At 50.1% G+C, this 140,107-nt stretch overlaps 6 protein-coding genes and 1 non-coding gene across 8 annotated transcripts; 6 read left to right on the forward strand and 1 right to left on the reverse strand.

Annotated features, from left to right (window-relative positions):
• The first annotated feature begins 5,177 nt into the window (after positions 1-5,177).
• Positions 5,178-33,035, forward strand: Bicra (BRD4 interacting chromatin remodeling complex associated protein). The gene is given in 18 exon segments (XM_059281306.1): positions 5,178-5,279; positions 7,642-7,687; positions 7,795-7,837; positions 10,824-10,889; positions 13,946-15,256; positions 15,258-15,896; positions 16,270-16,452; positions 24,335-24,616; positions 24,618-24,677; positions 24,679-24,748; positions 24,751-24,974; positions 25,128-25,308; positions 25,544-25,653; positions 26,826-26,887; positions 28,131-28,279; positions 28,466-28,560; positions 28,726-28,828; positions 30,813-33,035. Coding segments are annotated over 17 exon segments (4,737 nt in total). The 5' UTR covers positions 5,178-5,279; positions 7,642-7,646; the 3' UTR covers positions 31,931-33,035.
• A 5,387-nt stretch (positions 33,036-38,422) lies between these two features.
• Ehd2 (EH domain containing 2) lies at positions 38,423-52,801 on the forward strand. The gene is made up of 5 exons (XM_059281317.1): positions 38,423-38,913; positions 39,324-39,421; positions 43,423-43,835; positions 48,900-49,064; positions 51,168-52,801. The coding sequence occupies exons 1-5, from the start codon at positions 38,510-38,512 to the stop codon at positions 51,717-51,719; spliced, it is 1,632 nt and encodes a 543-aa protein (XP_059137300.1). The 5' UTR covers positions 38,423-38,509; the 3' UTR covers positions 51,720-52,801.
• A 2,579-nt stretch (positions 52,802-55,380) lies between these two features.
• Nop53 (NOP53 ribosome biogenesis factor) lies at positions 55,381-64,254 on the forward strand. Of its 2 annotated transcripts, XM_059281329.1 has the most exons (12): positions 55,381-55,637; positions 56,175-56,239; positions 59,374-59,482; positions 59,910-60,109; positions 60,429-60,499; positions 62,099-62,194; positions 62,513-62,617; positions 62,702-63,072; positions 63,184-63,250; positions 63,686-63,762; positions 63,859-63,915; positions 64,197-64,254. In XM_059281329.1, the coding sequence occupies exons 1-12, from the start codon at positions 55,414-55,416 to the stop codon at positions 64,201-64,203; spliced, it is 1,449 nt and encodes a 482-aa protein (XP_059137312.1). In that variant the 5' UTR covers positions 55,381-55,413; the 3' UTR covers positions 64,204-64,254. The 2 variants fall into 2 exon arrangements, with proteins under 2 accessions (XP_059137312.1, XP_059137323.1); XM_059281340.1 differs by lacking the exon at positions 64,197-64,254 and having other exon boundaries at positions 63,859-63,919.
• On the forward strand, positions 63,291-63,399 carry LOC131903227 (small nucleolar RNA SNORD23). Its single transcript, XR_009377471.1, has one exon. It is a non-coding gene; the product is annotated as a small nucleolar RNA SNORD23 (small nucleolar RNA).
• Positions 64,255-76,375: 12,121 nt separating the features above from the next.
• Positions 76,376-81,314, forward strand: Selenow (selenoprotein W). Its single transcript, XM_059253583.1, has 6 exons — positions 76,376-76,486; positions 78,283-78,307; positions 78,424-78,477; positions 78,681-78,755; positions 78,849-78,951; positions 81,003-81,314. The coding sequence occupies exons 1-5, from the start codon at positions 76,443-76,445 to the stop codon at positions 78,930-78,932; spliced, it is 282 nt and encodes a 93-aa protein (XP_059109566.1). The 5' UTR covers positions 76,376-76,442; the 3' UTR covers positions 78,933-78,951; positions 81,003-81,314.
• A 14,558-nt stretch (positions 81,315-95,872) lies between these two features.
• Positions 95,873-99,545, reverse strand: LOC131898241 (homeobox protein SEBOX-like). Its single transcript, XM_059249394.1, has 4 exons — positions 99,521-99,545; positions 97,479-97,627; positions 96,065-96,248; positions 95,873-95,976 (listed from the first exon to the last, which is right to left on the reverse strand). Exons 1-4 carry the CDS (start codon positions 99,543-99,545, stop codon positions 95,873-95,875), a joined length of 462 nt encoding a protein of 153 aa, XP_059105377.1.
• A 30,031-nt stretch (positions 99,546-129,576) lies between these two features.
• Crx (cone-rod homeobox) lies at positions 129,577-135,370 on the forward strand. Its single transcript, XM_059253584.1, has 3 exons — positions 129,577-129,703; positions 131,727-131,878; positions 134,720-135,370. The coding sequence occupies exons 1-3, from the start codon at positions 129,604-129,606 to the stop codon at positions 135,368-135,370; spliced, it is 903 nt and encodes a 300-aa protein (XP_059109567.1). The 5' UTR covers positions 129,577-129,603.
• Positions 135,371-140,107: the final 4,737 nt, after the last annotated feature.

Here is a 140,107-nt window from a genome sequence, read left to right on the forward strand (position 1 = left end):
CACGGTAGCCGCTCTGAGGGGTGTGGGGCCTTGTCTCCTTGGGGCTTGGAGTGCATTTCCCCTGATGATGAGTCATGCTGGGCATCTTTCTGTGTGCTGTTGGCTGCTTGTGTGTTTTCTCTGGAGATGAAACTCAGGATCTTTGTGCATGCTAGGCAGGGGCTCTACCCTGAGCCACGCCCCCAACCCCTCACTGGAAGATTCTAGGCAGGGGCTCTACCACTGAGCCACACCCCCAGCCCCTCACTGGGGGATTCTAGGCAGGGGCTCTACCCTGAGCCACGCCCCCAGCCCCTCACTGGGGGATTCTAGGCAGGGGCTCTACCACTGAGTCATGCCAGTGCCTCTAACTCCTCACTGGGGAACCATTTCTCTCCTTTTCCTCCTCCTCCTCCTTCTTTTCCTCATCCTCCTCCTCCTTCTTCTCTCTCTCTCTCTCTCTCTCTCTCATATATATACATATACGTTAATGTATATATATGTATGTATATGTATATACACAAACACACACACATATATATATCACTCTCTTGCTCTCTCTCTCTATAAATGTATATGTATATACACACACACATATATATATATATATCACTCTCTTGCTCTCTCTATGTGTGTGTGTGTATATGTATGTATGTATGTATATGTATATACACACACACATATATATCACTCTCTTGCTCTCTCTCGCTCTCTCTCTTTCTTTCTGTGTGTTTGGAGGCTAGAGAACAACCTATAGTATCATCCTCCTTTGAGACAGTCTCTCACTGAACCTGTAGCTCACCAGTAGGTGAAGCCACCTGGCCAGCAAGCCCCAGAGAACTTCTGTCTCCTCCTCTCCAGCACTGAGATTATAGATGTGTGCTACCACACCCAGATTTTTATGTGGGGTAGGTGGTAGTGATCAAATTCAGGGTCTCAGGTGTGCAAAGCCCCACTTTTCCTGACTGGGCCATCTTCCCACCTCCATTTCTTTCTTTAAAAAAAAAAAAATATGGCTACTGCAAAGCCAGGTATGGTTGACACACACCTTTAATTCCAGCACTGAGGCAGAGGCAGGTGGATCTCTGTGATTTTCAGGATAGCCAGAGCTACATAGTGAGACCCTGTCTCAAAAAAAAAAAAAATAAATAAAAATAAAAAAAATAAAAAACATGACTACTGCAAAGAAAACCCAAGATTAATGAGCATTCAACAGTTAGACGTGGCGTGTGACTGCTCATGGAGACAGGATGATCATTGGAACCCAAGAAAGCAAGGCCAACCTGGGAACCTAGCTAGGCCATGCACGGTGGTACATCCTTGTAACCACAGCACTTAGGAGGCAGAGGCGGAGGACTGCCGTTAGTTTGGGGCCCCTATAGTTCACATAGGGATACCACTTCTCAGAAAGCAAAACCAAGCCAGATATGGTGGTGCATGCCTTTGAATGCCATCACTCAAAAGTCAGAACGAGGCAGAGGCAGGTGGATCTCTGTGAGTTGGAGGGACCCGTGGTCTATATAGTGAGCTTTGGGACAGCAAGGGTAACAAAATGAGATCATATCTCAGGGGGGGGAAAAAAGCCAGCCCATGGTAGTGCACACCGCACGCCTTTGATCCCAGAACTCAGGAGGCAGAGGCAGGTGGATCTCTGTGAGTTCGAGGCCAGCCTGGTCTACAGAGCGAGATCCAGGATAGCCAGGGTTACTCAGAGAAACCCTGTCTTGAAAAACAAAACAAACATATAGAAACAAACAGAAAACAAGGGCAGCAAAATGGCTCAGCAGGTAAAGGTACTTGCCACCAAGACTGGTGACCAGGGTTGATACCTGGGACGACATGGTAGGAGAGAACTGAGTCCTGCAAGTTGTCCTCTTACCTCCATACATACTGTGCACACTATACACACATACACACACACACACACACACACACACACACACACACCAGTCAAATAAGTGTAAAGACAACAAAACAAGAAACTGTATACACAGAATACTCAGGGCTTCCCCTCAATTCCCTCTGGGATCCCATCATTTGGGGACAGTTGTTTGCAGAGCTTGGGCCAAGCCAGAAGCCAGGAGCAGGGTTGTAGGGACAGTGATGGTGAAGCCACCACGGGAGCTTGTCACCACCTTGCAGCCCCCTTGCAGCTGCAGGCAGCCCACCTGGAACCCAGGAGGAGAGGGCCGGCCTCCGGGTCTTTGACAGGTGCTGTGGTAATCTTTCACACTTCCTATCTCAAGCCCTTGGGCATAATAGACTCAAAGGGAACTCTGCCAGAGCTGTTACCTTGACGTTCCTGCTACTGTAGCTCCAAGTGTCAGAAGCCACAGAGAGAAGACTGAGGCCACAGGACACCTTGTGGGAGTCTGTTCTCTCCTTCTACCATGTGGGTTCCCTGTGATTGAACTCAGGTCCTCAGGCTTGGCAGCCAGTGCCTTTCCCCACTCCGCAATCTCCCTACTCTGGTTTTGTTTCTTGAGACAGAGTCTTGCTATGTTGCCCAGGCTGGCCTCAGACTCACCATCCTCCTACCTCTGCATTCACAGGTGTGGACCACTGTGTCTGTCTGTGTGGTTGGGCTTTTTATTTACTGATGATTTCCTGGTTTGAAGTATCCCCTGGATACTAGTGCTGTTTGTCCTTTGTAAGCCAAAGGAGCTATAGGGTGTCTTCTGGAGAGAGTCAATGTGTGAGGTGAGTTCTATTGGTGACCTCAGTGAGGGACTCCAGTACAGCCAAGATAAGATACCTTTGTAAGAAACCAGTACCGAGCCGGGAGGTGGTAACACACACCTTTAATCCTAGCACTCGGGAGGTAGAGGCAGGTGGATCTTTGAGTTTGAGGCCAGTATGGTCTGCAGAGTGAGTTCCAGGACAGCCAGGACTCCATAGAGAAATCCTGTCTTGAAAAACCAAATCAAAAAGAAAAAGAAGAAGAAGAAAAAGAAAAAAGAAAGAAAGAAAGAAACCAAAGCCGTGTGTTGAGTGGTTGATGGACCACAGGCCTGCAGCAACCAGACCCTGTATTATAGCCAGAAGGTTTCTCCAGTCTTGCCTGGCCACAAGGTCCCACAGCCGCTTATAAAATAATCATTCAGAGGCTTGATATTAATTACCAATTGCATGGCCTATGGCAGGCTTCTTGCTAGCTAGCCCTTATAACTTGACCCATTTTTATTAATTTATAAGTTGCCACGTGGCCATGGCTTACCGGTAATTTCACATCTTGCTTCTCCTGGAGGTACTGGCATCTCTCTCCCCTCTGCCTTTCTTCTTCCTGTCTCTCTCTCTTCAATTTCCCACCTAGCTATAACCTGACTTGTCATAGGCCAAACAGCTTTATTTATCAACCAGTCAGAGCAACACATATTCACAGCATACAGAAAGACATCCCACAGCACTTTATCCTTCAGGACATGGATGCCATGTTTCAATGAGTGTTGTGGCTACTTAATACAACACACCTGTTTCTTTCCTTTTTTTTTTTTCTTTGAGACTTTTTTTTTTTTTTTTTTTCCGAGACAGAGTTTCTCTGTATAGTTTTGCGCCTTTCCTAGATCTTGCTCTGTAGACCAGGCTGACCTCGAACTCACAGAGATCCGCCTGCCTCTGCCTCCCGAGTGCTGAGATTAAAGGTGTGCGCCACCACTGTCCGGCTTACCTGTTTCAAATAAGAACTGGCCATAGGGCCCGATGGGATAGTGCACAACTTGAACCTGCATCCATGGGAGACAGAGGCAAGGCCTCTGCGAGTTCCAGGCAAGCTAGGGTTGCGTAGTGAGAGCCTATGCTTGTCTCACCAATACCCATCCCCTCCCCCACCAAAAAAGAGGATTGCCTCTAGAAGGCAGGTGTGACAGTTCAGTGGTAGAGCCCCTGCCTAGAATCCCCCAGTGAGGGGCTGGTGGTGTGGCTCAGTGGTAGAGCCCCTGCCTAGAATCCCCCAGTGAGGGGCTGGGGGTGTGGCTCAGTGGTAGAGCCCCTGTCTAGAATCCCCCAGTGAGGGCCTGGGAGTGTGTCTCAGTGGTAGAGCCCCTGCCTAGAATCCCCCAGGGAGGGGCTGGGGGTGTGGCTCAGTGGTAGAGCCCCTGCCTAGAACCCCCCAGTGAGGGACTGGGGCTGTGGCTCAGTGGTAGATCCCCTGCCTATAAGACTCCAGTGAGCTGGATGTGGTGGTGCATGCCTTTAATCCCAGCACTCAAGAGGCAGAGGCCGGCCGAATCTCTTTGAGTTTGAGGCCAACCTGGTCTACAGAGCTAGTTCCAAGACAGCCAGGGCTACACAGAGAAACCCTGTCTTGAAAACCTAGTGGGGGAAAAAAAGAAATCCCCCAATGAGGGGTTGGGGCTGCGACTCAGTGGTGAGTGATCACTTACTTCAAACATAATTATCTGGGTTCAATCGCTTGTACAAAAAAATAATAATAAAGAGCCAGAATTGGGTATTTCATATTGAACTATCAGAAATGGTTTGGTATAGTATACGCTGTGGTATACACAAACTATAGACCTTGTTGTCCTAATAGTGTATAAGATTGCTTTGTGCAACCCTAAACTTGTGGTTTCCCCTCTTTGCTTCTCCCATCTCTTTCTCCTGCTCCCTTTTTTTGGGGGATGGGGTGGGGATGTTTGAGACAGGGTTTCTCTGTGTAGCTTTGGAGCCTGTCCTGGATCTCGCTCTGTAGACCAGGCTGGCCTCGAACTCACAAAGATCCGCCTGCCTCTGCCTCCTGAGTGCTGGGATTAAAGGCGTGCGCCACCACTGCCTGGCCCCCTGTTCCCTTTTTAAAACTTAATAACAGGGCTGTGATCCTGGTACTGGAGGCTGAGGTCAACAGATTTCAAGTTCTCAAGTGTAGTAAGTCTTCGTGGGACTTTGACAGTGTCCTTCGTGGGGCCAGTTAATTACTAACGGTTCTTGGTTGTAATTCAATTCAGTAGCAGTGTTTGTTTCCTTCTTGTTAAATTTTTGAGACAGAATCTTCCTATGCATCCCAGGCTTGCCTACAATTCTCTATCCTCCTGCCTCAGCCTCCCCGGGGTCAGGATTATAAATACGTGCTCCCTCGTCTTTCCCAGCCTCCTCTCTCTCTCACTTATAGATTCTTCCCTTCCTCCCACAGCCCGCCTCTGTCCCTCCAGTCTTCTGCCTGTTCATGACCTTCCTCTCACAGCTTCTCTTTTCTTTCCACAGCTGGCTCCACGAAGGACACTGTCAAAGTCCCCAGCCCGGGGCCCTGCGTAGACCTGGAGTGGCCACCCCATCCTTCCCTTCATGATTCGTGCATAGCACAGGTAACCAGAGAAGACCCCCCCAGTTCACTCTTGGACGAGCAGTTGTTCTTCTGGGGCCCAGTGGCATCTGACTTGCAGAGCCTGGTTTGGTAACTTCCTTCAGTCCCTCCTCTCCAACCTGTATCCCCATGTACAGCTGTAGGAAAGATGTTCCTCAAGCTTCACTTTCTCCTCTATATTCTGCACTGAGACAAATGTGAATGTAACTTAGTGGTAGAGCCCATGCCTAGAGTCCCCCAGTAAGGGGCTGGGGTGTGGCTCAGTGGTAGAGCCCCTGCCTAGAATCCCCCAGTGAGAGGCTGGGGGTGTGGCTCAGTGGTAGAGTTCCTGCCTAGAATCCCTCAGTGAGGGGCTGGGGGTGTGGCTCAGTGGTAGAGCCCCTGCCTAGAATCCCCCAGGGAGGGGCTGGGACTTAGTGGTGGAGCCCCTGCAGAGCACCCATGAGGCCCTGCAACAACCACAATAATGACAAAAAAGGAAAGGCCGGGGTGATAGTTTAGTTAGTAAAGTGGTTCCCTTTGTTCTGAGCTGTAAGTTCCCACCACTTGAGGACTATGGTCCTCTCGTTGTGCCCAGTACATGTTATTGGAGGGGAGGACTGACATGAGGCCAGTGGAAAAATGCGCTGCAAGGAGGGAAAGATGTATGGGTGTGTTTGCCCGGATGTGTCTAAGGGTGAGTGCATGGGAGTGTAAGAAGACAGTGGAGACGGATGATGCTTAGGTGATCGGTGGATGGCTGTGCAGCAGGAGACTAGGATGGCAGGATGGCCGGGTGTTTGGAAGGAGTGAGAGGGGAGGGGACAGAAGCTTGGAAAGTCAGGTGCAGAGATAGCTCAGCTGGTAAAGTGCTTGCGAGGACCCGAGTTTGATTCCTAGAACCCATATGAAGAGCAAGGCGTGGCATCCCAGCACTGGGGAGGTGGACACCATGGGATACCTGGGGTTCGCTAGCTGGCCAGCCTAGCCTAATTGGTGAGTTCCAGGTGAATGAGAGACCCTGTCTCAAAAAGGTGGAGAGTGTGGAATGACAGCTGGGAGGGGGTCCCTTTGGAGGAGTGTCGGATGCTCTGAAGAAATGGGTGGCCAATTGGAAGGAGGAATGCCATGTGGTGGGAGGCAGGTGGGAAAATGCAGACAGCGTCCATTCTTTTTGGGGTGCAGTGGGCCACGCAGCCTCTTCCTCCTCCCCGCTGGGGGCTGACCATGCTAAACTTTGTCATGGGCTCTGACTGTGCTAGCCAGCGGTGAGCACCGGACAGCTCAAGACAAACATTAGCCGTCCGCATCCTCATCATTCAGCTATGGGGCTAGCCCTGCACTGCTACCTCTCTGGCCCAGCCTCATGACCCACCCACCCCCACTCCCTTTCTGCTCCTCAGTCTCCACTTCCATATTTCACCCACCTTTTGCTTAAGACCCACACTGCATAGGTCTTTAGGGTTCACCCAGGACACAGAGCGTGACGGCCTTCCTGTCACCTCCACCCCGCCTTCCCTCCCTTGGACTATCACCTTGATGCTCAGGACAGGGCCCTGGCACACCTTCTGGGCCACAAACTGTATTCAGAAAACAGGACAAGTGGGGTGTGACGTGCATAGGCCCAGGGGCGTACAGAGGCCAGGCAGGTGACCTCAAACTGAAGCCGGTCTGGTGTGAGCCACAGTCATCCTCAGATGGGGGGATCTGAGAGGATCCTGAGAGAGCAGTTGAAGTTATATTGTTTTTGAGACAGGGTCTCAGCCATGCAGGCGTGGCTGGTCTCGGACTCACAGACATCCTCCCGAGTGCTGGGATCAAAGGCGTGTGCCATCTTTACACCCACTGGCGGGGCTGGGGCTTTGACTCTGAACTAGACGTGACTCTGCAACTCTTGAAGGTTATAAATTAGAGTGGGCATATTTGATTTGTGCCCTGGAGGTTGGAACAGGCGTGTTCCCTGGGGTTCACACATGTGTAACCCACTCATTGAAAAGATTGAGAGTCGCTGTGTAGGGACCTCCAACTTTTCACCTCTGCAGTGGGGGTGCCATGGTTCGTTCAGTTAAACCTATCTGCAGTGCTTAGTATAAGGCCTGTGCACCATCAGAGACCTCTTGGTCTCGACAGATACCCTGTCAGATATGGGGGTTGTTGGGCGTGAGGACCACAGAACCCTGCCCCATCCCTGGTCAGGATTTCTGCGTGGGAGGCTTCCTGGGAGGTGATTCTTGTAGCCCTCCATCCAGCTCTGTGCGCTCCAGGAACAGTTGCTCTGGCCCTCCTCTCCAGGCGCTCCCCCACCCCCATGAAGGGGCAGCTGGGCAGACTGCCTCAATCTAATTATGTCTCCCTCACCCTCTTCCCACACCTGCCCCATCTAGTGGAAATGGATGATGAGGATGGGAGATGCTTACTAGACGTGATTTGGTGAGTAACGGGCTCCCCCCCTCCACCCACGCCCGTCTCCCACACCCCTCCCCTCCCTCCACTCCTCAGCCTAGCTCCTTAATGTCTCTTCTCCCTCTCTCTTGCAGTGACCCTCAGGCCCTCAATGACTTCTTGCATGGATCCGAAAAGGTGAGTGCCAGAGGCAGGGAGGGGGCATTCCCTAGCATGGCGGCCAGAGGGTCGGAAAGGAGAGCCAGGTTCTTTGAGACAGTAGGCATTCTGTAAGGGGTTACGTATCATCTTCCCAGTTAACCGAATAAGTCAGTCACCAAAAAGAAAAAATGCAAACTCTCTCAACACGTTTTTAACGCAGAAACGATGCTGTATTGGATACACTTGTTTAATTAAAATATCATGCTATATTAAAAAAATAAATGTCCAGCTACACGCCTTTAATCCCAGCACAGAGGCAGGCAGATCTCTGTGAGTTAGAGGCCAGCCTGGGCTATATAGTGAGCTCCAGGAGAGCCAGGGATACACAGAGAAACCCTGTCTCTAAATAATAAATAAATAGATAAGTAAATAAATAAACGTAAATAGAAGTTACTCACTATTCACTAGTAAAAGTTTTCTTTAAAAATATACAGAAAATGACTAGAAAGAAATAGGAAGAGGAGCTGGAGAGATGGCTGTATGGATGAGATAGCATACGTAAGCGTGAGGACCTGAGTTCGAATACCTGGTACCCATGTTAGAAGCCAGGCATGGTCATGTGCACCTGTAACTCTCTGGGGAGAGGGGAGAGACAAGAGGATCGCTGGGGCTTGCTGATTGCTAGTTTAGTGCCAAATTCAGTGAGAGGCCCTGTCTGAGGGAAATAGGGCCGAGTGGTGAAGAGCAAGACATCCAGCCGTGTGTGTACAACACACACATGCACACGCACGCACGCACGCACACGCACCAATATTAAAGACATTAAAGAAAAACAAAGCTTGGGATTGGAGGGGTGACTCAGCAGTGAAGAACACTGGCTGTTAGTCAGGCGGAGGTGGTGCACGCCTTTAATCCCAGCCAGCACTCAGGAGGCAGAGGCAGGTGGATCTCTGAGTTCAAGGCTAGCCTGGTCTACAGAGCTAGTTCCAGGACAGTCAGGAAAACACAGAGAATCCCTGTCTCGGCAAAACAAAAAACAAAGGAAGAAGGCTAGCTGCTCTTCCAGAGGACCCAGGTTCAATTCCAAGCACCCGTATGGCAGCTCACAACAATCTACAACTCTGGTTCCAGGAGTTCCAACACACTCCTTTGGCCTCTGAAGGCACCAGGCATGCGTGTGGTACACAGACATACATGAAGGCAAAACACCCATATGCATAAAATGATTTTTTTTTTTTTTTTAAGGAAAGAAAGCAAAGGCCTCCTTAAGCTGGTGTAGTCAGAGAGGGTCACTCTAAGGAGTTGACGTTAAAGGTGACCACAGTGCTCTAGCAGGAAAAAAATCAAGAGAGGTGGCAAATTTGAGGAATGGGAACAGACTGAGGCAGAACCACTATGGGATGGCGCTGAATGGATTGGACTTGGTTAAGTGGTTTTTAATTTTATTTATTTTGAGGCAGGGTCTCTCTATGTAGTCCTGGCTGCCTAGACTTTAATATGTAGATCAGGCTGGCCTTGATCTCACAGAGATCCCACTTGCCTCTGCCTCCCCAGTGTTGGGATTAAAGTCATGCACCACCACACATTTATTTATTCTGAACCTGAAAGCAGTTCTTGGGGAGTCAGATTTGATTTGTGTCCCAGAGACAGGCACTATCTGGGAAAATGTGGCAGTCTGGGGACCTGTGTGGAACTGTATTTGTTTTCTACAGTGGTATGAGAGATTACCCCCGCACAGAGACTTAGTACATATTTGTTAAGCTTTTGCAATTTGCCATGTTGGAAATCTGGGTCAGGAATCAGCTGGGTGGTCCTGGCTCAGCCCACCCCCCCCACCCCCCGCCCCCACACACACTGAGGTCATAGCAGTCTGTATGAAACAGGAGCTACAAGTATGTAAGGGTTTGTTTTGGGGTCAACAGATATACCTACCTGACTCTCCTGTGGCCAGTGCCACAGGGGCCCTAGGTTCCTTTCCCATGGGCGTCTCTCACACACTATTCAGGTGTCCTCGGGATATGGCAGCTGGCTTCCCTTGTCACAAGCAACCCATGATAGAGAGCCAGAAGGAAGCCACAATACCTTTTATGACCTAGTCTCCTGAGTCACACAGGCCGGAGCTGCTAAGAGCTGTGTAGCTGAGGGTGTGACTCGGTTGGTAGGATACTTGCCTAGCTTGTAGGAAGCTCCGAGTTCAGTCCCCAGCACCACATAAAATGAGGCATGGTGGGGTACACCTGTAATCCCAGCGCTGGGGAGCTGACAGGAGATCAGAAGCTCGAGGCCAGTTTTAGCTGCCGGCAAGCTTGAGATCAGCTTGGACTGTATGAGAGTCTGCCTTGAGGAGGGGAGGAGAATGGAGCCGCTAACTCCAGTGTACACTCTGATGGGAGAAGTAAGTGCTGCCTCTTAAAGGAGAGGCAGCAGAGTGCTGAGCCCTCACAAGTACAATGGGATAGGTAGCTTGGACTGCAGTATATTCAGTAGAGGGGGCGGGCAGGCGTGGTGGTGCATGCCTTAAATCCCAGCACTCACGAGGAGGGCAGAGGGATCTCTGTTACCTGTGTTAGGCTCAGTTCAGCTGCCAAGATGCCCCAGGACTCAGCAGGTCCTGTCCCCCCAAAAGGCGGGTACACAACTATATTAGATACAATGTCAGGGGGACGGGAGGGGTTTGGAGGAAAAGGTGCCATGAGCAGGTGGTACTGCCACAGCTCCCCAAAGGATGTGCGACCAGGAGGACTGTGAGGTCCACGCAGGGCACAGCTTGGGTGCAAACCAAGAGGCCAAAGTCCCAAGATCAAGGCTGGCGCGTCATGGGGGACAGGGGTGGAGTCTTAGAGGCCGGGCTGGGGGAGTGCCTTGGGTGGTGAGTATGTGTCTACCCCCCCCCACGCCCACCCCACCCCTGACACACACCCCTCTCCTTCTTTTGTCTCAAACCCAAATTGATTTCTGCCCTGGAGTCTGGGCCTGCCCTGTTCGCGTTTGACCTTGGGTTGGGGGGGGGGTCTCATTGCAGCTGGACAGCGATGACCTCCTGGATGCCCCTGTGGAGGCCCAAAGTGCCTTCTATGAAGGTTCTGGGGTAAGTGGCTGGCCAGTGGTCTTCTCCTACGCTGCTGGAGTAGGAGGGAGTTGCAGAGGCTGGGCATGCCCTGCATGCGGAGTTCACAGGTTATACATGTGGAGGCCAGAGGCCAGCCTTGGGTACTGTCACTTGTTAGGAGCTATCAAGCTTGTTTTATAAGGGTCTCCTACGGCCCTGGAACTTGCCGAGGCTGGGTGGCCAGCCAGTTCTGAAGTCTCTCTGTCTCTGCCTCCCCCCACCCCGGGGATTACTGGTGCCTCTAATATCTTTTTAAATTGTTTTATGATTTTTATGTATGTGAATGTTTTGCCTGCATGATTGTCTGTACATCATATATGCGCAGTGCCTGTGGAGTCCAGGAGAGAGTGTCGGATCTCCTGGGGCTGGAGTTACAGATGACCATAAGCCACCATGTGGGTGGTGGGGATCGAACCCTGGTCCTCTCCAAAAGCAGCCAGTGCTCTTAACTGCTCAGCCATCCCTCCATCCTCACTGACGCGTGTGTGTGTGTATTCTGGGGATTGAACTCAGATGTCAGGCTTACGAGGCAAGCCCTTTCCGGACTGAGCCACCTCCCTGGCTGCCTCTCCCTTTTCTCCTGTATCACACTGTTGCTCCCGCCCTCCTCATTTCCTTCCCTGGTCCCTGTCCCTGTCCCTGTCATCCTTTGAACTTGTTACTTTATGAAGAATTTTCATTTCGTTTTACATCAACCATACCATCATTTTCTAAATAGCCTTTTATAATAATCATCAAGTTTAGAAAAACACCTTAGATTCATAGATCCAGTTACAATGGTGACCACTCTGTCTTTATTAAGACCTTTATTGAAATTTAGGTATTTTGGTTTTCTGAGACAAGGTCTCATGTGGTCCCGAACAGCCAGGAACTCACTGGGTAGCTGAGGATGGCCTTCAATTTCTAATCCTCCTGCCTCTGCCCTCAGGGGTTGGAATTATGGTTGTGCACCACCACACCGAGTCTGTGCTGGGAACCAAACCCAGGTTCATGTTCTCTAGGCAGGCACTCTACCAACTGAGTCGCGTGCCCAGCCCTAACCCCGAATCTTTCATCTAGTCAAAATCTGAGGAGTTGACAGGCCTCATGCCTGTGTATTTCCTGTGGTACTCGGGACCATAGGCCCATTGAGCTGTGTTTGCCACTGGTCACAGTCACAGTGAGGATGGCACCGGGCTACCCCCCTCCACCCCCCCCACCCCCCCGTGTTGTGGGCTGTCTTTCCCCCAACCCTGCTGCCTCATAATGAACTTTGGAGCCAGACAAGTTTTGATATATGACATCACATGCTTACCTTCCTGTGGCAACCCTTGGGAAGCAGCTGGGGCATTGTACAGCGTATTGCCCAGAACTCCTGGCAAAGTTTGCTCTTAAAAAAATTAAAGCTGGGTGGTGGTGGCGCACTCCTTTAATCCCAGCACTCGGGAGGCAGAGGCAGGTGGATCTCTGTGAGTTCGAGGCCAGCCTGGGCTACAGAGTGAGTTCCAGGAAAAGGCTCCAAAGCTACACAGAGAAACCCTGTCTCAAAAAACAAAAACAAACAAACAAAAAAAACAAAACAAAAAAACCCCACAGAAACCAGGCGGGCATTGTAGTGCTTGCCTACGGTCCCAGCACTTGGAAGATAGCAAGAGGATCTAGGGTTCAAAGTCATCCATGGGGTCTGGAGAGACGGCTCAGTGGTTAAGAGCACTGGCTGCTCTTGCAGAGGGGTGGGGTTTGGTTCCCACATGGTGGCTCACAACTGTCTGTAACTCCAGTGCCAAGGAGTTTGACTTTCTTCTGGCCTCTTTAGACACCAGGCACATATGTGTTGTACAGACATATGCACAGGCACACATGTACACACAAAATAAAATAATTTTAAGAAAAAGTGATCCTTAGCTATACAGCAAGTTCAAGGCCAGCCTAGACAACATAATGAGTTCTTATCTAGCCTGGACAAACAAAGGTCATCCTGGGCTATATAGCAAGTTCCAAGATAGCCAGGGCTATACAGAGAGACCCTGTCTCAACCTCCCCCTCCCCCCAAAAGAAGAAATTCATTAAATACTCTTAGTTTGTAGGGAGTACTGACCCACAAATAAATATTGTGGGTCTCTGTGACTATAATTTCATTTATTTATTTTTCTTACTTATTTTGCATGCATCTCTCTGTGTGTGTTTGTGTCTGTGTGTGCTCGTGTGTGCATGTGCATGAGTTTACCACAGCATGTGTGTGGAGGTCAGAGGACAACTCTCGGGAGTCAGTTCTCTCCTGCCCGCCACCTTGTGGGATCCAGGGATTGATCTCAGGCTGTCAAGCCTGCATGCAGTCGTCTAGCTGCAGAGCCCTCTCATCTGCCCAGTTGACTATTAAAAAAAAAAAAAATGCAGGCAGCTCTCTGTGAGTTCAAGGCTACCCTGGTGGTCTATATAGTGAGTTCCAGGTCAGCCAGGGATACATAATGAGGCTCTTGTCTTGAAAGAAAGAAAGGAAGAAAGGAAGAAAGAAAGAAAGAAAGAAAGAAAGAAAGAAAGAAAGAAAGAAAGAAAGAAAGAAAGAAAGCAAAAGAAAGGAAGGAAGGAAGGAAGAAAGAAAGCATTTATGTATATATGTTTATATATATGCTTTATATACATATATGTATAAAAAGCATTAATGTATATATGTGTGACACATGTGTGGGTGGGGATATATGGCATGCACATAGAGGTATAGGACAGTTTTAAGGAGTCACTTGCCTCTTTCTACATTGGGAACTGGAGCTGGAACTCAGGTTGTCAGAATTGTTGAGTGCTTTTACCCACTGAGTAATCTTGCTCACGTCCGTCCCCAATATTCTTATTACCTTTTGCTGATAGGTGCAGATGGAGAAACTGGGGTCAGATTAGGCAAGCTACAGGTTGCACAGTCAAGCCCACAACCAAGCTAGGGTTTGAGCTACATCCAGCCACTTTCAGACAGAAAATTACTGGATTGTAGTGGCCTTTGACACCAAGTTTGACCCTTTGCTGACCTCAGCTCTTGTCTTCTCCTCTTGACTGCCCTCCAGCTCCATGTGCAGGAAACTCCCGGCAACCACCTAAACCCGGAGCCCAGCCAGCCTGCCCCTAGCGTGGACCTGGACTTCCTGGAAGATGATATCTTGGGCTCCCCTGCAGCAGGAGGAGGTGGCGGGGGCGGTGGGGGCCCTGAACAGCCCTGTGACATTCTCCAGCAGAGTCTTCAGGAGGCCAACATCACAGAACAGACCTTGGAGGCTGAGGCTGAGCTGGACCTGGGCCCCTTCCAGCTGCCCACCCTACAGCCCGCCGACAATGGGGCTGGTGCTACTGGGGCTACGGGAGCCACTACGGTGACCGCGGGACCCCAGGCTCTCTTCCCCGGCAGCGCAGATCTGCTGGGGCTGCAAGCTCCGCCCACTGTACTGACCCACCAGGCCTTGGTGCCACCTCAGGATGTAGTCAACAAGGCCCTGAGCGTTCAGCCCTTCCTGCAGCCCGTGGGTCTGGGCAACGTGACCCTTCAGCCCATTCCGGGCCTCCAGGGCCTCCCCAATGGCAGCCCTGGGGGTGCCACAGCAGCCACCTTGGGTCTGGCACCTATTCAGGTGGTGGGCCAGCCCGTCATGGCCCTTAACCCACCCACCTCCCAGCTCTTGGCAAAACAGGTGCCTGTCAGTGGCTACTTGGCCTCCGCAGCCGGGCCCTCAGAGCCAGTGACACTGGCCTCTGCCGGAGTGTCCCCCCAGGGGGCCGGCCTGGTCATCCAGAAAAATCTCCCAGCCGCTGTGACCACCACTCTCAATGGGAACTCAGTGTTTGCCGGGACAGGGGCCGCCACGGCAGCAGCCAGTGGAGCACCCTCGGGACAGCCGCTGGCGGTGGCCTCGGGCCTTGGCACGTCACCACTGGTACAAGCACCCAATGTGATTTTACACAGAACCCCCACGCCCATCCAACCCAAGCCTGCGGGGTACTGCCCCCCAAACCTCTACCAGCTGACACCCAAGCCCTTCACCCCCACGGGGGCAACCCTTACCATCCAGGGTGAACCAGGTACCCTGCCCCAGCAGCCTAAGGCCCCCCAGAACCTGACTTTCATGGCCGCAGGCAAAGCTGGACAGAATGTGGTGCTGTCCGGCTTCCCCGCACCGGCCTTGCAGGCGAATGTATTCAAGCAGCCACCAGTCACCACCACGGGGACAGCTCCGCCGCAGCCCCCCGCGGCCCTCAGCAAGCCCATGAGCGTGCACCTCCTCAATCAAGGCAGCAGTATCGTGATCCCAGCCCAGCACATGCTGCCTGGCCAGAACCAGTTCCTGCTGCCAGGCACCCCAGCCGTTCAGCTCCCCCAGTCACTCTTCTGCCCTGCCTGCCAACGTGGGTGGCCAGATCCTCACGGCCGCAGCACCCCATGCAGGTGGACAACTCATTGCCAACCCGATCCTCACCAACCAGAACCAGAACCTGGCAGGCCCACTGAGTCTAGGCCCAGTGCTGGCACCCCACTCGGGAGCACACAGCGCCGCGCACATCCTTTCTGCAGCCCCCATCCAAGTGGGCCAGCCTGCTCTCTTCCAGATGCCTGTGTCGCTGGCCACTGGCAGCCTGCCCACCCAGAGCCAGCCGGCCCCCACTGGCTCCACCGCCACCACCGTCCTCCAGGGCGTCACCCTGCCCCCCAGTGCTGTGGCCATGCTCAACACCCCCGAGGGACTGGTGCAGTCCACCACCCCAGCTGCTACCACTGGGGAGGCCACGCCTGTTCTGGCAGTTCAGCCTGTCACCCAGGTGCCCTCCGCTGTCACCACGTCACTGCCTGTGGGTCTCCAGCAGCCACAGGCGCAGCCGCCTCCACAGGCCCCTACTCCACAGGCGGCCACCCAGCCTCAGGCCACCCCTCCTCAGGCCAGCCCAGAGAAGATAGTCCTGGGGCAGCCGCCCCCTGCGGCCACAACGGCCATCCTCACTCAGGATTCCCTCCAGATGTTCCTGCCCCAGGTATGGGGGAGCATTGAGACGAGGGAAAGGGTCGAGTGGCAAATAGCTGAGCTGAGGCAGCTAGTGGGGGCCCTGGGGATGCCCACAAGGTTCGTAGGTTGTCTGACTGACAGACAAGTGGTGGGGTTGACAGACAGGGGGCATATTTGGTGAACTGACAGACAAGGGGGAGTAGTATGTAAGACATGGGTGGATGGAATGATGGACAGGCAGGCGGACCGGAAAACACAGGACGGTGGGCGGAGGTTCTGGGGTCTGCCTGCCTGCGCCTCTTGTCTACAGTCCCCCGTGGGATCGAGTGGGGGTGGCAGGCTCAGATGGGAGCCCACGGCCTCTGGGGGCCTTCTGACCCTGTGTGGGTGGCCCCTTGCAGGAGAGGAGCCAGCAGCCCCTCTCTACAGAGGGTCCCCACCTCTCGGTGCCTGCCTCGGTCATAGTCAGCGCCCCGCCTCCTGCCCAAGACCCAGCCCTGGCCACGCCCGTGACCAAAGGAGCTGGCCCCGGCGGCGGCGCTCAGACCCCCGACAGCCAGGCTTCCCCAGCTCCGGCTCCCCAGGTAGATGCACCTTGGCAGCCTGGCCTCTCCTCGCGCAGCTCCCGCTCTGCCCTGCCTGCCTCTGTCCCGCTGTCTTGGAAAACGTGCTCTTTGTTCTTCACTCTCGTGTTCCCTGAATGTCTCCTGGCCACAGTGCACATTTGAGACCAGGGCCAGCCCAGGGAGAGTCCAGCTTTAGATGGGGACACAAGTCACAGAGGGTTGGGGAATGGCTTCTTCCTGTATTGGGCAACACAACTCCTTTACATTTTAAAACATAACTAAAGTCAGACATGATGGCGCCTTCTTGTAACCAGTACTCAGGAGGGTCAGATGTTCAGGGTCGTTCTTGGCTACATAGGGAATTTGAGGCCAGCCTGTGCTACATGAGACCCTGTCTCAACAACAACCAGAACCATGCTGAGATCTTCAGCCCCTCCTGAACAGGGTTCTTGAATTTCCTTTCAGTGTGGACATGAGCGTGACCACACATGAACACTCTGTCTTCCAGCTTTATAAAATGTGATAGCGTGCTATGCCTAGGTTCACACTTGTATCTGTTGTTTAAACTTGACCTTGGCAGCTGCGTAGGAGACCATTGTGTGGGTGCGTTATTCCTTTAGCCAGTCCTTGGTGGCCTTCTAAAGTCACTCCTGGTTTTTACTTGTTATGAACAAGGCCACAGATAATGGCTTTGGTGGGTAGCATTTTGCAGGATAATTGTATTTATGATCTGGGTTTGAACTGAGAGCTTTGTGTCGTGCCTGGGCAGGCATTCTCCCACTGAGCCACACCCCCAGCCCCTCACTGGGGGATTCTAGGCAGGGGCTCTCCCCACTGAGCCAGTGCTCCCAGCCCCTCACTGGGGGATTCTAGGCAGGGGCTCTACCACTGAGCCATACCCCCAGCCCCTCACTGGGGGGGTTCTAGGCAAGCACCTACTACTGAGGTACATCACAAGCCCTTTGAACATTTTATTTTGGGACAGAGTCTTGCTAAGTTGTCCAGTTTAAGCCTTCATGTATTGTCCTTCTTCCTCAGAATCTGAAGTCGCTGGGCATACAAGTCTTTCACCACATATAACTTAGAATAAGTTCTTTAAACTGAGTTTTCTGGGTCTAAAAGATGTATGGCTTTATATTGTTTTTTGGTTTTTTTGTTTGTTTGTTTGTTTTGTTTTGTTTGATTTTTTTTTTTTTTTGAGACAGGGTTTCTCTGTGTAGCTTTGTGCCTTTCCTGGATCTCGCTCTGTAGACCAGGCTGGCCTTGAACTCACAGAGATCCGCCTGCCTCTGCCTCTCAAGTGCTGGGATTAAAGGTGCGCACCACCACCACCCGGCTTTTTTTTTTTTTTTTTTTTTAAGATTTATTTATTATATGTATACAGTATTCTGCCTGCGTCCCTACAGGCCAGAAGAGGGCACCAGATCTCATTACAAGTGGTTTTAGCCACCATGTGGTTGCTGGGAATTGAACTCAGGACCTCTGGAAGAACAGTCGGTGCTCTTAACCACTGAGCCATCTCTCCTGGCTTTATAGTGTAATAATGTCTCCAAGCTGCCTTCTATGAACTGTCAGTTGGTAGAGCTTTGTCAGCAGTATACAGAGGTAGCCAGTGTGACAGGTAAAATATAGTGCTGTGTACTGATTTTAAAGTTGTGTTTTATATTCATTGTCAATGAAATCAGGCAAGTTTTTATACACTTAAGAGCTATTTATTCTATGAGATTGTTTATATTCTTTGCTGTTTTCAACTGTTGGTTCCTAGTTAGTGTCTTGTTGATTTGTGGATACTCTTTACATATGAGGAAAGTGAGCCTTTGGTCTCATGTGAATTGTAAGCATATGAGAAGTTAAGGCAGGCTGCTCTTGTACTCTAGAAAAGCAGATCTTGAACTTGTTTTAAAAAAAGAAAAAGAAGGGCCAGAGGAGAGTTGGAAATTGGAAAAGATCATATATTGGCAAGGGGCTGGATGGCAAAGTCAGTGTGGACTTGGTCTTGAACAGCCATGATTTTACATGCAGACTGCCTGCCGTATAACTTGGACGTGTTTCTTCTGTCTAGATTGAAGGTGGGGAAGAGGGCTTAGGTTAAATCAGTGAGCCAGTGTGTCCTCCACACACAGTAGGAGCTTGCTTGCGTCTGCTGTAGTCAGCACCTTCAGCTGCTGCCGGTGAGTGTATCTGCATGTGGCAATGTGTACTCAGAGGTCCGAGGCATTGGATTCCCTGGTGCTGGAGTTACAAACTGTTGTGACCCACCTGATATGGATGCTGGGAACGGAACCTGGATCCTGGTGGAAGAGCAACAGGTGCTCTTAACCACTGAGCCAGCTCTCCAGCTCCGTCCTTTTATACTTTTTAAATGCTGGCAGTGAATGTCTCTAGCAGGCGGTGCATGTAGTTGACAAGCCGTGGTCTGAGGGAACTGTGGAGGGTTGGGGAGGAGAGAGCCCCGGCATTTTCCACCACCTCTTCCGGGTCCTGCAGTCTCAGGCAAGATGCTTATTTCTTTGTACTTTAGTTCCTTTACCTCTCGAGTAAGTATAATGATAGCAGCTACTTTACAGAGTTAGGACACATATGTAAACTCATGTATGCTGTGTTCTTACACCAGGCCTAACCAACACTGAGACAGCTCTTAACCAGGGAGCCAGGCAGCTGAGTGTGGTGGCTGCTACTTGCAAGCCTGCCTGCCTATCTACCCCTTGGGAATCAGAGGCAGGGAGACCCAGAGGTTCAAGGTTATCCTGGGCTTCGGAGTAAGTTCCAGGCTAGCCTCTAGGACACAAGACTCATCAGACATGGCTCAAGCCTTGAATCCCAGGACCTAGAAGGCCGAGGCAGGCAGGGTTCTGAGTTCAAGCCATTCTGATCTACATAGTGAGTTCCAGGCTAGCCTGGGCTACATGAGAGTCTTGTCTTAAATCAAGAAACAAGAAAGATGTCAGGTTGGGCTGCAGTCATGTAAAGGCTTGCTGAGGCTGATGAACCTGCCTCCCAGCTCAGCCTGTGTGGGCGTCCGAAGGGACAGGTCGCAGCAAGTCATGGTTGGCTTCCCCACAGCAGATGAGTAGTGAGTACCAGCTGCGGGTGGGAGTTGAAGCCTGCTTCTTGGTCTAGTCTCCGAAGTGACAAGATCACTTCTGGGGAATTCCTGGTCACAGACACTAATCCTGGGGTGGTGGGGGTGGGGGTTAAATATCGGGATGTCTTAGAGACTGGTAGCAATTTTTTTTTTAAGATTTTATTTATTATGTAAACAGTGTTCTTTCTGCAAGTTTGCTATATGCCAGAAGAGGGCGCCAGTTCTCATTACAGATGGTTGTGAGCCACCATGTGGTTGCTGGGAATTGAACTCAGGACCTCTGGGAGAGCAGACAGTGCTCTTAACCTCTGAGCCGTCCCTCCAGACCCTGCAAAATTTGTTTATAATTATATTATTATTTATTTATTTATTTTTATAATTATTTTTTTAAATGTGTACGGATATTTTGCCTGCATCTGTGTATGTCCACCACTTGTATGCCCCGGTGCCCACGGAGGCCAGAAGAGGGTGTCAGATCCCCTGGAAATAGAGACGGTTGTGAACTGTCGTTTGGCTGCTGGGAACCAAACCCTAGTCCCCTGAAGAGCAGCCAGCGTTCTTAGCCAGTGAACTACCTCACCAGCCACCGTCAATCTGTCTTCCTTTGTGTTTGCTTTCTCTTAGTACAAACTCTGTTTTCTTACTTGGATCCTTTGAGGCTAGGCTGTACATGCCACCCCTGCTCTGTACTCCTGAGATTTTAGTGCAGTATTACAGCTCTGGGGAAGGACTTTCTCTTTAACCATCGTATCAGTCAGATGTCATGTACATCTATAACCGAAGCATCCTGGAGGCTGAGGCAGGAAGATTACTGGAAACTTGAGGCTAGTCGGGGTTATAAAAGTCATAAACAAGCAAAGCAAAGCAAACAAAAAAAACCTACTTGTTTTGTACTATTGTACAAACTATAGTCTTGTACCCCTGTTGTGCTATTGATTAGCAAAGCTAGCAATTCGGCGTGCACACGGCACAGCTGCTTGATTCAGTTTTGCACTCCAGTTTATATGTTTTAAAATTTCTTCTTACGTTTGTTTTTGCGTGTATATGATTATGTGCGAGCGCACATGTGCCAGAGAGCACCTATGGAGGTCAGAGTGCCCCTCAAAGGAGTCTGTTCCCCCTTCCCACTAGGTGGATCTGGGGTTTGATTTTGGGCCTATAGGCTTGTGGACAGGCGCGTTGTCCACTGAACCAGTTCCCCAGCACTCATAAACCGTTGCTCAGCATTACGGTTCTGTTTTCACTAGCTCTCCCGCGCCCCCGTGTGGCCATTCACTGGAAAGGCATTTAGGATAGTGGGAAGAACTGGCTTTTCATAGGCACCAGGACACTAATCTGCTCTCCTTACACTGGGCTGTATTATGGTTTGCCCACGTAAATAAGGCCACAGTGGATATCCCTGTGAGCAAGGAGTGGAACTGTCTTTCAAGATTTATTTATTTTTGAGCTGTGTGGTGGTGACGCACGCCTTTAATCCTAGTGCTCGGGAGCAAAGGCAGGTGGATCTCTGAGTTCAAGGTCACCCAGTCTACAAAGTGAGTTCCAGGACAGCCAGGATTGTTGCACAAAGAAACCCCTGTGCAAAAAAAAAAAAAAAATTATTTTGTATGTATGATTATTTGCCTACATGTATATACCTGGTGCCTGGTGCCCTGCCTGGGGGGTGAGGGGGCATGTCACCAAGATGCTGTTGGACCCCCTGGAACTGGAGTAAAGGATGGTTGAGCTGGGACCTGAACCTGGGTCTTCTGGAAGAGCACTCAATGTACTAACTACTAAGCATCTCTCCAGCCCTCTTTTTATTCTTTATTTTCAGATAGTGTCTCACAGTTGCTTGGGCTGACTGTAAGATCACTCCCTAGCCCAGGTTGGCCTTGCAGTTCTCCTTCATTATCTCTAACCCTCTTCTTGTCTGTATTTTCTTTTTTCACTTTTTATTTTATATTTTGATTTTTCGAGACAGGGTTTCTCTGTGTAGCTTGTGCCTTTCCTGGAACTCACTTGGTAGCCCAGGCCGGCCTCGAACTCACAGAGATCCACCTGTCTCTGCCTCCCAAGCGCTGGGATCAAAGGCGTGTGCCACCACCGCCCGGCATTGTCTGCATTTTCATCCCCAGTGCTGGGGATAGAACCCAGGGCCTTGTGCACTCTAAGCACACATCTTTCCACCAAGTTACAGTCTGAGTTCCTTGAACTCTTTTTATAAATAGTTCTGTTATTTTCAGTTATGTCTGTGTGGGATTGTGCTCTGGAGTGCACATGCCCAAGGGTATCAGAGATGTCCTGTACACTGGCGCTGGAGTTACAAGTGGTTGTGAGCTGCCCAGTTTGGGTGTTGAGCCAAACTCGGGTCCTCTAGAAGAGAAGCAAGCACCTCTTAACTGCTGAGCCATTGCTCTGCCCTCCCCCTCCCCTTTTACTCTCTGAAAAACAATTAAGTTGGTTGGTGGTGGCGCACACCTTTAATCTCAGCACTTGTGAGGCAGAGGCAGGTGGGTCTCTGAGATCGAGGCCAGCCTGGTCTACAGAGCGAGTTGTAGGACAGCCAGGGCTACACAGAGAAACCCTGTCTTGAAAAACCAAAAAAAAAAAAAAAAAAAAAAAAAAGAAAAAAGAAAGAAAGAAAGAAAGAAAAAGAAGAAAGAAAGTTAAGTGAAACATTTTATTATTTGTAGAAAGATTGTTTCAAAAATATCCCTAAAGGGAGCTTGCAGAAGTCTGTGACTCCAGTTCCAGGGGATCTAGTGCCCTCTTCTGGCCTCTGTGGGCCAGACATACATGCAGGTAAAATACCTATATATATTTAAAAAAAAAAAATCCTAAAGGACATCAACACAGCTCTGCCCTGCCGGTAGATACTTCTGCCCCACCCCCATCCCCCACGCCCCTTCAAATTTTCTGTGTTGCGTGTTCCTGGAGAAGAACAACCAAGTTAAAGGTGTATTTGTTTTGTTTAGCTGAGGATGACCTTGAACTCCTGATCCTCCTGCCCTGAGCTCCCAAGCGCTGGGATCACAGCCCTCGCGCCAACTGCGCCAGGCTGATGTAGTGCTGGGAATCGAACCCAAGTCTTCGAGCGTAGTAAGCAGACATGCTACCGACTGAGGCACATTCCTGACATAAGGAGGAAGCTTTGCAATCACCGGAGCAAGCTGCTTTCTGCAGGATTGCTGGAGGAAGGTCCCTTTCACTGTGTGGCAGGCCCAGAGCGGTTACCCTGCCCCGTGGTCGGAGCTGCCGGCGCTGGGGGGATGGTTGCTCGATCTAGTTTGTTCTAGGTGTATTTTACTTCTTAGTTGTCAGAAGTTTATCAGAGCTACTAAGCTTGGGAGAGTTGCTCAAAGTGTCCCAGACTTAGAGGCCAGATGCATAAGGGAGCGACACCATGCCGAGGTCCAAGCAGTAATGCTGAGCTGCGGATCACCTTTCAGTGTAGAGCAGTGGTTCTCAACGTGTGGGTCGCGACCCATTTGGGGGTCTGAGCTTCACTTTCGCAGGGTCGCCTGAGACCATCAGAAACACAGGTATTTACGTTACGATTCATAACAGTAGCAAAATCACAGTTATGAAAATAATTCTATGGTTGGGGGGCGTCACAACATGAAGAACTGTGTTAAAGGGTCGCAGCATTGGGAAGGTTGAGAGCCACTGGGGTAGAGTGAGGAGCCCTCAGAATCTCTGGGCTTGAGTCCTTGGGTGTGTGCCCATGTGCATGGCACAGACCAGGTGTGGAGGGTAGAGGACAACTTATGGGAGTTGGTTCTCTTCTTCCACCATGTGGGTTCTGGGGATCAAACTCAGGTCATCGGGCTTGGTAGCAAGTCTTTTACCTGCTGAGCCATCTTGCCAGTCCAGTGTCCCAGGGGGTAGAGGCTTTGAGCAGGGTAAAAGCCATGTGAGGGCCTACAGTTCTAGCCCCGCCTCTCCTGGGTGGCAGACTCCCTCTGCAGCTGAAGTGAGTGAGAGCAAACCACACTGTGAGACATCCCATTGGCCCATACTGGTGGCCAAGTCAGTGCTCCAGGGCAGTGTCAAGGTGCCGGCCACGTCTTGGGTACACAGCGGGTACTCACTGGTTGCATAGTGCCTGCTGTGGTCATGACTTAAGGATGACAGTGGCCGAGGCCTGCTTAGGTGGAAGGACAGTGCACTGGTGGGGGATGCAGGCTGGATGGTGTGGCCCGATGGCTTGGGCACTGTCTAGAACTGCCACACACATATACCAAGGTGGACACGCAGCTGGGTCACGGGCACATTGAGACAGGCAACAGAACCCAGGACCAGGCATAGTGCCCAGAGCACACCACCCCGCACACCCATTTCCCATGGTTGGCCACTTCCTATTGCCCTCTCGTGCTCCTGGGTCGTGAAGCCTCCCACCCTGGTCAGCAGCCACCTGTGCCTGCTGTGATGTCATGCAGGCACCTCCCTGTGCTGTGCTCCTGCCCCTGCCTCCTGCTCAGCAGCTTGTGGTGCTCCCTGCCAGTGTCCCCTGCCGCTGCTTCCTCTGCTGCCGCCAACCCGCACACCCTACCTGCAGAGCTTGCCTTCATCTGCCGGGTGGGGGTGCACAGGGGAAATCAGAGGGCGGGGGGGGGGGGGGGCGGGGCGACAGGGGTGTGGGTAGGAGAGGATGCAGTGGTGGCAGTGGGTCCTGCCCCCAGGCAGGACTGGGGGACTGGGGTAGGCGGGGAATGGAGCCTTTGGGTGGGATGGCTGAGGTCTGGGTGAAGGGTAGCTGGGGATACAGTGTCTTGGGAAAGTGGAAGCCAAGGCCGATCTGAGTCTTGTCTCTGTCTCCCTTTTCCTGCACAGATCCCTGCAGCTGCTCCACTGAAAGCCCCTGGCCCCGCCTCCTCCCCATCACTACCTCACCAGGCCCCCCTGGGAGACAGTCCCCACATGCCCTCCCCACACCCTGCCAGGCCCCCCTCCCGCCCACCCTCAAGACCCCACTCACGCCCTCCATCCCAGCCCCAGAGCCTGACCTGCCCACCCTTGGAGCCCACGCTGCACCCCTGCCCTCCACCCCAGGGTCCCCCAACTCTGCCTGGTATCTTCGTGATCCAGAATCAATTGGGTGCTCCACCACCAGCCCGGCACCCCAGCCCCCACGGCCCCAGGCCCACCCCAGACCCCTCTGCGACCCCCGTCCCAGCCCCCCTGAGGGCCCGCTCCCCCCAGCCCCCCACCTCCCTCCTGCCTCGACCCCCTCCTCCACTGTGGCCTCCCCTCTGAGCCTTCCACCAGGGTGCCAGTCCCCACACCCCCTGACTTCCAGCTCCAGTTCCCACCGGGCCAGGGACCCCATAAGTCCCCCACTCCGCCACCAGCCCTCCACATGGTCCCTGAGCCCACAGCGCCCCCTCCACCACCACCTCGGACCTTCCAGATGGTAACTGCCCCCTTTCCAGCGCTGCCCCAGCCAAAAGCACTTCTGGAAAGATTCCACCAGGTAACGATTAGTAGGGACACCTAACTTCCCAAACTGGCGCCCTGCCCTGCCCTGCCCTGCCCTGCCCTGCCCTGCCCACTATGTGTCCGGGTGCATCTGGCCACCCCCACTGCGATCCCATGCCCCACCCCTCAGCCACCTGTCCTTCCTCAGGTACCATCTGGGATTATCCTCCAGAATAAGGCTGGGGGCACCCCCGCCACCCCACAGACGTCTACTGCCCTGGGGCCCCTCTCCAGTCCTCCTGCCTCTGTGCTAGTCAGCGGACAGGCGCCACCTGGGACTCCTGCCGCCTCCAGCCATGCCCCAGCCTCCACGCCTATGGCCACCACAGGTAGGGAGAGGAGCCTGCCTCGGCAAAGGGGTCGTGTAGAACGGCTGCGTAACGGAGCCCAGGCTGCTGCCCCACCCTCCCGGCACCGACGGGTGGAGGAAGGAAGGCAGACGGCCCAGGTCTCAGGAACGAGGCATTGGTGGGAGGGCTGTGGGATGGGAAGGGTGCTCACAGTGGAGGAAGGGCCTTCATGCTGGTGACCCCTGGGTCCTCTCCCTTCCTTGCCCCACCCTAGGCCTCCCTCCTCTACTTCCTGCCGAAAACAAAGCTTTTGCCAGCAACCTTCCAACCCTGAGTGTGGCCAAAGCTGCTGTGTCCGCGCCTGGGAAGTCCCCAGCACTGCAGGTAAGGAACATGGGGTAACTGGGGATCAAAGAGTGAGCTGGTGAGAGAGAGATGGACATGGGACACTGTGCAGGGGCAGCTAAGGTGTGAGAAGAGCTAGCTAGGAGCAGGGGTGTGTGGACCACCAATACAGTGCTTTAGATGTGGGCTAAGGCCATGGCTCAGTGGTAGAGCCCCTGCCTAGAATCCCCCAATGAGCGGCTGGGGGTGTGGCTCAGTGGTAGAGCCCCTGCCTAGAATCCCCCAATGAGCGGCTGGGGGTGTGGCTCAGTAGTAGAGCCCCTGCCTAGAATCCCCCAGTGAGGGGCTGGGGGTGTGGCTCAGTGGTAGAGCCCCTGCCTAGAGTCTCCCAGTTGAGGACTGGGGGTGCGGCTTGAGGGGGGTGGGGAGGTGGAGGGTGTCTCTGTATCTGAGGCTGTCCTTGAACGGGATCCCACCTGTGCCTCCCAAGTGCTGGGTTTACAGGTTGTCCTGTTTGCTATCTGTTGCTATCATAATAAGACTGTAACAAGCTGGGCAGTGCTGGCGCACACCTTTAATCCCAGCACTCAGGAGGCAGAGGCAGGTGGATCTCTGTGAGTTCAAGGCCAGCCTGGTCTACAGAGTGAGCTCCAGGACAGCCGGAGCTACACAGAGAAACCCTGTCTCCCAAAACCAAAACCAAACAAAAGATTGTAATCAAAAGCAGCTTAAGGGAGGGAAGGTTTATTTGTCTTACACTTCCGGTCACTGTCCGTCATTGAGGGAAGGTCAACTGAAGGGCAGGAACTGATGGCGGAGGAATGTTCCTTACTGGCTCACTCATGGGCGCAGTCATTCACTGGCTCATGTCCTCTCTAGGCTAGCTTTCTTACAGAGCTTAGGACCACCTGCCTGGGAATGCTGCTGCCCACAAAAGGCTGGGCTCTCTTGCATCAGTTAATCAAGATAATCCCTAAAGGGCAGATGTCAGTTGAGGTTTCTTTTCTCAGGTGACTCTAGGCTGTGTCAAGCATAATGACAGCACACCTGACTTTCCTTGCCAGGTTTCTCTTGGTGGGCAGGGATGCTGTAGCTGCGGGCCAGCTCCATTTACCATCTATGTCCTTGGCTAGAGGGGGGACCGTAGTCTGAGGAGACAGAGAAGGCTCCCTCCTAGTAGCACCTGTCACTCAGCTTTCCTCCTTCCACAGTATGACAGCAAGTTGTGTAGCCTGAAGAAACAGCCCCAGCTGCAACCCAGCAAAGAAGCCTGGTGAGTGACAGCCACCTGCCCCGACCGCTCCACCAAGTCCCAGCTCCAACTCTCCCTAGTGGTGTGCGTTCCCTCTTGACCTCAGTTTCCCTTCTTCTGAGGGAACGGTGGAGGTGAGGTCAGTGGGGGACATGGGCAGGCTGTTGATGTCAGGGTTGTCGGATCTGGTGGGGAAGAGCCAGGCAGAAAGTGAATGGGTGACTAGAAGCCAGGGGCGTTCAGATGGACCAGTGGGTTAAGAGTGCGTGCGAGTTCGAGGGTCAGGGGGCTGGAGAGATGGCTCAGAGGTTAAGAGCACTGACTGCTCTTCCAGAGGTCCTGAGTTCAATTCCCAGCAACCACATGACGGCTCACAACCATCTATGATGAGATCTTGCGCCCTCTTCTGGTGTGAGGGTAGACATGCAGGCAGAACACTATACATAATAAATCTTTTTTTAAAAAAGTTTGAGGGTCAGGGAAGATGGGGAACAATATTTTGAGGGAGTCAGGTGAATAGATGGTAGATGGCTACCTGTTGGGTGAGGGCAGGCAGGCTATTTTGAGAACTCGGAGGAGTAAGTGGGTCTGCCCCATGGTGCCTGAGGGCTGGTATTCAAGGCTTGTCTGGTGGGGGACATGGTCATGTGATGGGGAAACCCAACCTACTGTAGTAGGGATTCTGTAAAAAAAACAAAAACAAAATAAGGGCTGGAGAGATGGCTCAGAGGTTAAGAGCACTGGCTGCTCTTCCAAAGGTCCTGAGTTCAATTCCCAGCAACCACATGGTGGCTCACTACCATCTGTAATGAGATCTGGTGCTCTCTTCTGGCCTGCAGGGATGTGTGCAGGCAGAACACTGTATACGTAGTAAATAAATAAATTAAAAAAAAAATAAATAAATAAAACAACAACAAACCCCACAACTTTGAAATAGAGCGTGCACTTAGACCCTCCTAGGCATCCCCGCTCCTACACGCTTTCTTAGGCCAGAGGAAGTGGAGAGGTCCTGCCCCCTGGTGGCAGGAGACAGAACAGCATGGACCTTAAAGTTCCCACCTAACTCTCAGCCCCTCCCTTTTCTCCTTTGGATGCTCTTCGGGGTCACCTGTTAACTTTGGTCCATGTCCAGGGAAGCCGTGAGACAATTGGAACGCAGGGAGCCAGGTTGGCGCCAGAGCTCTAGCTCGGGGCTGAGGTCCAGGATCAGTTTCTCTGGCCCTCACCCCCAGCTCTGTGTATGTGGTCTAACCCCTACCCCCAGCTTCCTGGAGCATCTGCACAAACATCAGGGTTCCGTCCTGCACCCCGATTACAAGACAGCCTTCCCCTCCTTCGAGGACGCCCTCCATCGCCTCCTGCCCTACCACGTCTACCAGGGTGCCCTCCCCTCCCCCAACGACTACCACAAAGGTAAGGCCTCCCCTCGGCTCTCCTCCCGTGTCCCCAAATGCCCTCAGCTCAGCCGCCAGCCCTCGGTGTTCAGACCACAGAGCACGGAGTAGGGTGAACACGTCGTCGCACTTGGCCACAGGCGCCCTGTGCCGACTGCTCATCCCCCAACCCACCTCCCGACCTGTGTGGCTTTTCTTCTTTCAGTGGATGAAGAATTTGAGACCGTCTCCACACAGCTCCTCAAACGCACCCAGGCCATGCTCAATAAATACCGGCTTTTGCTTCTGGAAGAGTCCAGGGTAGGATTCTAAGCCGCTGGGGTCCCCGCCCTGCTGTGAACAGGACAGGGTTGGGAGGGAGGATGGGAGGGAGGTAGATGGTCTGAGAGGACCAATCACATCCTGCCAGTTTCATCTCTCCCCCAGCTTGCTTTTTCATGTGTCCTTTATCTCACCCCACCACAGAGAGTCAGTCCTTCCGCGGAGATGGTTATGATCGACCGAATGTTCATTCAGGAGGAGAAGACCACCCTTGCCTTGGATAAGCAGCTCGCCAAGGAGAAGCCTGGTGAGAGGGGAGGGTGGGGCCGGCATCCCGCACCTGTCATGCACCTTGCCAATCAGCCTGACGTGGAGGTGCACAGGGGAGGCAAAGGCAGGAGGATCTCTGTGAATTGGAATATAGTCTAAAAACAAAACAAAATCAAATTCAAGGGTTGGGTTGGGCGATGTTACCCTTCTTCGCCACCAGGGGGCACCCCTCCTGCCTCCCTTGTAGTAGCTCCCTGAGAATTTCCACTCTGGAAGGGAGGGGGGGGGGGCTCTTCTTTTTATTTTCTCTCTTTCTTTTTTCCTTTTCTTTTAAACAGGAAAATATTTTCTCTGTAGAAAATAGTAAAAATGATAACATTTCCCAATAAGCCCTTTTAGGCCAAATGATAGCTGAATTATACATATAAATATTGATTAGATTCTGGGATACAGAAGAAACCTATCTTCATCTGTTCAGAGAGCTATGTTTTACTGAAGTTGTGGAAGTGAGATTCCTATTCATCTTCCCCTTCACTGTTTGATTTACAGCAGATATTTTTCTATAGGCTAATCCATAATCTAAAAAGATTTTAGCCTCCCCTCCTGAAAGTACAGCCAGCATATTCTTTCACCAGCTTGATATGGTACAAGTTCTTATCCTAACAGTGAAATGTTTCACTAAAGCTTGCCCAGTGATTGGGCAAAACCAAAGGAGGAGCTTTCCTGCCAGCCTAGCGATGCAAATGCAGGGGAGAAGCCCAGGGGCTGAGGGCGCAGGGGCTGAGGGTGCAGGGGCTGAGGCGGCGCAGGGGCTGAGGGGGCACAGGGGCTGATGGCGCAGGGGCTGAGGGGGCGCAGGGGCTGAGGCCTGCAGGCGAGGCTCCGGTCACACCCACTCTGCCTCGGTTCTGTGCTTGCGCCACCCTAAGAACGAGCTTCCCTCTTGCTTTTTGCACTTTAAGCATCTTAAAAGCCTTATCCTTTCTTCAAAAAAGCATGGCACCACACCGGGCCCCTGCTTTTCCAAAGTCCCCCCTTAAGCATTCTCCACATTCAAATACCATTATGCTCTTGAAAAAAATGCACCGTTCTGTTTCCCCTACCCCAGCCCTGGACCTTTTCGTGTCCTCACAGGAGTCACTAGTGTATAATCTTTCTGAATCCCTTTGAGGTATGTTCTGGAGCTTTCTGCCTTTAGGAAGGCGATGTGATGCCTACATGTGTCTTCTGAGTGTCCCTAGTGGCCCCGGGAAGGACCCTGTGATCACACACAAGACTTTCTGTAACAAGTTTGATGGACAACATGAGATAAACCAAAGCTTTAAGCAGCTAGCCAGGGGCTGTGGGCGTGCCTTATCCCTATAACAAAAAAAGGAAATAACTTAGAGCATTTGTTTGTTTGTTTTTGAGGTGCTAGTGTTTAAACGCAGGGCTGGGAGCATGCTAGGCTAGGACTGTACTGCTGAGCCATGCCCCCAGCCCCTCACTGGGGGATTCTAGGCAGGGGCTCTACCACTGAGCCACACCACAATCCTGTTTTGTTTTGTTGTTTTTAGCTTCACTTTTTTAGAGACAGGGTCTCACTAAGCACCCAGGCTGGCCTTTGTACTCCAGATCCTCTTGCCTTAGCCTCCCGAATAGCCAAAATGACAGATATAGGCCACTACACCGTGCCTGGGAGTTTTCGGGAGGGTTTGGGAGTCCTTGATAAAGGGAGCCTACAGAATGGGATGACCCAAGAATCTGCTCGGTCTAGACCACGACTCCTCAACCTTCCCAATGCTGTGACTCTGTCATACACTTCTTCGTGTGGGGGTGACCCCCAGCCATACAATCATTTTCATTGCTACTTCATAACGTAATTTTGCAACTGGTATGGGACTCCTAAAGGGGTCGTGACCCACACACTGAGAACCATTGGTTTAGACTCTCCCTGGACCAGGCCATAAGATATTCAATGCATAAGTACCTCTCTCAGCTTAGCTACTAACCCTGAGGTTTTCTTTGTTCCAACTCCACAGACGAGTACGTGTCTTCCTCCCGCTCGCTCGGCTTCCCTGTCCCAGTGTCTTCCGAGGGTCACCGGCTCCCCAGCCATGGCCCATCATCCTCATCTTCCACATCCGGAACCTCTGCCCAGCCCCCTCCTCACCTGCCCACCAAGCTAGTGATCCGACACGGCGGGGCTGGCGGCTCCCCTTCAGTGACCTGGGCTCGAGCATCATCCTCCTTGTCATCAACGTCCTCATCCTCATCCTCATCCTCTGCCGCCTCATCCTTGGACGCAGATGAGGATGGCCCCATGCCCTCCCGCAACCGGCCGCCCATCAAGACCTATGAGGCCCGCAGCCGCATCGGCCTCAAGCTCAAGATCAAGCAGGAGGCCGGCCTCAGCAAGGTGGTGCACAACACCGCATTGGATCCTGTGCACCAGCCCTTGCCTGCACCCGCACCTGCACCTGCAAAGGGGGCGGAGCCTCCGCCGCGCCCGGCCCCACCCCCACCTCCTCCTGCCACGCAGGCGCAGATGAATGGCACTCTGGACCATCCCCCGCCTGCAGCACGCAAATCCACAGTGCCTGCGCCCTGCCCACGCCTACCATTGCGCAAGACCTACCGTGAGAACGTGGGCGACCAAGGTGCTGCCGAGGGTGCACAGGGACGGCCGCGGGGTACGAACAGCCCGACCCCACTGCCTGCCAAGGTGGACGAGGCCACCAGCGGGCTGATCCGTGAGCTGGCTGCCGTGGAGGACGAACTGTATCAGCGTGTTCTGAAGGGCGGCCCACCCCCCCAAGAAACCCCAGCCTCTGCCACCAGCCAGGGCGCCACCGAACCCAGCTGGGAAGCACCCGCGCTGCCCCCGGCCAAACGACGCAAGTCTGAGTCCCCTGACGTGGACCAGGCCAGCTTCTCTAGTGACAGTCCGCAGGACGATACGCTCACTGAACATTTGCAGAGCGCCATCGACAGCATCCTTAACCTGCAGCAGGCCCCTGGCCGGACACACTCAGCCCCATACCCCCATACAGGGCCTGCACCCGGCACCCCCACATCCCCAGCGCCCCTGCTCAGGCCAGACGCCTTTCCGCCCTCCAGTCACAACGGTGGCCTTGGTGCCAGGACGTTGAACAGATAACACTGGGCTGCTCCTGCGGCCCCTGTTGGGTGCCCCCAACCCCACCTCCAGGGGAGCAGCCTGGCAGCCGACTTCCACCTCTAAGGGGACACTAAACCAGTTCCCCTGACAATTCTTGCCTAAGTTATTTGAGTCACAAAGGCCTCCCCACCCTTCTGCTTCCACATTGGCTAGAGAGTTGGGATGGGGCGTGGGCTTTCTAGGGGAAGGGGGGGGGGTTGTAATGTACAATGTTCCCCCCCGGCACAGGACAGGCCAGGGGATAAGAGTGAGTGTTTCCCAGGACTGGGCTACTGGGTTGGCACACTGGTAACATCTGAATACCAGGCCTTGTCTGATTGGCTTCATGGATCACTGTCCAGGGCGCTCAGAGCTGTGAGAGACCTTCAGACATGCTCGGCTCTCTTCGCGTTCCCCACAGAGCCTGGAAAATTAGGAAATAAGGACTCAAGCCAGTGTCTGAAAGTATCTGCGTCCCATCCATAACGTGCACACACCTGAGTCATTCTGTGTGTGTGTGTGCATGCACGAGAGAGTAAGAGAGATTCCCACCACCCCCACCCCTCCAGAGGAACAAGACACCGGGTCTTCCTTTCTCCTCCCAAGCGTCTTCCCTGTATTCTTGCCTCCAGCCCACCATGCCACGTTTTGAAATCTTGGAGACAAAACTAGTACTGTAAGATAAAATTTTTTTTTGTACTGTATTTATTGTGTATAACGATTTTTTTAAGGGAGAATTCTGTACATCTAGAACTCTTGTAAATTAAAAACCGATCCTTTTTTTTTTTTTTAACTGTATTCAGGCCCCCTCTGGCCCCTGTTGCTTTTGGGTGTTTTATTTGGGGAATGGTATTGGTGGGTTGGCAACCAAGCCAACAGAGAGGAATTTAATATGTTGGGTGAGTGTCCACCGGGTCCTAGGCCATGTTCTAAGCCCTGTGGAGTCATGAGATAGTTCAGTAGGTGCAGGACTTTCCAGGACTCAAATTTTATCGCTGGGACTTAACATGAGAAGGAAAGAACTGATTCCCACACGTTCTCCGACCACCACGTACGTGCAGTGGCATACATGACCACACACAAATAAATGTAAGGGGCTTTGTTTTGTTTTGTTTCTTGCTAATTAGAAGGTAGTTTGGAAGTCCCTGCTTCTGAAACCAATACTGTCTGTTCTTACTCTACCCATGTATGTACTGTGGGCTTTACTTGAAAATGCTCTGAACCATTGCTCTGGGGAACATGTAGGATTGGGACCCTAGTCTAGGGTCAGTGTTCTCAACCATCCATGCAGCTCCTTGTTTTAGACAGTTTGCCGTTCACAGACATTTATGGGGCTGCAGAGACGGCTCCGTGGTTAAGAGCACTGACTGCTCTTCCAGGGGACCTGGGTTCAATTCCCAGCACCCACATGGCAGCTCACAACTGTCTGTAATTCCAGTTCCAGGGGACCCGACACTCACAGCAAAACACCAAAGCACATAAAATAAAAAGAAATAAAAGAGTGCTTACTGCTCTTGCAGAGGACCAGGTTTGGTTCCCGGCAGCCATGTATATAGGAGGCTCACAACTGCCTGTAACTCCATGTCTAGGGATATGATGCCCTCTTCTGGTCTCCTTGGGTTCCTGCACACATTACACATTAAATTCACATGGGCACAGCACACACCTAAAACAAATCTTAAAGACACTTAGGGGTGTGGTGGCACATGCCTGTCATCCCTGAGTTTGGGAGGTGGAAGCTGGAGAATCAGAAGTTCAAATCTATTCTAAATACTTGGGGAGACCAAGGTCAGCCTGGGCTATGCAAGACCCTGTCTCAAAGCACAAATAAATAAGGGTTGGAGAGACGGCTCGGCAGTTAGAAGCACTGGCTGCTCTTGCAGAGGACCTGGGCTTGCTCCCCATCACCCACTTGGTGGCTTATGGCCGTATGTAACTCCAATCCCAGGGTATCTGACATCTTCTGGCCTCTGGGGGCATTGCATGCACGTGGCACACCAACATACAGGCGGGCCAAACACCCATACACATAAAATTGAAATAACTTATGAATTTAAATAAATACATAAAAATTGAACAAAAACAAAACCTTGTTTATGCATGCAGGAGGCCCTGGGTTCCATCCCTGGCATCTTATAAACTGGGTATGGTGGTACATGCCTGTAATTCCAGAACTCTGGACAAAGGCAAGAGGACCAAAAGCAAAAGTTTAAGGTTACCCTCTGCTACATACTGAGCTGTGTGAGACCCAGTCTCAAAAAAAAAAAAAAAAAAAAAATGCCTGCAGACATCGCAAATACAGTACCATGGATTGGGGATGAGAGTTCATACTGTGCAAACAAAGACCTGAGTCCTGCACCTCAGTACCCACAAAAAAGCCAAGTGTTACCTCAAAGCTCTTATTCCATCTTACTCCAGCGAGGGTAACAAGGGCACAAAGCCTGGGGATTGATAGAGAAGGACACATGCCTTCCTCTGGCTTCTGCCCATGCCTACAGGCACACACACTCGTACATACAGGCATAAACCACATACAGAAATAACAGCAATAGTAACCCCTGGGCACTGGGCGACAACAGTGAACCAGTTAGATGGTGGCATTCTGTGGTCGATGCCTGGTGGTGTGGGCAGGCACTGTTTTCAGAAAAGCAGCTGTTTGCTTGCTAGGTATGGGTAGACTCCCCAGCATGTGGGAGGCTGAGGCAGGAGGATCATTAAGGCTAATTTGGGCTACTTCGGGGGACCGTATTTTATTTTGGTATTTTTGAGATAGTGTTTCTCTGTGTAGCTAGGGCTATCCTGGGACTGGAGGCCAGGCTGGCCTTGAACTCACAGAGATTTGCCTGCTTCTGCCTACTGAGTACTGGGATTAAAGGTGTACGCCACCACAGCCTAGCTAGGAGACCCTATTTTAGAAGGCCAAAATAAAATATGCCGTGTAATGTGTAATACCACAATGTGAACCGGTCTGAGAGCACAAGCATGCACCACTATGCTGGGTGTGTCCTGTGCTGGAGAATGGAACCCAGGGCTTCATGCATCCTAGATGGGCACTCTACCAACTAAGCCACATGCACTCAAGTTTTTGGTGTTCTACTTTTTTGTTTGTTTGTTTTTGACACAGGGTCTGACTGTAGCTTTGGCTGGCCTGGAATTTGCTATGTAGATCAGGCTGGCTTCAAATTCACAGAGATCTGCCTGCCTCTGCCTCTCGAATAATGAGATTAAAGGCAGGCCCATACACTTAGATTTTTAAAAAATTACTGTTGTTACAATTATGTTTTTAAGACAGGATCCCACCAAATAGCCCAGGCTGGCTTCAAATGTACCATCCTCCTGCCTCGGTCTCACTAGTGTTGGAAAATATAAGAATGCACCAGGATAAATGATTGGTATACCTGCTGCAGGTACTGTCTACTTGTTTACTAAGAGACAGACCTGGAGGGAGCCAAACACTGGAGGACCAGGCACAGCTCGAACCAAGGACAAGTGCGAGCCTATGCATGTCTTCACAGTGTCCGCCAGGGGGCGCTCGAGGTCCGACACGGGCTGCGACAGGGGCCCCCGGCCCGCCCTGCCCGGCGCTCCTCCCGCGCAGCCCCACCCGGCTCACTCTGCTGCGGACGGGACGGAGCTCAGACAGCTTGCTCTGCGCTCTCCGGGGTCCCTGGTGAGTGCTCCCTAAACCCCAGCCCTCAGCCCCCTCAACCCGCTCCCACGTAACAGTCTGTGTCCTGTCCTTCCCAGTCCCTCCCAGTTTCCACACTCTTCCTCCAGGACCCCCCAACTCCTCCATTCTCCCCGCGTTCCCCCAACCTCCTCAGATCTCCCCAGCCTTCCCCAGCCCCTTCTAGTCCTTCCACCTCCCGTAGCACCCCCTACCTCGCTCCCAGCTTCCCTCATTCCAGAAGACTCCCGCTTGGAAGTGGCCTTCTACCCTCCACACCCATTTCTGCCCTCCTCGTGTTTCTTGCCACCCAAGAGCCCTCTCCCGACTCACCAAGTGCATAGACCCTTTAGCCACCCCAATCGTCCTTTCTGAGATGTTGCCTCCCTGCGTGGAACCCTCCCACGATCCGCTCTCCGTGTTACCTTTCTTACCCCTTTTTTTCCTCCAATCCATTTTCTTTCTATCTTCACTCTCTCTTTATGTCACTATGATTTTGTGGGGCGTAATGTTTTGATTTGCAGGGCTTTTTTTTTTATGCTTAGATTGACCCATGTTGGGGCCAGATGTAAGACGTAGGAGGCAGAGGCAGGCAAATCTCTCTGAATCTAAGGCAGTCTGGTCTACATAGTTCCAGGTCAGCCAGAACTACACAGTGAGAACCTTTTTTTTTTTTTTTTTTTTTTTTTTTTTTTTTTTTTTTTTAAGAGTGGAGAGCTGGCTCAAACTCAGAGGTTAAGAGCAGTGGCTGCTCTTCCAGGTTCCATCCCCGGTACCCACATGGCAGCTCACAACCATCTGTTACTCCGGTCTAAGGGATCCAACGCTCTCTTCTGGCCTCGAAGGGCACTCCACGCACATGGTACACAGGCATACATACCTAGAAAACACTCATACACATAAAATAAATGATTTTTTTTAAAAAAAAAAGAAGGAAGAAAAAAGGGAAAACTATCTCATCTTTGGCTAACGGGAACCACTTTAGGAGGTGCTGCATCCCTGGTATTCTTTGAGCTGATCCAGACTGGATTGCTCCTTCACAGCCCCAGCCCTGGGACAGCTGTTTCTCCAGGGAGCACTCCATTCTTTCTGTGGGGAATGACATTTAGAGATTCCGATCTGACCAAAAGCTGGTTCTTGAGGTCACCAAATCTACTTATGGAGTGAGGGAATAGACTGTTATTGACAGCCTGGAGAGGCATCACCCCCAGACGCCACAGTGACTAAAAGGCTCTTGAGGGTATTGAGGGTATACAGAGAGCACAGTCTGGCTTCGGGGGTGCTCACTGCTGCAGGGTTGGTGATGACCTTTTTCCCTAACTGAGCTCTTGAGACCCAGGACGGGAAATAGGCTCTGAGGACCGACTGCCTGGACTCAAGTCCCAGCTGGAGGGCTTTCCAGCTCAGTGATCCTGCGCAAACTGTCGCTATCCTTCTGAGGCTCGATTTCCTCCTTAGAATGGTGTGGGTAGGAGTGAGGCTGTAGAGTGAGGAGCTGTAGAGTGCTTCCTCAGCGTGCTAGAAGCCTTGGGTTCTAACCCCAACTCTGGATGAAACTAGGCGTGCCGGTGTGTATCTGCAATCTCAGTGCTAGGGAGCAGAGCCCGGAAGATCAGAGGTTCGAGATCACCCTCAGTGACATAGTTCAAGTTCATCGTGGAAGACACGAGACAGTCTCAAAAAGAAAAGACTTAAAATGGGGATAATGATAGACTCATCAAAATTAAGTGAGCTAGCACAGGGCTGAGAAGTGTGGCTTGGTGGTAGAGCTCCTGACTGGAACCCCCCAATAAAGGGCTGAGGGAGTGGCTCAGTGGTAGAGCCCCTGCCTAACATCCCCAAGTGAGGGTTGGGGGTGTGGCTCAGTGGTAGAGCCCCTGCCTAGAATCCCCCAGTGAGGGGCTGGGGGTGTGCCTCAGTGGTAGAGCCCCTGCCTAGAATCCCCCAGTGAGGGGCTGGGGGTGTGCCTCAGTGGTAGAGCCCCTGCCTGGAATCCCCCAGTGAGGGGCTCAGGTATGGCTTAGCAGTACTGTGCTTGTCTAGCATGTTCAAGGTCCTGAGTCCTGTTCTAGTACCACACCCCGAATATGAGCTGCATAATGTCTGGCTTATACTTTCTCATGTCCAAGGCTCCTCCTGACCTGGGTACACCCAGATAGCCCCCACAGCCTCATTTCTCATCCCTCTGGTTTTGTGTGCCCACCAGACAATCTCAGCTCCCAGTGCCCAAGAGCCTGCCAAACCCCTGGGTCTTTGCACATGTTATCCTCTGCCTAAGACTTTTGTCTTGCCTGTCCTTCACGAAGAAGCTCGAATTGCTGCCCCTGTGATCAGTTTCCCACGCCTGCCCTGATGCCTGGGATTTTGCTCTCATTAACTGTTGGGTACCCAGGTCTTCAGCTGGAGGCTCTGGTTGGGTGGCAGTTGGCCTCTGTGGCTCTTTTCTTAGGCTCCTGCAGCATGGAGCGAGCCATTCCAGTGAAAATACGTCCAGCGATGGACGTGTGCAGTGATGATGAATGGATTTGGGAATGAGTTTCTTTGGATGTGGGTCTTTGGAGATAGGGTCTTTCTTACATGTGGCGGCCCAGGCCAGCTTGGAACTTGTGATTTTCCTGCCTCGGCTTCCCAAGGGCTGGCCTTACAGATGTATTCGACCATATCCAGGGCAGGGATGCGTCTGCCCGACCTCCAGCAGTTCCTTCCTTTTCTTTGTTCTCCCTTTGGTTTTCCGGCCCACTTCCCCTTCTTGAATCACCGCTGTTTTCATCTCCAGGCTAGCCCCTCTCCCTCTTCCCATCCCTGGGTCCCCCGGCTCCTCCTCCCCTCTCCAGCCACGCCCCTCCTCTTCCTGCAGGTAAAGCTCTCCGCACCATAGTCTCCTTGGGTGCCCCGTAGGCATCAAAGTCGACATGTTCAGCTGGCTGAAGAAGGGCGGGGCTCGGGGCCAGCCACCTGAGGCCATCCGCACTGTGACCTCGTCGCTCAAGGAGTTGTACCGCACAAAGCTTTTGCCCCTGGAGGAACACTACCGCTTCGGGGCTTTCCACTCACCAGCCCTCGAAGATGCCGACTTCGACGGCAAACCCATGGTGCTGGTGGCTGGCCAGTACAGCACCGGCAAAACCAGCTTCATCCAGTACCTTCTGGAGCAGGAGGTCCCCGGCTCCCGTGTGGGTCCAGAGCCCACGACCGACTGCTTCGTGGCTGTCATGCACGGCGAGACAGAGGGCACCGTGCCGGGCAATGCTCTCGTTGTGGACCCGGAGAAGCCCTTCCGCAAACTCAATCCTTTTGGAAATACTTTCCTCAACAGGTGTGGCAGCTGCCAGCCAGGAGGGGGAGAGGGCGGGCATCTTCTATCCCAGAATGCTTCTGTCCATCTCAGCTTTGACTGTCATCTTTCTGCCTACCTCTTCCCCTTCCTGTGTGTGCTACCTTCCCTATGGGAGCCTGGGTTCCAACTGCGCCTCGGCCGCTGAATGCTGGGCAGCCTCTCAGGTTCGTCTGGAGAATGAAGGTAACCCAGGGTTGTAGTGGTGACTTCGGATATCCCCAGACACAGATCTGGTATTTTATAGATCCGATGATCCCTCTGAACTTCCTTCTTTCCAGGACTTCTGTCCTCTGCCTCTGCCTCTCTCTTCGTGGCACACCCTTAGTGTCCCTTCTCTTTCTGCCCTTCTTCACATTGACCCCTGACCTTCTGTCTCCACGCCCCCCCAGGTTTATGTGTGCCCAACTCCCCAACCAGGTCCTGGAGAGCATCAGCATCATCGACACACCGGGCATCCTGTCAGGTGCCAAACAGAGAGTGAGCCGCGGTGAGTGAGGAGGTCGCACGGTGTGAGGGAGGAGGCTGGGCCTGGACCCCTGTGTCTCGGGGAGGAGGCTGGGACCTGGACTCTACAGTGTACAGGAGGTGGGCTGGGCCTGCACCTCTAGGTTTAACGAAGGAGGCTGGGGTCTCCTTTGATGGTCCCTCTACAGGCAAATGGAGCTACAGGAAGCCGCCACCCCTCCCATTGGTGCTGGCGGTGGGGCCGGGGAGGCACGGGGCGGGAGGGGGAACACATGTGAGCAGGCTGGAGCCACATGTCTGGGCGGGCCGGGAGGATGGAAAAGGAGAGATGAAGAGGGGCAGACACTCCGGGGATTGGGGGAACAGGAGGTGCTTAGAGAGTCCCAGGAAGAGACCGGGCTGGACAGGGAGGCCCTGGGCCCTATGCTTGTTCCTCTGAGCTCTTGGCTTTGGAGGCTGGGCCACAGATGGAGCTGAGAGGGAGAATCTGGGTGGGGGCCAAGGCCGGGCCTGGAATTTATAAACAGCTGTGCAGGGGGAGCAGTGGGGGGTAAATTCCAGCAGGGCCTCCAGTGAGCCTGTCCCTCCCACCCTACCCAACCTCGTAGCCCCACTCCTACCCTGTCCCCTCCTCAACATCTCCCCCACCCCAGCATCTGGGCCCACAGCCTCTCCGTCTGTCCCCGCCACCACCCCCATCCCTAGGCCTCAGCCGGGGAATTGGGGCAAAGGAGGCAAGAGTGTGGGGCAGAGGGGACCCGAAGCCAGGCAGGAGGCGGGGCCGGGGCAGGGCTTTGGCTCCCAAAGAGCCAGTGCCCCTGGCCGCTGTCCAGCAGAGCAGCACAGGAGGCAGCTGCAGAAGTGGTCACAGTGCTCTGCCAGCTGGAGGTGGGGGGAGCCGGGGAGGGAGGAATTCCTGGTGTGCCTAGCCCATGGGCTGGGCCTCAATGATGGAGGGAGCCCAGGGCCCCAGCTTCCGTCGGAGATGAAGAGGGGTGGGGATGGGGATCCCCTTCCTCTGGCCCTGGAGGCATAGGAGGTGGAGCCTGTCTGCCCAGGGGGACTTGGGGTGGGGAGAACTGGATAAATCCTGGGGAAGTACTATGTAATGGGTATGGGGGACGTTGTGTGTCCGTCTGTGATGGGGTGTGCTGACAGGTGCGACATGCCCTGACCCTGAAGTATGAATTGACAGAAATGTGTGAGTGGCTGACTATGTGTGCTGTGTACCTTTAATTGTGACTAGTTGTGATTTTATATGATTCTGAAGGAAGGTGTGGGGCAGAGGGACCTGGAGGGATCTTGTAAGACTGTTGTTTTATTGCGGTGTTGGTGCCTTGTACATAGCAGACAAGCATGCCATGTCCCCAGACTCTTACTGGGGGATTCTAGGCCAGTGCTCTACCCTGAGCTACATCATCAGCTCTTGTGTGTGTGACTCTATACAGTTGTGTGTGTGTGTGTGTGTGTGTGTGTGTGTGTGTGTGATTCTGTATTTATGTCTGTGTGGGTTATATTGTCCATTTTGAAAGGTGTATAATTACCAGAAAGAACTTGTGTGGCAGGCCACATCTGTCATCCCAGCACTGGGAAAGCTGAGACAGGAGGATTGTGACCAGTTGGAGGCCAGCCTGGACTTTGCAGTAATGTCTCTGCCACACACTGTGTGTGTTCAGACAGACCTCCATGCTGAAGTGTGTACGGATTCCTGCCTCTGGGATGCTCTGTGATGCATCTTTGTGACCGTATGGTATGCAAATCTGTGCAGGTCCCAGACTCCAACACACAAGTGTGTGTCTGGGATCCTGGGTCTGGCTGCAGGAGGCTCTGATGTATCCAGCTGTTTGGTGGCGGGTGTGCACATGTGAGTGTGCATTGGCAGAGGTGTGGCTGCCTGGAGACGCTTGCCTGGTGTGACCGTTGCCTAGGGCGTCTCGCTGGCACACCTCCAGTCTGGACTCTGCTAATTTTCTCGTTTCTTGGTTTTTTTGACACAGAAGGGAACAGTTCCTTGAAACTGTAATGGCTTAAGCAAGCCGTCTTGTACCTCCGTGCCTCGATTTCCCACCTGCAAATAGGGAGAAAACCATAGGAACTTCTGAGAAGGGATAAGTTCGCTGCACGGAGTAAATAGGTGCCTGGGTGATGGGTAACCAGGAGTGTTTTTCTTGGGTGAACATCCCGTCTCTCTGCCACGTCTCCATTCCCACACTGACTCAACCTCCCTCCCTCCCTCCCTCTCCCCTCCCTTTCTCCCCCCCACCCCCGCCCCAACCCCATGAGACAGACTTTCCAAATTCAGGCCAGAGTGTATGTAGATCCTAGGGAGGGAGGAGATGCCCAGCTGCTGCCCCTGCAGTGACCTGGCCCTGCCTTCCCCAGAACAATGTTGCTACCCCTTCCCCTCCCATCAGCAAGGAGGAGGCTGCCTCCCGGACCCATGTTGGGGTGGGGGCAGGGGGTGGACAGGCAGCTACAGCTACTGAGGCAAGTCCTGCCCTTCTGCCTCCTGCCTGCGTGGCTTCCATGTCTCGGTTTCCTTAGCTGGAGGATGGCGTCATATATTGCCTGCCTACTGGCATTCTGTGGGATGAGTGAGTCTGTTCTACCCCTGAGCTCAAGTCAGGACATCAGTGATGGCCCCTTATTCTGCCAGCTGCTGGCTCTATGTCTGCTCCTCCAGAAAGCCCACCTTGACCTACACTTAGGCCAGGTCAGGCACCCCCTCAGGGGTTCTCCACAGTTTCCAGGGCCCCCACATCCTAAATTGACCACTCTGGGGACAGGTTTGTCCCCAAACTGTAAGGACAAAGTTGGGGCCACCTCAGCCTCCCCTCCTGCTGGGAGCAGGCAGGTGGAGATGAGTCCTGAGTTGTCCCCTGTGTCTGGTGGCCCATGGCTAACATTTGTTGAACACTTACTCTGGCATCTTGTTTCTTCTCTAATAGTTTTCTAGGGGTCTCGTTGCCGAAGCTACTCTACCCCTTCATGGGCACAATGACACACGCCCATAGATGAGCTTTTCCCATGGATGAGCTCAATTGTCATCCTTTAGTTTCATGATTGTCTATGAGATAGAAACAATCATAATTTTTGTTTTTTGTTTTTAATTTTAGGGGATAGGCAAGTTCAGAAAGGTTAAGCTACTTGCCTAATATCACACAGTATATGGGGGCGGGGCAGGGATTCCTGATTGACAGGTCAGGGGTGGGTTTTACATTCTCAGCTCTCCTAAGCTTTGCTCATCAGTGAATGAATAAGTGAAGGAGTAAAGGTGAGAAGTACTGAAGGGCATGAATGAGAAAAGGGATGAGTGGATGAGTGAATGGATGGACACAAATTGTTGAACGTATAGGGTGGCAAGAACATAGCACTACTGGAGAGATGACTCAGTGGTTAAGAGTGCAAATTGTGGGGTTGGGGATTTAGCTCAGTGGTAGAGAGCTTGCCTAGCAAGCACAAGGCCCTGGGTTCGATCCTCAGCTCAAAAAAAAAAAAAAAAAAAAAAAGAAGTGGGGGCTGGAGAGATGGCTCAGAGGTTAAGAGCACTGCTTGCTCTTCCAAAGGTCCTGAGTTCAATTCCCAGCAACCACATGGTGGCTCACAACCATCTGTAATGAGATCTGGTGCCCTCTTCTGGCCTGCAGGAATACGTGTGGACAAAACACTGTATACATAATAAATAAATAAATCTTTAAAAAAAAAAAAAAAAAAAAAGTGCAAATTGCTCTTACAGAGGAACCAAGTTCAGTCCCCAGCACCCACACTGGACTGCTCACAATCACCCAGGTGGTGGTGCACGCCTTTAATCCCAGCACTCGGGAGGCAGAGCCAGGCAGATCTCTGTGAGTTTGAGGCCAGCCTGGGCTACAGAGTGAGTTCCAGGACAAGCTCCAATGCTACACAGAGAAACCCTGTCTGGAAAAACCAAAAAAAAAAAAAAAAAAAAAAGAATGGATGCTAATGACTGGGGTGTGGAAATATGATTTCTATTCCTGTGCCCCTCTCCTCTGCCTGCTCCAGGCTACGACTTCCCAGCTGTCTTGCGCTGGTTTGCCGAGCGCGTGGACCTCATCATCCTGCTCTTCGACGCCCACAAGCTGGAGATTTCCGATGAGTTCTCAGAGGCCATCGGTGCCTTGCGTGGCCACGAGGACAAGATCCGCGTGGTGCTCAACAAGGCGGACATGGTGGAGACGCAGCAGCTGATGCGTGTCTACGGGGCGCTCATGTGGGCGCTGGGCAAGGTGGTGGGCACGCCCGAGGTCCTGCGCGTCTACATCGGCTCCTTCTGGTCCCAGCCGCTCCTTGTGCCGGACAACAGGCGTCTCTTCGAGCTGGAGGAACAGGACCTCTTCCGTGATATCCAAGGTCTACCGCGCCACGCGGCTTTGCGCAAGCTCAACGACCTGGTGAAGAGGGCGCGGCTAGTGCGGGTGAGCAGGGCAGGCCGGGAGGACTTGGGGAAGTGGAGGGACTGTTGAAAGGGAGATCAGGAGATGGGGAAGGAATCAGGAGGCTGCAGGAGGGCTGAGGGAGGCTGGGGAGGACTTCGGGGGACCGAGGAGAACTTAGGGAGGCTATGAAGGATTGATGGAGTCACAAGAGACCCAACTTGGGGAGGCCTTGAAGACGATGGACAGACTTTCCTTTCTTCCCTGTTTGTGCAGCTAGCTAGGCACCACCTAGTTCCCAGATTAGTTGATTCTCCTGATGGGCGGGGCTGGTGCAGCGTGGAAGGAAGGAGGGAGTCCTGTGCAGAAGGTCCCTTTACCACCGTTGCTCTGAGTTCACATGTTTCCCTCGCTGCCTCCATCCTGTCTCTGGCCTCCTCTCCCTCCTCCATCCCACCGAACAAAAGCTGAGTTCTCTCCGTGGCTGTCTTAGTTACTTTACTATAGCTGTGAAGAGACGCCATAACCAAGGCAACTTAACCAAAGAAACGTTATTAGTGCTCATGGTTCCAGAGGGTTAGAGTCCATGACCATCATGGTGGGGAGCATCGCAGCAGTCAGGCAGGCATGGTGCAGGAGCAATAGGGAGAGCAAACTGGGAATGGTGTGGCCTTTTTTTGTTTGTTTGTTTGTTTTTTTTAATTGGTTTTTGCAAGACAGGGTTTCTCTGTGTAGCTTTGGAGCCTGTCCTGGAACTCACTCTGTAGCCCAGGCTGACCTTGAAATCACAGAGATCCGCCTGCCTCTGCCTCCCAAGTGCTGGGATTAAAGGCGTGCGCCACCACCGCCCGATTTGGCCTTTTTAAACCTCAAAGCCCACCCCTAATGGCATACCTCCTCCAACAAGGCCACACCTCTTAATCCTTCCCAAAGAGTTCCATAAAGTGGGGACCAAGTATTCAAATATATCGAGCCTATGAGAGTCATTCTCGTTCAGTTGCTCACTCTTTCGCTCACTCCTTCCCCTACCTCCTCACCTCCCATTCCCTTTCCGTCAGCCACTGCACTTCACACTGGCCACCTCAGGCCTGCCTCGGGGCCTTTGCACTCACTGTTGGCTCACTCACCTTTGTGCTCACTCCTGGCAGCCTTCTCTTCCCACTGACTGTCCCTATGGCTCACTCAAATGTCACCTTCTCGGGAGGTGCCTCTCTTTTGATGAGCATGCCTACTCCAGATTTGCCCCTTACCCTGTTATCACCTCCTGTGAGCCAGTCAGGGGCTCCCTGTTTACTGCCTCCTCAGCTCTGTACTCAAGCTCTGCAGAACCTGGCATCTTAGAGTTCCTCCACTGAGTGTCCCTAGCTCCTGGGTCTGAATTGCTCTGTAAATATTTATGGAATGAATGACTCTCAGCGGAACTTCAGCTTGAACAAAGTCACCTCTGTGCCTAGCCCTCTGCTGGGACATGCTGAGGATGCTCCAAGGTCTGAATGCCCCAAGACAGTCTTAGGACTCACTCTTTGCTTGGGGAGAAGACAGACCCATCCCACAGCAGGTCCAGGCTCAGGGGTGGAGTCAGGAAGGGAAGTCAGGAAGGCTTCTGAGAGGAGAAGGCATCAGAGGGAATATGGCCAGACTGAGGACTGCCGATCCTCTGGGCTACATCGAGGCTCCTGTGCTTTGTTTTAAGGGCACCAGGGAGACACGGGAAGGTTTGGAGCAGGATGGCAGGGTTGCACTCACGCTGCCTTCTGGAGACCAGATTCAGGTCTAGGAAGGATCGAGGGGGCTGGAGGACACAGCCTGTTTCAGGCTGGGCCTCAGAGAGGAAGAGGGGGGCAAGGGCTTTGCTCTCAGAGCCAGAGGTGGAATGGAGCATTCATAGGGGAGGCCGCCAGGGTGGAGGTGGGGCAGGAAACTGGGCTGGAGAAGAGGCCAAGAAGGTTCTAGGTGGTAGAGGCGTCCAAGGTGTGGTTTAAAGGAGCTGGAGAGGAGTGAATCACCGCCTCCAACCCCACCGCAGGAATCCTCTTTGGAAGGGAGCACTGGGCACCCAAGGCGTCTGTTCCAGGAGGCCAGGGCTGTCCTTCAGTCACTGTGGCCCGGTCAGCCTCTTCCTTTCCCAGTTCTTTTCTCTTGCTCATACCCTTTTCCTAGTCGTCTCTCTCTTCCTCAATACCCCCTGGCTCACCCTCACTCCTCCTTGGGAAGCAGAAGCCAAACCTGGGGCCCCGCGGCACAGGGACCAAGGGGCCGGGCCGGACACCTGGCGCCCTAGCCAGGCGGGAGGTGGCTCCGGAAACCCAGGACAAACCCCGGTGTCCGACCCGCTCCCCGGCCCAGCCCGCGCCTCCCTCTTATCTCTTCCTGCCACCTTCCCATGCTTCCTCTCTGGAAAAGCCATCAGCGATCCCGCCTGCCTCGGCGGGACCCGCCCCCAGCCGCGGTCCTCGCAGACCAGGCCCCTCCCCTTTGGGCCTCCCTAGAAGACCACTCCCCTGGAGTAGCAAACAAGCCACGCTTCTCCCATTGCCCGCCCTCGCAGGCAATACTTCTTCCCGTTAGACGGTCCTCTACGCCACGCCCCTTTTCATTGACCCGCCCCAACAGACACAGCAAGCCACAATTGATTTGCCCAAACAGTTCACACACCTCTCCCCAATAGACCATCCTCGAGCCACGCCCCTCCTTATTTGACCTTTTAGGTCAAAAGCCTCTCCATTAACCTATTCTAGGAGGCCACGCCTCCTCCTCACTGACCTATTCTCACTGGCTGCGTCCTAACACTCCTTCCCCATTGGCCTGCCCTGGCAGCCCCCACCCCACCCCCACCCCTGTCCTTCCCAAGTGGTACTATGTCTCAAACCCTACTCTTCCCCATTGGCCATCCATTTCAGCCCCTCGCCTCATTGTCTTTCCCGGCAAGCCCCGCTCTTCCTTACTGGCTTTCTCAGCTCAACCATGCACCTTCTCCTTTGGGTCTCCGTAACAAGCAGTGACTTTCATCCTGACCACACCCCTACTCTGATTTGGCCTCTCAAAACTGTAGGCTATGCTTCCCTCTGGTCCTCCAAGTTCATGCTTAGCTCCCAGTGCCTCAGTGCCCAGGATCCTAGTCTTTAGGGTTTGCTCTGACCAAACTTCATTATGGCATCCCACTTCGTGGCACGTCCTCGCCCACACACCCTTCACAAATGACCCAGACACACTTGGTCAGTCACCAGTAACAGCACACATGGCTTTAACGCTCCTTGAATACTCTCCTTCAGTGGCACAAGGCCGTTAAGGACTCTAAGAAAATGTACTGATGTTAGCTAAAAGGGTAAGAAGCTGCTCATTAAGGGTTCTCCATAACACACCCCCACATTTGTCCAAGGCAGGGTGTGGATGATTGCTCTGGCTCTGCACTTTGGTGGAAGTGTAAGCCGCTAGAGCATTCAGAATGCTGTAACACTTGTGGCTGAGATCTGGGAAGAGTTGATTCTTTTATTACTGTTGGGTTTTTTATTTGTTTGTTTTATTTTATTGTGTGTGAGCGTGATATATGTGTGCATGTATTCACATGCCACATTCTATATATTGAGGCCAGAGGACAACTTAGGTCAGTTCTCTCCTTCCACCATGGGGGGTCCCAGGGACCCAACTAGGAGTTGGCAGCAAGTGCCTTTTACCCCTGCCCACCCATATTGCCAGGCTTATTTTATCTCCATCTGAACATGCGTATTCAATGATGGGGCTGCCTGTAAACAGCAGACATGCCTGCAGTCATTGCTCTGCCGTCCTCATTTATTTTTCAATAACTTATGAGAATGTGGTTCAAAGGTTCTCAAGTTCAGTGGTTTATCCCACAATGATTTCCTGAGTGACACTGTGCACATTGTCCCAGGACTGGGGACAGAGGAAACAGGCGAGGCCTGACCTGGCAGGGCTTGTAGTTTGATGGAGGGAAATAGAAGAGTCAGATAAAATAATGATGACTCCAGCTCAACTGTGAAGAACCCAGAAGGGCCTGGAGATAATCTGATGGCAAGTGATAAGGGCACTTGGTTTTCATGGTCAGTGGGGAGATTGGGACAGAGCTCCTGCTAGAGAGCGTGGTCATATACAAAGGCCCTGGGTGGGGGAAGAGGTTGGTGTGCTGGTCAGTGAAGAATGCTGGTGAGTAGTATATGGAGGGGCAAGACAGGAGAGCCTGTGGGTGAAGCTGCAGAGGCCAGTCAGGGAGGGCAGTGGGGCTCTTCAGAATTACCGGGTGGGTGGCTGGAGAGATGCTCAGCAGGTAAGAGCTCTGGTTGCTCTTCTAGAGGATCCAGGTTCAGTTCCCAGCGCCCACACGGCTGCTTACAACCATCTCTAACTCTAGTCCCAGTGGATCTGATGCCCTCTTCTGGCCTCTGTGGACACTGTTCAAGACACAAAACATCCATACCCATTTAAAAGTCTGAAAATGCTAACAACAAATTGAGGTCTTTCTAACCTCAGCATTCAGGAGGTTGAGGCAGGAGGATGGCTAGTTTGAGTCCAACTGGACTACATAAGGATTCTTAAGAAACCAAAGTGTCCAGTTTGTGGCTTCCACAGGGTTGGGCAGAGCTTGGACATCGCTTTCCAGAGCTCGGCACAGCTAAGGGCAACTCATTCTCAGCTAAGCTCAAGTGCCTGGGAGGGAGGGCATCGGGCTGTGGAGCCGGGTAGGAATGTGACAGGAGACGGGCAAGTCCCAGCTCTGGGCTGGTATTTGGGTGAGGCCGGCTTGCAGGAGGTTCAAGCTGGGAGTGGCTGAGATGGCTTAGCAGAGAGGGGAGCTTAGGTTGAACCCCACTAGATAAGACAGTGGGGTTCACCTGCCTGTAACACGTTAGAAAAGGAGGTTCCAGCCCGGCTTGGTGGCTTACAGCTGCAATCTCAGCATTGAAGAGGCTGAGGCAGGGGGATGGCTGTAAGTTTGAATCCAGCCTGAGGTACATATCAAAACCCAAGAGAAGGTATGTGCCTAGTGACTCACACTTGTCACCCCAGCACTCAGGGGGTGGAGGAGGCAGGAGGACCAGGCGGTCACACAACGGTGCCGCCGCGGCCTCAGATGTCAACGCCCTTCTGCAGGTGCACGCTTACATCATCAGCTACCTGAAGAAAGAGATGCCCTCGGTGTTCGGGAAGGAGAACAAAAAGAAGCAGCTGATCCTCAAGCTGCCCGTCATCTTCGCGAAGATCCAGCTAGAGCACCACATCTCCCCTGGGGACTTCCCGGACTGCCAGAAGATGCAGGTGGGGGGGCTGCTCCAGACAGGGTGGCAGGGTGCTGATGAGAGTCTCCTGTGGGTTCTGAGACGGAGCCTGGAAGGTCGGAGGGCTGGGTGACATTTTCATCCGGGGGAACCTGGCTTTGAGTTAGGGTAACAGAGAGGGGAGGAAGCCCATAATAATAGTTAACATGAAAGTTACGTTCTTTCCCTTTAAGGCCCTAGAATATACTCGGGATGGAAGGGCAACTTGCTGCTTAGGGAGCCAGGGACCTACTATATTTCTCCCGTGGTATTAATGGCTGCAGGAACTCCAGTCACTGTGTCTACATTCCAACCAGCAAGAAGAGAGAGGGGGGCTGAGCAATGGCTCAGAGCTTAAGAGCACTTAACTGCCCTTACAGGGCTCTTGGGTTCCTTTCCTTGCACCCACGTGGCAGTTCACAACCATCTATAACTCCAGTTCCAGGGGATCCAATGCCCTCTCCATGGGCGCACATGTGGTACACACACTCACACACATAAAATAAAAATAAATGTCTTGTCACAAGAAGAAGGGAACTAGGCAAGGTCCTGTACATGAGTAATCCTAGCAAGGTAGAGATGGGAGGATCAGGAACTCAAGCCTTAGCAACAGAAAGAGTTCGAGGCCAGCCTGGGCTACATATGACCCTATCTTTTAAAAGGGGAAGGGGCAGATGAGTACAGCCTCTCTCATTAAGGACACTATATTTTGCTTTGAAGGAAATGGTCCAAGTTGTGCTGCCCAACATGGTAACCACTGACCATATTTAAGCTGAGTTATAGTCAGGTATATTGACTCATGCCTATTGATCCCAGCACTGGGGTGAGGGGCAAAGGCAGGATGATCAGAAGAAGTTCAAGGCCAGCCTGAGCTGCCTAGTCAGACCTTGTCTCAAAAAAAAGGGGAGGGACTGGAGGGATGGCTAAGTGGTTAAGAATATGCACTGCTCTTTCAGAGGTCCCAGGTTCAATTCCCAGCACCCCACAAGGTGGCTCAAAACCGTCTGTAACTCCAGTTCCAGGGGATATAATACCCTCTCTGGGCATCTGTGGACTCCTATATGCATGTGGTGCACATGAACTCATGCAAACACACACACACACACACCAAAATAAACCTTTTTTTTTTTTTTTTTTTTTTTTTTTTGAGTCAGGGTCTCTCTGTGCAGCCCTGGCTGTCCTGGAACTCACTCTGTTGACTATGCTGGTCCTGAACTCACAAAGGTCCACCTGTCTCTGCCTCCTGAATGCTGAGACTAAAGGTGTGCACTACCACTGCCTAGCCAAAATAAATCTTAAAAAAAAAAAAAAAAAAAAAAAGGAAGAAGGGACAAAGTTAGGACAATGGCTCACATCTGTAAACCCAGCAGTCCAGAGGTTGAGCCAGGGGGATTGCTATGAGTTCAGGCCGGCATAAACTACATAGTGAGTCCCAGAGTAACCTAGACTACATTCAAGACCCTGTCTTGATAGGGAGACAGCAGCAGCCCCTTCCCATGTATAGACCCTAGGATCACCAGTGGCTGAGTACAGAGGCCTGGAGGTGTGCAGGGCAGGGCTGACTGGGTACAGGTCATGCCCACTAAGGCAGAGACTAGCCCCGACTACCTTGGTCCTAAGGAATCAATCAAACTTAAACCTGTTAATTGAGCCTGTTGATACAGACCTGTTGTCCCAGCTACTCTGGAAGCTGAGGCAAGAAGATGACATGTTGAAGGCCAGTGTTAGCACCTTATAGAGACCATGTCTCAATAAAATAAATAAAAGATCCTTGGTGGTCCATGCTTTTGGTGACACCTGTAAACCAAAGGCAGGAAGATCAGAAGTTTTGAGGCCTTTCTTTCTTTCTTTCTTTCTTTTATTTTATTCCCCCCCCCCCCCCAAGGCAAGGTTTCTTTGTGTAGCCTTGGCTGTCCTGGTATTAGCTATGTAGACCATGCTGGCCTCAAACTCACAGAGATCCGAGGCCATCCTTTCTTACACCAGCCGGGGACATGGCTCAGTGGTAGAGCATTTGCCTAGAATCCCCCAGTGAGGGGCCGGGGGCATAAGAGCCTTGTGATGGTGCCCCCTGACTTCTGAGCTCCTCCATTCCTCCCTCCAGGAGCTGTTGATGGCACATGACTTCACCAAGTTCCACTCGCTGAAGCCGAAGCTGCTGGAGGCTCTGGATGAGATGCTGACACACGACATTGCCAAGCTTATGCCGCTGCTTCGGCAGGAGGAGCTGGAGAGTGTTGAGGCTGGCGTGCAGGGCGGTGCATTTGAGGGCACCCACATGGGCCCCTTCGTGGAGCGGGGCCCCGACGAAGCACTGGAGGATGGCGAGGAGGGCTCAGAAGACGATGGCGAGTGGGTGGTGACCAAGGACAAGTCCAAATACGACGAAATCTTCTACAACTTGGCGCCTGCCGACGGCAAGCTGAGCGGTTCCAAGGCCAAAACCTGGATGGTGGGCACCAAGCTTCCCAACTCCGTGCTGGGGCGGATCTGGAAGCTGAGCGACGTCGACCGAGATGGCATGCTGGATGATGAGGAGTTCGCCCTGGCCAGCCACCTCATCGAGGCCAAGCTCGAGGGTCACGGGCTGCCCACCAACCTGCCCCGCCGCCTGGTGCCGCCTTCCAAGCGACGCCAGAAGGGCTCTGCTGAGTGAGACAGCAGGGATTGCTGGTCCTCCCTCCCACTTTGCCCTGCTGTGGCTCCCCAGCTCCAGCTGGCTACACGGCTACGGCTACACGCAGATCCCTGCTCTGGCCCACTCACCCTGCCTGCCCACCTTGCCTGGCTGTAAGGACTTGAGGGGGGCTACTCCCCCCTACACCAGACATTCAGTCAAAGCACTTATAGAGGACCAGGGGGAGTGACAAACCTTCTCTGTCCCGTCCTTCATATTTCCACTCTCACATACACATGGGCTTATCATACAGAAAAACACACAGGCATCCATCCATCATTCATATACAGCCTTTTTTTCCTTTCATTTTTTATTTTTATTTTTTGAAACAGTGTCTCAGATAGCCCAAGATACCCTTGAACTTCCTATGTAGCTGAGGATGGCCTGGATATTTCATCTCCCTGGTTTATGCAGTGCTGGGGTGTGAACCCAGGGCCTCCTGCATGCTAGGCATACTGAGCTATGTCCACAGCCCCATCCGGTTATTTATTGAGCACTTGCTGCATGCTGGGCCCTGGTGGAACTGACTCTCAGGAGTGTGGCATCTACACAGTCACACAAACACTGATACCAGCAAGACCCCTTGTCCCTTTTTATAGGTAAGCAGCTACTTTCACCCAGCCATCCTAGGGCTCCCTACTCCACTGGGGGCTCCGAGGGGGACATCTGACTCCTCCTTCCTCATATGGACCCTTCTTTCTTTCACTTTCCTCCCCACAAATCCTGAATTCTGACCACACCCTTTTCACAAAGATTCTGCAGCAGATAGAAAAACCCCAACTTCCTGGCTCGAGGATGGTTCCCATTCTTTGCCCAGTGCTCCTAGTACCCCCAGCATGTGCACGGGATTGGGGGGCCATAGTAGCCGCCTCTTTCCACCTTCAGGTCATATTTAATAAAGTCCCCACCAAAGACAGAGGCCCCGGGGGGGTGACGGGCGCTTTACTGAAGCCCGGGTTTTCATGGATTTTCTGGGGGATTGGGAATTCTTGGTGCTATATAGCCTTTCCTCCTCCCTAAAGGGACCCCCACGCCTTGTGTCTTCACCACCCCTGGTGATGGGGGCAGCTGGAAGGGGTTGGGAACCCAGTGTCCCCCACAGGGCCAATAAAGCCAAGGCTGCTGCTTGTGTCGCTGTCAGGCTATCTTGGGGCAGGAGACCCCTAGGGAAGAGACGCATGGGGAAACATTCTGGCTCACAGGGGCGGCGCAGCCTGTGACTCAACACTGAGCTGACTCAGTCTCGGGCTGGGGGCCAGCCCTGCATATTTTCCTAAGAAAAGTTACTCAGGGCCCTCCCCATCCCCGGGACATCCCTCCCTCCCGCCTCCCGCCGCGGGGCCTGGGAACCCAGTCCTGGGCGTGGACCTGTGCCAACTGCCAGTTTGGGTACAGTGCGCCCTTAGTCCCCAAAGCGCCCTCCAGCGCTCACTGACACGACGCGGATGCAGTAGAGCAGATCCTGTAGCTCAAACCACCGGGTCTTGGGGGAGGAGGGATTAGTGTCGGAGTGCACAGGACACACGCCCGGCCCACACCCACCACTCTCGGGACACGCTGGCCTGGAGAGCCTCCCGCCCACGCAAGTCCCGCTCTGCGGCCAGGGACGCCCTCTGGCGTAATCAGGAGGGAAGGTGGTCAGTGACTCAGTCCAGGCCATCACCTCAACACCCTGCGCAAGGATCGAGCTGAGTTCTGTGTGAGATCCTGGCGCGATGTATTCCCTCCCAGTGCCTTTTCCTTTAAGAGTCCGGTATAGTGGTCCTTTGTAATCCCAGCACAGCGGCAGCAGGATTACGGGGTGGGGGAGAGTTGTGTGGTGTGGCTGGGGCTGTAGCTCAATGTTAAGTTCCTGTACAGCCTGCACTGCACGGGGCTCTGGTTTCCACTCTCAGCACGACCGGGCGTTGGGGGGAGGAAGCAAAAAACTTTGTAGACCTCTTTGGTGGACTACCACTTCCCAGGGACCTCTGGAGGGTGGAGTGGGGGTGGAGGCAGCGGCAGTAGCTCCCACTCAGATGCTAGGCACCACCTTAAGCGCTTTACATGTATTAACTTTCATCTTCAGAACAGCATTATTACTCCTGTTTTGCAGCTAAGAAAACTAAGGCATTGTATACTACCATGCCCAAGAGCAATGATTCTGAGTCTCCCTCCTAAGCCTGTGAATAATGTATGCAACTAACATTACCTGAATATCACATTCTGTGTGTCCAACTTAGACCTTCCTAAACGTCTTCAATTTTCAATATTCTAGGATTGGAACTTTAAATTTTCATTTATGTGTATGTATGTTTTCCCAAAGAGCTGAAGTTTCAGGCAGGTGTGAGCCATCATATGGGTCCTGGGAATTGAACTGGGGTCTTCTGGAAGAGCAGCCAGTGCTTTTAACAGTTGAATCATCTCTCCAGGCCACATATTCAGCTTCTTATATAAGTCTGGGGACTCAAATTCAGGTCCTCATTGATTGCCCAGAAAGCTCTTACCCATTGAGCCATCTCCCCAGCCCTTGTTTTTCATTTTAAGACAGTCTAAGTTACCAGAACTTATTCTACAGTACAGGATGGCCCATGAACATGTGATCCTCCTACCTTGGCACCTCTTGAGTAGACAGGGTTAGAGTCATGAACAACACTACCCAGCTTTTTTTTTTTTTTTAATGTGTATGTATGTAAGCAAATATGCCACAGCATGCCCTGTGAAGGTTGTGAACAACCTGCTTGCAGAAGTTGGCTCTTCGCTTCCATTGTATGGGTTCTGGGGATTAATCTCAGGTCATCACGCTTGGTAGCAACAGCCTTTACCTACTAAGTCATCTTGGCAGCCCCATGCCCACATCTTCTTGAATAAAAAAGTTAAGAAAAACTGACCCGACTCCACCCCTATGGCATTACTGTTTGGGAAGGAGGGGTGTCCTTCCACGGATCAGTTGCCTCTGCTCTAGTGACTAACCCTTCACTCATGTCATACAAACAATCCTAACAGATCCAGTGTGTCACAAAACAGCAACAAAGACACGAAAAGAGAGGGCCTTTTGGGAAGTAGCATGGCGCAGCAAGAGTAGCAAAGGTTTGTGAGAGGGCATTGGGAAGTGAAAATGGGCAAGTCACGTGTGAAATGTGTCAAAGAATTAAAAACAAGTAGTTTGAGCAAAATTTCAGGACATCGGGAAAGGTATATTGCTCGGAGTGTGAAACAAGAATCTACATAACCTACTCTCCACCAGTTGGAAACTGCAGGTCCCAGTTGTAAACCTAGGAGTTTGGTATGGTGGCATTAATCAGGGGAAGGCAGAACGATCAGGAATTCAAGGTCATCTCGTAGTTCATAGCGAGTTCTTGGCTTTCTTGGACTTCACGGGACCTCATCTCAAAAAAAAAAGGTTTTTTTTCTCCCCCGGAGCTGAATCCAGGGCCTTGCGCTCGCTAGGCAAGCGCTCTACCACTGAGCTAAATCCCCAACCCCCAAAAAGAAGTTTTTAAGAAGAAGGAAAAAAGATAGGTAGAGGAAGCATTTATCCTTTACCAAGACGGCCTTCATCACCTCTTCGTTAACACTACACTTTACCAAGATGGCCGCAACAGGAAGTGCGTCATGATCTACGCCCAGGGAGTTGCGCACACTCCAAACCGGATATCAGAGTTTTAAGCGACCGAGCTCTTCCTTTAAGAAGATGGCGGCGGGAAGTAACGGCGGCGGTGAGAAGCGCGGCTCGAAAAGCCGTGCGGACTCTGGCTTCCTGGGGCTGCGGCCCACCTCGGTGGACCCGGCTCTGAGGCGGCGGCGGCGGGGCCCCAGAAACAAGAAGCGCGGCTGGAGGAGGCTCGCTGAGGAGCCGCTGGGGATAGAGGTAGACCAGTTCCTAGAAGATGTGCGACTGCAGGAGCGCACGACCGGGTAGGTGGGGCGGGACTTCCGGTAGATTGGTCTTGCTCATTGCGGCCTGGTGCAGGCCGACCGGGTACTTCCGGCTCCGGGGATCTCGGGGTTGAAGACTTAATAGTACCGTCTTTAACAAATAAGTATGCAGACGTTCCAACAAAGTTTAAATTTCTTTTAGGTTTCTTTAAAAAATTGAAACAAGACCTCGCTAGGCCGCTCTGGATGGCCTGGCACTTAGTATGTAGACATATGTAGACATGCCAAGTGTATGTAGGCTGGTCTCGAACTCGGTTTCCTCTGCCTCCCGAGTGCTAGGATTAAAGCCTTGTGCCACAAAGTTTGAAGTTCAAGTGAATGAGGATAACGTACGTGCATCCCAACGTGGTACGTTTTGAATCCTACGTGATGTAATGTGAAAGCTCCAGACGTAGCCTAGAAGAACCCCGTGGTTTGAGGTGTTGGAATGGACCCAAAGAGTTGGGCTCCACCTTAGGAGGGTCTGTTGTCTTCCCAGCATTATTTTAGCTAATGGTCTGCATTTTTATCCTTCAGTGGCTTGTTGGCCGAGGCCCCAAATGAAAAGCTCTTCTTCGTGGACACTGGATCCAAGAAAAAAGGTAAGGAGTGCTTTTGTGATCTTGGGTGAGTCTTGCATCACATAAGATCTATATTGGTGCCGGGCGGTGGTGGCGCTCGCCTTTAATCCCAGCACTGGGAGGCAGAGCCAGGTGGATCTCTGTGAGTTCGAGGCCAGCCTGGACTACCAAGTGAGTTCCAGGAAAGGCGCAAAGCTACACAGAGAAACCCTGTCTCGAAAAACAAAACAAAACAAAAAAGATCTATATTGGTGACATAATTTAAAAAACAGGCATTTTAGGGGAATGTGGTGGCACATGCCTGTAGTCCCAGCACTTGGGAGGCAGAGGCAGGAGGATGGCCTCAGTTTAAGAGCAGCCTGGTCTACATAGCAAGTTCAGGCTATAGAAAGAAAACCAACAAAAAATGTATTTTACTTTTTCTTAATATTTATTTATTATGTATACAATGTTCTGCCTGCATGTATGCATGCAGGCCAGAAGAGGGCACCAGATCTCATTACAGATGGCTGTGAGCCACCATGTGGGTGCTGGGAATTGAACTCAGGACCTCTGGAAGAACAGTCAGTGCTCTTAATCTCTGAGCCATCTCTCCAGCCCCTGTTTATTTTTTTGAGACAGTCTCACCATGTAGACCAGGCTGGCCTCAAACTCAGAGATCGATCTGCTTGCCTCTGCCTCCTGAGTGCTGGGAATAAAGGTGTGCTTTACCATAAGAGGTTAGAAGGAGCCACCTTAAGTATAAAGGATTACCTTGAATGGGTGGAGAGAAGGCTTGAGATTATCTTAAGAAAAGCAACCTCTCTCTTGTTGTTTGTTTGTTTTCTCAGTACTAGAGATTGAATCCAGGCCTCACACATGGCTAGGCAAATATCAGAGTTTGAGGACAGCCAGGGCTACACAGTGAGACCCTGTCTCAAAACAAAGAGAACGAGAGGATCTGCATTAGCCAGTAGGTAGGAAACATGTCTTGACAAGCTGGCTTTGCTCCGTTAGAGCTTGGGTTTGGACCTGCTGAGACACGAAGACAAAGGCAAGTTAGAGATTGCTTTGATGAGTAATTGAGGTTTTCACCAGTGTGGCAGAAAAACACTCAAAAGTGATTCAGCAGGTACTGAAAACAAGCTGGTACCTGGTCAAGCAGGATAGCCAGTGGCTTTGCAGAGCAAGCTGGGGGGGCGGGGGGGGGGGGAGTTTCACCAACAGATAGGCAACTTAATATTTGCAACGTGAGTCAGAGGTTCCTGTTAATGAAAACAGAACCTTGACAAGGTCAGGAGAAGCCAGGGAAGCTCCTTGGGGGCACAGGGACTTTTTCAACTAATTTTTACATTAGCATATAAAGAAATGGGTTTTATCATGACATTTTAATGTCACCATACTGTATTTTCACTTACTTCCTTACCCTCTGCCCTCCCTATCTCCTCTAGCTGGTTCCCTTCTGATAGTCCCCCTCCTTTGTTTTCCCTCTAAAAAGTTTGTTAGATTTATTTATGTGTATGAGTGTTTTGCCTACATGTGTGCCTGGTGCCCCCAGAGATCAAAAGAGAGCATCAGATCTCCTGGAACTGGAGTTAGAGATGGTTGTGAGCCTCTCTGGGAGTGCTGGACACACACACACACACCCCGTCATCTGCAAACACTAAGTGGGTATAACTACTGAACCATCTCTCCAGCTCCCGTCTTTCTTATTAGACATACTCAGTTATCTTATCTCTTTCCTGTCTCACAGTCCCCTTTCTAGTTTTGTGGCACACATGGGAGTTGTTTTGGTTTGGTTTATTTTTTTTGGCACAAGGTCTCAGTATTCAGTATTGTTGGCCTGGAACTTGCTGTGTGGACCAGGCAGGTCTTGAACTCACCAAAATCTTCCTGTCTCTGTCAGAATTAAAGGCCAGTGCATGTAGTTTTAAATCTAGGTTCTAGACAAAGGGAAAACACGGTGTTTATCTTTTTGAGTCTGGCTCACTTTTGCTTAACCTAGTGATTTCTAGGTTTTGTTTTTGTTTCGAAACAAGGTCTCATTCTGTACCCAGGCTAGCTGAAGGGTCACTGTGTAGCCCAGGCTGTCGTGGAACTCACATCCTCTTGCCTCAGCCTCCCAAGTGCTTGTATTACAGATAGGAGCCAACAGGCCAAGCTACAAAGATTTTTTTTGTTTGTTTGGTTTTGGTTTTTCAAGACAGGGTTTCTCTGTATAATAGCCCTGGCTGTCCTGGAACTCATTTTGTGACCAGGCCTGGCCTTGAACTCTGCCTCCTGGTGCTGGGATTATCGGCGTGCGCCACCGCCACCACCACCTAGCTCAAGCTACAAAGTTAGTTAGCATTTAGTTTTTGTTTTTACATTTATATTGTGTGTGTGGGCGTGTGTACTCACGTGTTCCACACACAGTGTTGTCAGAGAACATCATGTAGGAGTCAGTTCTTCTTCTATTCTGTGGGTTCCTGGGATTGAACTCAGGTTGCCAGACATGGTGGCAAGAGCCTTGGCCACTGAACCATCTTGCATCCGGCACTCAGTTTTTCATGGCATCTTGCTGCTGCTGTTTTTATTACTATTTGCAGTGCTGGGACAGAGCCCAGGGCCTTGTGTGTGCTCCTCAGGTGCTCTGCCACTGTTACATCCCATCCCCTGTTAATTTGTGGAATTTGGTTCTCTCTGTTTAGCTCAGACTGGCCAAAGACTCAATCTCCCTGCCTTAGCCTCCAGAGTTTAGTATTCAGGTGTGCCCCACCATGCTTGGCCTCCTTAGTGTGTTCTGCAGTAGAATTCTTGCTTTACCTGATGGGCTTTGGAAATAGGTAGCACAGTGCTGAGAGATGGGTACAGCAAGTCCTCCCTGAGTCTCAGTGTCCCTGGATGCTTGCCCTCTTCTCTGTTAGTTCTGAGGCCTTTCCCTGCTGTGTGTCTGAGTGCCTCGAGATGGGTCTGTGGGGACTTATTTCGATCACAAGGCCTGCCTCCTCCTGGCTTAGGCATGGGTGGGTCAGATCTGGGCCTCTGGGATCTTCTCCTGTAGGTGAACAAGATGAGTCTGGGAATCTTAGGGTACGTGCTGGATTAGCTTGGACCCAGATCCGTCTGGCTCCAGTTGACCAGAAATCAGGGATTGATTTATGAAGGCCTAAGGTGAGGACTCCTCTCTGTTGCAGAACGGAGCAAGAAGAAGACCTGGGTCCAGAAGAAGTCACAGCGTCTCCAGAAACCCCTACGGGTTGACCTTGCCCTTGAGAATCATTCTAAGATCCCTGCTCCCAAAGAGTGAGTTCCTCCAGCCCTGGGTCCTGAAAACTCTGCAGAAAGGTGGGGTGATGGAAACAGTTGAGGGGGGCAGGTTAGGGTGCAGCTGGGTCTCTGGAGAGTGTCTTAGAGGATTCATTCCTGGTACCAAGGCAGAAGGGCAACCTGGACGAGCTAGGGGCCGTTGGGTAGAGAGGCTCCAGTGTGCAGGTGATAGGAGCTTAGTGTCTGCCCTAGGAGAGGAGAGGCTAGCAGGCCAGGCTGCCCTGAGCTGGAGTGTGGGGAGGTGTCATGTTCCGGATGCTCAGATCCGCCTGCAGTAGTGGACATGAGTGTGTGTTGAGCCGGTTCACAAGGAGAAAGGTGCTGAGGCAGGGAGAGCCCACCTGGAAGGAGGTGGCCACTGCTCAGCTGTTGCCTTACCAGATGCCACTCTCCCCTTACCCAGCATCCTCGCACACCAGGTCCCCAATGCCAAGAAGCTCAGACGAAAGGAGGAGCTATGGGAGAAGCTGGCGAAGCAGGGTGAGCTGCCCCGGGAGGTGCGCAAGGCACAGGCCCGGCTCCTCAGCCCTCCTGCACCAAAGGCCAAACCTGGCCTACAGGACATCATTGAGCGGCCCTTCTATGACCTCTGGAACCCAAACAGTGAGTGATTCTGCTGTCGCTTACAGATGGGCGGGACTGCCCTGGACAGTTGTCCTCACTGTCTAAGAGTGTGGCATCCAAGGGCGTGCGCCACAGGTGTTGGTGTGAGAGTCTTCCGCTGTGGGGTCTGAGATCCTCAGGGCCACCCTTCCTGCTTGTGGGAGCTCCCCCTCAGCCTTCAGTCTCCCCCACTTCCCGGAGGCCGTGGGGGGTTGAGCGTCTTCTCCCCTCGCCTGCTGTCAGTGTCATTTCTGGCGGTGCGGAGGGGCTGGCAGGGTCCCTGGAGAAAGCCTGCCGCATTTGCTGTCCTCTCCCCTAGACCCTCTGGACAAGCCGTTGGTTGGTCAGGACACGTTTTTTCTGGAGCAGACCAAGAAGAAAGGCGTGAGGGTAAGGTCGCACAGGCAGGCAGTGGGGTAGGGAGGGCAGCTCTCGGTGGTCTCCATAGCTGCCTCAGCCCGCCATCCTAGGGGCCCATGTCCCTGTCCTAGCTCCCATGGTGACTGACCTTGGGAAGGTGACCTCACTTCAGAGCCTCCATTCGTTCCACTAACTGTAGAATGTGGGTGACAGCCTGCTTAGGACAGCGGGGAGGTGCAGGTTAGAGAGGAAATGCCTGAAAACTGCTGGCACTGGGGCTTGGAGTTTGATCTGTGGCCACCATCTTGAGCTCTGGACCCTGGCTTCCAGGAGCCAGGTGCTGTGGAGCTGGAGGAAACCTCATCCTTTGTATCCATGTGTTGTGTGTCTCCAGGAAATGAGAGGTTAGGGGACAGGCTTCAGGGAGGCCAGGAGCCATTGCTGGAGAAAAGCCATAGGCAGAACAGGGCCAGAGACTCCTGCAGCCAAGGGTGTGCAGTGGGCCCTGGATCAGTGTGTGTGTTGGGGGCAGTATCCCCATAATTTGTAGGCTCGGGGGTGGGGGAATTTGGGGTACTAGGGCACCACTCAGTATAGGGCCTCTACTGGGGAGGAGACTAGTTGGGGGTGGGCAAGAAAGCTTGATGTAGCCGGGCAGTGGTGGCGCACGCCTTTAATCCCTGCACTCGGGAGGCAGAGCCAAGCGGATCTCTGTGAGTTCGAGGCCAGCCTGGGCTACAGAGTGAGTTCCAGGACAGACTCCAAAGCTACACAGAGAAACCCTGTCTCAAAAAAAACAAAAACAAAGAAAGCTTGATGTAGTAAACACTGTTCACCTGAGGTTTTCCATTGGCAGATCTTGGTTGGCTCTGGATTTTCTGTTCCTCGTATCCTCTGGGGACTTTTGGATCACGTGGGCATTAGAATTGTCACCCAGTCCTTGCTGTGACAGACAGCAGAAGGCCCACAGCACAGCCAAGGTGGCAGTATGCTAGTGCTTGTAGACCATCGGATGCTGCCCCTCTCCCTCAGTGGTCTTGTGGCTTGTTGTAGGAGAGCTCTGCAAAACCGTGTCTGGGGAGCTTGCTCACCCAAGGACAGGTGTTCCCTGTGCAGAGTGTGAGGTCCTGTAGTGGCTGACCAGCCTGTAGCCTCCACCCTGGCACCTGTGTGGGAGAGCTCCATCTCTGGCTTCTGGCCCTTTATATCTCCACAGTGGAACCCTGAGATAGACTGATGGTGCCTTTGCTCCTGCGAGGGGAGGGAGCCTGGTGTCTGTGTCCTTACATGGTGGAAGGCTGAGTGTAGAAAAGGGTGCAGGGTGAAGCCTTTAATAGTACTTCAGAGCAGGCAGCACTCAGGAGGCAGAGCCAGACGGATCTCTGAGTTTGAGGCCAGCCTGGTCTACAGAGCGAGATCCAGGACAGGCATCAAGACACGGAGAAACCCTTTCTTGAAAAACAAACAAACAAACAAATAGTACTTCAGTCCTCTTGAGGCCTACTTTATCAGTCCCATCTCTTAATATTCTCACACTGGTCTTGAAGGTTCAGTGTGGGCATTTTAGGGGTACACTGATGGTTTGTGGCATGGAGCTCACCCCACCTCCCTGGTCTTGTCTTCCTGCAGCGGCCACCACGCCTCCACATCAAGCCCTCCCAGGTGCCTGCAGTAGAGGTGATTCCTGCGGGAGCTTCCTACAACCCAACCTTTGAAGATCACCAGGTAGGTGTGCAGTGGGTATCTGGCCTAACGAGGTGCAGGTTTCACCGTTCGGAGTCCTGGTTCCCATCAGCCCTCCCCCACAGTCCCCTTAGCTCAGGCCCCACTTCGCTTCCCTCCCTGGAGCTTGCCTATTCAGGAACCGGACCATCTGACCAGAAGCCAGCGTGGTGTGGGGGTGAGAGTGGCTGGGCTGTCTTCGCTGGGTGTGTGTAGAGGGTGGAGCCATGGGCTGGGACCACTGCTGAGGCCCGGGCATGGGGTGGGATCAGGAGGGCAGTCTTGACACTAGATTCTCCCTGAAATCTCACCCCTGCCCAGGCCCTGCTTCGAGAGGCCCACGAGGTGGAGCTGCAGCGTGAGAAAGAGGCAGAAAAGCTGGAGCGACAGCTGGCCCTGCCCACCACAGAGCAAGCTGCCACCCAGGTGAGCCCCATCCACCATTTGTCGCTGCCTGTAACCCCAGCTGCCGTCTCCCCCACCCCCCCTGCTGATCACCCTGCTCCCTAGGAGTCTGTGTTTCGGGAGATGTGCGAGGGCCTGCTGGAGGAGTCGGATGGCGAGGAGGAGCCAGGCAGCGTTGAGCGGCCAGAGGCTGATGACGGGGCCGATGAGACCTCACCCACCGGCCCTGCCGGTGCGGAGAAGAGGATGGAGAAGAAGACAGAGCAGCAGCGGCGGCGGGAGAAGGCTGCTCGAAAGCGGCGGGTGCAGCAGGCTGCACTGCGGGCAGCCCGGCTTCAGCATCAGGAGCTCTTCAGGCTGCGTGGGATCAAGGCCCAGGTGGCGCGCAGGCTGGCAGAGCTGGCTCGGCGGAGGGAGCAGCGGCGCCTGCGGCGACTGGCAGAGGCTGACAAGCCCCGCAGGCTGGGGCGGCTCAAGTGAGGCCCGGGCTGGGGTTCCAGGAAGTGGAGCCTCCAGGCTGCATTGTGGGGCTTTCCTGGGCCCATCAGTGACAAACCCCTGAATGTCCTCAACCCTGTGTTCTGCAGGTACCAGGACCCTGACATTGATGTGCAGCTCAGCTCCGAGTTGTCGGGCTCACTCAGGACATTGAAGGTACTTTCCTTGAGGGTGGCAGGGTGCTGTGCGGACCCTGTGCCCAGTGATGATAACCATCCTTGCTCCCCGTGCCCTCTGGGGCTGTGGGCGACACCATGGCTGCCCTGGGCTGCGCCGGTTGGGCCACTGCCTGGGGTCTGAGGGCACAGGGTGGGGTGGGGAGGTTCTGGTGTGAGCCTCTGACCCTCAGAAGGCCTTCTGTCACAGCCTGTCTCGTGTCAGTCCTGGTGGGTCTCCTCGAGCTCTGCACATCTGGAGCCTGGCCTGGCCTGGCCCTGGGGCACAGCCCTAGGCTTTGTGCTCTGAGCCTAGCCAGGATAGCACACAGTGACTCCAGTACAGTCCTGCGCTCCCTCTGGACCCCAGCACTGTCCAGGGCCTGGCTTCTTCCTCCCAGACCCTGCTGAAGTCTCTCTGCCCTCTGTTCCACAGCCAGAAGGTAACATACTCCGAGACAGGTTCAAGAGCTTCCAGAAGAGAAATATGATCGAGCCCCGGGAACGAGCCAAGTAAGACCTGCTGCAGTGGGAAGGAGGGGAGGTGGAGACCCCCACACACACACTTTCTGAGATAAGGGACCCTCACCGTGTTTGCTCCTTCTCCAGGTTCAAGCGCAAATACAAAGTGAAGCTGGTGGAGAAGCGGGCCTTCCGCGAGATACAGTGAGTGAGGCCCTTCCGTGTGTGGCTGACTGGCATCCTGTGAGCCAGTGCCTCTGACCTGCTCACCCCACAGTAGCCTTTCTTCCCTTTGAAAGCTGCCAGGTCCAGGGCCCTTCCCAAACGCTGACTGGCCAACCATTGGGGGGGGGGGGTCTGGAATCTAGAGTAGGGGTGGAGAGGGTGCCCAAGGGGAACAAAAGTCCTAAGCCAGAGGGGCATCGGGTATGAAAGACTGGGGCGTGCCCCTCCGCTCACCACTCAACTCTGCCCTCTGTCCTCAGGTTGTAGCTGTGCAGATGTTGGAGCCCCGTCCCTCAATAAAGTGCTGTGACCAGCCCAGGGGTCCTGTTACTTTCTTCTTGCAAGCAATGTCTCCTCTCCTAAAGCCCCTCCACCCTATCTCTGCCTCTAGGACGTAGGTAGCACAGCCCCTCTCCGGCAGAGCCTGCCACCAGTGCTGAATGTGTGGAGACCACAGCTCCACTGGTGCTCTACCACTGAGCCACACCCCCACTACCAGTGAGCTGCATCCTCACATCCACCTCCAGGGACGCTCTTCCTGTGGATAATCACAGGGTTTCCTCTTCGGTTCCTTCAGGTCTTCGCTCAAGCTTCAGGTCTCTCCGCAGTCTCCCTTCACATCCGGTTGTGAATTGTAGTGCCTCCTGGTTCTCTAGTCCCTTTCCTTGTGGCGTTTGCCACCCTTGGCATTCTGTTTATCTTCTTGCAACTTCTGTTTTTATTGTTTTTGTGGTTTTGTTGTTTAGATGGGGTCTCATGTAGCCTCACACTATGTAACTGAGGGGCACTCTGCTTCCTCCCCCAGTTCTGGGATAACGGGCAAGCACCATAGCGCCTTGCCGGTGTACGTAACAGATGAGTTTAAGCGCCATGAATCTCAACAGTATCTCTAAAGCAGCCGGTCACGTATCCAAATGTCAAACACTTGAGACAGTGGAATCTGCGAGAGAGGAAAGCTAAGTGACTCTTTAGCACCATGAGAATTCTTACCTTCATCCCCTCATGGTTTAGACCTGTCCTTTCCAGCAAGTCCAAGGCTAATCCAAGCTTCTTAGGGGATCAGGGAGGGGTCCCTCTTCCCTTTTGTTTACAAATGTCTTTGGCAAGGAACTAAGTTTACATCCTTAAAGGGAAAAAAATGGAGCTGGAGAGGTGGTTTAGTACCTGAGAGTTTGCTGCTTTTGCAGAGGACCTGGGTTCAGTCCCCCCAGTACCCCCATCGGGTCCTATAACCAACCACCTGTAAAGTCAGGTTCAGGGAATCCAGTGGCCTCTTACATCAGTGTGCAGGTAGTGCACATACATACACTCAGGCATATGACACATCTCATTGTGTAGACCAGGCTGGCCTCAAACTTGGAGATCTGCCTGCCTCTGCTGGAATCTGTATATGTCACCACAGCTGGGCCTTATAAAATGAAGTGTTCTGCCTGCATGTATGTCTGTGTACCTCATGCATAGTGCCCACAGAGGCCAGGAGATGGTGGGGATCCCCTGGGACTGGAATAATAGATGGTTGTGAGCTGTTATGTGGGTCCTGGGAATTAAGCCCAGGTACTCTGGAAGCCCTTAAACACTGGGCTGTCTCTCCAGCCCTAAATCTTCATTTTAAAAGAATGTAAAGGGTTGGGGATTTAGCTCAGTGGTAGAGCTCTTGCCTAGCAAGCGCAAAGCCCTGGGTTCGGTCCTCAGTTCTGAAAAAAAATAAAATAAAAAATAAAAGAATGTAATAAACTTGAGGTTCTGATTTGCTACGTTTTTGTTTTTGAAACAGGGTTTCATGTAGCTCAGGCTGACCCGAAACTATGTGGCTGAGGATGCCCTTGAACTCCTGGCCCTTCAGCTTTCATACTCCTTTCTTGAGACAGGGTCTCACTATAGCCTTGGATGGCCTCATGAATGCTGAACAATCCGCCTTGCCTGGCTTGTGCGGGGTTTTTTTTTTATATATATATAAGAATCTTGAGGTTTTTGTACTTGTGTACATATTCACCCCCACTCCCAGGAACCCTTGCGTGACCCCTGTCTCCTGCTCTAGAGTGGAAGGGTTTTGGAACCAGAATGAAAATGTCAAGTGTTCCTAACTTCCAAGCTGCAGATGAACAAATCCAGCAGCCCTCTGGGCCAGCCTAGAAAGAGGTCTCTAGGGACCTTACCCCCACCCTCACATTTCCCCATTCACCCACTCTGTGTGCCGCTTGAGGGTGGGTGAAGGGTAAGAGGATCCAGCCAGAACTTCCCAGTGGCAGTGTCTCTAGAACTTTGATTCTCCTTGAATTTGAGAGGACCCTGGAACTGGAGTTACACATGGTTTTCAAACATCATATAGGTGCTGGAAATTGAACCTGGGTCCTCTGGAAGAGTAGCCAGTGCTCTTAACTGCTGAACTGTTTCTCCACTTGTTATTAGTATTATTTTAATGTTTGTGTGTGTTGCTCATAGAAGCCAGAGAGAGCCTTGAGATACCCTGGAAGGAGACACAGTTGTAAGCCACCAGAACTGACTGGTCCTCAAAGATCAGCAAACTGTCTGAGCCGCTAAACCATCTCTCTAGTCTCTTTAAGTTGAGATGAGGGTCTCAAGTAGCCCAGGCTAGCTTTGCATTTCCTAGGTCACAGCAGAGAGCCTTGAACTTCTGATCCTCCTAACTACCTTCTGAGCTGGGATTACAGACATACACTACCAAGCTTGCTTTTAAATGGTGCCAAGTATTGAATGTCCCAAGCAAGCGTTCTGCCGACAGCCACAGCCCCAGTTCTGAGACTTCGTCTTAAAAGGAAGTAAAAGGTTGGTTTAGTAGAGAAAACTGGAAACACTGGGAGAAAAATAATGAATTTGCTGGACTCCTGCTGCCCCTGTGACTTGGCAAGGAGTTTGTTGATTGCATGCCAGAGTAGACGATCAGTCCCACCCAGCACCAGAACACAAAAACCCCTGGCCCGTACACACTTCCTCCCATTCTTGAAGTGCCAGGCCCTAAGCTTTCTCCCAGATTCCCTTGTTTCCTCACAGCCCCCAGGAGTGAGATCAGCCTGTGAAAAGGACTCTTGTTTGTCTTTTTTTTTTTTTTTTTCCCTAACCCCATTGTTGTATCAGCAGTCAGCAAACAGGGCTGGAGAGGATGCTCGGTCCTAAATCACTTTCCTGGCGGGTCATCATCCAGTGCCAAGGGCACTATCCTACACTATGCTGGAAGCCCTGAAAAGCTTAAGTCACCTGCAGAAAGGGGGTCACAGCCCTGCAACAGGCCCAGGAGTTGAAATTGGAATGTGGGTTGGCAGCCTGGAGTTAACCAGGCTCGCTCCCTTCCTCCTAGGTCGCTCCTGATGGCAGTGCCAGACGGGGCATGGTCTCTTTACTGCTTGTGGAACTCACGCGTTTCCTGCAGTCTCACTGAGGTTCCCAGGTTTGCCTTGAGGGGCCAGGCTGCACACTCGGGGACGTGGTGGCCAAGACTACCCCACCCAAGCTGTGCCATCGCCCACCGCAGTGGCCGCCTCTGGCCCAGCACTTCCTCCAGTGAGTCCCTAGACTCCCTAACAGTGTAGACATTCTGTGCCAGTGGCCAGAACTTGAGACTCCGAAGCATCACTTAAGATGTTTTTTATGCTGGAGAGATGGCTCAGAGGTTAAGAGCACTGCTTGTTCTTCCAAAGGTCCTGAGTTCAATTCCCAGCAATCACATGGTGGCTCACAACCATCTGTAATGAGATCTGGTGCCCTCTTCTGGCTTGCAGGGATATGTGCAGACAGAACACTGTAGACATAATAAATAAATAAATCTTTAAAAAAAAAAAAAAAAAAAAGATGTTTTTTATGTGCTTCAGCAACTTCCATTCCTACTCCTTCCCCTGCCATCTGTCCCACCCACACATAAAGCACTGTTTTCCAGTCTCCAGAACATTCCTTTCTAGGATGGGAGGGGGAGGATGACAGGAATAGCCTTCCGGATAGGCTTTATGGGGGATATGGGTGGAATCTGACCAGGGTCTTTCCCCTTCACCTATTTATTTTATAAAGTGCCTGCTTTTTTTTTTTTTTAAATGAAGACCTTATCCTGGAGCAACCATTCTAAAGGAAAACAACCAAACCAAACCAAACCAGGTGGCGGTGGTGCACACCTTTAATCCCAGCAGCACTCAGGAGGCAAAGGCAGAATCTAGTTTGAGGCCAGCCTGGTCTACAAAGAGTTCCAGAGAAATAACAAAAAAGGAAATCTAAAACCACTGAGCATTTCTGCCTGACAAGATCCCATCTACAGCCCAGAAACAGCCTGAGAGGAGTGTAATCTTGTGACAGAACTCAGATTCACCCCAAAGAGCTGCTGCAAACCAAGTGACAAACACCCCTGGAAGAAAATGGTCTAAAGATCTGAACCAGCTGCACAGAAATACAGCTAGCCAGGAACCACAGGGAGAAATTCTCAATCCTGGCTGCTCCTGGGTTTGCAGAGATCTTCCTGCCTCTGCTCGTGAGTGCTGGGGTTGACGGGACACAATTCTTGACTTTGGCAACCAGGCACAAACTGAAAAGGGGAGATTTATGGTGCCTACCTTCTGAAGAAGCAGGTGGGGTACTACCCTCCTGGAAAGAGTCAGTATAGCCCATAGGGAGAACAAGTTAGCTGACTGGTATAGTGCCTCCTAGAATTCCCCAGTGAGGTGCTGGGGTGTGGCTCAGTGGTAGAGCACTTGCCTAGAATCCCCCAGTGAGGGGCTGGGGGTGTGGCTCAGTGGTAGAGCCCCTGCCTAGAATCCCCCAGTGAGGGGCTGGGGTGTGGCTCAGTGGTAGAGCCCCTGCCTAGAATACCCTAGTGAGGGGCTGGGGGTGTGGCTCAGTGGTAGAGCCCCTGCCTAGAATCCCCCAGTGAGGGGCTGGGGGTGTGGCTTAGTGGTTGATCCTGGTGCTGGGGATTGATCCTGGGTCCTCTGAAAGAGCACCAAATCCTCTTAACTTCTGAGCTGTCATTCCTGCCTTGGATTGTTTCCATTCATGGTTTTAGAGGTTCATGGTGGGGAGGGCGTGGCTGGAGAGAACAGTTCACTCAAGGTGTCCCAGAAGTAGAGAGTAAACAAAGGACAGGACAAGATGTATGCTGAGGGCAAGCCCTGGTGACAATTTCTCCAGCTGGGCCCACCCCCTGCCTTTGGCCACCCCCCAGACATCAGCCATATCGTGAACCCCTTGAGACACCAGTGATGCATGGGGCCAGAGCCCTTGGGATCTCATCCTCTCTGGAAACCCTCCACAGACATGCCCAGCAGTGTGCTTTGCTTGTTTTGTTAGCCATGGGCAGGTATAGGTAGGGTCAGAGGACAACTTTTGCAGGAGTTGGTCCTCTTCTTCCACCATGTGAGTTCCAGGGTTTGAACTCAGGCCATCAGTCTTCGCAGCAAACACCTTTGTAGCTAGAGTTTTCCTGCCTGGCCCACAGTCAGGACAAATCTCTCTCACCTGCCAGTCCCACAGCTGTAGCTGGAGTTTTCCTGCTTGGCCCACAGTCAGGGCAAATCTCTTTCACCTGCCAGTCCCACAGCCTCTCAGACTCGACCAAGTAAACACAGAGACTTATATTGCTTTCAAACTGTATGGCCGTGGCAGGCTTTTTGCTAACTGTTCTTATAGCTTAAATTAATCCATTTCCTTTCATCTATACCTTGCCACATGGCTCGTGGCTTACCGGCATCTTCACAAGCTGTTTCTCATCGTGGCGGCTGGCAGTGTCTCTCTGACTCAGCCTTCCACTTCCCAGCTTTATTCTCCTCCTTGCCCCGCCTATACTTCCTGCCTAGCCAACGGCCAATCAGTGTTTTATTGATTAATTAGCAACACATTTGCCATACATCCCACAGCACACAGCCGCTCAGACCTGACCAAGTAAACACAGAGACTTACATTGGTTACAAACTGTATGGCCATGGCAGGCTTCTTGCTGACTGTTCTTACAGCTTAAATTAATCCATTTTTATAAATCTATACCTTGCCACATGGCTCGTGGCTTACCAGGATCTTCACATGCTGTTTGTCATCGTGGCGGCTGGCAGTGTCTCTCTGACTCAGCCTTCCACTTCCCAGCTTTATTCTCCTCCTTGTCCCGCCTATACTTCCTGGCCACTGGCCAATCAGTGATTTATTTACTGACCAATCAGCAACACACTTGACATACAGACCATCCCACAGCACACCTTTGCCCACTGAGTCTTCTCAGTGGCCCACCATTTAGATCAACATCATGAAATTTAAAACTATTTTGCTACATGAGACACCAAAGGTCAAGTATCATAGGATCTAACTGTGGGCCATGTTCAAATCGGGCTAATCCAAGAGGTGGAAGCTTTGGGTGGGGATGCCTCCTCCCACACTTCCTCTGATCCAACAACCACAATCACTGACTCCGCTCTCGTGTTTCTGCAGAGTTCACACTGGAGCACAGGTGGAGTAAGGGTCAGAGTTTATTTTTAGCAGGCGAGAAATCGAAAGTACATAGCCCAGAGCCAGAAAGGACTAAGCAAGGCCTTGCCACTGGCATCTGGACTCAGCAGTATTAGTCCAAGATTTCCCTCCAATGGGACAGTCAGGGTGGTCTCCTTCCTGGTGTAGGCAGAGGCTTTCTTAGAAGCTTCCTTACCCACAGTTACGTCTGTTACAGATGCATTAGAGGCAGGAATGTTATGTATGAGTGTTGCTCTAGCCCTTGGGAGGCCGAGGAGCTCATGGTCTAACCTGGGCCACATAGCAAGACCCTGTTTCTAAATAATCAGTCAATCGGAGAGAGAAAAGAAAGATCATAGAGAGAGAAAAGAAAGATCATAAAGTGCTAGAAGACATTCTGGTTGAGGAGCTTACTGGGAAAAAGACAATGGTGTCTTGTGTATGGTCCTCAGGAGGGCTCTTTGGGACCCAGTGGGAGCCTGTCAGACTTGATTTGATGTTCTTCCCAGAATCCTGTCCTTTCTCTGATCTGTCTGATCAGCTTGGGTATCTCAGACACCAGCTGATCTTCCCGTGTTCCCGACCTTGCTTTTTTTTTTTTTTTCAAGATTTATTTATTTCTGCATATGAGTGCTCTATTTGCATGTATGCCTGCATGACAGAAGAGGGCATCAGATTCCACTATAGATGGTTGTGAACTACCATGCGGTTGCTGGGAATTGAACTCAGGACCACTGGAAGAGCAACCAGGCATGGCTTAGCAGTTAAGAGCACTGATTGCTCTTCCAGAGGTCCTGAGTTCGATTCCCAGCAACCACATGCTGGCTCACAACCATCTGTAGTGAAATCTAGTTCCCTCTTCTGACATGCAGACATATATGCAGGCAGAATACTGTATATATAATAAATAAATTTTTAAAAATTAAAAAAACAAAATAAAATAAATAAAATAAAAATGGCCAGGTGTGGTAGCATGTCTTTAATCCCAGCGCTTGAGAGGCAGAGGCAGGCAGATCTCTGTGTGTTCAGGACAGCCAGAGCTACATAGTAAGACTATCTCAAACAAACAAACAAACAAACAAAAAGTTTATTATTGTTATCTCTCCTCCACCCCCGTGTGTGTGTGTGTGTGTGTGTGTGTGTGTGTGTGTGTGCGCACGTATGGAACTGCAGAGGCCAGAAGAGGGTGTCAGATCCCCCAGAGCTGGAATCACAGCTGGTTGTGAGCCTGCTGATGTGGTTGCTGGGAACAGAAATTCAGATCTCTGAAAGAGCAGCAAGCACTCTCAACCATGGAGGCACCAATCCAGCCCCTGACCTTGCTCCTTGAATTCTACTAAAGGAGCTGGAGAGATGGCTCAGTGGTTAAGAGCACTGGCTGCTCTTCTAGAGGACCTGGGTTCAATTCCCAGCAACCACGTGGGGGCTCACAGCCATCTGTAACTCCAGTCTCAGGGGATCCAGTGCCCTCTTCTGGGCATCACTGGCACTGTATGCACGTGATGCACAGATGCACATATATACATGCAGGCACAACGTACACATAAAATCAAAAATAAATTCAGAAATTTATTTCGATTAAAAAAGGGAGCCAGGTATGGTGGCACATGCCTTTAATTCCAGCAATCTCCGGAGGCAGAGGCAGAGCTCTGGGAGTTAGATGCCCACCTAGTCTACAAAGCGAGTTCCAGGATAGCGATGGTGGAAAACCCTGTCTCAAAAAACAAACAAACAAAAACAGCAAGATTCCCATGCGGCCTCAGCAGGGTGAGGAGGGAATAGGTGGGGGATGACATCAGAGATAAGGGACCAGATCGTGCACAGATTGGTGGCCCTTCCTGAGGACTGTGCCAGGACGGAGAGTGCAGGCAGGCTGTGGCCAGCATGACCTGGTGCCCTCTGGTGGCCGTGTGAGGACCAGGTTGTAGGAATGAAGGCTTTATTTTAAAGATTTATTTTTGTAGCTGTAAGTTTCCCGGCCCCGCAGCCGCTTATAAGATAATCACTCAGAGGCTTAATATTAATTGCAAATTCTATGGCCTATGGCTCAGGCTTCTTACTAGCTAGCTCTTATAACTTAACTCATAACTATTAATCTATGTATTGCCACGTGTTCCATGGCTTCACCTGCATCCCATTACATGTTGCTCCTTGGACAGCAGTTCGGCATCTCCCCTTACTCTCCTTTCTCCTCTCACTATCTCTTTTGGATTTTCCTGCCTGGCTCCATCCTGCCCTACAATAGGCCAATGCAGCTTTATTTATTAACCAATCAGAGCAACACATATTCACAGCATGCAGAAAGGCATCCCACAGCATATTTTGTTATGTTTAGTTATGCATATGTATACGTGAGGCTATATGGCTGTGAGTGCAGGTTTTCTGCCTAGCAGAGGTGTCAGAGACCCCTGGAGTTGGAGTTACAGGCAGTTGTGGGATGCCAGAAGTGGTTCTGGAAACTGAATGCAGGTCCTCTTAACCACTGAGCTATCTCTCCAGCCCTTGTTATTTATTTCCTCAAGACAGGGTTTCACTATGTAGCCCAGGCTGGTCTGGAGCTCACAGATATCTACTTGCCTGTCTGCCTCTTGAGTGCTGGGATTAAAGATGTGTGCCACCAGCCGGGCGGTGGTGGCGCACGCCTTTAATCCCAGCACTCGGGAGGCAGAGCCAGGCGGATCTCTGTGAGTTCGAGGCCAGCCTGGTCTACAAAGCGAGTTCCAGGAAAGGCGCAAAGCTACACAGAGAAACCCTGTCTCGAAAAACCAAAAAAAAAAAAAAAAAAAAAAAGATGTGTGCCACCATGCCCAGTTTATGAGACCCTGTCCTTTTTTTTTTTTTTTTTTTTTGGTTTTTCCAGACAGGGTTTCTCTGTGTAGCTTTGGAGCCTGTCCTGGAACTCACTCTGTAGCCCAGGCTGGCCTCGAACTCACAGAGATCCGCCTGCTTCTGCATACTGAGTGCTGGGATTAAAGGCGTACGCCACCACTACCTGGTGAGACCCTGTCGTTAAAAATAGAAAAAATGTCTGGGCAATAGTGGCACTCAGGAGGCAGAGGCAGGGGGATCTCTGTGAGTTCGAGACCAGCCTGGTCTACCCAGGGAGTTCCAGGACAGCCAGGGCTACACAGAGAAACCCTATCTCGAAAAACAAACAAACGAATGAATGAATAAATACATAAACAAATAAATAAAAAATAGGAAGAGAACTAAATGTCTTTAATAACACCTATTATATGACTTGTGTGTGTACTCATTGAGTGTGCATGCATGTGTGTGTATGTCTGTGTATGTTTTGTGTGTGTAGGTCAGAGGTCAATGTCAGGTGTCTTTCTCAGTTACTCTCCACCATATTGTTGGTTTTGGTTTTGGGGGGTGCTGGGGATTGAACCCAGGACCAGCTGCATGCTGGGCAAGTGCTCTGCCACTATGCTACTTTGCAGGCCCCACCCCAGTCTTTTTATGAGAGAGGGTCTCCCATTGAACCGAAGAGTTTTAGATTTGCCTAGGCTGGGTGGCCAGCCAGCTCCAGTGCTCTCTGCTTGTCCTGCGTCTCCAGTGCTGGGCATATACAGGTGCCACACCAGCCTTAGCTTTTGTGTCATCACTGGGGGTCGAACTCAGGACCCTCATGCTCATATGTAGAGCACTTTGTCCACGGCGTCATGAGTCGTCTCCCTAGCTCCTGTGACTATGATTTGGGGGCTTAGGAAGTTATATTTCTCAAAGGATGTAGTTTACCACTGACCAAGTTCAAAGATTAAGCAAAGATTTTAAATTAAGTTTTTTTTTTTTTTTAAAAAAAAGAGCCATTTTTTTACCTTAAAGAATTTGCTAGCCAGGAGGTGATGGCACATATCTTTTACTGTTAACCACCCCAACCCCTTAGCTGGCAAATAACTCTCCTATAGCCAAGCAGCTCCAAAGATGGCCACTGACTGGTAAGGGTCAGAGTTTTCCCTCCAGTCCTGGGTGTAACCAGCCCTGCAGCTACCCTGATCTCAGATTTCTGGCCTCCAGGGGTGTGAGAAGAGGCATGTCTGTGGTTTAAGCCACTGGGGTTGAGGCACTTTGTAAGGGCCAATAAATAGGCCCAGCTGCGTTGTACACAAGGCAGACTTTTCCAGAAGGAACTGTTTCCCCTCCATGTTGCAGCTGATTCTTGGAGGAAGAGCAGGAATCAGGAGTGAGAGGGCTAAACCAGCAAAGGCCCTGAGACAGGAATGTGGCTGAGGTCCCCTGCCAGAACCTCAGTGGTCCCTGTCACTGGGGCATTGGGAGAAAGGGCCAGAGGGGCCCTACAGGCCAAAGTACCATGGGATGGGGCATGCTAAGGTTTGGGATGTTGTCTCAAGGATATTGGGAACCACAGGAGAATTTGAGCTATGAACATTCACACTCGACTATGTTCATCGTTCTCCAAGACCGGATCATTATTCCTTTTCAGACTGTGATCACAGGTCCATGCTCTGTAGACAGAGAGGACGGGACACTGTAATTAGCCTGCCAGAGATGCCCAGTGAGGACAGAGGAAGGTTTCTGGTTATCTTCATTGAGTTCTCCCCAGTACACACTGCAGATTCCGGCTCTGATTCTTTCCAGGAGTCTGAGTGCATAAACACATCATCCTTTTAGGGAAGTGTAATTTTCTTACGGCCTTAAGCCATAAGAAATCCTTTGTTGCCAACTCACTCCTGTGAGGTCAAGGGGGAAATGAATGATTCAAATTTCATTCTTCCATGGGAGAATCGAAGCCCACCATCTGCATGCAGGCTAGGTTACTGATAGGGCACAAAGGGAGGCAGGTGGGAAGGAGACTGACATTTCCTTCTTTGGACCCGAGTTGGCCATTGGTGGGGGTAACTAGTGACTGTAAGTTAAAGGATGTCAGGTGTGAGATGAATCTCTCTCCTAATGAGCCATCCTTAGCAGGGGAGGGATTATAGGGGTATGGGGATGTGCATCCATAGGGTATGGAGGACAAGAAACTAGAGAGCAATACATAATTTCTTTGTGAACAAGTATCTCTTGCGAGGGTATATGCTCAGCTTCCATTAGGAGAAACTGAGGCTCAAGAGTCCAAAACCCTTAAATCAGATCGTCCACTTTCACAGTTATTTTACAGTTTTTGTTTGTTTGTTTGCTTGTTTTTTGAGCCGGTCTCTCTATGTAGACCTGTCTGTCCTGGAACTCTCTACGTAGCCTAGGCTGGCTTCGAACTCATAGAGATTTCTCGGCTGCTGGGATTAAAGGCAACACTTGGCTTTTTTGTTGTTGTCTCTTTTAGACAAACTGCTCGTGTACCTAGACTAGCAAGGATAACCTTGAACTCATAACCCTTCACTCTCCTTTTCCCAAATTCTGGGGTTACAGGCTTGTGCCACCGCCAGCAGTTTATGTGGTCCTAGGAAAGTATTCTGCTAACTGAGCTACAGCCCACGCCCGGTTCCAACACTTTCTAGGTACCCTTTCTGCGCGAAGGCGCAAAAGGAGAGGTTGCACACTTTTGGGGTCCAGCCGCCAGGCTGAAATGAGACAGCTGGGCCCGAAGTGCACGCTAGGACTCCCAGCATCACTTTTCCAGACCTAGGATTCACCTACCCTGAATCAATCAGGGCTGGAGACCCACGCCAATTGCCGGTCCCCTCAAGGAGGATGGGGCGCATGCGTCGTGTGCCTCAATTTCCCCGCGCAGCCCCTCCCAGCCACTCTGTAACTGAACTTCAGTCTCAGCGAATTCTCTGCCTCGAGCCACCGCCCTGAGGTCTGAACCATTCTAGCACGGAGAAGGGACAGCCAGGGGCGCGCAGGTGACTCGTCCCAGAGATGCCATCTATGGAGACAACCCCGGGATATCACGGGAACAGCATGGACTTCCGCGTGGGGGGTCGCGTCCGTGGCCACAGCCCTCGCCGCGTCCTGGAGCCTCGGTCCCCGCGCTACCCTGCTCCCCCCACCCCGCGCGTGCATTTGGTTTGCTCCGCCTCGAGAAGGTGTAGGGCTGTGCGCACGGCCCCGCACGCAGACCTCGAGGTCCTTGTTGCGCTTCGGTCGGGTCCTCGCTGTGTGCGGGGATGCGATCTGGAGCCATGGCGCTCGCTGTTCGAGTCTTGTATTGGTAAGTCCTGGTGACCACGGTCCCCCCTTTTCTCTGTTCCCGGTCCTTTGTGCCAGGGACTCCCTTCCGCGCTCCCCATCTTGTTGGCTGAGTACGGTGACTGCACCCCAGACCCCTCCATAGGGAGGGGCTTCCAAGTGGGTGGGACGGAAATAACAGCTCCGGGCAGATTCCCCCTCCCCACCCCTCCCCCCCGCATCTAACAGCGGGGCTTCTCACCCTGGGAAAGTGGAAACTGATGCTTGCGTCCTTTTTAAACAGTTGACTCAGCGCTGAGGGGAGGGGAAGGGTAGCATCGGGTTTCTCTGGGGACCTTCGCCTCCCGCCAGGCCGTTTCCCTTCCCCTCCCGCTCTGAGCAGCACCGGGTGAGAGAAGGCTGGATGGAGGTTGTCCTGTGGGGTGTGGGGAAGACTTGGATACATGGTGTGGCGCGCATAAGCGCTCTTGGGAACTCCGTGGATGCCCTGTGTCTGCACTGTAGTGCGAGTTACAGTTGCTGGCCCCTCCCAGTGTGTACTTGAAAAAGGGTGATGGTGGTGGTGGTGGTGCACACCTTCGGTCACAGCACTCGGAGGCAGAGAGGCAGGTGGAACTCTGTGAGTTCCAAGCCAGCCTGGTCCGCTTAACCAGTTCGAGGCAGCCAGGGCTACACAGTGAGATCCCCACTTCCAAAAGAGAAAAAGGGGTAGTGTGGGCTGGATAGTGGGCGTGAGGATGTAGCTCGGTGGTGCAGTGTTTGCCTGGAATGCACCAGGCCCTGTGTTCTGATCCCAGTATAACACGCCCCCACCCCCACCCCCCAAAAAAACCAGAAGACAAAAAAAAAAAACACCCAGCTTACCGGCCTCGGATGTGTGGGTGCTGGGGCTGTTAACCCCGCCCCTTTTCTGGCCTTAGTTCCCGTTCCGTAGTGTGAAGTGGAGCGTGTGTGTGTGTGTGTGTGTGTGTGTGTGTGTGTGTGTGTGTGTGTGAGATGGTGGTAGTTAACTCGTCAGCACTATAATTGTGCCCCTGCGAGAGGCAAGCATAGAAAGGCCAGCCATTTTCTCTTGATGGCTTTTTCTTCTGCAGCTGATACACAGCCAGCATGCAGTAAGTGATGAATAAGTGCCTGCTGCATGGATTCCCCACCCCTGAAGCCTCTTGAGGGAGCGGTATTCCATCTCCATTTTACAGGGAACGAAACCCAGTCTGGGAATGAAGCCGGGCTCGCTCAGGGTCCCGGCTTGAACTGAATCTGGGTTCCCTGATCTCTGCGCCATGTGATCCTCCGGACCCCTTGAGGGCTCTGACCAGTCCCGGATTTTCAGGCTGTCTTTCGAAAGGCTGCTTTGATGCGTGGCACCCATGAGGCCGCTGCACCGGATTCCAGGCCTAAAATGGTCTGCAGTAGAGAAAAGGGGGCTGGGGAGAGCTGGGATTCCTGAGTGACAGCCAGGCGGGGGAGTGGGTGGGTGGGATTCTTCAGAGGTAGCTTTTGTCCTAATTCACTCTCCTCTGTTTCCCTCCCCGTTGTCATCCTTGTGATCTCTCTGCCACCCCTCCCGCTGCCCCCTCGCCCCCTCTCGGCTCTCTTTGTGGGCTCTGCCCTGTTGCCCATCTCTCTGTGTGTGATTTGCATATCTTACCCTCTCGAGGGCCTCTGTCACCTCCTCTGCATTCTCATCTGGGCACCTCTTTATCTGTCCCCTCGCCTACTTCATCTCGTCCTGTTGCCCGGCTCACCTGGAAACCCATGCCGGCTTGGATCCATGCTGCCCTGGTGGACCGCAACAACCCTGGCTTCACCCACCAGTGGAGCTTGAGGCTACAAGCCCAAGGTGAGTGGAGTTTCTCAGGAGTGCCTTGAAGGAGGTCAGGGTGGGTATACCATGGGGAAGATTTGCCCGGCCTGGCTATGCGCCCCCAACAACTCCCTCCCATACCTTGTTTTCAGTATCTCCAGCTCAAGGAGAAGCTAGAACATGAGTTCCCCGGATGCCTGGACATTGTGAGTCTTGGAATGGGGACGGAATCACACTGGTCCCTTTTCTGTCACTTGGGACTGGGGGTGAATGGGGATGGGTTAGGACAATCCTCTATCCTTTTGACTTAGACTCTTGGGACATGGTGGGGAGGGTGTTCCTGAGAGGACGTTTCACACACACACACACACACACACACACACACACACCCAACGCCTTCTTTCCTCAGTGTGGCGAGGGGACTCCCCAGGTCACCGGGTTCTTTGAAGTAACAGTAGCCGGGAAGTTGGTTCACTCCAAGAAGGTAAGTCAGTGTCCTGCCTCATGGGAGTCACACGGTTGAGGGCCTAGGTTGGTGTCTGGGGCCCAGCTCAGCTCTCTCCTCTCTTCTCTTCAGAGAGGTGATGGCTACGTGGATACAGAAAGCAAGTTTCGGAAACTGGTGACCGCCATCAAAGCCGCCCTGGCTCAGTGCCAGTGACCCCTGGATGGAGGCAGGGGTATGGGGGCTGCTGGGGGGGGGGTGCCACCCTGGGCTGTGGTATCCTTCCCTGTGTATGGACTCTCAGAGTGCAGAGTGGGAAATGGCCACATCTCAGGGGCCCCTGGAGCCAGGAGGGCTAGGAATCATACTTGAGGGGTTGCAGGGTGGTACCCTGGAGGTGAGGGGGGGGAGGGGCTTTCCTTGAGTGGCCTTCTGGATTCTGGAGTGGAAGATACTGCAGGAAGTCAGGCTGTGGTTGAGGAGTGCTTGCCTGCCAGGCAGGAAGCCCAGAGTTCCAGCTTTAGCACTCTAGAGACTGGGTGATGTGACGTGACGTGACTCCCCCTGAAAATCCCAGCGCCAGGGAAGGCAGGAATGAGCACTTCCAAGGCTGAGGCAGAAGGATTGCTGTGAGTTGGGAGCCAGGCTGGGCCCCATGAGACCGTGTCTGAACAGAACAAAACAATGGAGCTGGGGAGATGTCCCAGAGGTTAGGAGCACTGGCCGCTCTTGCAGAGGACCCGGGTTCAGTCCCCGGACTGACAAGGTGATTCATAATCATCTGTAACTCCAGTTCCAGGGAGTCTGATGCCCTCTTCTGGTCTCTGAGGGTACTGCACACACAATATTCTCAGACATACATGCAGACAAACACTGCATACAAATAAAAACAAAACAAAATAAACATAAAGCAGAATCAGCGTTGTGGGGCAGGCCGGTGGTCCCAGCATTTTGGAGGTAGGGCCAGGAGGATCAAGAGTTCAAGGTTATCCTGGGCTACACAGTGAGTTTGTTGCCGTGGAGGGCTATGTGAGACAGTCTTTAAATTAAAAAAGCTGCCAGGGATGTAGAGATGGTTTGGAGCACTTGTTGCGCTTGCCAAGGACCTAGGTTCGATTCCCTGGTGGTTCACAATTCCTAACTCCAGTTCCAGGGAATCCAATGCACTCTTCTGACCTCCATGGGCACCAAGCACTCGGGTCCTGACAGGCAAAACACCAACACATAAAATGAATAAATCTAACAGTAACAAAATGCTGCTAAGGACCTGGCAGTCTGGCCCTGGGTCACCTTTGTTCCTTTGACAGAAGCAGTTTTCTGATGCGCTGGGCCATGTAGGAGCAGCCCAGGGACTAGTGTCCAACCCAGTGTGTTCTGGAATACAGTCCTGTTCCCTATTCACAGCACATTCGCAGTTGGATTTTATTTATTTATACATTTTGTTTTTTTAAGACAGAGTTTCTCTGTAATAGCCCTGGTTGTCCTGGAATTTGTTTGTAGACCAGGCTGGCCTCGAACTCTCTTTGTAGTGCTGCTAGTGTGAACCACCACTGCCAGGCTTTTTTTTTTTTTTTTTTTCTCTCCCTTTTACTGGGAGTTGAGCTCTCTCTGCCTCACACAATGCTAGGCAGGGGCTCTATCACTGAGCCACACCCCCAGCCCCTCACAGGGGGATTCTAGGCAGGGCTCTACCACTGAGCCACACTCCCAGCCCCTCACTGGGGGATTCTAGGCAGGGGCTCTACCACTGAGCCACACCCCAGCCCCTCATGGGGGTTCTCAGCAGGAGCTCTACCACTGAGCTACCTTTAGTATCTTTTTAATTTGAGACAAGTTCTGTCTGGTTGGCTGAGCTGGCTTGAACTGGAGCTCACAGTGGAGCCGAGGCTCTGTTTTGATTTTGTTTTCCTGTCATTTCCGTGTGTACTCCAAACTCAGCCTCCTCTACTACTGGGCAGCACTGGCTGGCCCAGCCAGAGCGGAGTCCTAGCTTCTCGCTCCACATCCTCTCCACCTTGGATTAGTTCCTGTACCTTGGTCTGGAACTGAGTATCACATCCCAAACCCCATGGACTAGATGCCCACTCCCAGCATGCTTTGCACCAGGAATCTGGTCAGTTTCACCTCAGCCGCGCACAGTGGCTCATCTGTGAAAGCAGCACTTGAGAGGCTGAGGTAGGAGGTTGCTGTGACCGCAGGAATGTGCCACCATGCCTGGCTGTGCTCCCCCTTTTATAGTCCCCCTTCCTCTGCCTCACAAGCTGACCATCCCCTCTCTCTCCACAGAGACCTCCTGGCAGCCGCCTTATGACAGGAAGGACTGAAATGTCTCAGACCTGTGGTCTTTCCTCGATGTTCCTGCGGCCACCAAGTCAGGCCAGAGGGTGCCTCTGTGAGGGGGTGTGCCTCCCCAGAATCCACCTGTGCACGCACCCTGCCCTGCCCTTCTGCCCTCTTCCTCACCTCTCCCTGAATTCCTCCGTGTCTCCCATCTACCCTCCTGCCTTGGTTTCCCCTCTCCAGCTCAGACTGCAAGAAGATAAGCAGCCATGTTGCCAACTGTTCCCAGTCGAATAAAAGTTGGATGAGGCAACCGAAGGGAGACACAGTTTATTTTGGTCGCAGTTCCTGGTCACAGTCCATCCTGGCAGGGAGGTCAAGGTATAGCAGGAGCTTGAAGAGACTGGTCACATTGTATCTGCAGTCAGGAGCAGAGAGATGGGGCTGGGAAATGGCTCAGCAGGCAAAGGTGCTTGCTGCCAAGACTGATCCCGAGTCCCATCCTTGGGAAGGAAAGAACCAACCAATTCCTGCACCTTGTCCTCTGACCTCCATCGCCTGCTTTGGCAAACACTCTGAAGAGTGCACACATGCTGCAGGCCGCAGGAATATATCATAAGAACTCAGCTGGTTATGGCAAAGTCACTACCTGGAGGGATCGGGGAATTCCTCCAGAGGAAGCCAAATCCCAAGGAGTTTTTGGTGTTACTTGGCTTGTTATATATCAGCTGTCTTCTGTTACGAAAATCATGTGTGCCTTCATAGTTTTCCCAATTGACTTTTCCCTAAGAAGGGCTAACAGTGTGGACTGATCACTCTCTGGACACACACATTCCAGGTATTTGGAGAACAGCCTCAGGAAAGGCTTTCTCTGGAATCAGATATCTCCCCTAGCCACTTTCAAGGACTACAGGAAACCACCCAGGTGGGCGCCCAACTTCCACAATGATAACAGCCCACCTACAAGTCTCCTGACTTAAATTCCACAAGGAGACACGGGGGTGGGGTGTGTGTGTGTGTGTGTGTGTGTGTGTGTGTGTGTGTGTGTGTGTCAACTTCCGAGGACTAACAATGATAGCAGCCCACAGGCAAGTCTCCTGACTTAAGGTAAATTCCACAAGGAGACACTGCCTAGGAGAGGTGGACGTTAATAGCTTTACACAATTTATCTCAGACCCTCCCTTTATATACCGGGACTTCCAGGGCATGTGGAGGACAGAGAAGAGAAAAGAGAATGGAAGAACTAGATGGGGAAGAACTAGATTGAAGGGCCAGAAGAGAGGACTAGAGGAATGAGATGGAAGATGAGGAAGAGCCAGATGGGGAAGAACAAGATGAGGAAGAGCCAGATGAGAGAGAAGGATATGGGAGAGGAGCTGAGATGGGAAAGAACTAGATAGATGGGAACCTCGAAGGGACAGAACTAGATGAAGGAATTAAGATAGAACCTAGAGGGGACAGTAGATAAATAGATAATAGTAGATAAGTATAAGAATAGTAGATAAGTAGAGAGATAAGAATAGATAAGAATAGTAGATAAGTAGAGAGAAGTCAGGCAAGAAAGGAGCTAGAAGCTGGGCGGTGGTGGCGCACGCCTTTAATCCCAGCACTCGGGAGGCAGAGCCAGGTGGATCTCTGTGAGTTCGAGGCCAGCCTGGGCTACCAAGTGAGTCCCAGGAAAGGCACAAAGCTACACAGAGAAACCCTGTCTCGAAAAACCAAAAAAAAAAAAAAAAAAAAAAGGAGCTAGATAAGAGAGCAGAATAGAAGCTGTGTAGAGAGAGAACTATCAGAATAATAAAGCGTATGAACTAAGGAGTTTTGTGTACATAGATTCTTTTCATCAAAGATTAATTATCAGCTGGTTGTAGGTTCTTCCCAGACCCTGGGAGGGTACTGTCGAGGGGCTGGACCCCCCAAGTCCCCGATACACACACACAGTAAACATGTAATAAGCAGAGGTTCCTCCTGCTCCCCTTACATAGTCAAAGATCCCGTGTTCTGGGAATGGTTCCACTCATAGCTGGAGAGCCATCTCTCAGTGGTTAAGAGCACTGGCTTCTCTTTCCAGAGGACCCTAGGTTCTCCCAGCACTCACATGGTGACCTACAACCATCTGTAACTCCAGTTCTAGAGGATCTGATGCCCTCTTCTGGCCTCCTCAGGTACCAGGCATGCACATGGTGCACATACACACAGGCAAAACACCCATACACGTAGGATGATAAATTTATTTATTTATCTTTTTGAAACAGGGTTTCTTTGTGTAGTTTTGGTGCCTGTCCTGGATCTCGCTCTGTAGACCAGGCTGGGCTCGAATCACAGAGATCCACCTGGTTCTGCCTCTCGAGTGCTGAGATCAAAGGCGTGCGCCACCACCGCCTGGCAGGATAAAATAATTTTTTAAAGATGATAATCTCTCATCTCACAGGTGATTCTCAGTTTTGCCAACCACCACCAAGTGGAGCAACCAGTCTTCCCCACCATCTCCAGCTGCCCGTTCCAGAAGGCCATACAGCTGTCTATAGCCCCTTCAGATTACCTTTTTCCACTTGGCAACAGGCTTTATCTCAGGCATGGTGGTACAGGCCTGAGTCTCAGCTCTGGAGGCTGAAGGGCCAAGACCCTGAGTGCAAAGCTGGCATGGGGTCACAGGCGAAAACTGTTTCAACATAGTAAAGAGTGTTGGGGAATCTAGCCATCGGGCTTGGTGTGGAATACCTCCATCATTCTAGAAAGAATTTTGGGAAGCATTGGTCTAGATCTTAAATTTAACCATTTTCTTAAAAATTTAAAATTTGAGCCAGGTGGTGGTGGTGCACACCTTTAATCCCAGCACTCTGGAGGCAGAAGCAGGCGGATCTCTGTGAGTTCGAGGCCAACCTGGACTACAGAGTGAGTTCCAGGAAAGGTGCAAAGCTACACAGAGAAACTCTGTCTTGAAAAACAAAAAAAAAAAAAAAAAAAAAAAAAATTGGCTTATGTGTATAGGTTTGTAACATGTGCATGCCTGGTGTCTGCTGAAGGCAGAAGAGATCCCTTGGGACTGGAGTTAGTTCATCAAAACAAAACAAACAACGCCAGGCAGTGGTGGCACACACCTTTAATCCCAGCACTCAAAGGGAGAGGCAGGCGGATCTCTGTGAGTTCGAGGCCAGCCTGGTCTACAGAGTGAATTCCAGAACAGCCAGGGCTACACAGAGAAACCCTGTCTCGAAAAAAATAAAACAACCAAACCAAACCAAAGAAAGAAAAAAAAAAAAATACGGGAGCCATGTCTCCAGCCCCTCTGTTTCAGTTTTTTCCCCCCAAGTAAAAAAAGGGCTGGTGAGATAGTTCAGCACTTGCTGCAAAGCCCTGTCTCCGGTGTGCCCTGCATCCCAAACACACACACACACACACACACACACACACACACACACACACACAGAGGCAATAAATAAAAAATTGTTTAAAAGGAGTACTCTGACCTCTGGGTTCCGCCCTCAGCACTGCCAACATAAAACAATGCCAACTCTAAGCAGAAAGCAAAGCCAAGGGACTCTGTGGCCAATCCCTTCTTGTCTCCGAACCGACCTCAGGGTTTGTCAGGTCATATAGCGTTTTACGCAAGCTGCCTGTCCCTATTCTCTTTCTCCAGTAGCCTGACACAGGTCTGCCTACACCAGACCTAATTCTGTTCTCCCCAATCCCTCGCTTCCGGCTGAGGCCAGTCTGGATTTAGAGGATTGTCGAGTTTGCTAAATGGGACCAGACAGGGTCAGAGAACCAGCTATGGGGCGAACTAGGGCCAGGATAGCCACTAGGGGGCAGCAGAGACTCTCCAGATCCTCGGGGACACGGTATTGAGGTCCCCGCGTCTCTTTCTGGATGTCACCGAGACACTGGAACTCAACCCAAGCACAGGGCCTACATGGGTCTGCACCAGGTCCACTGCGTATATATTATAGCTACCAGCTTAGTATCTTTATGGGACTCGTGCGTGCCAGAGCGAGAAGGTCTCGGATTCTTGTGCCAGCTCTTGGGAACTCCTCCTCTTATTGGGCTGCAGTGTCCAACTATTATATGATGGTTTTTGCTTCACCTTATTTTATTTTGTTGTGTTTGGTTTTTCTCTTAGAAGCCTGTTCTTCTCTACCGAGAGACAGAAAGGGAGTAGATTCTGAGGGGGAAGATGGTGTGTAGAACTGGGAGGAGGAGAGGGAGGGGAAACTATAATCAGAATATATTGTACGAGAAAATAATACATATATTATCCCCCCCAACCCCCGCCCCAGACAAAGTTTCACTTCGTGGCCCTGACTGTCCTGGAACAGATCCTACTCCTTCTCTGTCTTCCAGAGAGCTAGGATTAAAGATGTGTGCCACTACATTCAACTTGCCTGGAAAGTTAAAAAAAAAAAAAAAAAATTAAGCTGGGCATGGTGGGGGTAATCCCAGCCCTCGGGAGGCAGAGGCAGGTGAATCTCTGTGAATGCAAGGTTAGTTGATTTACATAGCTCCTAGGCTAGCCAGTAATACATAGTGAGAGCCTGTCTCAAAATAAAAAACAAACAAACAAAAAGCCCAGGTGTGGTAGTGTACACCTTTAATCCCAGCCCTCGGGAGGCAGAGGCAGGTGGGTGTCTCTGAGTTCAAGGCCAGCCTGGTCTACATAGTGAGTTCCAGGACAGAAAGGGCTACACAGAGAGACCTTGTTTAAAACAAAATATTAAAACAAAGCCAAAACAAGCAAGGCAGGTGGTAGCCTTTGATCCCAGCACTTGGGAAGCAGAGGCATAACAAGTTTGAGGCCAGCCTGGGCTACATGAGACCCCCTCTTTTTTTTATTTTATTTATTTATTTATTTATTTATTTATTTATTTATTTATTTATTTATTTATTTTTTGGTTTTTCGAGACAGGGTTTCTCTGTGTAGCTTTGCGCCTTTCCTGGAACTCACTTGGTAGTCTTTCCTGGAACTCACTTGGTAGTCCAGGCTGGCCTCGAACTCACAGAGATCCGCCTGGCTCTGCCTCCCGAGTGCTGGGATTAAAGGCGTGCGCCACCACCGCCCGGCTCTCTCTTTTTTTTTTTAATGTAGGGTCTCACTATGGAGCTTTGGCTGACCTGAAATAAACTGAGACTTGCCTCCTTTATAATAAGATCTGTTTTTATATGTATATATTTTCGTGTGTGTGTGTGTGTGTGTGTGTGTGTGTGTGTGTGTGTATGTGTGTGTGTGTGTACATGCAGAGGCCAGAGTAGGATGTTAGTGTGTCCCCCCCCCCCTTTCTTTTCTTTTGAGACAGGGTTTCTCTGTGTAGCTCTGGCTGTTCTGGAACTCACTCTGTACCCCAGGCTGGCCTCGAACTCACAGAGATCCGCCTGCCTCTGCCTCCTGAGTGCTGGGATTAAAGACGTGCATCGCCGCCGCCGCCGCCGCCGCCGCCACCACCACCACCACCACCACCACCACCACCTCCTGGCTTGGGTGGTTGGCCAGTTTTCATCCGCTTTCCTCCCCAGGACTGGGGGTTCAGGCACACACAGCCAAGTCCAGCTTTGCAAGTGGGTGCTGTGAATTCAAACTCAGGTCCTCATCCTTGCAGAACAAGACCTCTTACCCTTGGAGCCACCTCCCCAGTCCCCAGTCCCCGTCTTTAAAGAAAAATAGAGGGTTTTATGCTTTTCATTAAATATCTGACAGGGTGCAGAGCCGTGGTTCTCAACCTTCCTAATACTGTGACCATTTAATAGGGTTCCTCATGTTGTGGTGATACCCCCCAAACCATAAAATCATTTTGTACCGGGCGGTGGTGGCGCACGCCTTTAATCTCAGCACTTGAGAGGCAGAGCCAGGAGGATCTCTGTGAGTTCGAGGCCAGCCTGGGCTACCAAGTGAGTTCCAGGAAAGGCGCAAAGCTACACAGAGAAACCCTGTCTCGAAAAACCAAAAATAAATAAATAAATAAATAAATTATTTCATTACTACTTCATATCTGTAACTTTGCTACCGCTATGAATCTGATAGGGGACCTGAGGGGGTCCTGACCCACAGATTGTGTAGAGACCCTGTAGCACTTTCTTGGAAGCACTCCCCTCAGAGAGTGGAGGGCAGAGGAGAGCCTGAGCCCACCTCCTGTTCACAGCTACTTAAGGAGCCTGGGAAGACCGGAGGACATGACTCTGGACAGGCTGTCACACCATCTGTTGCTGCGTCCCTGGGGCCCCTTTCAGTTCTTTGACCTGGCTGAGATTCTGCAGACACTGGCCGGGCTCTAAGAGGATTGGGCTAGGTGATGAGTTAGGCTAGGTCAAGGCCAAGGAAATTATGCTACCTGGCCACCCGGCTAGAGGCTAATGAGAAAGGAAGAAGAGGGGAACCGGACATCAAGATGGCTCAGTGAAGCCCAGTGTGAGGTTGCACGTCTGTACTCCCAGCACAGCCAAGGCTGAGGCGGGAAGAGTGCCTTGAATTCACTGGTAGTCTCAACTGCTTAGCAGGACACCCCCAGCCCGTTTTAATGTAACCTGTCATTTAACTGCTCTCTGCAGCTGCACCCCACTCTCCCTTTCTATTCGATGAGCACTTTTGCGGGCTACAGGGGACTTGGGACCAAAGACGTCCCTGTGGTGGTGGTGGTGGTGGCGGTGGCGGCGGCGGCGGCGGCGGCGGCGGCGGCGGCGGCAACAGCCTTAGCCAGAAGGTGCAAGGACAAGCCCCAATTTATCACAATTCGCTCTTGAAGCCTGCCAGGGCTGCAGAGCTGGGAGGCCAGCTCCTCTGTGAGGGTCTGTTTGGCAGTGACCTTGCTTCTGAAGGTCCCGTTCCACATTCCTTTAGCCCGAGCCCGTGGACGTTGATGGAGCCAGCCAGTGACGTCAGCGGGGTTGTAATCACCCACGCGTGTTCACGCTCTGTCCTGAGAGAGTGGGGGAATCCTTGGCTGAGGATGTACACCTAGCCTTTCAAGACAGACTCCTGTGCCTTCCTTCCTGGGACCTGGCAGTACAGTGGCAGACAAATACCCAGAGACCTGTGTATTCTGCTTACCTGAGGCCCAGGCCCTGCTTGATTTTTTTCTCCCACCGCCTGGCAAGAGATGCATGCTTGACCCCCTCAAAATGGGTAGTTTCTACCTGTTTGTGGGCTACACAGGGCATGGTGAGAGAGGCAAAAAGGACCTTCTCTCTCTCTTTTAACTTTAATCTTACTATTTTTAAAATATTTTTTTAATGACCATGGCTTCCCCTCCCTCCCAACCCCTCTACCCCAGATCCACTCCTCCTCCTTTCCCTTCAGAAAAGGGCAGCCCTAACAGGGCTGTCAACCAAACATGGCATAACAAATTGTTAATACAATTAGGCATATCATATTAAGGCAGCTGGATGAGGCTGGAAGAAGGACTTTTTTTTTTTTTTTTTTCGGGATAGGGTTTCTCTGTGTAGTTTTGGTGCCTTTCCTAGAACTCACTCTGTAGACCAGGTTGGCCTCAAACTCAGAGATCCGCCTGGCTCTGCCTCCCGAGTGCTGGGATTAAAGGTGTGCGCCACCACTGCCCAGCTCAAAGGACCCTCTCTTAATTAGGTGGTAGTGTACATCTTTAATCCTAGCACCTGGGAGGCAGAGAGAGAAGGATCTCCCAGTTCCAGGTCAATCTGATCTACAGAGTGAGTTCCAGGACAGCCAGGGCTACACAGAGAAACCCTGTCTCGGGGAGGGGGAGGGTGTGTTCTAGAAGAAGAAAATGAATTCAAGGAATCAAGGTCATCTAGCTGTATGAGACCCTTTCTTAAAATAAACAGGTGTTGGGGGCCTGAGAGATGGTTTTTTGTGACCCCCCCCCCCCCAGACAGTCTCTCTGTAGCATTGGAGCCTGTCCTGGACTAGCGCTGTAGCCCAGGCTGGCCTTGAACTCAGAGATCCACCTGCCTCTGCCTCCTGAGTGCTGGGATTAAAGGCATGCGCCACCACTGCCCAGCTAAAGAAATGACCATTTTTTTTTTTGTTTGTTTGTTTTTTTTTTTTTGAGACAGGGTTTCTCTGTGTAGCTTTGCGCCTTTTCTGGATCTCACACTGTAGACCAGGCTGGCCTTGAACTCAGAGATCCACCTGCCTTTGCCTCCCAGTGCTGGGATTAAAGGCGTGCGCCACCACCGCCTGGCCTCAAGCAGTTGAGTGTATACTGCTTTTGCAGAGGACTCAAACTCAGTTCCCAGTACCTTTATTAGGCAACTCACTACAGCCTGTAACCAGCTCCAGGGTCTGCAGCACTGCCTTCTGAACACACACCAATTCTCGAGGCCTCCCCATGCTGAGTGTGGCACAAACTAATATCAGCCATGCACTCAGGAGAAAGACAGGCAGATTCTCTTCAGTTCCAGGGCAGCCTGGTCTACAGATCCATCTATCCCTCCCTCAAAAGCAAAACCCAAGTTTCCTACACCTCAGGTTTCTTCCTTGTCCTCTACGTCTCCTTGACAATGGCATGTTTTTCTGTACTGTCCCTACCAGGGGACACTTAAGAAGCAGCCTTGTCACATTGTATCTGCGCCCCACCCCCACAGCCTGTCACGGGTCCCTCCAAATCCCCACTAATGCGCCCTGTTTTGCTGAGGCCATGTGGCTTTAAGAGGATTGAGTATTCCATAAAACAGACCAGGGTGGTAAAGAGAACCAGCCAACTGTGGAGACTCTGGGGCTAGGAAGGGAGACAGAGAGGGACCCAGGACCCTGACAGTGGGTGCAAAGAAACCAGGAACTCAAGACTAGACCAGAGGCTGAGCCACTGGTGAAAGGAGAAGACGGTTCGCTTCTCCTCTGACCTCCACAAACGTGTGGCACGTGCTTCCACAAATACATACCAAACTACCACAGGGCCCAGCTTATCACTCGGAAGACTACGTGATGGCTGAGCATTACCACTAGCTTCAGGACTCTACACCCTACTACAGAGATAGGGATACAGGAAAAAGCCATACATCATGAAAAATGTTGGCCGTAGGTGGTACATGCCTTTAATCCCAGCACTTGGGAGGCAGAGATAGGTGGGTGTCTGTGATTCTGAGGCCTGCCTGGTGGAGAGTGAGTTCCAGGACAAGCTCCAAAAGCTAGAGAAATCCTGTCTTGGGGGGAAAAAAAAGGAAAATATGCAGCTCCTACATACCATTGAATTTTACCAAGCTCTAAGGAAAAACAAAATCCTTAGGAAAGTGGATGGAACTGGAAAATATATTAAACACAGTAACCCATATGCTGAGAGATAAATGCCATGTGTCCTGATTAAAGGTATGCACCACCATGCTCTTAGTTGGGTTGTATCTTTTATCTTTAACCACACCCCCAGATTTGGATCTCTTGAGTTCAAGGCCACCCAGAGCAACAAATCAAAAGAAGGCCGGAAAATAAACTAAAACATCACCCCAAGATACCCACTACCAATCTGCAATCCATTCTAGGTTATTAAAACCGTGGACTGGGCTATAGAATAAGACCCATTAAGAAAAAGTTAATTTCTGTGAAGCTTTATTATCAATCTAATACAGAGACAAAGCCCAACACCCTTATCCCAACAAGCAAGCTGAATAACATTTAACAAAAAGAGCCACTTTCTTAATAATACGAGGAAAAACAAAAAGCAAAACAAAACCAAAAAATGGCTGAGGTAGAGGCCGAGGTATTAATGAGGCTGTGATCCCCGGCCAAACCATGACACACTCTCAGAGATACCCAGAAGAGGTTTTGGGCTCCTCCAAGGCTGTTTCAGGGAGCCTCCTCCTGCTCCTCCTCCAGCTCCTCCAGCTCCTGCTGCTGCTCCTCCTCCTCCAGCTCCTCCTGCTCCTGCTGCTGCTCCTCCTCCTCCAGCTCCTCCAGCTCCTGCTGCTGCTCCTCCTCGGCTTTCCGAGTTTCAAGGCACACGGATCTCTCAGACAATCCTTTGTGCTGGTAGAACACCATGGGGCCACCCCCTCTTGAGGACGGCATTTGCAGCCTGGGCGGACTTTTCAGGCTGTGCGCAGCCGCACGTCTCCGCCTCTGAAAAGGGCAGGGGTAGCCGGAGTAATAAAGGCTCCACGGGCACCCTTGGCTCTCCGGTTCTGGCTCGCTGTCACGTGACTCGTCCACATAGGGACTCGGCTCCTCTCTGAATTCCTCGGTCAACTCCTCGGGGTCCTCCACCATGTATTCTTCCTGGAGAGACAGAGAGAGTAAGGCAGAGTCATGTCAAAGTAGCCCTCGGTCTCTTTCTGTTCTTCCTCTACACGGAGGCCTGCTTGAGGTTTTGTTATATTTATTTTTTTTCAAGGGCCGATTCCAGAGGTCTGGAGCTCTCAGAGGATATGCCAGAGCTGACTGGGAGCCCCCCACTGGGCGGTGTAGCCCAGGATAATCTTGAATTTCTGGTTCTATCTCCACCTCCCAAGCCTCTGTTTTTGTTTGTTTATCCCCTGTGTAGTCCTGGCTGTTCTGGAACTCGGATCTGTAGACCAGGCTGGACCTGCACTCAGAGATCCGAATATCTCTACCTGCCCCCAGTGTTGGGATTACAGGCATGAACCACCCACCACTGCCTGACTTTTTTTTCTTCTTTTGAGAACAGTAGCCCAAACTAACTTCAAACTATTTTATGTAGGCCAGCAAGGATGACCTTTGAACTCCTGGTGTAACAGCCTCCTCCTGTAGTGCTGAGATAGATGATGGACATTTAGTCACCAAGTTAGGACATAATGCTTTTTTTTTTTTTTTTTTTTTTTTTGATAGGGTCTTACTGTATAAGCCTTGGCTGACCTAGAACTGGCTATGTCTCAAAATTACAGAGATCTCAGGCCATGGTGGTGGTGGGCTTGGCTAGGTGGTTCCAGAACTGCCTCGGGGAATAGTCCAGGCTATACAAAGAAATCCTGTCTTGAAGTAGGGCGTGTGGGGTGGTGCGGAGAGATGGGGCCACCACACTCGGTTTAAGGCCTATTTTGATGATGGTCTATGGGAGATCAGGAATGGTGGGCACCCAGGGACCCCTGCAGCCCCCAGCCCTTCTGGGCATCTGGGGAGTGCCATCCATTAGGTGGGGAGGGGAATCTGACCTCAGTGTCTTCTAGCTCGAGTTTGACAGCCAAGGCCTTGCTTAGCTCCTTGCTTTGGTCTGGCTCCTCCTTGAAGTGTCTTTCCAGCTCTTGACAAGGCTCATGGGTAAGCTCGAAGTGTTGATTCCCGCCGGCTGAGAGGAGAGAACAGATCAGTAAAGGACGCTTTCTGCCCTTCACAGGTGAGCCTGCTCAACTGCTAGCCCCTAAAGGAGCTTGCTAGTAACATTAGTAACTTGAGTTTGATCCTGGGGGCCCCATGGTGAAGGACTCCAAGATAGGTCTCATACCACATGAGTGTTAGTTCAAGAAATAAATAAAATAAAGCGGGGTGGTGGCACAAGACCTTGATTCCAGAGAGTGGGGGAGGGTCAGAGTCTGTCTTTCCCTTCTAGTCCTTACTTTCTGCTCCCCTGAAGCTCCCATAACTTCCCAGGGGAACCCACCCACGCCCGAGTACTGTCGCACCCTGACTCGACATTTCAAACCCCAGGCACCTCTGCCTATCCAGGTTTCTGCAGCCAACACCCTGAAATGGGCGGGCCAGGTACCAAGTTGCTGCCCCTGGCTTGCTCCCCAACGCTCCCCTCCTTCCCGTTAGCTGACCAGCTGGGACCCGGAGCCTTGCAGAGACCAAAGTGCCAAGTGCTTGTTTCAGCTCCCCACACGCCTTTTCACCCCTCTTTCCAAAGCTATGCAGCGGGTCCTACTTGCAATGAGGCCGGGCCTCTTCTGGGGGCCCAGACCAGATCTGCAAAGCTTTAGTCCCAGAATCACATACCTGCCAACCCCTCAGCATCCAAACCTCCTTCTGAGGGCCCAGACGTGCACAACTTCGAAGACTCCGCCATCTTGACCGCAGTCACTTGAGCTCCAGCTGATCAGTTTGAGCCTTGACTCCAGGAGTTTGGCTTAAATCCTCCCTGGGCTCTGGGCCCACCCAGTTGGGTACCTCCCACCTGTAGCTCCTCCCACTCTTCCGATTGTCTGCTCCACCCCTCTGCACCCTCCAGGGCATTGCCTGGCAGGGTCCTATGGTCCTCATGGTACCATAGATTAAGTTCTGCGGCTTAATCAAGGGAACTGGGGAAAACACTCGGCCTTGGCCCCACCCTCTCAAGCCTCGAAAGCCCAGGAGAAGGCCTGGTTTCACTCCGGATCATAACAGGAAATGGGCCTCCAACCAGTCTGTTCCTTCAGGTGTTCATTATCACTCCTTCCTGAAGCTGAGTGCTTCTCCTCCAAGACCGGGGACCAACCCGGAGTCCCATGTCCCTGACGGCACCCTCTCCCTGGTCCTGAACGTTACTGGGGCTGTTATAGTCACAGGGTTCCCTTTGGGTGTCTGGACTAGAGAGGTCAGAAAGCTGCCCTGCGTGGTAGGCTCTCTTCCAAGGCTTGTCCCTGAGCTAAAGGCTGATGGGAATCTTGGGGACAGATGTTGTCTCCTGGTGTTGGGTAAAACCACCTCCTTTTCCTTTTTTACTTAATTTTCCTTGTTTGGTTTTTTTTTTTTTTTTTGGTTTTTCGAGACAGGGTTTCTCTGTGTAGCTTTGCGCCTTTCCTGGAACTCACTTGGTAGCCCAGGCTGGCCTCGAACTCACAGAGATCCGCCTGGCTCTGCCTCCCAGTGCTGGGATTAAAGGCGTGTGCCACCACCGCCCGGCTCCCTTGTTTGGTTTTTGAGATAGGGTCTCACTATGTGTTGTGTAGCTCTGGCTGCCCTGGAACTATGTATTCTAGGCTTAAAATTATGTGTTTGTGTGTACTACTAAAGGTGGAACCCAGGATTTTGAATGTGCTAGGCCACATTCAAAGGCTGGAGACAGGGTCTCACCAGTAACTCTGGCTGACCTGGAACTTGCTGTGTAGACCAGGCTGACCTGTTCAACTCAGATCCATCTGCCTCTGAGTGCTGGAATTAAAGGCGTGTGCCACCACACCCAGCATTGTTTACTTTTTGAGACAAGCAGGCCAGGATAATAGTTTCAGAGAGCAAAATTTAGACTGGACTCTTGCATGCCCACAAACAAGCACCAATTATTTATTGAAATATCGAGGGGTCGAGTCCATAGAATCAATCTATATCTCCACAAACTAAAGTTCCCAGGAAAAGAAAATCCATGTCATCTATGTCTATGTTAAAGATTCTACAAGGAGCTGGGTGTGGTGACCACGCCTTTAATCCCAGCATTGGGAGGGCAGGCAGGTGGATCTTTCTGAGTTTGAGAATTCTATAAGCGTGCCAAAGTTATGCAGAGACCTTGTCTCAACAAACAAACGAGCAAGATTCTGAGACTGTGGAAAATCTCTTAGACTGTGGTAGTAGCCTTTCACTGCTCCCCTGACATCCTATTCTACAATCGGGCAAATCCTTTACTTTTTCCTATGTGTTAACAGAACACTCACTTCCACCAAACCCAAAGAATGTCATCTGCAGGCTGGGCACGGTGGAGCTCACCTTCATTTCTATCATCCAGGGGCCAGAGGCAGGCAGATCTCTGGGAGTTCAAGGCCAGGGATGTTCCATGCAGAGAATCCCCACCCTGCAGTAATCACTTAGTTATGGTCACCCCAATTTATTTATTTATTTTTGTTTTTTCAAGACAGGGTTTCCTGTGCAGCTTTGCGCCTTTCCTGGAACTCGCTTGGTAGCCCAGGCTGGCCTCGAACTCACAGAGATCCTCTGCCTCCCGAGTGCGGTCACCACAATTTATTTGGTAAATACCTTCTAGATTTCAATCTCTGTCTCTCAGGCCTTCCCATTCTTGGCCTCACATGGGGGAACTCAAAACCTGTTCCATTATCACTATATTGAGCTCAGAGTAACTGTTTTGACTTTATGTGTATGGATGGTTTGTCTGTGCATGTGTATACAGTGCCCTGGAAGCCAGAAGAGGGCTTCACAGTCTCTGGAGCTTAAGTTCCAATTCCAAACCACCACATGGGTGCTGGGAATCAAACCCAGGTCCTCTGGAAGAGTAGCTTGTGCTCTTCATGGCTGAGCCATTTCCTCAGCCTCTAAACTATCTCTTAAAGACCTTAGGATCAGGGCCAAGTGATGGAGGTGTACTTTAATCTTAGCACTTGGGAGGCAAAGGCAGGGGCCCTGATCTCTGTGAGTTTGAGGCCAGCCTGGTCTACAGAGAGAGTTCCAGGATAGGCTCTAAAAGCTACACAGAGAAACCCTGTCTTGAAAAACAAAACAAAACAAACAAACAAAAACCTGAACCAGCATAGGTGCTGAGATGGCTGTGGGGGAAATGTATTTTGTTTGTCAACCAAGCCCAAAGACCCAAGTTCTACTCCCAGACCCATATGGAAGAATGGATTCCTAAGTTGCCCTGGCTGCTACACAACCAGCTGACATCCACAAACACAAAGTTTTTTAAAAAGTAATTTTATTCATCAATTAATTTCATCGATCTGCCACTCCCCGATCTAAAACCCCAAAACAGGTCAAATTGCTAAGAAGCAACTTGAGAAGCACTAGTAGACAAGGAAAAAAAATCAAATAACTCCAAAAGCTACACAGAGAAACCCTGTAATCAAATAAAACCAGAAAATACTCATACTCATGCATAAACTTGTACCTGGGAATTAGAGGCAAGATCAAGGTCATTCTGTTACATATTGATAGCTAGCCTGAGGTACAGGCAACCTTGGGTGGGGTGTTATAAGAATTAGAACCATAACCCCCAGTCCAGGAGAGGCAGAAATCATTGAGATGGGACCCTGTGGGGTGTGGCCCTCTAATGGAGGCCCCAGTTAGAGACTCAGAAACTCTGCTTGGCTTGACATCATCCATGCTATTTCTCGTCCAGCGCCATGTGTCTTGACACCCAAGTGTTGAGGGATGGAACACCACCCCCCTCACCCAGTCTCTGGAAAGCCTCCAGCATTTTGGTGAGTTCTGTGAAGCCAGGAGTCGACAAGGGGGTTTGGACCACATGTTGGAGCAGCCCGTGGGTCAACAAACTCCGGATGGCAGAATCCGCAACTGTGTTCACAGCTGGATGAAGACTCCGAGGAATTGATGGGAATGAGCCTGAACCGCCAGCTCGGTGGCCGGCAGCAGTGGGCTTTGTGGGACTCACAGGAAGAGGTGTTAGGCCGGACAGACTGCTGTAGCCTGGCAATGCGAGGGCGCATCTCCTGCTCCAAGGAACGCTGGATGAACCAAGTCTGCAGGGTGGAAGGGCACATGGAAACACAGAGTCACCTAATGCTCCCTAGTCCCTGAGGCTTAGATACTGGGGGTGGGGGGGCGACACGATGCTTAATCCAGGACCCAAAGGGAGGCCCCCTAAAGGAAGACTGAGGGTTCTGAAGGGCAGAGCCTACCAACTAGGGATCCAGCCCGCTCGAGTACCTAGGCTAGACCTTAGGGGCTTCTCAACCTTCCTTATGCTTCGACACTTTTTTTTTCTTTTTTTTGGTTTTTCGAGACAGGGTTTCTCTGTGTAGCTTTGCGCCTTTTCCTGGAACTCACTTGGTAGCCCAGGCTGGCCTCGAACTCACAGAGATACGCCTGGCTCTGCCTCCCGAGTGCTGGGATTAAAGGCGTGCGCCACCACCGCCCGGCTGCTTCGACACTTTTAATGGGTTGTGGTGATCAATAACCATAAAACTGTTGTTGCTAGTTCAAAAATTACAATTTTGCTACTGTTAAGAATTGAAGCCTGGAGGGCTGGAGAGATGGCTCAGAGATTAAGAGCATTGACTGCTCTTCCAGAGGTCCTGAGTTCAATTCCCAGCACGCACATGGTGGCTCACAACCATCTGTAATGAGATCTGGTGCCCTCTTCTGGCCTGTAGACATACATGCAGGCAGAACACTGCATACATAATAAATAAATCTAAAAAAAAAAAAAGAAAAGAAAAAAAAATAGACAAGTGACCTGAACAAATGACATTAGCCGGGCAGTGGTGGCGCACGCCTTTAATCCCAGCACTCGGGAGGCAGAGCCAGGCGGATCTCTGTGAGTTCGAGGCCAGCCTGGACTACCAAGTGAGTTCCAGGAAAGGCGCAAAGCTACACAGAGAAACCCTGTCTCGAAAAACCAAAAAAAAAAAAAAAAAAAAAAAGAATTGAAGCCTGGCGGTGGTGGTGCACGCCTTTTATCCCAGCACTTGGGAGCCAGAGGCAGGCGGATCTCTGTGAGTTTCGAAGCCAGCCTGGTCTACAAACCGAGTTCCAGGAAAGGCACAAAGCTACCCCAGAGAAACCCTGTCTCAAAAACCCAAAAAGAATCGAAATGTAAATACTTGATGTGCAACTTCTGTGAAAGGATTCTTCGAGAGGACCACCCCCCACCCCCACCCCCCCACTCCCCGCCTCCCTGCGCAAGGGTTTCGACCCACATGTTGAGAACCACTGGTTGATAGGAGCTCAAGGTGGGAGGGGAATCTGACCTCAACTTGTTCTTCCTTCAGGTTGAGTCTGGTGGCCAGGACCCTTCGAGCCTCGAGGTCTGGGTATGGCTCCAACTTGAACTGTCTTTCCAGTTCCCATAGCTGTTCCCAACTGAAGTCTCGGTCAAGGGGGTCCGGGGTATAGGGGGCTGGGAGAAAGAGGGAGAAAGGGATCAGAGAAACCCTATCATGGCTCATCCCGTGCTGCCAAGCCCGATTGATGACTTGGTGGTTTTGATCCCGAGGGACCTCATGGTGGAAGGAGGTGATCCACTCAAGAAAGTGGTCCTCAGACCTCCACACATCCCCTGGCACAGTCACACACAAAATAAATAACTGTAAAAGAGAAAAGCCTTTCTCACAACCCCAAGCTCTGCTTTCCATTTTGGGGGAGCCACTCCTGCGATCCCACCACAATTTCCCACTTTTCCAGATTCACTCAGTTCACCTTTCTGGGCGTCGGGATCTGAACCTTTGAAAAAGGGAGTATGGAGAGTCACACCCTTAATCCCAGCATTTGCTGAGCTGAGGCAGGAGAGTGGGGCTTTTGATCCTGCTGTTCCCTACCAAGAACTGGGATTATAGACTCAAACAAAGTTTGTTTGGGTGTAGTGGCACAAGCCTGTAATCCCAGAATTTGGGAGGCAGAGGCAGGTGGATGTCTGAGCCTAATCTACAGGGAAACCCTGTTGGAAACAAGAGTTCGAGATCATTTCCCACATGCCTGACTGACCTCCGTGACACCCTGTCTCTAAAGAATTTAAAATTGCCTGGCGGTAGTGGCTTATCCCAGCACTCAGGGTGGGCAGGAAGGGTGTATGCGGGGGACGGGGGTCAGAGGCAGGTGGATCTCTAAGTTCGAGGAGAGCCTGGTCTACAGAGCCAGTTCCAGGACAGCCAAGGCTACAAAGAAAAACTCTTGTCCCGAAAAACCAACCAACAAACCAGCCAACCAACCAACCAACCAACCAACCAAAAGCCCACAGAAGAAAAATCAAAACTCAACAAGCTGATGAGTTTGCAAACACTTCCAGGTTAATAAGTACAGGAGCCTCAGGCCCCAGCAGGCAGGCAGTATGGAGGAGGAGCCCCAGGAGTCTCCAACCAGACTGCTGCCACATCGACTTTCTTTCCCTTCAACCCCAACCTTGCAGGAGCCAAAGTTCCATGTGCTCCGATCAGTTCATGATCACACAGAGACCCCTCAACTGTATTGTGAAGGCCTCAATTTCCACAAGGCTGGGTCTGCTCTGCTCTGGGGGCCAGATAGGATCTGCAAAGCCCAAGTCTGAGAATCGCATCCTTGCCCATCCCATACCATCTAAACAGGCTCCTGAGGGGCTAGACTCGGGCAGGGAAAGCGGAGGCCTTTCCATCTTCTCTGTAGCTCACTTCAGGTGTTCTGAGAACCGAGGTTTAAATACCACCTCCATCCTAGGCCTGGGACCCTCCCCCTGCAGCTACTAGCAGCCTCCACCTCTCTAAATCACTCCACTTACATTGTAGTCCACATTGCCCTGCCCTGTCACAGCCCCACCCTGGGGCCGGGACCTTGCTGGGTTCTAAATTCCTCCTTGAGGAACTACTCCTCCTGCTGGGTGCCTAGTGCTTGTAAACTGAGGCTTGGTTTAGTCCTGTAAAACCTGCAGCCAGGAGGAGGCAGGGGCTCCACCCAGGGTCTCCTTTGCAGCAAATGGCACCCTGCCAGTCAGATGCCCAAGTGTTCATTTCTTCTTGAACGTGGATGACCTTTTTCCACGGCCAGGGACCAGTCTAGTGTCTCAGGCTGCTACCCTCCTTGTGCCTGGATTACCCAGCAATCTCTAGGGTTTTCCCTAGGTGCCTTGACAGGAGGACTTGGGTGACCAGTGTGATGGTCCCTTACTTAACTGTTGAGGCTAGGACCTTGCACTTACTCGGTGCTTTACCACTGAACCACTGGGAAAGGCCACTCTCAACCTTTCCTCCCTGCTCTCTGAGACAGGATCTCTGTAGACTATAGACTGTCCTTGAACTCAAGAGATTCACCTACTCTGCCCTACCTCTCCCATTAAAGGGGTGTGCCATCATGCTCTGCTTCAATCTCTTTTTGAGGGGTGTTTTGTTTTGGTTTGAGTTTTTTGTTGTTTTGTTTTGTTTTTCTGAGATGGGGTTTTTCTGTGTATCCCCGACTGTCCTGGAACTCACTCTGGACACCAGGCTGGCCTCAGATTCAGAGATCCACCGGTCTCTGTCCATGGGATTAAAAGCATGCACCATCACCGCTCTGCCTCAGCCCTTAATTTTTAAAACTGGTTTTGAGTCCAGCAGTGGTGGTGCACCTTTAATCCCAGCACTTAGGAGGCAGAAGCAGGTGGATCTCTGAGTTCGAGGCCAGCCTGATCTACTGTGTGAGTTCCAGAACAGGCAGAGTTGTTATACAGTGAAAATCTGTGGGTGGGAGGAAGTGGGGGATGGCCAGAGTGACTGAATAGTTCTCATGTAAAAGATGAGACACCACAGAAATAAGTGAACACTTAACACATCAATTGTGGACTAACATAATTCAATCAATCCCTCTTGTATGTGAGCAGTAGTGCCTAAGACTGGGGAGCCACACCTATGTTAAAGACATATCTGATAAGGAGTTGGACTGTGTATCAGAAAACAAAACCCAGCTGAGCGGTGGTGGTGCTCGCCTTTAATCCCAGCACTTTGTAGGCAGAGCAAGGTGGATCTTTGAGTTCGAGGCCAGCCTGGTGTATAGAGTGAGATCCAGGACAAGCATCAAAACTACACAGAGAAACCCTGTCTCGAGAAAAAAAAAGAAAAAAGAAAAAGACCCCAAAATTTTAAATGAGCTGGAGATATGGCTCATAGGTTAAGAACACTGGCTGGGGTTGGGGATTTAGCCCAGTGGTAGAGCGCTTGCCTAGCAAGCGCAAGGTCCTGGGTTCGATCCTCAGCTCAAAAAAAAAAAAAAAAAAAAAAGAAAAAGAAAAAGAAAAAGAACACTGGCTGATCCTTCCAGGATGAATTCCCAGCACCTACATGGTGGCTCACAAGCTCCTGTAACTTCAATTTGAGGGAATATGGCTTCTTCTGGTCTCTGTGGATGTTAGATTTTCTTTAAGGCAACTGTAAAAAGATGGAAGATAGAAAGAAAGACTTGGTCTGACCTTAGACAGGACCATGTTTATTCACTGAGAGGGGATGCTTTTCTCACCTACATGTGTGGGTGGCCAAAATGCCTATAGAAGATTGGATGGGCCCTTTATATAAGGGTGGAAATTGTTATGCCCAGATTGGGACCCCAAAGAGACCACCGAAGACCTTGGATGTCCAGAATGCAACAGCAAGGTTTATTCTGTAGATACAAGTCTAGACAGGGAACTCATTCCTACACCCAATACAGTGAGGCAGGGAGGAGTTGCTCTTTCTTTGTGAGGCTAGCTTTTTAAAGGCAAAAACCACAAGCCCTTCAGGGGGGTTGGGGGAGTTTTGCACAGGTGCAACTTGGATTGGTTTATTTTTATCTCTGTTCTCTTTTAATTGGGTGAGGGTATGTAACTTTTGAATTTACTGGTTGGTGGTTACAATTATCACTTTGGGGGCAGTCCAGCACAAGTCCCAGGCTTTGTCCTTGAGCCACCATAGGGCTTGGCTGGCCAAGCATGTACTGACTGTGGGGGCTGGCTCAGTGGTCCAGGCTCTGTCCTTGAGCTTCCATGGGGGCTGGCTGGCCTAGCACGTCATGCACATAACTCTAAGTTGGTGAGGGGTCCCAGACAGTAAACATCTGGCTGAACTTTGAGCAGTCAGAGTACATGCAGAAAGGGAGCTACTGCAAGGACTATGTCTTTTGTTCATGGCCCTCCCAGAGACTGCTTGCTCAAGTCTCAGAAAACTGAAATTGAGGCCTGCTCTCTGAGAGAAGACTGAGCAGCCTGTTATGGCATCTGCTTGGTCCTTTAAGAAATGACTTCCATAGTCCACTAGGGAGGAGGCTGGGGAGTTTAGTCTTCTAGCTGGGAGTTGTCAGTGGATGTCTGGTACACATGTGATATACAGACATACATGCAGGCAAAGCACTCATACACATTAAAAAAATGTGAATAATGTCTTTAAAACATCAAAAAGGTGCCAGGCAGTGGTTGCACATGCCTTGAATCTCAGCATTCAGGAGGCAGAGGCAGGAGGATCTCCTTGAATTCGAGGTCAGCCTCGTCTATAGGGTGAGTTCCAGGACAGCCAGGGTTACACAGAAAAACCCTATTTGGAATTAAAAAAAAAAAAAAAAGTTGAAGATTTTAAAGTCATTCTCTGCTACATATTGAATTTATGGCTAGACCGTGCTACAGGTGACCTTCTATGGGGAGAAAGAAAAGACAATAAATAAACAAGTAAATAAATGAAAATTGCAACTTCCTGCCTTCATCTTATTTGGGAGGTCAGTTCCCTATAGATTAAAAAACCTCTGAGGTCTGATTCTCTGTCTGTCATGTCACCCCCATCTTGGTAACCAGGTGTCGAAGCATGATACTGAGTCTCTGGAAGGTCTCCAGTGTTGTGGAGAGGTGGGTGGACCCCAGGGAGGCCTCTAAAGACTCCAGCCAGTTGGGGCTGTGTGGTGTGATCATACAACCCACATCTGTGCTTATGGGTGGGGAAGGACCACTTGGGGTTCATGGAGCCAGACCTCCCAGAAAGGCAGCATTGGGTGGCGAGGTGTTGATGGAATAGGAGTCTGATCAGGGTTGGGTGGCCTCTGCTGGGCCTTCGTCCCTCTTGATCCTGTTTCAAACAAAGGCTGAGGTGCTTATTTAACATATCAAAGCGGCACCTGGCTGCCAGGTTCTCCCAGCATCCCTCAGTCCCTACCTGTTACAAGGTGTGGCTGGAGTATTCAGCCCAAGACCCTGAACTCTCCAGCCCAGGGGCTGGGCTGCCCTTCCCCCAGAGACTTCTCCCTACAGAATCCAAACACCTTTGGATTCTTGCACCTTTGGCCTCCTGGCTACTGCATCTGGTTCTTCTTTCTCTGCCCCACCCCTCGCTCTCCCCGCACGGGCCAGCTCAGTCTGGTCTTGTTCACTCTGGACTCTCCCAGATGTCCTTGCCTCTGACTATGCTCTCTCCCACATCTGTGGTAAACTTTCTCCTCCACCGTATGCAGGAGCAGTAGTGCCCTTTTCTTTCCTTTTTCTTTCTTTTTTTATTCAGTTCCTTTTGGGCCTGAGAAGGCTGAATGAAGCCTAGCTGGGTAAAAGGCACACTGACCCGGGTAACAAAGGGTTGGACTGGAAGACTGGAGGGAAGGATGGGCAGCTGCTTTTCATTTACCCCAGTAGTGGCCTCATTCTCCATGACTGGGAACATGTTCCCCGCCCCCCTCCCCGAGACAGGGTTTCTCTGTGTGACAGCTCTGGCTGTCCTGGAACTCACTCTGTAGACCAGGCTGGCCTCAAACTCAGAGATCCACCTGCCTCTGCCTCCCGAGTACTTGGACTAAAGGAATGTGCCACCATCGCCCTCCTGGGAATATATTTCTAACAACTGTCATCATTTGTATTTCTGAAAGTTTTTTATCATGTCTGTTGGGAGAGGGAAATAGAGTTAATAGTGTTTGAGGCATTTAAAATGGCTGCTGGCCACCATTTTAAATCAGATCTTAGAACACAGAGTGGACCATTGAAGCACTGTTAATCTTTAAAGAGGAGAGACAGACCAACCTATCCTTCTGGATCAGGACCCAACCTCTGAGCAATATAGGAAAAATAAACCCAATTAATTTGTCTAACACCAATTATAATTTATGACAAGTGATGTTCCCAGCCCCCTTGTATTTAAAGCTACCATTTTTTTTTTTCAAACTCCTTGAAGCACTTTATTTTGTGGCATGGCAGTGAGGCTTAATCTCCAGGCCTTTCATATGCTAGGTAAGTGCTCTCCTTTTGAGCTGCAGAGCAGTTTCCTGGGAACTCATTTAAAAATGCAGGAATCTCCCCAGCATGGAGGTGCATACCTGTAATTCCAGCACCTCTGAGGCAGAGTCTGGATGGTCACTAAAGTTCCTTAAAGTTCGAGACCAGTGTGGTCTACATAGTGTGAGAGCCAAAGTTACACTTTAGTTACTATGCCTAAGAGATCCGATCCATGAAACAAAAATGTTCCTGATCAGCAAGCCTCTTGCCTAAAGACAGATAGTTCCTAGAATGCTGGAGGCTATTGTTTATGGGAGATAACAAGTCACATGTTTTCACTCCCCTAAACAAGTTTTGTTTGACCCATCTGCACAGGATGGGCTTGATCACATGTGGGTGGGAAGTTCATAGGCAGGAAATATGTCGGGACATAAACTTGCCCCTGATTAGACCTGATAGGAAATGCAATTGATTATGGGTTTTCTTTCTTAAGCTCTTGCAAAATTTGATTCAGGGCCATTTTCTAGAAACCCCAAGATGGACCTGGCCAGAGCCTATATATCTGGATAATCTTTAATTAAAGCTGGCTTCAAGTTTGGCTTTAAATTGTGGTAGTGGTCTGACCGGTGGGATTAGCAATAGTAAGAACCAGACCTTCAAAACAAAAACTCTCACAAAAACCGTGAGCCAAGCCAGGCTAACTCAGCTGGTGGATCTCCACTCATTCCAGGCCAACTAGGGCTACACAGAGAAACTCTGTCTCAAAAGACAAAAACCCAAACAAACAAACAAACAAACAAAAATCCACGAGCCTTGAGAAGCTTTTGCTGCCAAACATAACAACCTGAGTAGTTGCTACCAGATCTGCCTGTTCCTGGGGATTTTACAGAACATAACCGGAGTGAGGCAGGCAAGCATGGCAGACAGTTTAGCTTGGGACCCTATGTGGTTTGTGTTATCCACACCCCTCCTTCTTGTAAAAACGCACTTGGCAACCTAGTTTCTTCACGAGTGCACACTGCATCTACACACTCCTCTCCAGACAATGCATCCAGCAGCCTCAGAACCCCCTTGACCCCACACCCTCCTCAGGCTATGTGTACTTCCACCTCTGAACAATAGTATGGATTTCTCTGCTAACAGAAACAACAAATTTAGACTCTTTCTTTCTTTCTTTCTTTTTCTTTCTTTTTTTTTTTTTTTTTTTTTTGAGACAGGGTTTCACTGTGTATCTAGTTGTTCTGGAACTCACTTTGTAGACTAGGCTGACCTCAAACTCACAGAGATCTGCCTGCCTCTGCCTGCTGAGTGCTGGGATTAAAGGCATGAGCCACCATCACTTGGCTTTAATTTTTTTTTTTTGATATTTAGATAATTTCTATTCAAGAGTATTCCTAATGCATAGGATGGAAAGAGTAAAAAGGCTGATCCAGTTGGAACTGGTTTGGGGTGCATGCACAATGAGGGGAAACTGTAGTTTCTGTAGTGAACTTTTAGGGAGAGTCTGTATTTGCCATCTTATGCTTATGCACCCGTGGGCATGTCTATGTCTGAAGTCAGACCGTGATAGGAAGCGTCATTCGAAGCAGATGTAATGAAAGGACCAAGCAGATGCCATAACAGGCTGCTCAGTCTTCTCTCAAAGAGCAGGCCTCAATTTCAGTTTCCTGAGACTTGAGCAAGAAGTTTCTGGGAGGGCCATGAACAAAAGACATAGTCCTTGCAGTAGCTCCCTTTCTGCACGTCCTCTGACTGCTCAAAGTTCAGCCAGATGTTTACTGTCTGGGGCCCCTCACCAACTTAGAGTTATGTGCAGTACGTGCTTGGCCAGCCAGCCCCCATGGTGGCTCAAGGACAAAGCCTGGGACTTGTGCTGGACTGCCCCCAAAGTGATAAATTGTAACCACCAACCAGTAAATTCAAAGGTTATATACCCTCACCCAATTAAAAGAGAACAGAGATAAAAATAAACCAATCCGAGTTGCACCAGTGCAAAACCCCACCAACCCCCTTGAAGGGCTTGTGGTTTTTGCCTTTAAAAAGCTAGCCACACAAAGAAAAAGCAAGTTCCTCCTGGCCTCACGACTACGAGTGAGTGCTTTGGATCGAGCTTCCCTGCCTGCGGCTTGTAAACAGAAATAAACCTTGCTTTTACATTCTGTACCTAAAGTCTCCGGGGGCCTCTTTGGGGATTTGATCTGGGCGTAACAGTAGGACTTCACCTGTCAATCAGAATAGAGATCCCGAGACTGAAGAGATGGCTCAGGGGTTAAGAGCACTGGCTGCTTTTTCAGGGGACCCTTTTTACATTCCCAGCACCCACATGGCAGCTCACAACCATCTGTAACTCCAGTGCCAGGGGTCTGATGCCCTCTTCTGGCCTCCATCCGCATCAGGCACACAAAAGGTGCACAGACGTGCTTGCAGGTAACACACCCATACACGTAAAATATAACAGTAACAAAGAGGACCACCCAAACTGCATCCTTCAGTAACCAGCTTCTTTCTTTTTCTTTCTTGGGTTATGTGTGTGAATATGAAGGACCAGGAGTCAGATGCACTCCCTGATAAGCAGGCTGATAGGGAGAGGGGCCATGACTGGGTAGTAAAGGGGACTTACAACAGGGCTGGCTGCTTCCTCACCTTCCGGACCTGAGACAAAAGCCTGGCAACTTAAAACAAAGCCTCATGGGCTTCTCCTCCTGCCAGGAGGGCCCCCTGCTGATGGGCTGCCTCAACAAGTTCACAGCCGGACCAGGACATGTTTAAACAACAGATGTGGGTCAGTCAGCTGTCCTGTTGTGGGCCCTGGTCCCCCACTGTGAGTGGCTTCGGCCTTGCTTGCCGACCTTGACCAGATGTCCTCCCTATTCAGATTCCCTGCTGGTTTCCTTCTCACCTAACGTTCTACCCGAGGTTCTTTGTTCCTGTATCCTGCATTTGGTGTAAACAGCTTAGATGCAATAATGTAGCGAACTTCTGCCTGCGGGGATCCGCCATTGTGCTGTAAGCCTGTATTTAAGGTTTCCTCCCTCCTTCAATAAACGGCATTCGGCTGGCATTTGGCTTTCAGCCGTGGCGAATGACTCGCTGTCTCTTGTCTCTATTTTTTAATCCGCAGCCCCTCGCTCGGACATGGTGAACAGGTGACGGTAATGCAGGCATTACTGTTAACATCCTGTCTCTCTTCAAACTGGCCAATCCTAAATTAGGGAAGGAAGACCCTTTAAGGACTCAAAAAAAAAAAAAAAAAAAAAAAAAAAACAAACAAACCCAAAATCAGCCTTCAAGAAGAAAGGAGGCAGAGGCAGGCAGATCTCTGTGAGTTCGACGCCAGCCTGGTCTACACAGTCAGTTCCAGGACAGCCAAGGCTACACAGAGAAACCCTGCCTCAAAAATAAATAAATAAATAAATAAATAAATAAATAAATAAATAAATAAATAAATAAAGGAGAAGCTGGTCCATTGAGGTCTGTGTGTGTCATCAATGACTTAAAAAACAAAGCAAAAACAGCCTTCAAGGAGAAGCCCACCGTGGTCTGTGTCCTGCCCTGTCCACTGCAGCAGTCCTCTCTTGGTCTGCTTGCTGTTTGTGCTTCCTCACCCCTAATAAAAGCCACTCTGGACTGCCTCATCCTGTATGCTCCTGCTTGCTGCATTTGAGAGTTTCCCCGTTGCTGTCACCCTAGAGAATTTCCTGCCTTTTAATTATTGTTATTATTATTATTATTATTATTATTATTATTTTTAGATTTATTTATTATGTGTACAGTGTTCTGTCTGCATATATGCCTGCCTGCCAGAAGAGGGCACCAGATCTCATTACAGATGGTTGTGAGCCACCATGGGGTTGCTGGGAGTTGAACTCAGGTCCTCTCTGGAAGAGCAATCAGTGTGCTCTTAACTGCTGAGCCATCTCTCCAGCCCCAGCCTTTTAATTCTTTAACTGGCAGAGAAAATGAACCCGATCAAGACCCCCAGATAGTAACAAATATTTTGCCTACATGCATGTCTGTGCACCACGTATGGGTCTTGTGCTCTCAGAGACCAGAAGAAAGTGTCAAAAGAGGGAAACACATGCAGACCCCACTGCAACAAAGTGACAGGAATCAACCATCAATGGTCATTCTCAATATCAGTGGTTTCAATTCTCCAATAAAAAAATGCAGACTTACAGAATGGATGGGAAAACTGGGTCCATTATTCTGCTGCACCAAGAAGTACAGAAATGCACCTCACATCAAGGATAGACATTACCCGAGGGTAAAAGGATAGAAAAAGATTTGCCAAGCAAATGGACCTAAAAAGTAAGCTGGTGTAGGCATTTTAATATCTGACAAAATATTCAAATAAAAATGAATCAGAAGACTAGGGAAGAATACTACATACACATTAAAAAAAAAATCCACCAAGAGGACTTTGCAATTCTTAACATTTGTGTACCAAACTCAAGGGCACTCAAGTTTGTAAAAGAAACACTACTACAGCTTTTTTTTTTTTTAGTATTTAATATCTGGCATTTATTTATAAACTTTGTTTTTAGGATAAGACAGGAATTGTTGCACAAAAATCCATATTAATATAAAATACCTTGGAGACCTATTGTTGCCTCCTTGGTAGGCACACTCCATGTTAATTAAGATGGCGGTAAAGTCACATGGCATCCATCTTCTCCAACCCTAGCAAAGATGGTGACCAGCCACGTGACTGCCTAAGATGGCACAAGCCACCTGTTGTACAGCTTAAATCACACATTGGGGGCTGGAGAGATGGCTCAGTGGTTAAGAGCACTGGCTGCTCTTCCAGAGGTCCTGAGTTCAGTTCCCAGCACCCACATGGTGGCTCACAACCCTCCATAATGGGATCTGGCACCCTCTTCTGGTGTGTAGGGATACATGCAGGCAGGACACTGTATAATAAATAAGTAAATAAATAAAAAAAAAAAAAATAAATCTTAAAAAAAAAAAACTAACCCTGGGTGGGCTGGAGAGATGGTTCAGGGGTTAAGAGCACTGGTTGCTCTTCCAGAGGACCTGGGTTCAATTCCCAGCCCCACATGGCAGCTCTCAACTGTCTCTAACTCCAGTTCCAAAGGATCTTCATACCAATGCACATAAAACAAAGTTAAATAATTTAAAAAAAATCACACATTGATCCTCACACACTGATAGTGGGAGACTCCAATACCCCACTCTCACCCATAGACAGATCATCCAAACAAAACCTAGACAAAGAAATAGTGGAGTAACAAACACTATAAACCAAATTGACCTAACAGGTACCTACAGAACAAATAGAAGAATATACCTTTGACTCTTCACCTCATAGAACTTTCTTCAAAATTGATCACGTACTTGGACACAAGACCAGTCTCAACAGATACAAGAAAATTGAAATAATTCTCTGCATCCGATCAGACTACTGTGGATTAAATCTGGATATCGTCAACAACAGACTAACAGAAAGCTTAAAAACTCATGCATACTGAACAACTCTCTACTGAATGAAAAATGGATCAATACAGAGATAAAGAAAGAAATGAAAAGCTTTCTAGAATTTAATGAAAATGAACACACAACATACCCAAACTTATGGGACACAATGAAGGCAGGTTTAAGAGGCAAGTTTAAAGCACTAAGTGCCCACATTTTAAAAATACTAGCAACTTAACAACAAACCTGAAAGTTCTAGAAAAAGAAGTAATCACATCCTAGAGGAGTAGATGGCAAGAAATAATCAAACCCAAGGCAGAAATAAATAAAATACAAACAAAGAGAACAGTATGAAGACTCAATAAAACAAAGAGTAGGTTCTTTGAGGAAATCAACGAGATAGATGAACCTCTATCCAAACTATTGAAAAGGCAGAGAGAATACCCAAATTAACAAAATCAGAAACAAAAAAGGGGACATAAAAACAGACACTGTCCAGGAAAGGCACCAAAACTACACAGAGAAACCCTGTATCAAAAAAACAAAAAACAAAAAACAAAAGACAAAACAAAACAAAACAAAAACAAAAAACAAACAAACAAACAAACAAAAAACAGACACGAGGAAATCCAGAGAATCATAAGGACATGCTTTAAAAATCTGCACTCAGCCGGGCGGTGGTGGCGCACGCCTTTAATCCCAGCACTCGGGAGGCAGAGCCAGGAGGATCTCTGTGAGTTCGAGGCCAGCCTGGACTACCAAGTGAGTTCCAGGAAAAGGCGCAAAGCTACACAGAGAAACCCTGTCTCGAAAAAACCAAAAAAAAAACAAAAAAAAAACAAACAAAAAAAAAAAACTGCACTCTACCAAATTGGAAACTCTAAAAGAAGTGGATAATTTTCTCAATAGATACCACTTATCAAAGTTAAATTAGATTCATATAAGCAATTTAAGCAGACCTCTAACCCCTAAGGAAATCGAAGCAGTCATTAAATGTCTCCCAACCAAAAAAGCCAGGGCCAGATGGTTTTAGCACCGAATTCTACCAGACTTTCAAAGAAGAGTTAACACCAATACTCCTCCCATTATTCCACAAAATAGAAACAGAAAGAACATTGCCTAGTTCATTTTACAAGGCCAGAGTAACCCTGATACACAACCACACAAAGACCCAACAAAATAGACAAGCTACTGACCAATTTCCCTTATGAACACAGATGCAAAAACACTCAACAAAAGACTTGCAAACTAAATCCAAGAACACACTCCAAAGATCACACACCATGATCAAGTGGGTTTCATCCCAAAGATGCAGGGATGGTTCAATATATGAATACTGACAAATGTAATCCACCATATAAACAAACAGAAAGAAAGAAATGTCATGATCTTCTCAATGGATGCAAAAAAAGGCCTTTGACAAGATCTAACACCCTTTCATGATACAAGTTCTGGAGAGATTAGGGATACAAAGGACATACCTGAACATAATAAAGGCAGTTTACAGCAAGCCCATAGACAACCTCAAATTAATGGAGAGAAACTTAAAGCAATTCCACTAAAATCAAGATCAAGGCAAAAACTCCACTCTCTCCATACCTATTCAATGTATTACTTGAAGTCTTAGCTAGAGCATGAGACAACTGAAGGAGATCAGGGGGATACAAATTGGAGAGGAAGAAGTCTAAGTATCTTTATTTGCAGGTGATATGATAGTGTACAGAAGTGACCCTAAAAATTCAACAGGGGAATACATATAGTTGGTAAAGACTTTGAGAAAAGTAGCTGGATGCAAAATGAACCCACCCACTCACACACACACACACAAAACCAGCAGCTTTCATATATACAAATAATAAATGGACTAAGGAAAAATCAGGGCAACAACGTATTTCATAATTTTCTCAGCTGATAAAAAAATCTTGGGGGTAACTCTAACCAAGCAACTGAAAGACTTGTATGACAAAAGCTTCAAGTTTGAAGAAAGAAACTGAATGTATCAGAAGGTGAAAAGGCTTCCTCATGCTCATGGATTGGCAGGATTAACATAATAAAAATGGCCATCCTACCAAAAGCAAGCTACAGATTTGAAGCAATCCCCATCAAAATAAGAACACAATTCTCCACAGATCTTGAAAGAACTCTTTTTAGCTTCATATGGAAATATGAAATACCCAAAGGAACCCAGGATAGCTAAAACAATCCCTGATGATAAAACAACAGAGGGAGGCGCCACTGTCCCCAATCCTATGTGTAATATAGTAAAAAACAAAAAACAAGAGCATAGCATTGACCCCAAAACAGACATGTCGATCAGTGGAATTGAACTGAAGACCAGACCTAAGTCCACACACATATGAACACCTGAGTTTTGATAAAGAAGCCATAAATAATTGGTCTTGGTGATGCATACCTTTAATCCCAGCACTTGGGAGGCAGAGGCAGGTGGATGTCTCAATTCAAGGACAGCCTGGTCTACAAATTGAGTTCTGGGACAGCCAGGGATGTTGCACAGAAAAACCCTGTCTAAAAAAAGAATAAGAATAAAAATAAGAACAGGAAAAAGGAAGAAGAAGAAACAGAAGAAGAAAAAGCAGACACAGATGCAGCAGAAGCAGATGCAGAAGCAGGAGAGGCAGAAGAAGAAGAAGGAGGAGGAGGAGGAGGAGGAGGAGGAGGAGGAGGAGGAGGAGAAGAAGAAGAAGAAGAAGAAGAAGGAGCAGCAGCAGCGCAGAAGCAGAAGCATCAGAAGCAGTTGAAGCAGCCGCAAAAGCAGCTAGAAATACATAGAAATACATACACACAGGGGAAAAAAAGTCAGTTTGTTCAACAAATGGTGAGGTTAAATTGAATGTCTGCATGTAGAAAAATGCAAATAATTCCATATTTATCACCCTGCACAAAACTCAACTCCAAATGGATCAAAGAACTCAACACAAAACCATATATGGCTGGAGAGATGGCTCAGCCATTACAGGCTAGGCTCACAACCAAAAATATAAGAGTTTGGTTCCTAGCACCCATGGCTGTCTCTCCAGCCACCTTTTTTGTCTTACACCACTCCTGAGCACACAGACAGCATATATTAAAACAATAATCTTTTTTTTTAAACAATTCTTTTTTTCTATTTCTTTAAAAAAGATATTTATTTATTATATATACAACATTCTGCCTCCATGTCTGCCTGCGCGCCAGAAGAGGGCACCAGATCTCATCATAGATGGTTGTGAGCCACCATGTGGGTGCTGGGAACTGAACTCAGGACCTCTGGAAGAACAGCCAGTGTTCTTAACCTCTGAGCCATCTCTCCAGCCCAAAACAATAATCTTAAAACAAAACAAAACAAACAAACAAACAAACAAACAAACAACAAAAAAGACAAAAAAACCCCAAAAAACTCAAGAAACAAAAAGGTAGAAAGTTAAAAACAAACAACAACAACAACAACAAAAAAGAGCTGGAGGGATGTCTCAGAGGTTAAGAGCACTGGCTGCTCTTCCAGAGGTCCTGAGTTCAATTCCCAGCAACCACAGGGTGGCTCACAACCATCTGTAATGAGATCTGGCACTCTCTTCTGGTGTGGAGGAATACATGCACACAGAACACTGTACACATAATAAATAAGTAAATCTTAAAAAAAACTTTAACAACAACAAAAAAACCCAAAAACCAAACCAACCAACCAACCAAACAAACAAAAAACCAGACACACTGAACCCCTGATAGAAGGGAAAGTGGGGAATATTATTGAACTCATTGGCACAGAAAAAGACTTTCTGAACAGAACAGCATTGTCAGCACAGGCACTAAGATCAACAGTTAATAAGTAGAACCTCATGAACTGGAAAACTTCTACATGACAAAGGTCACCTTTATTTTTTATTTTATTTTATTTTTTTTAATGATTTATTTATTATGTATACAGTGTTCTGCCTGCATGTCAGAAGAGGGCACCAGATCTCATTACAGATGGTTGGGAGCCACCATGTGGTTGCTGGGAATTGAACTCAGGACCTCTGGAAGAACAGCCAGTGCTCTTAACTGCTGAGCCATCTCTCCAGCTCTAAAGGTCACCTTTATTCAGACAAAGTGGCAGCCTACAGGATGGGAAAAGATTTTTACCAACTGCACATCTGATAGAGGACTAATATCCAAAATATATAAAGAACTCAAAAAACTAGATTTAAGAAAACAATCCAATTAAAAAATGGGATACAGATACAAACAGAATTATCCAAAGAGAAATTGTACATGACTGAGAAACACTTAAAGAAATATTCAACATTCTTAGCCATCAGGGAAAAGCAAATCAAAACTACTTTGAGCCGGGCAGCAGTGGTGCACGCCTTTAATCCCAGAACTCGAGAGGCAGAGGCAGGTGGATCTCTGTGAGTTTGAAGCCAGCCTGGTCTACAGAGCGAGATCCAGAGGCACCAAAACTACACGGAGAAACACTGTCTTGAAAAACCAAACCAAAACAACAACCAAAACAAAAAACAAACAACAACAACAACAACAAAACAAAAAACTACTTTGAGCTTTCATTCTACAGCTAATTTCATCCGATTTCATCTGTCAGAATGACTAAGATCAATAAAACAGGGCTGGAGAGATGGCTCAGTGGTTAAGAGCACTGACTGCTCTTCCAGAGGTCCTGAGTTCAATTCCCAGCAACCACATGGTGGCTCACAACCACTTGTAATGAGATCTGGTGCCCTCTTCTGGCCTGCAGGGACACATGCAGGCAGAATACTGTATACATAATAAATAAATAAATCTTTAAAAAAAATCAATAAAGCAAGTGACAACTCATGCTGGTGAGGATGTGGAGCAAAGGGAACACTCATATTGCTGATAGGAGTGTAAACTATGAGTGTAAACTTGAAGAGCCACTATGGAAATCAGTGTGGTAGCTCCTCAGGCAGATGAGAATCAATCTACCTCAAGACCCAGCTATACCACTCATGGACATATACCCCTAAGGACTCTCACCCTACTACAGAGACACTTGCTCAACCATAGTCATTGCTGCTCTAGTCAATTGCCATAAATTTGAAACAACCTAGATGTTCCTCAACAAAAGACTGGATAAAGGAAATGTGGTATATTTACACATTGGAGTACTATTCAGCTATTAAAAAGGAAATCATGGGCTGGAGAGATGGCTCAGAGGTTAAGAGCACTGGCTCCTCTTCCTGAGGACCTGAGTTCAATTCCCAGCAACCACATGGTGGCTCACAATCATCTATAATGAGATCACCCTCTTCTGGTGAATGTATACATAATAAAAAAATAAAATAAAATAAAAAGGAAATCATGACATTCACAGGTAAATGGATGGAACTAGAAAAAAAAAATCATCCTAAGTGGGGTATCTCAGACCCAGAAAGAGAAATATGGTATTTATTTGATTATATGTGGATATTAGCAGTTAAGTCAATGATAACCAAGCTACAATCCATAGAACCACAGAGGTTAGGTACAGAGTAAGGGACTGGCCTGGGGATAGATTCCATCAGGAAAGGGAAATAGAATAGATATTTATGGATGGATGGGGGTGGGAGTCTGGAATGGGAGGATCAAGTGGGGAAGGGGACAGGGAAATAAGGGGAGAGACAGCTAAAATTAAGGGCCATTTGAGGGGTAGTAAGGAAACCTAACAGAATAGAAGCATCCTAAAATGTATACATATGTGAAGGTGATTTAAATGAAGTTGCCAAATGATGAGGGGAGACAGAGTCCCACCTGGCCATTTCTTGTCACCCAATGAAGCTTCCAGTACCAGGACTGGGTTACATCTAGTTGAGTTCTTGGTTAAAGGGAAGTCCCCCAAACAACGCAGGCTGTTACTGAGACCGTTCATTGCTGTCCACAAAGTGACGGTAAGGCCCCACTGCTGAAACAAACTCATTGAACATGGAGATGTTGAGCCATGCCTACACTGAACTTTCACTCCTGTGTTCTAGCGTCTCTGGTATAGAGGAAAGTCCTCTGTACACGACCAAAAAAGATAAACACCAATCCAGCCACAAACAGTTTGGTCTACAATGGTGTCCTGCCTGCAAGACACGCCCAGGCAACGGTGTCACAAAGTTTGTTGGAGTAATCAACAAATATTTTGATTTGACTCAAGGCTCTCTCCACTAGATGGAACCCATACCCGACTCCCCTTGGGTGGCGAAGTGCCCGAGACAAGATAGCCCGGGAACCTAGGGTAAAACCAAATACTGCTGTTAAAAAAAAAAAAGACAATAGAATGACTCCTGTTGGGTGGTGGTGGTGAATGCCTTTAATCCCAACACTCTGGAGGCAGAGGCAGGTGGATGTCTGTGAGTTCGAGGCCAGCCTGGTCTACAGAGTGAGATCCAGGACAGGCTCCAAAGCTACACAGAGAAACCCTGTCTTTAAAAACAAAACAAACAAACGAACAAACAAACAAATGACTTCTGATGACATTCTGCTATACTGATATATTAGTGCCTTGTTCCTGCAGTAAGTAGATGGGAAAAAATACAGAGACCCACAGCCAGATTTTGCAGAGAGTGAAAGTTTTTGGGACACTCAGCCTCCAAATGGATGTCTCTATCAAATCCTTCCCATTAGGGCTCAGGGAACCCTGCAGAAGTGGTGGCAGAAAGATTGTAAGAGTGCCGGGCGGTGGTGGCGCACGCCTTTAATCCCAGCACTCGGGAGGCAGAGCCAGGCGGATCTCTGTGAGTTCGAGGCCGGCCTGGGCTACCAAGTGAGTTCCAGGAAAAGGCATAAAGCTACACAGAGAAACCCTGTCTCGAGAAAAAAAAAAAAAAAAAAAGAGTGTAAGAGCCAGAGGGACTGGAAGACACCATGAGACAATTAACACCATCAGAGCTCATGTGAACTCACAGATACTGAGGCGGCATGCACAGGGCCTGCATGGGCCTGCACCAGGTCCTCTGCCTATTGATACGGCTGCCTGTTTATTTATTTATTTTTAATGGGATTCTTGAGTGTGGGAACAAATTCCATCTGTTTCTTCTGCTTTTTCTTGGCCTTTTTTTCTTCTCTTTGTTTTGCCCAATTTCTGATGTTTACTTTTGTCTTATTATAGTTTATTTTATTGTTATCCCTTAAAAGCCTGTTTGCTTTCTTTCTTTCTTCTTCTTAATAATTTTATGGTTGGGGGTCACTACAACACTAGGAATTGTATTTTTTAATCAGGTTTTTAAAATTTTATTCATTTATTATTTATTACTTATTATTTTATTTTTATTACTTTTTATTTTTTATTTTTTATTTTTTTTTGGTTTTTTGAGACAGGGTTTCTCTGTGTAGCTTTGCACCTTTCCTGGAACTCACTTTGGAGACCAGGCTGGCCTCGAACTCACAGAGATCCACCTGGCTCTGCCTCCCGAGTGCTGGGATTAAAGGCATGCACTACCACCGCCCGGCTTATTTTTATTTATTTATTTTTTTTTGAGACAGGGTTTCTCTGTGGTTTTGGTGCCTGTTCTGGAATTCCCTTTGTAGCCCAGGCTGGCCTCAAACTCATAGAGATCTGCCTGCCTCTGCCTCCCCAGTGCTGGAATTGAAGGTGTGCGCCACTGCCACCCGGCTTATTCATTTAATATTTTTTTTCAAAGCTTCACTGACTAGTTTTGTTTTTTTCTGTTCAGTTTTCCATGGGTAGAAGACACGCCCCTTTGCTTTTTGCCACCAATGATGCTTACATCTGTTTTCCTCCACCTGGGTCAAGCCAACCTCTGTCCTCTTAGAGCTTCCAAATTCTGACCATTCACTGAGACTCGTCATATAGTCTGTCCTACCTTTGATCATTTCATCATTTAGTTTTTATGTGTATTGGTATTCGGCCTACGTGTACGTCTGTGTGAGGGAGTCGGGTCCACTGGAACTTGAGCTACAGACAGTTGTGAGCTGCCATGAGGGTGGTGGGAATTGAACCCTGGTGCTCTTAACTGCTGAGCCATCTCTCCGGGCCCATCTGTTGGTTTACTAATGAGAGACAGAAAGGGAGTGGATCCAGATGGGAGGGGAGGTGGTGTGGAAGTGGGAGGGATAGAGTGAGGGAAACTGTAATTAGGATATATTACGTGAGGAAAAAAAAAAAAACTATTTTCAATTTTTTTTTTTTTTTTTTTTTGGTTTTTTGAGACAGGGTTTCTCTGTGTAACTTTGCACCTCTCCTGGAACTCACTTGGTAGCCCAGGCTGGCCTCGAACTCACAGAGATCCGCCTGGCTCTGCCTCCCGAGTGCTGGGATTAAAGACGTGCGCCGCCGCCACCACCACCCGGCTTCAATTTTTTTTAATTTAACTTTTATTTTATGCGCATTGGTGTCAGGCCACCTTGGAACTGGTGTTACAGACACTTGTGAGCTGCCATGTGGGTGCTGGGAATTGAACTCAGGTCCTCTGAAAAAGCAGTCAGTGCACTTAACTGCTGAGCCATCTCTCCAGCTCCAAAACCTATTTTCAATAAAAGGGGGAGGGGAGTAATTCCTTGCCCGATGTGGTGGGCACATACCTTAATCCCAGTACTGGAGAGGCAGAGGCAGGTAGATCTCTGTAAACTCAAGGCTAGCCTGATCTACACAGGCACATTTAGGTGAGCCAGGGCTACCTAAGAGAGACTTGTCAAAAAACCACACACAAACAGAAAGGGGGCATGGCTTAGAGGCTTGATTCCCAGGACAACAAAACAGCAACAAAAAAACCCAGCCTAACCAACCAGGTCAAAAGAATGTGTTTCCAGAAATCTCCGAGGTCCTGGGGCTATCTGTGGAGGTTTGCCCCTGGGTGGGGCAAGACCAAGAACGTCTAGGCGGGAGTTCTCCCAGCAGCCACCTGCTCCTCCTCTAGCTTCCCGGTCTCACCGCGGGAGCCTCCAGGACCACCAGGGAGGGCTTCCTCGCCTGCTCCAGCCTGCCCCACTCTTCCTCTCTAAACCTCCCGCAGTGCCCCAACGAATTGCCAGGGCCAGTGAGATGGCTCAGCAGGCAAAGGTGCTTGCCACCAAGCCTGGCCACCTGCGTTCCATCCCCAGAACCCCCATGGTGGAAGAACAGAATTGACTTCTGTGGGTTGTCTTTTGACGTCCACATGAGCACCACAGTTTCCTCAAATAAACGAACAAGTAGTGTAGTTAACCGAAACACAGACATGTCATGAATTCATAATTCCGTATGAGGAGACAGCCCCTATAGAGAGGGGACACATTTCAATAAACTGGGTAGAGGCATCCAGCGCTAAGATGACCCTGCAGGTCAAGCCAAGTTAAGGAATCTCTCTCTCTCTCTCTCTCTCTCTCTCTCTCTCTCTCTCTCTCTCTCTCTCTCTCTCTCTGTGATTTTTCAAAACAGGGTTTTACCGTGTATCTCTGGCTGTCCTGAAACTCACTCTGTATTCCAGGCTGGCCTTGAACTCGCAGAGATCTGTCTGCCTCTGTGCTGAGATTAAAGGCATGCCCCACCACTGCTTTAAACACTTTTTATTTTCAACAATGTAGAGCTTGAACCTAGGGCCTTGTTTAGGCCAGGCCTTTTAGTCCCGGTCTTCTTTTCATTTTTCCCAAAACAACAACAAAGCAACCAACCAAAAAACCAAATGAAACCAGAAAACCCACTCATCGCGCATGCTTTCCATACGGACTTTTCCTCCCCTTGTCTGCATGGCCAGCCTTCCTCCTGGGTTGAGCCCCAGCAAGGGTGGGGCCTCCTGACAAGGTTCTGAGCGTCATACACCTCCTCCTCTGTGTCACTCTGCTAATGGGATCTGCTCTGATTCCCCTTCTGGCCCAGAAGCCCTAATCTCCCCTGGCAGGGGTCTGGGGAGGAGGGGGGAGGGCCCCTCGTGACAAGCAGTGACCCAGCGGCATGCGGGGATTACGGAATATGAGTGCGTGGCCGGGTGTTCAGAGAAGTAGAACAGATTGGAGCTCGGACGGGAGCTCGGGGAGATATTACTACCTAGAGGGACACAGAAAAATCAAGGGAGGGGTCTACCAAGGGAAGAGAGATAGCAGGACGGTGTGTGTGTGTGTGTGTGTGTGTGTGTGTGTGTGTGTGTGTGTGTGTGTGTGTTGGGGGCTGGGGGTGCGGTAGAGGGGACAGCAGCGGCAATGGAACCTTCAGCATAAGAAGCAAACAGAGACTCTGAGACGGGGCTGCAGACTCAGGCTTGGGAGGATGGGCAGAGGGACAGCAAAATGAAAGAGGAACCCACAGAGAGAGGCAGAGAAAAAATGAGACACAGTGGGAGACCAAAAGGGAGAGAGAGGGTGCAAACTTGCCCTTTGTGAGGGAACTAGAGACACTAGAGAGTCAGAGACACAAAGAGGCACAGTGAGGGGCTGGAGAGACGGCTCAGCGGTTAAGAGCACTGGGGCCTTCCCAGAGGACCCGGGTTCTATTCCCAACAGCTAATGGTGGTTTACAACCTTCTGTAATTCCAGTTCCAGGTGATCTGACGCCCTCTTCTGGCCTCTTTAGGGATGGTGCACTAACAGGGTGTGCAGACCCGATACCCATAGATGTACAATAAAAATAAACAAGTCTAAACAAAACAGACAGAGAGAGGCAGAGTCAGAGATATACAGAGACAGTGAGAGACAAAAAGACCAAGAGAAACAGAAGAGACAGCCAGAGACAGCAATGAGAGACTTAGAGAGAGTCTGACAGAGACACAGAGAGATTGACAGATGTAGAGACACAGACAAACACATGGAGGGACCCAGAGAGGGACCTAGAAGTAGTGATTTAGATATAGAGACAGAGACAGACAGATTAAGACAGAGATTAGGGACAATAGAGAAGACACAGTTATGGAGAGAGAGAGAGACAGAGAGAGAGAGAGAGAGACAGAGACAGAGACAGAGACAGAGAGAGAGACACACACACACACACACACACACAGAGAGAGAGAGAGAGAGAGAGAGAGAGAGAGAGAGAGAGAGAGAGAGAGAGAGAGAGAGAGAGAGAGAGAGAGAACATGGAGGGAAACCAGTCTGATAAGGAGAATTGCAGAGCCTGAGGTCCAAAGGGAGAAGAAACTGAGTCACAGGAGACCCAAAACGAAGAGAAGGGAGTGAGGAGGAAGAGGAAGGAACTTCATGTCTAACGAGACCAAGGCAAAGACGGGAGAGAGAAGGTGGGGGGCAGGAAAAGGAGAACCACGAGGAACTGCGTGTTTGAACTAGTGTGTCATCCCAGCTATTCCAGCCGAGACAGGGGACTTACAAGTTCACAGCTAGCCTGGGCTACAGAGAATAATCCTGAAAGCCCTGTGCCTCTCATTTCTCAGTCTCCCAGGAGCACTGTGCGCTCATCTCTGTGTTTTTGAAGACATTTCTTTTCTTTTCTTTTTTTTTGAGACAAATCAAAATGTCTTTTCTGTGTAACAGTCCTGGCTGTCCTGGAACTCACTTTTTTGACCAGGCTGGCCTCAAACTCACTGCAATCCACCTGCCTCCACCTCAAAGGCGTGTGCCGCCACCACCACCACCACCACCCAGCTTGTAGACATTTCTTTCCAGAGAGTAGCTGAAGCTGGAGGGACACTAGTCAGACCTAAGGAAAGACTTCCCTGAGGAGTGGCGGCTCCTGGTTGCAGGCAGGAATTGGGCCTTCCCTCCCTTCCTCATCAACCCTAATTGCCAAGATGTCACTGTGGGGGTGGTGGCGGGTGGGATTAAGCAGACGGTGCCCTTCCCCCAGCCAATGTCACCTCCTGTTGCCTAGTCAGTCCCCCATCTTGGCTGGGATTACCCTACGAGATCCAGGCCACAGTAGATGACATCACTCTCCGTTTAGGCTTAAAGTCGCCCCATACGAGGGGAACTATTTCCCCAGTCTCTCTTGTCTGATGACACCCTCCAGGACCTGGGTCACCAGGAGAGTCCCCATTTCTTCTTTCCAAAGGTGAGTCTTTGCTGGAGAGGCTGAGTGGACCAAGGAAGAGAGAGGGAGAGGGAGAGACAGAGAGAGAGAGAGAGAGAGAGAGAGAGAGAGAGAGAGAGAGAGAGAGAGAAGAAAGAAGGGCGTTTTAGTCTCAGCTATGTTTTCAGAGCATGGTGTAGTTTGACTCGAAGATGGATCTGTGATGTTTTCTGAACAATTAACGCAGGGTAGAGATTCCAACAGTCATGTGGGGGAAGCAGGCTAGTCAGGACCACAGTAGGAGAGAGAGAGTGAGGTTATAGTTGGGGACCAGTTCCAATCCAGGAGTGGCTTTAGGGCGAATGGATTTCATACTCCGAGGACGTTCAGAGATGGAATGTCCCATCTTAGCACACATCCCTGATGTGGGATTGTGTGTGTGTATGTATGTATGTGTGCAAAGTGTGTATGTAATGTATGCGAGAGAGTGACTGTGGAACCCAGAGACTGACATGTTGGGTGTCTTCCTTAATACTCTCCACTTGCTGCTTTTTTCATAGTACTCTCTGTGTAGACCAGGCTGGCCTTGATCTTAAGGAATCCTCCTGCCCCTGCCACCCGAGTGCTGGGAGTAAAGGTGTTCACCACCACACCCAGCCCACTCTAGACAAGGTCTCTCAGTAAACGTGGACTTCCCTGTTGAGCCGAGGCTAGTCTGCCAGTGAGCCCTGTGGATATGTTTGTCTCTGCTCCCCCAACACTGGGGTTACATGTACAAATCTCTGCACACAGCTTTTATCTGGGTGCTGGGGAGCTGAATTCAGATCCTAATGTATGCACAGGATACGCTGTACCCAGTGAACTGTCTTCCCACTCACACTCCCCCTCCACCTTCATTTTATTTTGAGATGGAGTCTTATGGAGTGGAGGGTGGCTTTGAACTTGTCTAACTGAGGCTGGTCTCGAATTCCTGCTCTTTGTGCACTACTACACCCATTTGTATTTTCTTTAAGTCTTTAGAATTCTTCTCTGTTTTTAAAGCACTTACACACACACACACACACATACTGTGTGTGTGTGTGTGTGTGTGTGTGTGTGTGTGTGTGTGTGTGTACTTGTGTCTCCTGACTCCCCTGCGGACAATTTGCAGGAGTTAGTTCTCTCCCTCCACCATGTAGGTCCCAGGGATCAAATTCAGTTTTGTTTTTTCAAGACAGGGTTTCTCTGTGTAGCCCTGGCTGTCCCAGAACTCACTTTGTAGACCAGGCTGGCTTTGAACTCAGAGAGCCATCTGCCTCTGCCTCCTGGGATTAAGGGCATGTACCACCACTGCCTGGCTCAAACTCAGGTTTTTAGGCTTGGGGGCAAGCACCTTCATGGTGAGCCATCTTGTGGCCCAGGATTTCCTTTCCATCTGTGCATCTATCCCTGGAGAACCCTAGTTTCTTCCCACTGCTTGGCACTGGGTTGTGATTTTACTGTTGACTAGATGGATGCCTATCCTATTAGGTTGCTTATTGGTGAAAACATGGCCTGGGGCTGTAACTCAGTCAAAAGGTAAGCATCAGCATGTTCCTCGAGGTTATTTGCTCACATGTGGCTGTTAATTTCTGTTCAGTGTCAGCTCAATACAGTAAACTGAAATGCTTTCTTTGAAGTTGAGAGCATGGCTAATTTTTTTTGAGAACTCAAGTTATAGATGTCTATATTTTTATATTTATTTATATTTATTTTTGAAGGAAAAGACCAATATTAGCAATGTGTTTTGCCTTGATGGCTGCAGCAGCTTTTCTAGGGACTGTGGTCATTCAAAGAGATTATAGAGACATGTAGCAGGGCATAGTAGTGGATGTCTTTAATCTTAGTGCTCAAGAGTTAGAGGCAGGCAGATCTCTGTCAATTTGAGGCCAGCTTGGTCTAAAAAGTGAGTTCTAGGTTAGCCAGGGATACATAGACTATGTCTAACAGAGACCCTATCTTAAAAAAATAAAAAGTAGGGGGCTGGATGGTTCAGTGGTTAAGAACACTGGCTACTCTTCCAGAGGACCGGGGTTCAGTTCCCAGCATCCACATGATGGCTCACAACTGTCTGTAATTCAAGTTCCAGGGGACCCAATACCCACTTCTGGCTTCTGCTGTCACATGCATAGACATACATACAGGAAAAACACCCATATAATATTAAACAAAAAGAGAGTAACAAAAAATTTCCCAGAAACAGCAAAATTCAGCTAATAGTGAAATATGTGGCATCTTTTCATTTTTCTATTTGTTTATTTATTGGTTTGGTTTTCCGAGACAGGGTTTGTATCTGCGTAGCTCTGGCTGTCCTGGAACTCGCTCTGTAGACCAGGCTGGCCTCAAACTCACAGAGATTCACCTGCCTCTGCCTCCGGAGTGCTGGGATTAAAGGTGTGAGCTACCATGCCTGGCTATTTTTATTTATTTATTTATTTTTAAAAGTCTTTTGTGGCCCAGGCTGGCCTTTGATTTGCTATATAGCTGAGGATGACCTTGAACTTTGGATCCTTCTACCTCCACCTCCAGAGTGCTGTGATTTTTCTGGAGTGTGTGTGTGTGTGTGTGTGTGTGTGTGTGTGATGTATGCACTTAAGTATATATTTGAATGTGTCTTCATGAATGGAGGCCAGAGGATGACATCAACATTTTCCTCCATTGAGCTCTGCCTTGTTACCTTGAGATAAGGTTTCTTTTTTTTCTTTCTTTCTTTTTCTTTCTTTCTTTCTTTCTTTCTTTCTTTCTTTCTTTCTTTCTTTCTTTCTTTCTTTCTTTCTTTCTTTCTTTCTTTCTTTCTTTCTTTTTTTAGTTTTTCGAGACAGGGTTTCTCTGTGTAGCTTTGCGCCTTTCCTGGATCTCGCTCTGTAGCCCAGGCTGGCCTCGAACTCACAGAGATCCATCCGCCTAGCTCTGCCTCCTAGTGCTGGGATTAAAGGCGTGCGCCCCCACCGCCGGGCGTTTTGTTTTGTTTTTTGTTGAGGCAAGGTTTCTTACTGTGCTGGAAGTTGGACATTTTGACTGGCTGTCTGTGTAGCCAGCTCTTGGGATCCTCCGGTCTCCGCCCTTTCTGTTATAGTTACAGGCACACGCAGCCATGGCTGGCCTTTTGCACGGTTCCTGTGAGTGTGAACTCAGCCCCTCATGCTTTGCAGTAAGCACTCTTATCTACTTAGCCACTTCTTCAGGACCCCCTCACTTTTGAGACAGGCTCTCATGTATCCCAGGGTGGCCTCCAACATGATAAATAGCCTAGAGTGTCCTTGACCCTCCAGCCTCCGTCTTCTGAGCTCTGGAATCACAGGTGTGTGTCATCGTGTCCGGAGTATTCGCTGCTGGGGGTCGGACCCAAGGCTTTGCACATCCGGGGCAAGGTCTGTGCCAGCTGACCCCCACCCCCGGCCTCCTGCTGTTATTTCTGAGACAGGGTCTGAAATGAATCCCAGGCTGGCCACAAATTTGAGTCAATCCTCCTGCCTCGGCTTCTTGGATGCTGGGACAACAGCTGTGGGTAAGCCTCCACATCTAGATAGAGAGGGAGGAGGGTCCAGCAGTGTGTTAGCAGGGTGGTTCTGGCTAGAGGGCAGAGGTCCACAGCAGTTCTCAACCTGTGGGTCGTGACCCCTTTGGGCGAGGGTATGGAAAGACCCTTCCACAGGGGTCGCATATCTGCTCTCTTGCATATCGGATATTTACATTACGATTCCTAAGAGTAGCAAAATTACAGTTCAGGATGGTTGGGGTCACCACAACGTGAGGAACCGTGTTAAAGGGCCGAAGCATCAGGAAGGTTGAGAACCACTGCTCTACCATGTGGGTACTGGGAGACCAACTCAGGTTGTCTGGCTCGGCAACAGGTGCCTTTACTCACCAAGCCGTCTCACTGGCCTCATTTATTTGTTTATTTATTTATCAATAAAAGGGGGAATATTTTTTAATTTATTTTTTTATTAATGATTTTTTTTATTCATTTTACTTACCAACCACAGACCCCCCCCCTCTTCCCTCCTCCTGCCTCTCCACCCTTCCCCACCCCCCATTCTCTCCTCCAACAAGATAAGGCCTCCCAGGGGGAGTCAGCAGAGTCTGGTATGTTCTGTAGAGGCAGATCCAAGCCCCTCCCCTGCATCAAGGCTGTGTCCCACCAAAGGTAGTGGGCTCCAAAAAGTCAGCTCATGCACCAGGGATGGATCCTGATCCTACTGCCAGGGGGCCCCTTAAACAGATCAGGCTACACAACTGTCTTACTTATGCAGAGGGCCTAGTCCAGCCTCACGCAGGCTCCACAGCTGTTGGTCTAAATTTCATGAATTCCCACTAGTTTGGTTCGGTTGTCTCTGTAGGTTTCCCCATCATGATCTTGATACTGGCTCTATTTTTTGTGCGTATGTGTGTGGTGCATGCTCATGTGTGTAAAGATGTGTGCACACCCGTGGGGACACCAACTGCCCTTCTCTATTACTGAACACATTATTGTGACTGGGTCTCTCACTGAGCCTGGATCTGGGCTGGTAGTCATCAAGCCCTGGTGATCCTCTTGTGTCTGCCTCTCACAGCCTTAGTGTTAGAGGAGTTTGTGGGTCCCTCCCCCCTTTTTAGATGGGGAAGAGTCCCTCTCTGCAGCTGTGGCTGCCCTGGAACTCACTTGGTAGATGGAGCTGTCCTTGAACTCGGAGATTCGCCAACCTCTGCCTCCTGAGTGCTGGGATTTATTTGTTTTTTTAAAGATTTATTTATTTTATGTCTATGAGTGCTCTGTTTTCATGCACACCCAAAGAAGGAATCAGATCCCATTACAGATGGCTGTGAGCCACCATGTGGTTGCTGGGAATTGAACTCAGGACCTCTGGAAGAGCAGCCAGAGCTCTTAACTGCTGAGCCATCTCTCCAGCCCAAGTGCTGGGATTTAAGTCATGCATTACTACATCCAGCAAGCTGACCTTTTAAATTCGGGTGCTGGATCTGAACTTAGGTCCTCACGATTGTGTGGTGTGACAAGTGTTCTTAACCACTGAACCACCTTTTCAGCCCACGTACTAGCATATATTATTATTATTAAGATTAAAAAATGTTATTTGTGTATATGTGCAGTTGAGTGAGGGTGCCCACAGAGGCCAGAGGAAGGCGTTGGCTCCCTTGGAGCTAGAGTTACAGGCAGTTGTGAGCTCTCTGATATAAGTGCTTAGAACTGAATTTGGGTTCTCTGGAGGAAGAGCAGCAAGAGCTCTTAACCTGAGGCACCTTCCAGAATCTGCATTCCCTCCCTCCCGCCCCCGCCCTGCTTTTTTAGAATATATTTTCTTTTCTTTTCTTTTTCTTTCTTTCTTTCTTTCTTTCTTTCTTTCTTTCTTTCTTTCTTTCTTTCTTTCTTTCTTTTCTTTTCTTTTCTTTTTTTTTTGGTTTTTCGAGACAGAGTTTCTCTGTATAGCTTTGGAGCCTGTCCTGGACTAGCTCTGTAGACCAGGCTGGCCTCGATGAACTCACAGAGATCCACCTACCTCTGCCTCCTGAGTGCTGGGATTAAAGTCATGCACCACCACTGCCCGGCTACAATATATTTTCATTTCTAAAAAATTTGTGTATGGGTGTGTGTGTGTGTGCTTTGTGGGTATGTGCATATGAATGCAGGTGCCTTTGGAGGCCAGGGGCATAGGATACTCTGGAGCTGAAGTTACAGGTGAAACACCCAATGCGGGTCAGAACCGAACCTGGGTCCTTTGGAAGAACAATGAATGCTCTTAACTGTTTAGCCATCTTCCCTTCCCTTCCCTTCCCTTCCCTCCCCTCCCCTCCTCTCCCCTCCCCTCCCCTTCCCTTCTCTTCCCTCCCCTCCCCTCCCCTTCCCTTCCCTCCCCTCCCCTCCCCTCCTGTCCCCTCCCTTCCTCTCCCTTCCCCTCCCTTCCTCTCCCCTCCCCTCCCTTCCCCTCCCCTCCCCTCCCCTCCCCTCCCCTCCCGTCCCCTTCCCTTCCCCTCCCTTCCCTTCCCCTCCCCTCCCCTTCCCTTCCATCCCCTCTCCTACTTTCCCTCCCCTCCTCTCCCCTCCTCTCCTCCTTCTCCTCCTTCTTAGAGATGGGGGTCTCTCTACATAGCCCTGACTGTCCCAGAATTCACTATGTAGATCAGTCTGACCTCAAACTCACAGAGATCTGCCTCCTGAGTGCTGGGGTTAAAGGTGTGTGGCTCCAGCATTTTCTCTCTTTTTTTCTTCCATTTTTGAATCCATTTTTTTCCCTTTATTTTTTTATTTAATTTTTTTTTTCATTTTACATGCCAACCCCAGTCCTCCTCCCTCCTCTTCTCCTGCCTCTCCTTCTGTGTGTGCTTTAGTGGACCATGTGCAGCATGCACACACAATGCCCACGGAGGTCAGAGGAGGGAGTTAGATGTGATTTACCGTGTAGGGGCTGGAATGGAACTCAGGTCCTCTGCCAGAGCAGCCAGTGCTCTTAACTGCAGAGCCATCTCTCCAGTCCCTAGATATTATGTATTTAAAATTAGTGCCACATTTAAAAACAGTGGCATAATGTGCATGTTGACAGTCCTGGCTTTTATCCTTGGAATATACACATTATATATAGTAAATATGTCCACAAACTTCATATTAAATAATAAATACATTCATAACAAACATTTTATATAACCTATCATTATCTATAATTTGGACATACAGGAGAATATGTAACATGTACACTTAGTATCAAAGTGTGACTTTGACAGTCATCCCAGCATGCTGAGGCAGGAGCATTGCTATGAGTTTGAGGCCAGTCTGGGCCACACAGTGGTTTCTTGTCTCACTGAGGGTGGGTCCAGGAGATATCTTATTTAGCCAACTGCTGGCTGTGCAAGTATGAGGACCTAAATTTAGTCTCCAGAAGCCAGGTTAAAAAAAATGGTCATGGGCCAGGAGGTGGTGGCGCACGCCTTTAATCCCAGCACTCGGGAGGCAGAGGAAGGTGAATCTCTGTGAGTTCAAGGCTAGTCTGGTCTACAGAGCAAGATCCAGGATAGCCAGGACTGTTACAGAGAAACCCTGCCTCGAGGGGGAAAAAAAAAGCATAGTGTCCTGTTTATAATCCCAATACTGGTGAAATAGAGACAGACAGATCCCTGAGGCTTGCTGGCCAGCCACCCTTGCCTATGTGGTGACTTCCAAACCAGTGAGAAACCTGATCTCAAAAACCAAGGTGGGAACTGGGGTTATTATGTGATATTTTGTTTGTGTTTCTGACAATAAAACTTACCTAGACATCAGAGAGCAGAGCTAGCTACGAGTTAACCATAGAGGCCAGACAGTGGTGGAACACACCTTTAATTCCAGCCCTTGGGAGGCTCACACCTTTAATCTCAGCACTTAGGAGGCAGACAGGAGTATAAGGCAGGTGGAGACAGGACCTCGGATCCTATCCATCTGAGGATTCGGAGAGCTAAGAAGTCACCATGGCTGCTTTGTTTCTTTGATCTTTCAGCTTCCACCCTGATAACTGACTCCTGGGTTTTATTGATAAGACTAATTAGGATCACACTTCAGGGGATGTAGCTCATTAGTTAGAGTGCATGCCTAGCATGCATGAAGACCTGGGTTAAGTGCCCAGCACCAGATAATCCAGGTGTGGTGATGATGACCTGTGATTTTAGCACCTTGGAGGTGGAGATAAGAAGATCAGGAGTTCAAGGTCATTCTCAGCCACCTAGTAAATTTGAGGCCAATCTGAGCTATATAAGACCTTCTTTCGCCAGGCGGTGGTGGCGCACGCCTTTAATCCCAGCACTCGGGAGGCAGAGCCAGGTGGATCTCTGTGAGTTCGAGGCCAGCCTGGGCTACAGAGTGAGTCCCAGGAAAGGCGCAAAGCGACACAGAGAAACCCTGTCTCAAAAACCAAAACCAAAACCAAAACCAAAAACAAAAACAAAAGACCTTCTTTCAAAAATAAAATAAAATAAAATGGAATGAAAATATGAGATGGCCTGATGAACAATCTTGGGGTTGAATTTTGGCCTCCCCTCCACCTCTATATACACACACACACTCACCCCACACTTGGAGTGTTGGCTAATGTCTGTGGCCCCAGCACTTGTGAGGTAGAGACAGGAGGGTTAGAAATACCAAATCAGTTTTGATTAGTTTAGTGTCAGCCTGGGCTACATGAGACCCTGTTGCATAAAACCAAAAAACCAAACCAAACCAAAACGAAACAAAACAAAAAACTATTTTTTTTTTTTTTGAGTTGGGTATTTTGGCCTGGTCTACAGAGCTGGGTGGTGGTGGTACACGCCTTTAATCCCAGCACTCAGGAGGCAGGGGCAGGTAGATCTGAGTTTGAGGCCAGCCTGGTCTACCGAGTGACAGCCAAGACTACAGAGAAACCCTATCTTGAAAAACAAACAAAACAAATAAAACAAAACAGACAAATAAATTGAGTTCCAGGTCAGCTAAAGCTATATTGTGAGGCCCCAAAACACATTATATAGACCAGACTAACCTTGAACTCACAGAGATCTACCTGCCTCTGTCTCTCCATTGTGTTTAATGAATTAATATTGTGAGGCCCTGAAACACATTATGTAGACCAGGCTAGCCTTGAACTCACAGAGATCTACCTGCCTCTGTCTCTCCATTGTGAGTGTTTAATGAATTAAATGAATGTGTCACATCACTTGGATTCTAAAAACAAAAGCTAGCTAGTTAGCTAGCTAGAGATAGAGATAGATAGATAGATAATAGATAGATAGATAGATAGATAGATAGATAGATACAGGTTAATGAACAAAATTGGTTCCCGAAGAAGAGCCCCAGAAGCAGGATGTGAGTATCAGCTTGTCAGTGCCCAGGTGGTGTGCAGGGTGGACTGTTGGAAAACTTCTTCTCTTACAGGTGCCCTCATCTGGGCCCCAGTCACTGAAGATCATGATGGCATATATGAACCCGGGGCCTCACTATTCGGTCAATGCCTTGGCTCTGAGTGGCCCCAGTGTGGACCTGATGCATCAGGCTGTCCCATACTCAAGTAAGTGTGTTCCTCCTTCCTATCCCCGTCTTGTCTTTTAGGAAGATCTGAGGTTCCCTGCCTCAGGAGAAAAGCACATGTGGGGTGGAGGAGGCAGTAGCGCCATGTACCAGCTCTATGTTCATCTGCAAAGGAATTTGGCATCCAAGGGACTTCTTTTTTTTCTTCTCTTTCAAGACAGGGTTTCTCTGTGTAGCTTTGGAGCCTGATCTGGAACTGACTCTGTAGACCAGGCTGGCCTCGAACTCACAGAGATCCACCTGTCTTTGCCTCCCATGTGCTGGGATTAAAGGCGTGCACCACCACTGCCCGGCATCCAAGGGACTTTTACACGTCCCCCAGGGATTCAGGAGAGTCTATAGTCATGGCATTGGAAGGGCAGTGGTCTGGAAACAGAATCAGTAGGGATTTCCATCTGTCTGTAAAGCTTTATTTCTAAAAGAAGTTAGCATTCCAATGTCCATGGTACCACCTTTTCTTTCTCTCTGTCTCTTTATTTTTCTCTTTTTGGATTAGAGGTTGTTGGGCTGGAATCCAGAGCCGTGTGGAATGCAGGCAAGTACTTTACCATGGAGCCATGCACCACCCTCACAGGGAGGTGGGGTGGGGTGTGGGAGGGATTCTAGGCTTCTACCACTGAGCCACACCCCAGCCCCTCACTGGGGGATTCTAGGCAGGGGCTCTACCACTGAGCCCCAGCCCCAGCCCCTCACTGGGGGATTCTAGGCAGGGGCTCTACCACTGAGCCCCAGCCCCAGCCCCTCACTGGGGGATTCTAGGCAGGGGCTCTACCACTGAGCCACACCCCAGCCCCTCACTGGAGGATTCTAGGCAGGTGCTCTACCACTGAGCCACACCCCCAGCCCCTCACTGGGGGATTCTAGGCAGGTGCTCTACCACTGAGCCACACCCCCAGCCCCTCACTGGGGGATTCTAGGCAGGGGTTCTACCACTGAACCACACCTCCAGTCTCCTAGAGGGCTGGGATTGTAGTCCTGAACCATCATGCTCTACTATCATACTTATTATTTAACAGTTTTCTTCTTTTTATTTTCTCTCTCTCTTTCTGTCTGTCTTCCTTCCTTTCTTTCTTCCTTCCTTTCTTTTTTTGAGACAGGTTTTCACTATGTAGCCATGGCTGGCCTGAAACTCACTATGTAGATCAGGCTTCTTTATAAATTCAGAATGACTTTTGGGAGTTGTTTTTTTTTTTTTCCTTCTACTATGTGGGTCCCAGGGACTGAACTCAGGTCTTGAGGCTTGTACACAATTGCCTTTATGTTCTGTGCCATCTTGCCAGCCCACTTTCTTTTTTTCTTTTACATTAAGTTGAACCATAGAGACATCACTTTTACAGGCCGAAGTGCTTGGTTGTTAGCAACATCATGCTTCAACTGAATATGTCTTTGTGCATAAAAAGGCTCAGTAGGGGAGTCTGATGCAGTGGCTCCTGCCTGTAATCCCGGCTATTTGGGAGACTGAGGCAGGAGGATCAAGGATTTCAGGGCCCGCCTGGGCTACACAGTGAAACCCTGCTGTAATGAAAGAGAAGGGGAGAAGAAATAGGAAGGCTGAGTGTGGGGGGTGTGCGTAGGGAGGGTGGGGGGTGAGGTGGGTGGGGTGTGTGTGTGAGAGAGAGAGGAGAGAGAGGGTGAGAGGGAGGGAGGGAAGGAGAGAGAGAGAGAGAAAGAGAGAGAGAGAGAAAGAGAGAGAAAGACAGACAGACAGACAGAGAGACAGAGAAAGGAGAAGGAGGGAGGAGAGAAATGAGAACAAAACACAAAACCAGGGGCAAATCCTTGCAGGGCTAAAAGCAGGTCCCTCCAGTGGACACGTGACTGGAAGGCATCTCCAGTTCCTCTGGGAACTGAGCTCGTGCTATAAGGCCAGGGAATAAATACAGCCCCTTATTAAGGCAGACGAATGTACAGAAAGGACTTCTGGGCAGGCGTCTTACTGGACCTCAGGGCCTCCAGCCGGCAGACCCAGCTAACCTGAAGGTTCTTTCATCGTTTATACCCAGGCGCCCCCAGGAAGCAGCGGCGAGAGCGAACCACGTTCACGAGGAGCCAGCTGGAGGAGCTGGAGGCCCTGTTCTCCAAAACCCAGTACCCGGATGTGTATGCACGCGAGGAGGTGGCTCTCAAGATCAACCTGCCTGAGTCCAGGGTCCAGGTAGGATGTTCTGCTCCTTGGAGCCCTCCTGACCCCTACTGTGATCTTCTGTGTGTCGTTATCAGATCCAGAGTGGAGGAAAGACAGGCCACGGGGAAATGGCCACAATTATGAAGCAGTGTAGCCTGATGGCCCCTCACTTCCCTATGTCACTTAACTCCTCCTCCTCCTCCTCCTCCTCCTCCTCCTCCTCCTCCTCCTCCTCCTCCTCCTCTTCCTCCTCCTTTGTTCAAGACAAAGTTTTTCTGTATAGTCCTAGCCATCCTGGAACTCACTCTGTAGACCAGGCTGGCCTCGAACTCAGAGATCTGCCTGCCTCTGCCTCCTGGGTGCTGAGATTAAGGCGTGCACCACCACCGCCGCCCAGCCAACTTCCCCGTTATTATTTTTTTTTTTAAGATTTATTTATTTATTATGTATACAGAAGAGGGCGCCAGATCCCATCACAGATGGTTGTGAGCCACCATGTGGGTGCTGGGAATTGAACTCAGGACCTCTGGAAGAGCAGTCGGTGCTCTTAACCTCTGAGCCATCTCTCCAGCGGCCCCCCCCCCCCCATTATTTGATACCTTCTCACCACACTGTCCTCCAAGTGCTCTACTTCCCTTTGCACTGTTTCCTTTATTTTCAGAAATGAGGGTTGATTTTCAGGGTCTCACACATGCACAATTGATCCACCACTGAAATATATCACCAGCCCCCTTTTTAAAATTTATTTTTGATCTTAAAACTAGTTATTTTTGTTTTCCAAGACAGGGCTTCTCTGTGTAACAGCTCTGGCTGTCCTGGATCTCACTCTGTAGACCAGGCTGGCCTGGAACTCAGAGATCCTCCTGCCCCTGTCTCCTGAGTGCTGGGATTAAAGGCGTGCCCTACCACCGCCTGGGTAAACTATTTTTGAAACAAGATCTTACTATGTAGAGCAGGCTGGCTTTGAACTCACCATCAATCCACCTGCCTCTGATTCCCAAGTGCTGAGATTAAAGGTGTTGTGCCACTGTCCCAGGCTAGAGATTTATTTTTAATTCTACTCGCATGCGTGCGTACGTGCATGCGTGCATGTATGTGTGCATGTTACATTTGTGCACATGTGTGCAGCGCCTGGGGAGGCCAGAAGAGTCATCAGATCCCCTAGAGCTGGAGTTACAGGGAGTTACACTAGCCCAGCTCGATGGCTTCAGGCAGAGGAGACTCCGAGGCTGGACTCCAAATGGACACAGTGGCCACTGCCGTGGCCTGCAATGTGGGTGCTGGGAACTAAACCCAGGTTCTCTGCAAGAGCAATATGGGTTCTTAACCACTGAGCCATTTCTCTAGCCTGTTTTGTTATCTTATTATTTTTTAGTTATTCTTTGATTTGGAAGGACATGGAAATGATGTAATTATAATTTCAAAAAATTAAGTAAGTAAAAAAAATTTATTTGGTAATTTCACACATGGATACAATGTATTGAGATCACATCCACCCCCTCTTCCCCTTCCAGGACTCCCCCCTGCATTTCCTGCTCAACTTCACTCATGTCTTTTTTTTTCTCCTCCTCCTCTCCATCCTCCTCCTCTTTATAACCCACTGGATTGGTTTGCGCTGCCCATATACGCATGGGTGTGGGGCTACCCATTGCAGCATTGGCATTGTGAGACAGTCTCACAAGTTACCCAGGCTGACCTTGAACTCACTCTGCAGCCCCGCAGACCTCTAGCTTCAGATCTTCTTGAGTCAGCCTCCCGTAGAGCAGGATTACAACAGGCCTGTCTCGTTAAGTTTAGCTTCATGGGACTTGTCTTGTCGCCATGCTTATTTACCAACCGGTGGATCAATCAAGTCATCATAGAAACCAAGGTCAGCCACATGGGTCATAGCACTTTTAATTCCAACCTGAAACCCCAGTGCTGCTGCTTCCCTCTGTAACAGCATCTTCCGCATACTATCAGGTCTAGAATACTGCGCTAAGCATGCTGGTGGCTCATCCCTGCAATTTCAGCATGGAGGGGGCAGAGGCAGGAGGAGTGCCAGTCTGGGCTACATAGTGAGCCTCCGCTGAATTGTGTGGTTTACTCACTTACTGTAACATTAATATTCTTCACAGTAGAGGAATATGACTGATGACTACTTTAAGCAGTAGAGTAGGTGATTGAGAGGATTAGTGGGTGAGAGAAGTGTGTGTGTGTGTGTGTTTGTTCTGCAGTGTGGGAGATTGAACCCGGAGCTTTGTGCGTGCCGGGCAAATGCTCTACCACAGAGCTACATCCCTAGCCCTGGTATTACTGTATCTATGTGTAAAACTACATGCAAGTATATACTATGGGATGGGCTGATGAGTATATGCAAACATGATATAGTGCATGTATGATATGTGAGTATAATGCATGTACATATTCATGAGCAAGAACGTGTTAATACAATGTGTGCATATGTGCGTGATTGTATGTATATAGGTGAGGATAATACATGACTGCGTACATCTTCCTGTGATCAGGTAGGTGGCTGAGTACATGTAGGTGTGTATGTGGGTATGTGTATGACTGTATGCATATAATGTGAGGATAATGCATGATTGCATGCATGCATATGTGATCAATCAAATGGGTAGATAGATGATGCCTGCAGACTGATACATGCACATGTGTACGGTTGCCTGCATGCATGAGACATGTGTGATCAGTGCATGTAGGTTGCTGTGTGCATGTGTACATGCTGATTGGATGGGTACACAGATCATGGCAGAGCTGCCTCATTGTTGGATGCAGAGTGACGAAGCGTGACTATTTCCACCAGCCTTGTCTTTCTTCCCTTGGCACCTGAGGACTCTGGGGTCTTTTCACATTTTATTCACTCTCTAGGTCTGGTTCAAGAACCGCAGAGCGAAATGCAGACAGCAGCGACAGCAGCAGAAGCAGCAGCAGCAGCAGCCCCCGGGGGGACAGGCCAAGGCTCGTCCTGCTAAGAGGAAGGCGGGTACATCCCCACGGCCCTCCACAGATGTTTGTACAGACCCTTTGGGCATCTCAGATTCCTACAGCCCTTCTCTGCCTGGCCCCTCAGGCTCACCTACCACGGCAGTGGCCACTGTGTCCATTTGGAGTCCAGCCTCGGAGTCTCCTCTGCCTGAGGCCCAGCGAGCTGGGCTCGTGGCCTCAGGGCCCTCTCTCACCTCAGCCCCCTATGCCATGACCTATGCTCCTGCTTCGGCTTTCTGTTCTTCCCCCTCGGCTTATGCATCTCCAAGTTCCTATTTCAGTGGGCTGGATCCCTACCTTTCTCCCATGGTGCCCCAGCTGGGGGGTCCGGCTCTCAGCCCCCTCTCAGGCCCCTCCGTGGGGCCATCCCTGGCTCAATCCCCCACCTCGCTGTCAGGCCAGAGCTACAGCACTTACAGCCCCGTGGACAGCCTGGAATTCAAAGACCCCACAGGCACCTGGAAATTCACCTACAACCCCATGGACCCTCTGGACTACAAAGATCAGAGTGCCTGGAAGTTTCAGATCTTGTAGAAGAGGCTTCCCATTCCCACTTCCAGCTGAAGCACCCTCTCTGGGCTCCATCTTCTTCCACCAGCTTAGATTCCAGGAGAGTAGCCCCTAGCAAGGGACAGGAAGTAGCAATCCTCCAAAGTCTGTGGACAATTCAGCCTCCAGTTCAGTCCAACCTCAGCTCCATCGGAGAGCCTAGCCCCTATACAGCCAACCCCCGCCCCCCATCAATGAAAGAGGCTCTTTCCTCTCCTGAGATAGCCCAGCGGCAATCAGTAGATGTCACGATTGTGATGCTTGTATCTGCTGCTTTTCCGAAGACTTCAGTAAAGGTGCTGAGAATGTGCTCCAAAGAGAGGAAATCTGTCTTGCAATTAATTCACCTGGAGAATGTTTGAGTTAGAACTCACGGTGCCCTAGACCAGGTGTTTGTAATCCTAGAGTGGAAGAAAATGAGGCAGGGAGATTGCTGGGAATTTGAGGCCAGCCTGGGCTACAGAGTGAAACCTCTAAATTCACTTGGAAATTTTATACAGTTAAAGTTAACCAATGTCAGGTTTACGTGGTAGGTTTAGGGGATTGTTCATTCGATTTACTTGTGTAGTGTATATATGATTTATGTATCTGTCTGTATATTACAGGCATGTGCCACCAAACTGAGCTGGGAAGCTGTGTCTTTGTACAAAAACAAAATGCAAAAGAAGCTTGATGTGAATATTGGGGAAGACTTGAAAGGTGAATAGAATGTTCTAGAACCCAGTTTCCAGGTCAGAATGAGAAGGCTCCAGTGCTGGGGTCTTCCAGATGTCTGTAGAGGTTGAATCACATCAAGAGGCTGGAAGTCCAGTTCGTGGACCCATCTGGGTGGAGGTCTTTTAGACACCCATAGAGTATGTCCAGTATTCCATTTTATAAGTCAGGAGTGGTGGCGCATGCTTGTGGTCTCAACATAGGGAGATGGAGACAGGGGGGTTAAGAGTTTAAAGTCATCCTAGGCTACATTGCAAGTTTGAGGCCAGCCTGGGCTACATAACACTCTCCTTTCCCCCTGTAAATCCTACTTCCCAAGCCACAAGACTGACAAGGCAAGGGACCATAGAATGATGAGGCCAGGAGTCCCCCTCAATTGAAGTTAGCATCTGTTCTCTTCTTTCCTTCTTTCTGGCCTCTTAGGTCTCCCTTCCCTGGTTACCCAGAGTGAAACTGATTAAAAATGTTGCATCTCACTTAAATCTGGGTGACTTTTTTCTTTTTGTTTCTGTGTGATTTTTTTTTTTTGGGAGGGGCAAACTTGGTTAGGTATAAGGAAATTAAGATTTGCTTTGCCCTTTCTGCCCATAGGGCACTCTTGGGTATTTTCTGTTGTGGCAAAGCTGTCCTCTGTATCTTCTGAAAGTCAACTAAGAAGGGACACAGGATCAGGGTGGGTAGGCCAGGCCCGGGATCCTGGCAAGTGGGAGCTGAGGAGGAGGATCTCAAGTTTAAGACCTACCTAGGAAACTTAATGAGTTTTCTATCACAGATAAGTTTTAAAGGAGGCTGGCAGTGTGGCTCAGTGGTAGAGCCCCTGCCTAGAATCCCCTAGTGAGGGGCTGGGGGTGTGGCTCAGTGATACAGTGCTTGTCTGTGTTGCAGACCCTAGGTTCAATTCCTAGTACAGCAAAAAGAAAATAAGCCAGTCCTAACTGTTGGAATCATCACAGCAATGCACCAGATAGATATTATTATTATAGGTGAGGAAACTGTAAGGAATGGGGAGTCAAGACATTTACCACATCCCACATCTGGGGGAGGGAAGAACTAGGCTTTGTTCGTCCCTTCTTGGGATAGGGAGTCCCTTTAGTTAAAAAAATTGATGTGTGCCGGGCGGTGATGGCGCATGCCTTTAATCCCAGCACTCAGGAGGCAGAGCCAGGGGGATCTCTGTGAGTTCGAGGCCAGCCTGGTCTACATAGCGAGTTCCAGGAAAGGCGCAAAACTACACAGAGAAACCCTGTCTCGAAAAACAAAACAAACAAAACAACAACAACAAAAATTGATGTGTATGGGTATTTTGCTTGCACGTATGTCTGTATACCATGTGCAGGCAGTGAGTGCTCTTGGAGACCAGAAGAGCATATCCAATCCCCTGGGACTGGAGTTACAGAGGATTATAGGCGGCCGTGTGGACACCGGGATTCAAACCTGTGTCCTCTGGAAGAGCAGCCAGTTCTCTTAACCGCTGAGACATCTCTCCACCCACCACCATTTTTTAAGGCAGGGTCTTGCTACACAGGCCTGGCTGGCCTCAAACCCATAGAAATCTGACTCGCACCTGCTGAGATCACAGGTACTGGGTCTCCTGCGTTTTCTGGCCGGCTCTCTCCCTTTTCCACGTCTGCTCTCGCCCCCACAGCGGTCTCTCCCTCTCTCTTATTGTTTTCCTCTTCCACCTCAGGGAGCCTGTTTCCCCATGTCCCCGGACAGGACTAATTTAGTAAATGCTCCAATCCTCTTAGAACAACAGCCCAGCCTCAGCAGAAAGGCAGGGGATTTAGGGAGGATTAGGCTCAGCCTCAGGACCTGTGGGGGAGGGGACTCTCTGGGGACAACCTTTTTTTTTTTTTTTTTTTTTTTTTAAACTATATGACATCTGTTCCTCACATCAGTCCCACGTGAATGCAGTTATATTTGTGTGCACAATAATGATACAACCATGGGCTTACTGTTCCTCTCTCTCTCTCTCTGTATATTTGTTCACACATGCATGTCCCTGAACTTGCAGAGGTCGGAGGAAGATGTGGAGTATCTTCCTCTTTTATTCTGCCTTTTTTTCCTTGTTTTTTTAGATGTATTTATTTAATGTGCTTTTGCCTCCACCACGAGGGAACAGCCACTCCCGATAGCAAGCATCTTGACCCACTAAGCCATCTTGTCAGCCTGCAAAGACTCATGTCTCAAAAGTCCCCAGACGGTCTAGACCAGAGGGGCCACGAGTGACCTGGAAAACGTGACTGGAACTAACTTTACAGACGTCACAGGTCACACACCACCGAGGCCATTCTGTCCTGAGTGCACTCTGTCTTGTAGGATTTTTGGAAGCTAAGTGTCGTGGGTCTGAGGCTCCAAAACAACTCAAGGAGACAAGAAGTCACACAAAGCAAGATTTTATGACTGGGCAGCATGACAGAAATGACTGGTCAGGGACAACAGTACAGACTGTGTCCCCGAATGTCAGTTGAAGCAAGTGTTTAAGCACAAACCCCACAAACATCGGTGCCAAGTTACAGTTACAATTTTTCACCAATCAGGATTTAAAGATTAGAGGTTTTCCTTATGTGTCCCATCATTGGCAACTGACACAAAATGGGAGCATTTCAGTCCAAGCAATCAGATTCATTTACTCTTTCTGTTGTTAGGAATAGCCATAATGTCTTAGAGAACTAAAGGTGAATAACAGACTATTTCTACTGTTTAAGAATGAGGTGGGTCAGCTATTGGAAGGTTCCCAGCACCCCTAGGGCTTGGGAATGTGAACTTTGTTTCACCTTACAGGCAAAATGGAGTCTGAAGTCAAAATGGCAGTACTTAAGACCAGCTGCTTTTGCCTGTTCCCAATATAAGCAGTTAGTAAATAATATTTGGGAAGGAGAATTCATAGGTCTGTTTGACCAACTTGGAATTTAGAGAGGACATGGATAAGATTCCCATTTCCTGAGAGTGTCTTGGTCAGAGCAAAGCCACTTTAATCTTTAAAAAGGATTTATTCATTTTGCCTGGTGTGGTGGGCACACCTTTAATCCCAGCACTCAGAGGAAGGTAGATCTCTATGAATTCAAGTCCAGATGAATGATCTACTTATGAAGTTCCAAGACAGTCAGAACTATACAGTGAGACCCTGTGCAAAATTAAGACATGAGCTGGGCTGTGGTGGAACACACCCTTTATCCCTGCACTCGGGAAGGAGAAGCAGGCGGATCTTTGTGAATTCGAGGCCAGCCTGGGCTACAGAGCTAATTACAGGACATCCAGGGTGACATAGTGAGACCCTGTCTCAAAAAAAAAAAAAAAAAAAAAAACCAACCAACCAACCAATCAATCAAAATAAGAAATGCAAAAATTATTCTGTTTCCTTGCATTTGTTTCTTTTATTTTTTGCAGACTGAACCCAGGCTGTCCCACAAACCTGGGTAAATGCTCTGCCACCAAGCTACATGCCAGGGGAGCCTCCTTAACCTTGTGTTAGATTTTGTATTGAATTTTCCTCCTCTATGGCATCAATGAACTTTTCTTAGGAAATGGTCTAGAGAATGTCGTTCTTCCCCACCACAGGTTTCTAGTCACGTTCAAGGACTTGGAGCTTTTGTTCTCCTGCATTTCTGTCAAGCTGGACCCCTGAGCAGCAAACTGAGGGGTTCTGGATAGGGACTGAAAGCAGTACAGTGTCTCACAAGGAGACACCAGTGGCTGTCACCCTAACATGGCTTAGCCCAGGAACAATCTGGGAACAGAAAGCAGGCCACTGAAAGCCTTGAGCCCCCTATGTAGGAGCTGGGAAAACTGTGGGTAGGGACCGTGGGGGCTCCTGTGACCTTGGGGAGCAGAGTGAAGTGCTGGATGGTTCAGGGAAGAGGGAGTGCCTGGAAAAGCTGACAATCAGGGAGGTCGAAAGTTAAGCAGGCCCTTGGCTTTCAAGAAGGGGTACCCGGCAATGGGAAAGAATGAGGAGTACCCATTGGCAGCAGCCTAACCCTAAAGCCCACTTCCTGAGATGGTCAC

The sequence above is a fragment of the Peromyscus eremicus genome, chromosome 1, assembly GCF_949786415.1.
Source record: "Peromyscus eremicus chromosome 1, PerEre_H2_v1, whole genome shotgun sequence".
Taxonomy (NCBI): Eukaryota; Metazoa; Chordata; class Mammalia; order Rodentia; family Cricetidae; genus Peromyscus; species Peromyscus eremicus.

What these genes read in the sequence shown, in the direction of transcription:
- Ehd2 (XM_059281317.1), top strand. Translation starts at nt 38,510, where the DNA reads ATGTTCAGCTGGCTGAAGAAGGGCGGGGCTCGGGGCCAGCCACCTGAG. An exon ending in AGAGGGCGCGGCTAGTGCGG is followed by an intron (nt 43,836 to 48,899) that starts GTGAGCAGGGCA and finishes GCCCTTCTGCAG; the next exon opens with GTGCACGCTTACATCATCAG. An exon ending in CGGACTGCCAGAAGATGCAG is followed by an intron (nt 49,065 to 51,167) that starts GTGGGGGGGCTG and finishes TCCTCCCTCCAG; the next exon opens with GAGCTGTTGATGGCACATGA.
- Nop53 (XM_059281329.1), top strand. Translation starts at nt 55,414, where the DNA reads ATGGCGGCGGGAAGTAACGGCGGCGGTGAGAAGCGCGGCTCGAAAAGC. An exon ending in AAGATCCCTGCTCCCAAAGA is followed by an intron (nt 59,483 to 59,909) that starts GTGAGTTCCTCC and finishes CCCCTTACCCAG; the next exon opens with CATCCTCGCACACCAGGTCC. An exon ending in CAACCTTTGAAGATCACCAG is followed by an intron (nt 62,195 to 62,512) that starts GTAGGTGTGCAG and finishes ACCCCTGCCCAG; the next exon opens with GCCCTGCTTCGAGAGGCCCA.
- LOC131898241 (XM_059249394.1), bottom strand. Translation starts at nt 99,545, where the DNA reads ATGGCACACCCCTTTAATGGGAGAG. An exon ending in ACACCCCTTTAATGGGAGAG is followed by an intron (nt 97,628 to 99,520) that starts GTAGGGCAGAGT and finishes TCTTTCTCCCAG; the next exon opens with CCCCCTATACCCCGGACCCC. An exon ending in TGAAGGAAGAACAAGTTGAG is followed by an intron (nt 96,249 to 97,478) that starts GTCAGATTCCCC and finishes TCCACCCTGCAG; the next exon opens with ACTTGGTTCATCCAGCGTTC.
- Crx (XM_059253584.1), top strand. Translation starts at nt 129,604, where the DNA reads ATGATGGCATATATGAACCCGGGGCCTCACTATTCGGTCAATGCCTTG. An exon ending in TCAGGCTGTCCCATACTCAA is followed by an intron (nt 129,704 to 131,726) that starts GTAAGTGTGTTC and finishes GTTTATACCCAG; the next exon opens with GCGCCCCCAGGAAGCAGCGG. An exon ending in TGCCTGAGTCCAGGGTCCAG is followed by an intron (nt 131,879 to 134,719) that starts GTAGGATGTTCT and finishes TTCACTCTCTAG; the next exon opens with GTCTGGTTCAAGAACCGCAG.